Source organism: Ostrea edulis, chromosome 9 (assembly GCF_947568905.1).
Source record: "Ostrea edulis chromosome 9, xbOstEdul1.1, whole genome shotgun sequence".
Classification (NCBI taxonomy): Eukaryota; Metazoa; Mollusca; class Bivalvia; order Ostreida; family Ostreidae; genus Ostrea; species Ostrea edulis.
This window is the reverse complement of record NC_079172.1, coordinates 48,027,161-48,151,264: the sequence shown is the minus strand read 5'-3', so window position 1 is coordinate 48,151,264 and position 124,104 is coordinate 48,027,161. Positions and strand designations below refer to the sequence as shown.

Below are 124,104 nucleotides of genomic sequence, written 5' to 3'. Positions count from 1 at the left end.
ATCAGTGACTAAAATATTACTGTTCTGTCATACCATTTTCAGTCAATACACTTGGTGCGCGCCTTCTGTTCAGGGGGAAATAACTCGCGTAGCATTGTGAAAATGTATCCCATTGTCATATTGCAATTTTTTAATTTACTGGGTGGGTGTAAATAACGTTGTGATTTTGTAATTTTTGTATTTACTTCCACTCAGTTTATGAAAAAAACAAGAGGCCCATGGGCCACACCGCTCACCCGAGTCACCTTGGCTCATATATAAAGATTTTTCCTATATATTCGTATGTAAAACTTTGATCCCTATTGTGGCCCGACTTACTTCCGGGGGCCATGATTTTTTTCGAAATTGAATCTGAAATATGTCAGGAAGCTTTCATGTAAATGTAAACTTTTCTGCCCAGTGATTTTTCAGAAGAAGATTTTTAATGATTTTCCGTATATATTTGTATGTAAAAGTTTGATTCCCTATTGTCGCCTCATCTTACCCCGGGGGCCATGATTTTAATAAACTTGAATCTGCACTATGTTAGGAAGCTTTCATGTAAATTTCCACTTTCTTACCCAGTACTTTTTGAGAAAAAGATTTTTTAAAATTTTCCCTATATATTTCTATGTAAAAATTTGACACCCCCCCCTCTTGTGGCCCCATCCTACCCCTGGTGGGGGGGGGAGGGGGCATGATTTTAAGAAACTTAAATCTGCACTATGTCAGGAAGCTTTCATGTAAATCTCAGCTTTTCTGTCTTAGTGGTTCTTGAGAAGAAGATTTTTAAAGATTTTCTCTATATACTAGTATTTGTATGTAAAACTTTGATCCCCTATTGTGGCCCCATCATACCCCTCCGGGGAGGGGGGCATGATTTTAACAAACTTGAATCTGCACTATGTCAGGAAGCTTTCATGTAAAGAGGGTGTTGCACCGAAGCGGGAATTTTCCCTAATCGGAGCTTCGTGCCAGCACTCATGACGTAGAACTGACCTTCATTCATATTTATACTCATTGCGTATTTGCTATTTAAATACCAGAAGGATTTGCCAGTACTAGGGACAAGCCTGATACATTTTATGTGTCAATACATTATACATGTAGTCTAAAGATAATTTTTGAAATCGTAAAAATTAAATTGTCTTTTCTGAGTATCAGATACAATGTATACTTACTTACTTACTTATCCTCTTCATCCCCGGTGGGACAAACTTCCTCCATTTGTCCCTGTCCTTTGTCAAGTGCTGAGCCTGCCCCCAGGTGTAACCTTTCCCTTGAAGTTCCGCTTGGATGGTTCTCCTCCAGGTGGTTCGAGGTCTACCTTGCTTTCGTTTCCCTGGTGGTGTCCAGTGCAAGGCATTTTTGGAATCTTCTCACTGGGCATTCTCAGAACATGACCTAGCCATCTAAAGCGCCGCTGTTTTATCTGTGTTGAGATACTACTACATTTGCTAATATTGAACAAGTTCTTGTTTGTCATTTTGTTAGGCCAGTATATTCGATGAATTTTTCTGAGGCAGCTGTTATGGAATGCCTCTATCCTCTGTATGTCGCTCTGTATTATTCTCCAGAATTCCGAACCGTAAAGGACTGATTTCACGTTGCTGTTAAACAACTTCAGCTTGGTGTTTATGCTGAAGTTTTGTTACTTCCAGATTGGCTGAAGTCTGTGAAAGGCTGTACGGGCTTTTCATATTCTTGATTGTATGTCTTTTTTTTATATATATATACAATGTATACGGTTACATCTTACGAGTGTATCAAATATTTGATATTCTATACTACTACTGTCCAGAAGCTCTTATACTCGTATGTACTCGAAATAAAGGACACCAAAGAGTCGTCCACTTCTGCTTCATACTTAGATTTTCTATTGAAAGTAGACATTAATGACAAACTGACAACTCAACTGTATGACAAACGGGATGATTTCAGCTTCTCCATCGTCAACTTCCCATATTTATGTAGCAATATTCCATTATCACCTGCATATGGTGTTTATATATCTCAACTGATTCGATATGCAAGAGCTTGTTCTGCGTATAGTCAGTTTTTAAATCGAGGTAAGCTACTGACAAACAAGTTGATGATACAGGGGTTTCAACAGTCTCGATTGAAGTCAGCATTTCGCAAATTCTATGGTCGTTATAACGATCTAGTTCGTCAATACAACCTATCATTGGGTCAAATGCTGTCTGACGTGTTTCATACCGACTGTTAACCTGTTCTTGGCACACTGATTTTGACTGCGGATAACACCGTTTACCTGAACAGGATATAGGGTTCACGGCGGGTGTGACCGGTCGACAGGGGATGCTTACTCCTCCTAGGCATCTGATCCCACTTTTGGTGTGTCCAAGGGTCCGTGTTTGCCCAACTATCTATTTTGTATTGCTTGTAGGAGTTATGAGATTGATCACTGTTCGTTATCTTCACCTTTCATGTACTATTTTCTACAACCATCTGTACATAACTCTGATCACAAAACAAAATATAGGAAGTTTAATACGCATTTATAAAATTCAACATTATTCGAAGTACATGCACCTGTAAAAATTGATTCAACATAACAATTTGCTACTGGAATACATATAAACTCAAACTGTTTAACGGTTATTTACCTTGCTTGGCCTTAAAGTTTTTCTTCCAAAGCTTTGCATTGTTCACAACGGATTTTCGTAAAAAGCACCTTGTCTTTGTCAACAACTTTCATTCAGAAAAACATACAAGTTCTCGTTAGCGGCCTATTAAAACACAGGTATTGCATGCTGTATTCGTCGTGTTTGTTGAGAGTCCTACTCACAAAAAGCAGTGTCCAGGTTCGAAGCTTATTTCAAACTCGACACATGGTAATAAACAGAGATTTGACATGAAACATTTATAAAAACTAGAAGCGTGTTTCAATTAAGAAACATAAAATCTAGATGGAAAACGTAATATGAAAAAAAAATGTGTTCGTGAGGGAGTCGAACCCAGTCGTTTTAAAAATAGAAATCATCTTTACAAATAAGAGTCGACGATCTTACCCACTGAACCACGCAGTAGACCATAATTTATTAAGGAAAATTAACGTACAGGTGAAGTTGAAAATAATACTAGTGAAGTTGTTTCGATTTTTATACCCCCCGAACGAAGTTCTGGGGGGTATATAGGAATCACTCTTGTCTGTCTGTCTGTGCAGATTCGTGTCCGGGCCATAACTTCTTTGTTCTTTGACTTAGGCATACCATATTTGGCACACAGGTAGATCACCATGAGACGATGTGTCGAGTACCTTCATGACCTCTATATGACCTTGACCCTTGACCTCAAGGTCAAAATTAAAGGTTTTTTACAATGGATTCGTGTCCGGGCCATAACTTCTTTGTTCTTTGACATAGGCATACCATACTTGACACATGAGTGTATCACCATGAGACGATGTGTCATGTACCTTCATGACCTCCATATGACCTTGACCTCAAGGTCAAAATTAAAGATTTTTACAATGGATTCGTGTCCGGGCCATAACTTCTTTGTTCTTTGACATAGGCATACCATATTTGACACATGAGTGTATCACCATGAGACGATGTGTCATGTACCTTCATGACCTCCATATGACCTTGACCTCAAGGTCAAAATTAAAGGTTTTTACAATGGATTCATGTCCGGGCCATAACTTCTTTGTTCTTTGACTTAGGCATACCATATTTGACACATGAGTGTATCACCATGAGACGATGTGTCAAGTACCTTCATGACCTCTATATGACCTTGACCCTTGACCTCAAGGTCAAAATTAAAGGTTTTTTACAATGGATTCGTGTCCGGGTCATAACTTCTTTGTTCTTTGACATAGGCATACCATGTTTTACACATGAGTGTATCACCATGAGACGATGTGTCGAATACCTTCATGACCTGTATATGACCTTGAACTTTGACCTCAAGGTCAAAATTGATTATAGGGTTTTGAAATAGTCATACCATAAGACATGGGTGTATCACCATGAGACTATGTGTCATGTACATTCATGACCTCTTTATGACCTTGACCTTTGATCTCAAGGTCAAAATTATAGGTTTATGCCATGGATTTGTGTTCGGACTATATCTTCCATTTTCTTCTACAAATGCATACCATATTTTTACACTCAGGAAAGAGGTAATTTATACTTATTAACAACACCCTTTGGGAGATTGGGGTAAGGGGGGGGGGGGGTATTCTTAGTGAGCATTGCTCACAGTACATCTTGTTTTAAGTTTACAACAACAACAAAATGTCTTCGTGAAACAAAATTTCAAAGCGACAGTTTTTCGGAGGAAAATTCGAAGAACATGTTCATGCTAAATTTATTTTGTTTCACGGAGACAGTTTTTCTGAAATTCGGGGATACCCCTCCATTTTAACGCTAAAAATCATATAAATCGCATATTGGTTGATTTCAACTCGAAATATTTTGGCTTATTTTGTCAATTCATGTCTTTTAAACTTATTTTCAAAAAATATTGAATCAAGACATAAGTTCGAATTGGTTTTATCATATATTTGAATAACTTAATTTTTTTTATCTTTCATGCAACACCTTTAGGGAAATTAACACGAGACGTGCAACACCATCTATAAGCTTTCTGGCTCAGTGGTTCTTGCGGCGAAGATTTTTAAATGGCCCCGCCCTATTTTTGCATTTTTGTGATTATTTCCCCTTTCAAGGTGCATGACCCTTCATTTGAACAAACTTGAAAGCGCTTCACCCAAGGATGATTTTGGCTAAGTGTGGATGAAATTGGCCGAGTGGTTCTGGAGAAGAAGTCGAAAAAGTAAAGAGTTTACAGACAGACGGACAACAGGCGATCCAAAAAGCTCACTTGAGCTTTCAACTCAGGTGAGCTAAAAAGATTAAAATATGATCATGACACAATGAAGAGTATGTATATAGGCCTACACATTTAGATAGGACAATATAAAGACTATCGGGTGCATTTTATTAAAGCAATACAAGCTGTAACTGATGGTGTTTTTTCAACTATCCAATTATGCATTAAATAACACCTATCGGTATAACTAATATAATCCCCAAGATCTGAAGGAAAATTCAGCAAAATAGACAAGGGAACATTGTTTGAGAACACGCCTACAATGAGAGTTTCGTATAAACCGCTATTGCATCGTATACAAGGACATGGGAACGAGGATTGCCGAACATAATCGGGTTGCTGAGGTCGAGGTTATATACAAAGACGGAAACTGACGTGAGCAACTAGACGTGTCGTCTGTATTAAAATATTACATCGTGTCATGAATGACAAGAAGTGTAAGAAAGTAATGATTACGCAAATGTGCTACTCAAATAAAAATTTGGTGGTGAATTTTCTATAAAATTGGCATGTTAAATTGTTTACAAAACTGACACGTGCTCAGTACCTCTCTTTCGCTTTATTTTCCCGAACTGGTGACCTTCAAGGTGAATGCACATCGGAGATAACGAGCAGGAATTACTGACAGGATGACAATGATTCATGGATCGACATTTTCTGCTGATTTGACAGGTTTATTGCTTCAGATTCACCCTGATTCTATTAAGTTACATGTATTCAATCACATATATGTTAAATATTTGTTCTTTTATTTTTCAATTTATTTGCAGTCAGTTACAGATTGTATTACTTTGAATTGTTTTTCTCAATATTTTAACCCACAATTAAAGGGGATAGCATAGAGGGCATCTTTGAATCAAATGCTTCTGTTTATGTTATATTGGATTAAACATTCTTTTTGAAGAATGTATCGATATGTAAACTTTGTACATTTTACTCACAAACTGAATAAATGTGCGAAGCACTTTTGTCTTAAGTTTGTGAGTAAAATGTCCAGAGTTTACACATCGATAAATTCTTCAAAAAGAATGTTTGATTCTTATTATTCCATATCGTTCCCTGTATTATCAATTTTAACAAATTGAATAATTTCCCCGAACTATGTCACATATATTTGTTTTCAGGCGCGTATGTATAAGTAGCGTTTTTGGCCGGATTTATTGATGGGTAAATTCTCATTTTGCTTTAATTTTGTCCAACCAAAACATTTGTAATAAGTAACATTGGGATTATATCGTTATATCGCTGTTAATATATTGCTGTTTATATCGCTGTTTATAGATCGCGGTTTGTAGATCGCTATGTCGCTGTTTATAGATCGCGGTTTATATCGTTGTTTATAGATCGCTTTATTGCTCTTTATAGAACACTAGTATTTGGTGACATTAGTACTAAGTTACTAAGCATTCGTTATTATAATAGACTATATATAATGAATTTATTGTAGAATTACATGTGAATGTTTTCTGTTCTTTTAATATTTTTGCTCTTAACATACCCTATCTAAATTAGGCCTTTACATGCATATCAAAGTTATACGGCCTCTCAGTTAGAGGAAGGCGTCATCACTCATGCATTTTAAAAATAAATGAAGTTTCAGTGAAACATTTCATTTGTAGGCTATATAGGCCTAAGTACGTCCTAAAGTCAGGCACGTAGCATCGTTTTTCAAAAAAAAAAAAAGGGGGGGGGGCATTTGAAGGAGAATTGTTCAAAATTCTTGACTCGATACTTGAAAGTAATTTGATGGGTTTTATTTTCCATGCACGTTCATTCTTTAAAATTTTAAATTGTGAAGGGGGGGGGGGGGGCAATTCGTCTTTCACACATATTATTATTCATACTTGGCATAATCGCTCTTAAAAAAGTGTGGTTAGGTATATCTACTCACCCAATATATTTTACTAATTAGTGAAATTACCCAGGGTTCTAACTTTGTGACGTCTCCATATGAGTGAAAGATTTTCGAGAGGTACTTTAAACAATATATGTGCAATCAATCATTCCCAGGGGCGGATCCAGGAATTGCAGTAACTGTCACGGAAGACGCCATTTTATGAGGCACCCCCCCCCCCCCCCCCAAAAAAAATCCGCCACTGATTCAATTAATGAAAAGGGCGTTAGGGCACACACATCCCTCTTCCCATTATTTCCGGCTATCAGAAAAACCTCTGAAATGAACTTCATGACGTCATCAAAATATACAAAATGCGTCATTTTACACAAACTAGGCGAATCGACCCTCGGCACTTTAAACATATGATCTAGCTTCGTGTGGATTCTGATTTGAAGCAAACAATGCGTTAACATCGATGGAGTGTTGTATACTAAGCTAAGGTAAACAAAGAGTCAACACTGAAACTCGTATATATTGTTCAAGGTCAGACATTTGTAAATTTATAGAAACGTAGAATCCACACTTTGCTATACTAAAGTTATGTCCCTTGACCGCCTTTAACTTTTTGAAAAAGTTTGAATCTTTTATTTGGATTGCCCTATGTTGGGGCTATTTATACATTAAAAGAACATGTTTGAACAGCTGTGAATTTATTGCTGCATGTCCATACATTTAGCAGCGTAAAGAGTGGTCTGATTCCCGCTCCCGCCACTCATTGATCACTCGTTTTTGGTGTGATGAACTATCTGCATTTTCTGTGCAATGATCAATGAGTGGCCGGGGCGGGGACCAGACAACGTAAAGAGGAGATATTCTCTTTTGACCTTTGGGATGACCCCACAAAGGGACACAACTTATTTTGCTTGTTAAATCTTTCATATCCAATACAATTACAGGTACCCTAAAATTAGACACATCATGAAGAAGCAGATAGAAGCAGCGCTTGCCATTTATTTCCTGTTGTTTATAATGATCTTGTTCTACATCAACCAACACGGTATTAAAAACACCAGGCTCCAATCTCCTCCGATCAGCGCCCTACGATATTACCCTAAACATCAGGTAGAGTCTATAACTTCATTTCTTTTTTTACAACTTATGAATAAAACGTAAATGCTTCTTGTAAATCATCAGAAAGGACCGACTCAAGTGAAAATCTGCAACAGGTTTTAATAAGGAAATATATATAACTAAGCACATAGGAGCACAGGCATGGCTAAGCACAGTAGCTAAATCTTAAATTTTGTAATCAATATAAATTATATATATACTTCTCATATTTGTCTAGCATTATCACCTGTAAATGTCATTATGAACTGATTTGATACGCGAAAAATATGTTCTGCGTATCTCTATTCTTGGTATGATCAATTTTTAAATCGAGGCAGGTAACTGACAGTTACAGGGGTTTTAACATTCTCGTTTAAAGTCAACATTTCGGGAATTCTATGATTGTTACATGTATAACGACAAATGCAACCTGTGATTAGGTGTAATGCTGACTGACATGTTTCATTGTATTGAAAGGCCGCTCTTGACTACGGAATACTCCGTTTACAGGATAAAGATATAGGACTCTCGTTGGGTATAACCGGTTAATAGCCTATTAATAGGGAATGTTTACTCCTCCTAGACATCTGACCCCACTTCTGGTACATGCATATCCTGGGGTTCATGTCATTCTCTGAATTTTATATTTTTGTAATAGGATTTACGAGATTTATCACCGTTCGTTTTCTTCACTTGTTCACGTATCAATCAACGGTACAAGCAGTGAAGTGGTCATTCTCTCTCTCTCTCTCTCTCTCTCTCTCTCTCTCTCTCTCTCTCTCTCCGAAAGACCGATAAAATCGCTCTAATGTACACAATTGATGTTATACATGTAATTCGAACACGAATACCCCCTCTACCCCTATCATCTATAACTTACAAGTGTCACTTAGTAGCCCAAGTTCTCACCATCTGGCACAGTTTGGATAAAAGTCGGCACTATATACATTCAACAAATCAAACACAAGCTCTGTAGAGCTTTTTAACCGACTATCACACATATCAAAGACATATAGCATGCATGTACACATATACACAGACATATCACAGATTAACGATAGAATACAAAATAAAAACAAAACATTTCATGTAAGAATATACAGATACGAAAGCATAAGATTTAGAGGAAGAAATAAAATACTACAAGCAAAAGTAAATGTATAAAAATCATCATTAAAGTTCAATCTAAATTCGCAATTTTTGTTGCAAATATTGCGAAAAGTGCATCGTTAATTTGCAAACGGATGCATGGATCCGATTTTCTTTATCTAATTGGCAAACCGCGCGGTAACCTAGAGGTTAGAGCGTTCGCCCTGCATGCGGAAGGCCGGGTTCGAATACTGGCCGCGACAGACCTAAGTCGTTAAAATAGGTAGTGACAGTTCCATCGCCAAACGCTCGGCATCAGGTGTGAATGTCACGGGTCCTCGGAGATGACCTTAAAAACGGATGACCCGTGTCACAGTAAGTGTGGCTAAAGAACCCTCCCTGCTCAATGGCCGTAAGCGCCGAGTATATGCCTAAATTTGAAGCCCTTCGCCGGTCTTGGTGACGTCTCCATATGAGTGAAAAATTCTCGAGCGAGACGTTAAGCAAGATACAATCAATCAATCAATCTAATTGGCAATGAAATATGTTCAAATCAGAATGACCAGATAAATAGAGGATATCTATATTGCGTGTTTTGATATTTGGTTTATCCAACGAATTGATATGTTGTAATACCGTATCAACGAGTTGGATAAACCAAAATATCAAAATATCATACGTCGATTCCCCAGTATGGTAGAAACAGCTGATTGAATTTCTTTTGAATCCGTGGCTTAGGCGTCGTACTTATTAATCTTCCTTACGCGGGAAAAAACTGCGCTTATAATCGATTCATGTACATGTATATTACAAAGGGCATATTTATGAAAGAAACTATGGATGAAAATTCTTTTTAGAAAGGATTATAGTTTATAATTAATAATTATTTTGCCATTCCAACAAAATAACAACTATTGACCGAGTATTTATTTTTTTGACGTAGGCCTGACCTACTGATAAAAGTTTGATGTCGGCGTCATTTTGAAATAAACACGTGTAACAAAAATGCTCTCTGAAATAAATTAGAATTGTCCGACTCATGTATGAAACCTTGTTTCAAAACATGCCAGATATTCAGGGGCATATGTTAGGGACGTCTGTATTTGCAATTTTGTTTCTTTTTGTGGTTGAAATACATGGAATAATAATTAGATCATATTCGAGCATAAACAGTTTTCGTTAGGGTGGAATGGCAGTTGATAGAGTAAAAATTTAGCATGTTGATGGTTGCATTCTTTCTTTGAAAGGCGGAATATATCATCAAATAATTTATCAGACGGAATATATCATCAAATAATTTATCAGACATAATTATAAAGTTCTGTAGTTAATCGGGAGATCAGAGATTTAACACGTAATACATCAAATACAAAGTGAGTGTTTAATGAATTTCTGAAAACTGGGTACAAAAGTACATGATGTAAGCTTGATGAATCTTGTTATATATATATATATATATATATATATATATATATATAAAGCTGGGTATTTTTTGGTGATGTCTAGCAATATCAATATATATATATATATATATATATTTCATTTTATAACTGTCTGAAGAGGCATTAAAGCCGAAAGCGCTAACAGTGAAATGTTATTCGAGTTTTGTGTTTCTTGACTTTTATTATTGGATATATATATATATATATATATATATATATATAAAGCTGGGTATTTTTTGGTGATGTCTAGCAATATCAAATATTATTTATATCTCATTAGTTGTACATCATAATGAATCAAATGTTGCTAAAAAGGGACAGAATTTCAATTATGATTTCATATAGAACAAGAAAGATATAATAAAAAGAAAATACACTAGTTGGGAAGGTTTTAGACAAAGGTATCAAAATTGTTGATTTTTCATCAAAAATAAAATTCATAATAATATTGCGGATTAAGAATATTCTGAATAAATAGAGTACATATCATTTTCTAGACAGTTTATGTGATGAAAAGAAATATGATTTTACATATTGATGTAAAGCAACCATCCCAATTGTTAAGGAATTTAGCATTATCAAAAGAAAGGTGAAGGTAACGAACAGTGATCAATCTCAACTCCTATAAGCAATACAAAATGAAGAGTTCGGCAATCACGGACCCCTGGACACACCAGAGGTGGGATCAGGTGTCAATCAATAAAATTTCCTTACTCTTAAAGAAATGCCTTTTTCAATGTTTATCTCAGCCATTTGTAGGGAGCCCGTTTTAATTAACAAGAAAATATTATATAAAAATAAATCCATATTTTTTTTTTTGAAATATAGTTGATAAGAATGTTGTAAAACCGATAGAGCAGATTTCAGCTCTTAAGTTGTTATAATGTAAGAATAAGTTGAACCTTAGTAGAGCAAATATGAACCCCTGGAGATACCAGAAGTGCGATCAGGTGCCTAGGTTGAGTAAGCATCCCCTATTCACCGTTCACACTCGCCAGGTACCCTATCTTTAATACTTAATTCCTTCGTTGTCTGCAAAGGAAAATTGAAAATAACGAACAGTGATAAATCTCGTAAATCATAAAGAATGCAAAATTAAAGTAGGTCAAACATGGACTCCTAGACATACCTGAGGTAGAAGCATGTGTCGAGGAGAAATAAGCATTCCCTTTCGACCGGTCACATTCGTGAACTGTGAACCCTCTATCTTGATAAGGTAAACGGAGTAATCCATAGTGAAATTCAGTTTAGGAAGAAAGGTCTAAGTTCAATTTAGTATGAAACACCAGACAGCATTCAACCTAACGACAGGTTGTATTTGCAATTGCGATTATTATAACTACCATAGAATTTACGAAATGCTGACTTCAAACGAGACTGTTGAAACTCCTATAATATCAATTTACTGCTTGTCTTGTTTTAAAAATTGATCATACGCAGAACATGTTCTTACATATCGAATCAGCATTGTAGAAGATTAAACCCCAATGTCTCCCAATATTGTTAGAAGATTGTTGTTTACTGTCCACCAAATTCGTCCTTAGCTGTATTGACCCAATATACATCTATTGTTCAACCCTGTCCAGTTGAAATTGATATTTTGTTGCGGTAAACGATAATCCATCACGGAAGGAGTTGGCACGATAAAGAACCTTCATTGCTACGACCGTAAGCATCATGCAAAAGTTGTTGCACGTCATTTAAAGATTACGGCGTCTCTTCGTGAGTTAATATTTTTCCAAATGAGACGTAAAACAACATAGAAAGTCCAAGGTAATACGCTCATTCGTTTAATTTTATGTTTTCAGAGTAATACAGAGAAATTTTTGAACTCGATAAAGGGTACAAATAGAAGTCTTACAGTTGTTACGGCATTGTTTAACATAGGAAGTTTTGTTACTGGAAATCGATATCAAATAAGGACACCTGGCGACTATAACTTGTGGATAAAGACGTTTCAGTATCTGAAAAATCCTGTGGTGTTCTATACAGATGATAGGACCTACGCACATTCGTTTGCAGCACTCAGAAAAAGCTTCTCTCTGCTTACAGAGGTAGTGCATATTAATCGATCTCAGTTATGGGCTTTTAGAATAATTTCTAAAATCAAGAAAATATACTCAACTCCCGGATATCCGCGCCATTACCCGAACACGTTTATCCCGGAATATACAAGTTTAACCCATTCTAAACAGCAGATCCTTGCCGATACTGTGAGTAGACATCCGTTTGATACAGACTGCTACTGCTGGCTGGATGCAGGATATTTTAGAGACAGTATTCAACTCGAGAAGAAATTTTGGATGGAGGTTCCAAACGACTTCAATAAATCTCGCATTGGTGTGACTCGTGTGTTCCCTTCGGACTTAGAAAATACTAATGCAAAATTTATTTTGCTGATGAATAAGAATTGGGTTGGTGGAGGACTCTTCTTAGGTACACCTTGTGTAATTTTGAAGTTTCACGATCAATATAAAAAGGCTGTGATGCGATATTTAAATCAAGGAATCATGAATGTAGAGCAGCATATTCTGTACGCCATGTACACGAAAGCAGAGAGGAAAAAATATCCTATAGATGTAGAATTGCAGTTATATATACCCGGACAGAAGCATGTCAGGAACGGTAACCCGTGGTTTTATCTGGGTTATTTGATGTATAGGGAGGAACCAAAATAGTGACAATAATTTTGATGTTGTAGCTGATCTTTCAGATCAATGTATCCCTATAATATACAGTGATAGTAATTTTCTAATAAGAATTACAAATTTTGTGAAGTACTTTCTTATAGATTGGGGTTTTGTGAATATACTAAATTTCTTATATATTTTGTATTTAGAACTGTTACATGTAATCATGAACAATGCATGTACAGTGTAGTTTTCCCACTAAAATTCATGATAATCCTCACATAAACTCTTGTTAAGTTATCAAACTTGCTTTGTTCTGTACTAATGATTACGTTTGTATCGTCTTTCCCTTTGAAGTGTATATCGTACATGTATCTTGAATGTAAAATTTTGTGATGTGCCATTTAAATTATAAATGCAATTGATTGGTTTAAATCATATCTGCAAGATAGAATTCTACGTGTGCAGATGGGCTCCATATCCCCTGATACTTTAGGCATCACAGCAGGAGTACCACAAAGATCTACCTTGGGTCCCTTGCTATTTTTATTTTACATCATTGATATTCCATTATACGTCGAACATTGTGAATTAGATCTTTTACTGATGGTGGGACATTGCATACAAGTACCAATGATTTATTATCTCTACAGGAATTTCTTCAGCCTGACATTTGTAGTGTACAAAATGGTATGATTTTATACCCATCCAAGACAAAATATATGATCCTAGGTACACATCAAAGAAAGTCTAAATTAGATTCTCGGTCGTTCAATCTTCAGGTTTCTGGTCATCTTTTAGAAAACGTCAGCACTGAAAAACTACACCCTGGGTACACACCAAAGGAAGTCTACATTAGATTCTCAGTTGTTATGTTTTCAAGAAAAACTATTTGGAGTTCACATAGACAATAAGCTCCTGTATACTTATCACAACGACTAAGTTTGCAAATCCCTTGCTAATAAATTATATCGTTTCCGTATAGAATTAGGAAATATCTCACGCTTCCTACAAAGAACTCTTTTACAGTGCTTACTTATTACCATGCATTGACTATTGTCTCACTGTATAGAGCAATGCTTCCTCGAAACTGCTAATCCATATTTATAAACTTAAAAAGCGAGCACCAAAGATCATACTCCATGGTGCTCATGATTCACCATCTTCATCCCTTTTTGAATAACTAGGTAGGCTCATTGTTTTTGAGGTAGTCCAATTTCATAAATACAATTTCTTATACACAGTTTTCTATTGCATGAGCCCAAGTTATTTAAATCATTTGTTTGTATTTCATTCCTCTGAAAAGATATGGATATATATATATATATATATATATATATATATATATATATATATATATATATATATATGATAATAATCTATGTATGCCTTCGCTCAGATCAAGTTTGTTCAATAACTCTCTTCAGTACTCGGGTGTACAACTTTGGAATGAATTATCATTACCCGTAAAACCATCGCCCTCAATTTTAAGATCTTTAACACCATGTGAGAAAATTTATTGTACGCAAACGATGTGCATCTTTTAATCATTAGAATATTGTGTTAAATATAATTCATTGTATCATTATCATTGTTCATCATCGGCCCTGTATTATATTGTGTTCAGTTGTATATTGTTGACATTTTTAGAGAAGGCCTCAAGGAAGAATAGTGCTATGTACTAATCGAGTTACCTTCTTTAAATAAAGCATCATTTATTATCAATTATTATTTCATTATCATTACCATCCGTGTGTATCCTTGCCTGTTTGTCGGCATACTTCTATCAAGGTGAAGAAATAGACTAGTGCATGTAGTTAAACTTGGTACAACGACTTCATCTATCAAGATTTTTGCTCCCAGATTTCCGAAAGACTTCAATAGCATCTTTTAAAAACTCTTTCTCGCCATATGATTTCTTTTAGAATATTGGCATGTCGCTCGTGGGCTCAATAATATATGACAAATCACTCGCCATTCTTTTAGAATGTACTTTCGAAAAATTGACAATAGTTATGCTAAAAAATTAGATCACTGACCTTGAAATATTTTGAATCTTTAGAAAATCTGGAGGTCTACTTACGTACTCTTAGGTGACCGGGTTCTCCAACAGTCTGTTCAAATTCCTATGTGTACGAATTGTGCTCCTTTATTAGCCGACCTGTTTTGTATTCTCATGAAACAATTTATTCTTAAAACTTCTACATGAGAAGAAAAAAATCTCTTCAACTCGACACAAGTGTCTAAAGATCGACGACGTTAAAAATTTATCAACAATACTCAGTTTCATTCATATATCAATTTGATATGCTCCAGTGAACTTGAGATAAGACACCACAGAGTCGTCTATATATCTGATTCATACATGAATTTGGATATATTTGTTGAATATGAATGTTAATGGTAAACTTACAACTCAACTTTATGACAAACGGAATAACTTCAGCTTCTCCATCGTCAACTTTCCATGTTTATGTAGCAATATTCCATTACCACTTGTATGTGGTATTTATATCTCTCAACTATTCGATACACAAGTGTATGTTCTGTTTATATTTTAAATTCTTAAATTGATGCAGGCTACTTACACACAAGTTGATGGTGCAGAGGTTTCAACATATTCGTTTTAAGTCAGCATTTCGAAAATTCTATGGTCATTATAATGGTGTAAGTTGCAAATACAACCTGTCATTGAGTTGAATGTTGTCTCTTGTTTCATACCAATTCACGACACCCCCACCCCAAAGGTTACGAAGCGAACGATCTACCATTGATTCTAAGTTGGGAGTGGTTCATCTTTGCTACTCAAGTGTCCGATTCACTTGGCTAGCGAAGATTGGAATTCAAAGTCAATATAATGATGTCTCTCAATTTGAAATATTGTCTGAATCTCGTTACATAATCTTGATCAGTTAACATTAGAATATAGGGAAAAAAATTCAACGCTAATTTATCAGAATCCTACCAGGCCTGGAGGTTATGAAACTTCTTTGAGCACGTTTTCATACTCAAACTCAAAACTCTGTGCTCTAAATCGTAATCATACTCAAATGTCAAGGTTATAAAACTTTTATAAAATCATTTTCATACTCAAATGGAGTACATGCTCAAGATTTTTCGAGTGTGTTTTGTGCTTGCTCAGAGTTGTACTAAAAAATATGGCTGAGTTTGAGTATGAGTACGGTAAAAGTTTTATAACCTCCAGGCCAGATACATGTACACACTGCCTCTGAAATATCATGTGAAGCAGTTATCGTAATACTAGCTCTTGAATCAGTGAAGAAATGTAGAATCCTCCTAAATTAAAAGTTGCATCTCATTTCCTTCCTCAACGGCCGGGTACTGTGTGACAGCATTGTCTTAGAAAGCAAATATTTAACTTGGCGGCACTTGCCTAGTTGATCGAGCTAACTAGGACGATGATTGTAATTCGATGTTTCTTTAAATTGCAATATCTGTGCTTTATGCGTTTGGTCGTCCAATAAAAACTCGGGCCTCTAACAACTTTCTACTAGGTTTCGAGCTATGATCAAAGATGGTCCGCCGCAAAATGGCTGAATATTGCAAAAACGGCGTTAAAACCGCAATCAATCAATCAAAGATGATCGATCAGGTCGCTAATATAGCCGGTTTCCATGTTTTGAATTGTTCAATCATATAAAATTATTATTTTCGAGGTCAATACGATGCTTTGCAGCTATCCCCGAATTACAATATTCACCTCCTCCTCTGGGCTTGGTGAATATTGAACTACTCATGTAGTATTGACGTCAAAAATGTACATAATTGTATAGTATTCTCTCACAGAGCAACATTTTGCCTCCGTAAATGATACCACCCCCGAGAATATATGCTTCATGAGAAAAAGAAATTGAGGGTGAATTGAGAGAGAGAGAGAGAGAGAGAGAGAGAGAGAGATGTTCGCAAGACTGAGAATTTTTAATGACTGAGAAGTCTGACAGAAATGAAAGCAGAATGTAATTTATAAGAAATAAATCTCATTTTTGAAAATACATGGGGGCATGAACTGCAACACTTCATGCTGGCTAACGTGCTTCATGAAGTATGCTGTTGTGAAATGTCCTAATTTGTACCCTCATGAATTTTCCAAAATGAAATTACATGTACCTCTTGAATACCTTCGCTTTTTATGATATCAGAGAGCATTGATAAAATGGCAGTCTAAGATAGGCTTTGTTAAATTTCATATTTAAGAAAGATTTCACTCTAATAAAATACAGATTGAAGCAAATCATTACTCCTGAAAGTATACTCGTTAACTCCATGATGTTGATGATGACACAAAGTTAGATGAACATTGCCAGAACATAGCCTTGGTAGTAGTCCTTTTCCTTCACTTATTACGAGCTTTATCCTTCATGAAAGTATGACTGACTTTGAAAAATAATGAACATCTTCCTCTCACCATGGGGAACATGTGTACCAGGTTTGATTTATACCCTAGCCTTATTAGTACTCATTTTATCTATCAGTCAACCAGTCTATGACAGGAATTATACTTATCATACATGTATAAAAATGCATTCTACAGTCAGCTCAATTTGTGTTGATGTAAATATAAACACTGAAATGTGTTTTTGATGTAATTATTGAAGGAGTCTTCCCAATCTCATTAAATCAGATATGTTGATCCACTTTGGTAATATTATGTCACTACTTAGGCATGGGGGGGGGGGGGGGGGGGGGGGGGGGTTAGGGGCTAGAAATCCTAATTCATTTTTGCAGACCGTCAGAGGTTAAATAAAATTTGTACATGTAAGTAAGCAGCAAAAATAATATACATTTTTTTTTATTACTTTTCTTCATTTATTTGAAAGACTTGATTTAACACATTTCTGTATGTCCTTAAAATGAGCTGAGCAGTGGGTCTTGCTTCAGAATTTAAATGTTTGCATGCCATATGAATATCTAATAATCTCATCTGAATACTTGTTGCTTCAGCACTGTTGCCAAGAAAATAATTACACACACTAGGAATTTTCCAAATGTCTGTTTTCTCATCATAAGCCTTCATTTCATTGTCATCGTAGTCTGCTTCAAAGCCCCACCGTTGTTCTGGTGCCACAAACTCACCATCTAGTTCATATTTTCCACATTTGATCCCTCTCCACTTCCCATCCACTTTGGTTACCTCTGCTACAGAATCCACATCATTCAACACCAATCGCATGTCTTCAGACAGCAAATACTGAGTGAATACTTTATTCAAACTGTTTGTATCACACATGACATACGTCACATTTTCTGTGGAAGAGTGCAGCTCAGAAAGAATTTCTACATAGTCAATACAGAAAAGGAATCTTTGGAAAATAGTGTTCCTCTCAGGGAATGTATTTAGATGTAAGCTGAACTTGGTAGCCTCACCAAGTGAATGAAATTCTGTAATCATGATGTCATCACAGAGTCCAATTAGCTGTATCATTTTTGGTCTTCCATGAAAATGTTTCAGAATTTTTATACCTTGTTGAAAGTCTCTCCTGTAATGTGATGCTGTGAGTTGACTGTAGGCTACATTAAAATTCCTCCATCTTGCAAGGTAAACCTGTAAAATTGGAACAGTTACAATCTTCAAATGAAAAGCCTTACAGGAAGATTTTTGATTAATTTCCATGATGGATGCATTAATATGTTGTTCAGGAAAATTATTTTGTGCTCACTTTCCATGTTTTATTGGGATGACTGTTAAAATCAGGCTAATATCAAAGGGGCTTTAGCTGTCATTTTGTCACCAAAAATTTAATTTAATGAAAATTCCTCTGTACAATGTACCATATATTTCAGTAATAAAACCTGTATTTAATTCTTTTAAACACTGTTTAACCCCAAAACAAACAAACAAATATGTAATTTTGGTGATTAAATAATTGTCTTGCAAGACAAGAATATTCTTCCTTATATATTTCTTTACACTAAAAGCATTAATTTAAAGCAGTTTTGTTATGTTTCTCTTGTTTTTGTACAAAATAAATGTTTTTATTTTTTTTTACAGAGAGATATTGAGAATAGAATGGTTGCCATCACTTTCACAGCTAGTGTCCCTCTAAACTTTCATTATAAACAAATGCAACAACTGTGCATTTGGAATTAGGCAAATAAATGGGTTAAAATAACATTTGCAAAAATTTGCACCATTTTGTGGTGTAATTTATGAAGAAGGAAAAAAAAGCCATACCATTACTTCAGTAAAATTCATAAAATATTACCTTTTTTACCAGTCCTCCACCAATTGTTCTTACTATGTTAACATCCTGCAGACTCTCACAGGTCAACCAGGGATGACACTGTTTCATACCATACAGACTGAAATGTCCAAACTCACATGATGGCCGACAGTATTCTTCGCCATCAAGAATGCTACGGATGCAGACAGATTGTGATCCAAAGGTATTTTGTTCCGATGAATTCCATAACAAATAGAATATTGACCCATGTACAAAGACAGCTACTACCACTGGCAACAAATATCCAAAGCTGACTGGAGGCACTGTATATAAAGAAAAAAATTAAATGAGTGTTAGTAAGTCAAGAAACTGATAGCATTGCATATCGACCATTTTAACTTTTCGTTTACAACTTATTCAACACAAAATTAAAACTTTAGAAGTGGTGGTGGTGGTGGGGTGGTTACATGTAATATTGTGATTATTTGTTAACTTATGATATAAAGAGCCGCGAAACACGGAAAGTAAAACCCCCAAACTTGTAAAACTAAAGAAAACTTGTTTCAGCTTCTCACCGCACAATCTATTTGACATGTAGTTTCGGTTTCATCGGATCTTAGTTTCACTTTAAAATACGTGATGCACTCATTTTGTCATGAAATATATATAAGATCTTATTAAAGGGGTATATAACACTTATTTCCCCCTATTTGAATGTATCCATTGATATCGCTTGTATCTTTATGATTTGTTTGATATAGCGCAGAGATATTGTTTAATAGTCCATCACGTGAAACATTCTCTTTCCGGTTAACGGCCATAGTAAACAAGGTGCGATTTTGGTGGTTTGATGCCTATCCGGCATCATCCACAACTGAATACGAAGCAGACTGTCATTTTCACCTTAGTATTTAAAGATAATGTCAAGCTAAATATGAATTTAATACAATTTTAGTGCAGAGTGATATTATTTTCTGAAATAACATGTTTTAAAAAGGAGGGGGGGGGGGTTACGTTAAGATCACGATATGAAGTATTGATGTATGGTCAGAGGTTTTAAAACTTGACCATGAAGTCCAGCAAGTTGTATCAATAACGTTTGACAGACTTTCAATTGAAGTGTGACATTGGGTTTTTAACGAGGGATGTTAACCGTTTACAGTACAGTTTTAACTATACTGTGTGATATGTTCTTCAGGCCTGAAGATGAAGTTCAACAAGATGGTGTCTTCCTCCAGGAGGAAGAATAGGAAGCGTCATTTCAATGCTCCATCACACATTCGCAGGAAGATGATGAGTTCTCCCCTGTCCAAAGAACTTCGTCAGAAATACAATGTTAGGAGTATGCCAATCAGAAAGGATGACGAAGTGCAGGTATTTTCTCTATTCTCTTCAGAGAAGTGGACAGGCGTAGCCTACATCCACTTCTCTTCGCAAACCTTCATGTTTTGATTCTGGAAAACCTGTAAATGCCGGAACCTGTGACTGTTCATGCTTCTACAGGTTGGGAACACTTCCCCTATAGCGAGATATTCTCGCTAAAACACGATTATCCCTCTTTAGCGAGAGAGTAAACATTACCATAAACAGGTGTTTTTGCGTCTTTATTGAAAATAATGGTAAAGCCCGTGCAACGCTAAATTAGTGCGACACATACTCAACATGACGCCAATTGTTTCTATGAAATTGAAAACATAGTCAAGAAATTGCATATCAAAGTTACTGCAGAAGAGAGAAGCAGTCTGAAATCCAATGCGCATTGTGGGTGTTTTGGTTTTGATTAATATATTGGCAGAAGTATCAGATGTTTGAGCACTTTTTCTTCTTTTCATGTGAATCACTCCACAGGTGTTTTTCTCTGTTGTACGGGATATATTTACTCTCGCTAAAGAGGGATGATCACGTTTTAGCGAGAATATCTCGCTATAGGGGGAGTTTTTCTAACCTGTTCAACCGACAATTTAACTCGAGTATGGCTGGATTTACTTGACAGACAGGTTATTTTCACAACTTTAACTTTAATGCATGTATCTGTCACAAGGAAATCAACACTTGCTTGCTGTTAATTTATTTTCATGTGCCCAGTCCCAGGTTTGAAATCTTGATTAGTGGTAGAAAAAAATGAACATCCAAATTTGGAAAAGAAATAGTAAATGCGAATAAATTTGAATCTTGTAATGCTTTTTGACATATATCATTTTTATTCAAACATGTTTTCCTATTGATATCAACAAGAATAATCTTTTATTAAAACAAAAAAGCTCTCCGAGAACCAAAATGCGTTTTTATTCATTTTTCCAAATTATCCAATTTTGGATGTTCGAGTTTTTTCTACCACAATACAGATTAGCACATCATTCAAACCCGGGACTGGGAACATTTGATAATGGGTTAACAGGGAGCAAGTGTTAATTTCTTTAAGACAGTTGCATCAATTAATGTTAAAGTTGTGGAAATAATGTGTTTGTTGAGTAAATCCAGCCATATTTGAGTTGAAACGTCAGTCAAAGCGTGAACTGGCATTTACACGTTTTCCAGAATCAGTGGATGTAGGCTATGCCCAGGGACTTATTTAGGTTCTTTTTACTACCGGTAAATGGTACCTTTCCCCTTTGACAACAAATGAATATTTCTCCTTTCCCAGGTAAAATTTTTCCATCAGTTGTACATGTTGTAGAAACTATATCAAAATGGTTAACTTTTTGCTTGTTTTTCTTATTTGTTATTGTATGAAACAAATTTCTCAATTTCAATTAAATATCGCTATTTTTCCCAAACTTGAAGGCCCTGGCCCCTGGATTTAAGGGGTAAAAAATCCCTGCCAATGATCTGGAAATCTTAACTGGTCATGTGACTTGAAATGGCCAAGTGAATGTTGTTTAAACACCGATTTAAAATCAAATAATTCTGGTTTGAACCAGGCAACGAAATTAAGGGGAAATACTCGCTAAATGTGAGTTTGAAATTGAAATTGCGAGTAAAAAATCACAAGTGATTGCAACTTTTTGTGAGTGAAAAAAACCCAATGTTTTTTCCGGATTTCCTCGGTTTATTGGCTGTACTTTGAAGTTTACAATACTTTTGTCTTGTGCATAGAAACACATTACAGAATGAATATACAAGTATTGAAAAAGTAAACGTGGATTGAATAACTAAGGCCAAGGTCATCTCAGTCAGTCCTACTTCAAGCACACTTCGGGTGTCTCAGTAACGTCTGATTTAAATAGCAAGCATGTTGATTTCGTCTGTGAACACATGACGGAGTTAGTGTCACCATTTCACGTGGTGTCCTTCTGTACTCTATAGTCAAACACGTTGAGTTTGCATTTTTTTTTCCACTATAATTTTTTACATGAAATTTCCAAAAGTTTTGAACATATAGTTTGAATTGGCACAGTCTTTAAGATTTCAAACCACATGATGTTGTAAATAGGTAGTAGATCTCTGGACAGCGAGTACACCACACAAGTGTACCTTATGACCCTCACCATGCACCATATATGTTGTCTGATAATTCATCAAATTTTAAATGAAAGAATTCCCAATTTTATTTTTATTATTACACTTTAAAGAAGATTTTAAAAGATTTTCCCTATATTTTGATATAGAGACATGCTTGTTTTCTTAAATTCCTGTAAAACAGCAATCGATTGAAAAATGCTAGTAAAAGCTCAATTTTGCTAGTTGGAAAATAATCCACAGCTAAAATTTGCTAGTAGTGAAAAAAGTTAATTTCGATCCCTGTAGAACAGGTGAAGTAATGTATGGCATGCCGTACAGCCTCATAAATGCGTCAATGATTTAAGTGTTTTTACAAGGCAGAATTCTCTCGAGAAATTCTGACCATACAACTTAAAGCAAAGAGTCGCAAGCAACACAGTATGGGTTGTTCTCTATTAGTAGCAAGGTGACTATAATGAGCTTTGCTCCTCATATTGCCCCCACCCCCAATAAACAATGTATATGTGTATTGGATAAATTGTTAATGACAAATACCTGAAGTTTTGATTTTTTATGTAGGTTGTCCGAGGTCACTACAAGGGGCAGCAAGTAGGAAAAATTGTCCAAGTGTACCGTAAAAAGTTTGTGGTGTACATTGAGAGAATCCAGAGGGAAAAGGCCAACGGAGCATCTGTTCATGTCGGAATTCATCCCTCCAAGGTAGGAACCAAACTATTCATCACTTAATTCTAAATTTAAAAAAATCAGTCTCCATACAATGCCAGACTTTGAAATATCGCATCAATATTGTTTTAATGTAGTTCCACCCTCCTGTGCCGTCATAAGGGGATAGGGATTCAAGAGTTCTTGAAATTTCTTCTGAAGTGTCAGACATTTGGTCTGACACTGTTAGAAATAGTGTCAGCCCAAACAAAATTTTGTCAGTCTAGAAAAAAATAAATCGCTTTTGAGGGTTTGAATACAATTAATAGTTGATGCAATCTCCATCTCAGCTATAAGTTGATAAATTCTCTTTTCATGCTCTTTCTCATCTTGCTCACACTCTGAATCTTCCTCACTTTCACTATCGAAGTCACTTTCTTGCTCTACTTCTCTCTCACATCCTCCATTTCTCTCACCCTCCACTTTTCTCTCTATCCTTTCTATTCGGAATAGGAATAGTATTGGAATAGGAATAGTATTCCTCTCAATTCTTTCTCATCTTCTTCTGCAATCGTTGTAACTACTCTTTCTCTCACTTTGGCCTGGGTGTAGTTGGTCTTGTGACTTTGAGCAGATGGTGTCACCTAGCAGTAGGTAAAACTGCATCAAACAAAAGCCATTGTCTCCTAGATTGCCAGGCGGATTGAAACAATCGGTTTCTTTTCTCCTCGTAGTTTCTCACAACAGATTATAGATAGATTGTTCTATCGTTAAAGTGATAATGTCCTACGGACACGGTTTAACATGGTGAGGGCCTGTCCTGAGACACAGATTATTCTAACTGAACAGATTCCTCATGTTTACATTTCAATGCCTTGCCGGATTTAAAATCGGTTTGAAAATTTCTGGGCCAGATGACCGCCATTCAAACTTTTGACCCAGCAACCTGGGACTTTGACCTATTTTTCAAAATTCTTTAACCTTTTGAACAATAGGTTAAGTAGAATTATGCTTCCCGGCAAACTATGTTGTCTTCTGACAACTCTTGTTGAATATTAGTATTCAAAACTGGGGGGAAAAATTCTAGACAAGTCATACTTAAGTAACTAATTCTCAGGTGACCGATAAGGCTTGTGGGTCTCTTGTATTTTAAGCATGTACTTCATTTTTGACAGTACCTGTTCACTTCCAGTGATCGCGAAATGTTGAAATGTTTTACAGGACATTCGGTCTGGTAAACACAGGAACATTACCGGACCGAATCACATTTTAGCAGACCGAAAAAAAGTAGTAGTATTTTTATATTAAAACATGAAAGACTTTGAGCCTCCTGGTCATTAGATTTTCGTTTTAAAGGTTTACCGTGGACTGCATTACTGTTCCATTTTAATTGGAACATGTTGCCGTTTTTGTATGCTTTTTTTTTTTTTATAAATGGAACTGGAAGTCGAAACATAGCAGCGATTTTTTTCTCTACCCACTGGTACCGGTACCCATTCAATTGGGAAAAATAGCGTCAAAATCGAATGAATTGGGAATTTTCTACCAATGTATAGGCAAATGATTTCAGCTAAAAGAAAAAATACAACAAAACAAGAAGTATTCATCTCTTTACAAACTTTTTTACGGTAATATTTGTTGTTGTGAAACATAAGGAATCATCGTACAAAACTCACTGCCATGATCTGTACTTTCGATTTAATACCAGAAGGGAACATTTTAGTTAACTCGTACAACATTTCAGACGAAGAAAATTACGATTTCAGCGGTCTATTTTTCGACAAGTGAATTGGGAATTTTTAGTCTCAAAATTGGGAAAAAAATCAACGGTTTTTGGCATTGGAAATGGTACCGTTTATCGGTACCAGTTACATAAGGGGGGAAAATGCTGCGTAGTTTTCGAAACCGTTGCTGGAAAGTCACCAGACATTCGGACCGAAAATATAACGAAGTTTATCGGACCAAGAGTCAAATTACCAGACATGTCCGTCAGTCCGACGACATTTCGCTTTCACTGCACTTCATCGATCTGTATTTTTGTTTTCTAGGTTGTTCTCGTCAAATTAAAGATTGACAAGGATCGCAAAAGAATTTTGGACCGCAAAGCTCGGTCAAGACAAGTTGCTGATAAGGGAAAGCATACTGAAGAAAGCATTGCTATGGACTCGTAATAAAACACAAGGGGAGAAAACTGTTTTGTCTTGTTTTTATTAGCTCGCTGTGACGAATGTCTGGAGAGCTATTGTCATGACCCCAGTGTTGTTGAAGGAAATGACGTCATTTTCAGCATCACACTTTAAGAAAAAACTTTCAACATTGGTTATATCTTTTAAACCAAGGTGATAGAGCTTTGATATTCACATAGAGAATCCTCATGAGCAAGCCTGTTGTTTGGTACTAAGAGTGTGGACTTGATGACCTTAGACTTTGTCCTACTTTTCAAACTTTAACCTTGGTTATATCTGTTGAACCAAGATAATGGGATAAGTGGAGTTGTGCCTCCTATGTCATGTTGTCTCCTGACAACTCGTTTGAATTTCAGTGTTGTGAAAATTCTTTGCTAGCGAAGATGCCTTTCATGGCAAAGTGGGATTGATAAAAAAAAAAATCTCAAATTTCGCAACGGCAGGATCAACGTGAGCGATTTGCCCACGGGCCTTTTGTTCTTGTTTTACCTTTTGAGAGGCCACTACGCTTTTTAAAAAAAGTAATACAACGCTGGTCTTGTTCTTGAGGCCTTTTTTAGGTCACCTGAATCATTCAGGTGACCTATTGCTATCTCTTTTTGTCCGTCGTCGTGCGTTAACATTTGAACATTTTCAGCTTCTTCTCTGAAACCCCTGAACCAATTTCAACCAATTTTGGCATATAACATCTGTGGGTGGAGGGGAACAAAAATTGTGAAATTCGTGGTCCCTGCACCCCTGGGGCCTGAGGGGTGGGGCAAAAACCATCAAAATGAGTGTAATTTTAAAAAATCTTCTTTACTCCTGGACATCAAGAAGCCAAACTGTGGGCATAATTATAATGAGCGTTGAGCCCTCTACCAAAATTGTGAAATTCATGGCCCGTGGGGCAGGGGTTCTTGTGTTAGGGTGGGGCTCTATTGGTCATATAGTGAAAATGTAGAAATTCTTTGAAAATCTTCTTCTCTGTCTCTGGATATTAAGTAGACAAACTAATAGTATGGTAATGATGAGCAAGGATGCCTCTTTATACCCCCCGCAACAAGTTGTGGGGGGGGGGGGGGGGGGTATACTGGAATCGGGTTGTCCATCCGTCCGTCTGTAGACGCAATGGTTTCCGGGCTCTAAAGCATTATCCTATCCACCTACCGTCACCATATCATATATATGGACTACCCATGGGATGAAGATGTTCCCTATCCATTTTGGGGTCCAAAGGTCAAGCACACTGGACATCGAAGTAGCAATATGGTTTCCGGGCTCTAAAGTGTTATCCTTTCCACCTACAGTCACCATATCATACATATGGACTACCCATGGGATGAAGATGTTCCCTATCGATTTTGAGGTCAAACGCACTGGACATTGAAGTAGCAATATGGTTTCCGGGCTCTAAAGCGTTATCCTTTCCACCTACAGTCATCATATCATATATATGGACTACCCATGGGATGAAGATGATCCCTATCTATTTTGGGGTCAAAAGGTCACGCGCACTGGACATTGAAGTAGCAATATGGTTTCCGGGCTCTAAAGCGTTATCCTTTCCACCTACAGTCACCATATCATACATATGGACTACCCATGGGATGAAGATGTTCCCTGTCGATTTTGGGGTCAAAAGTCATGCGCACTGGACATCGAAGTAGCAACACTCAGAAAAGAGGTAGTTTATACCTATTACCAACACCCTTTGGAAGATTGGGGTAAACGGGGGGTATTCTTAGTGAGCATTGCTCACAGTACCTCTTGTTAAAAATTGTGAAATTCATGGCCCCTGGATCAGTGGTTCTGGTGCTAGGGTGGGGCTCTATAAGTCATATAGTGAAAATGCATTATTTCTTTGAAAATCTTCTTCTCTGTCCTTGGGTATTAAGTAGACAAACCAATAGCATGGTTATGATGAGCAAGGATGCCTCTTTCAAAATTGTGAAATTTATGGCCCCTGGGTCAGGGGTTCTGGTATTAGGGTGGGGCCCTATTGATCATATAGTGAAAATGCATTTTATTTCTTTGAAAATCTTCTCCTCTGCTGCTGGGTATTAAGTAGACAAACTAACAGTATGATAATGATGATCAAGGATGCTTCTTTCAAAACTGAAATTTATGGCCCCTGGGTCAGGGGTTCTGGTGCAAAGGCGGGGCTGACCACATAGCTATTCAATGTTTCTTCCATCCAAAAGTAAAATTCTTATATTTAAACACAAACCTAATTCAAACATTGGAAGGTTGTTACATGATACTCAGGTGACCTATAAGACCCCTGGGCCTCTTGTTTTTTTTTATTGAGTTGGTGTACGGTTTCTAGACGTTCCGTCCCATAATCAATCCGGCCCAGAAAAAATAATATTTTTCCAAGTGCTATTTACAGTACAGAAGGGGGTGGGGGGGGGGGGGGGGGTGGTTTTTCACTCCTTTTTAAGCGCTAAGCGTAGCTTAAGCGCTTATTGCCGCCAGTTGGATTTTGCTTTCGTCATCATGTTTCCGGTTTATCGCCACCTATAAGCGAATTTATGCATCGCTGTAGTCAACAAGTCGTGTTTAAAGTAGTCGTAATTTTGCAACCGATCTAGCATGTTGCATTCCCCCCCCCCCCCCCCCCCCCCCCCCCCCCGGAAATACAGTTCGTTGAACAATGAATAAAATATGTATAAAAAGGGTGATATTTTTGTCCTCATTCTTGGGGAAAGTGAGACACAGATGCAGGTAATTCTTCAGTTAAAATTCCCATTTGAATCTGCGTCTGTAATAATTAAAAGTGATTCAAAATCTAAAATTGAATAAGAATATGTACATATATATGAAACCGTGTTAGCTAGGGTGCCTTTGCATTGTTACCTTCGCATGGCACTTAGAGGCCAGGGAAATCAATTTGCATGGTGCAATCTATAATTAGAAGCCACGTCATTAAGCTATACACGAGTCAGGAGGGTTTTCTACTTGTGTTTTAGCTGCTGTTCCGACTCAGTAAAAATTTTGTCCAACGCAGCAAAAATGTGTGCAACACAGTAAAAAAAAATTAACTGATCCGCGTCGATTGTGAACGAGAAAGAATTTGTGCACGATTCTGCTTTGACAGCGAAGGACAGAGATCGGTGTCTCAGAAGGACGATATTGCGTAACCGCTTACATCTTCCCCGATCAAATATGTAAATTGGTCAGGATGCAACGGTGTAACTTAAGCTTACTTTATTATTTCTAAACGACCAAGATATTCTTCAGAATCATCGTCAACACAATCAAATTTGATTTCGTGATTTAGTTTAAAAAATGAGACTAAACATAATAGTCTTGGCAGTGGCATAGCTTCCATTGAGGCAACCGAGGCAGCTGCCTCGGTAAAAAAAAAAACCCCACAACAACACCTTTTACGTTGTTAAAATGTCGATAGCCAGACCCCCTGCCTCGGTAATATTCGAACCCAAGCTACGCCTATGTTTGGGGCAAGGAAAAGATAAAAGGTACAACATTATATTATATTATGGAAGACAATACCCCGGTTTTAAGTATTCAAAACACCGCGTGGAATTTTACGAGGACTGTATACTGAAATACATATGTTTAGAACAAGTGTTAGATAAACATTGCCATTGTGTCAAGCATGAATGTGAAATGGTTTGCGTTCCACAGCACGCTACATACAACGAAAAGTAATCCTGTTTTCAATTTATTTGTACTTCAAACAAACAATTGACAATGACATGCGTATGCTACATGTATTTCCGAACGTACAAATGATGAAGAAGGGGGAGGGGCATGGATGTACTGTCGTTGTTCCCTGTCCCCACATTTTGTTTTCGCTGAACGATCTTTTCATATAAAAAAGATGCATTTAGCTTTTTGGTGAGATGCCGCTTCATTATTTCTAACAGCGGTTTGAACATTACCGTTTAAAAATTACTTTTGTAACTTTTCAGTGCCTAGTTTGGGATTCTCATTTAGCTACATTTACCTGTTGTAAATCTTGCATATTTATTGCGAGTCACCTCTGTTACGTTTTTTTTTTTTTCATATTAGAACTCCTACACAAGCTTCGAATCTTATGGTTTTTTGCTAAGGTTATTAGCATTTCCATATAAAGAACTGTTTTATAAAATTAAAACAATAGCAATGTGTATTATGTCTCATTCAGACAAACGGATGAGTCTCCTTTGCAATATGAATATGAACTTTTACACAAAAAGTGTAATACACACAAGTTGATGAGTACAGCGTTTAATGTACCTGTGTACAAACTCTTGTGTTTTTGGTTTTTTCTTCTTTCAGATTTACGTATAACAAACAATTGCTAAATGTAAATCCATGCTTATATGTTAGTCTAATTCATCATCATATTTGAATTAGTATATCCTCTTGCACTAACTTTCATGTTAAAAATGAGCTATCTCCACTCTTGTTGATGACGCAGTATTCAATTTCAAAGTAATATTGCACATGTATGATGAACATCTTTTCTAAATAACTTCCTAAATTTTGTTTTCAGTTATACATGTATTTATCGGACTTATTTGGATTCAGATTCTCTCCAACCTGATTTTGAATTGAAAATAACTTTTATTGATTACAAAAAATAATTCCACTTTCATGATTTGATTGCTATTTACAGATAATTATGCACTGGATTCTGTAGTACAAGTCTTACAGATGCATGTTTATGTGTGTATTTAAATGATTTCTGGTAAGGTAATGAAATGGATGTAAAGCGTTTCATAATCCTGCATTATTGGTGTGTTTTGACATGTGGCATTTGTTAGTGTATGTGGTTATGTGTAATTTTCTTTTTTGCCCAGTTTGTTTGTTCCTTTCTATTGTAAGTGACTTACATATATGTATCAAACTATTGATTTGTTTCATTTCAGTTGTATTCTAAAAATATTTCATACACTATTTAACTGGAACACAACAGTAAGTTAGTTGCGTAATAACAATTGAACACTTTATACCGAAAACCACCATTACAACTGTTTTCACATTTTCTACCAAAAATGTTCTTCTCTATAACATCACATCTGTAAGAGAAAAAAAATGCATAGTCATGTAGAGCATTTAATGATCCAGGGACCGGAGCAGAGCGGATCAGAAACCGTTGCCTTGGGAAGATGGGTGGGAGCTAAACAGGGTATAAAGTGTTCATTTGTCAAATATTTAAATAACATAGCCTTAAATGCTATTGATTGATTGTATCTTGTTTAACGTTCTTCTCAATAATTTTTAATTCATATGGAGACGTCACCAAGACCGGTGAAGGGCTTCAAATTTAGGCCTATGCTCGGCGCTTACGGCCATTGAGCAGTGAGGGTTCTTTAGCGTGTCACACCTACTGTGACACGGGACATCCGTTTTAAAGGCCATCTCCGAGGACCCGTGACATTCACACCTGATGCCGAGAGTATGGTGGTGGAACTGTCACCACCTGTTTAACGAACTAGGTCTGTCGCGGCCAGGATTCGAACCCCGACCGCCCGTATACAGAGCGAACACTTTACCTCTGGACCACCGCAGCGGTGGTAATGCTATTGATACTAAATTCTGATTATAGATATTTAATAAGGGCATATGTCCTTTACCAAAATTGTAAATTTCATGATCCAAGGACAGGGTTTTAGTTTAGTGTGGGATCAAAGTTATCATAGTGACCATTGTTTTAACAACATCATATAAAATTTATATTTCAACGTGATGAAAAGTTTCAGGACATTGCGCCTTCTAATCCATATTTGTTATTTTCTTACAGAAAATGTACTACTTAGTTATGCGAAAATAAAGAATGCATAAACCTTTTCTTAATGTTGTTCCTGCTCATTAACATTACATACAGAATTCATAAAGTCAGCTTAGCGCTTTTCAGTACTTTGATTATATTTCCGACGCTGTAATTTTTCGTTTTCACCAAAAAAAAAACAAAAAAAAAAAAAAACAAAAAACAAACAACAACAACAAATCAAAAAAGAAAAGAAAGAAAGAAAAGAAAATAGATTCCGCTGGACTGGATATTTGGACAGACGCCTCCGTCGATCGTTGAAATCTCTGGACAGTCCATTATTCATGAGTAATGTGTGGAATATCAGTCAACTTCAGCCGGTGTTAACAATTATTCTGCACCTTAGTAACAATGCTTTTTGCTTCCAATAAGTTATCTGTTTATGAAACTAACTTCTAATTAGCATTAGTTATGCATTGCATGCCATTTAGATATGTAAATCCCAAAATAAAAACAAACACTTGTTTTCAGATGGCATCCATGTAGCTGCAATAATGTAGCCCTCTCTATTTTTTTTTTTTTTTTTTAGCTAGCATCCATGATGTACGTTGGGTTGCACTAATAACCTAAACAAGTATAACCCTACCTGACCTTACCATGCATACATTTTGCCGAGGATACACTTTTAAATTGTTCTTAATGAATTTTAAAGAAATATTTTTCATAATTAATATGTGTAATTCTTCATATATTGAAGGAGGTTGAAAACATATTTAACATGATTATTGAATTCATTCATTGTATAAAATTTGTTAACTACCAACAATAAATTGATCTGACCTATATAAAATTCAGAATTTTTTAATAAATGTTTATAGGGTTCATGAATTTTATTTATAGCTTGACTTGACTTCATAAATAAGACTTTAAAACTTAAAAGTAAATTTTTAGACAAAATATAAACTTGGTAAGGTCAGTCAGGATTTTAGTACTTCAGGTGATTAGTGCGTCCCTATATACGTCACGGATGCCATCTTTTGAATTGAAGGTTTGAATGGAAAAACGATGTGGTTCTTTTATTTTGGAATTTACATAACTAAACGGTAAACAATGGACATATGATAATGATAGAAAGTTAATTTAATAAACAAATAACATTTTTGAAGGAAACAGCATTGTTGCCATGGTGCACAATAGTCGCTAGTATATACATGTACCACCGTTTTAAGTTGACAGTGAAGAGAATATTAAAGTTGATAATAAAACATTGGCCTCAAATCAAGTTAATTTTTATTACTTAGCATTTTGTCATTTGAACTTTTTTTTTTACCTCCTCCGAACGGATTTGAAAATTTTGAAATCCGTAAACCAATTAAAACAAAAAAAAATTGGCCTGAGTGCCCCGCATTCAAATTATATGGATGGGTAGTTGTATATATTGTGGCCCTGTTTACCAAAGTGCCGGACTTGACGCCCAGTGCTGCCAACGGTGTATGTGGAGTGTGCGAAATGCTGACTTTAAGCGAGACTGTAAATCCCTGCAACATTGATTTTATTCGTTGGTTAATCATACGTAGAACAGTCTTTCGCGGATGCGACCGCGGTAAGAATTAACATCATATGTAGGTTGATATATATATTGATCACTATATAATATGGGGAGTTAACAATGGAGAGGCAGATGTTAGTCACGTTTGTCATAGTTGAGCTGTTAGCCCGTGTTGCCGTTAACGGCTATGATGGGTAAAATGCTCAAATCCGAATTGATTGTTTTACGTCCCGTCGAGGATTTTTCACTCATATTGAGACGTCACCAGTTGTAGGCGAAATACATCAAATTTAGACCCATGCTTAGCGCTCAGGACTGTAGCAGTTAGAGTTCTTTATCGTGTCAATACCTGCCGTGACAGGGGACCTCCATTTTTAAGGAGGTACTCTGTACATCGTCATGCTGGTTAACTTCCTTTTAAAACATGGCTGAAAATATGAGCAATATTTCTCTTCATTTCCAGTTTCATTGCCTAGCTGAGTAAGTTACAGGGGCGGATCCAGGAATTGCGGTTTCGGAGGGCGCCAGTATATGAGGCAAGGATTCTGGGGGCCGCCTTGAGGCCCCCAGTGGGTCCAGGGCGAAGCCCCCGGAAGCTCCTGGATTTTATAGGGCTTGAAATACATGTATGTCTCCTATTTAGTCATTTGTACTATTTTCTATCATTTTTGATAAAGTGAAATTAATAAAATGACGCAAATTTTAAGAGTTTTTGGAAAAAATTAAGTTCTTCCAATAAAGTAATTCAAGAAATCAAAAGATTTTTTCATTTATTTCTCCGGGAGTGAAAAAATTAATGCTTCTTTTATCATTTGGTACATTTTTTTATACAAGATACCACGATTTACCTTAAATTTGAAAATTTTAGGGGGGCGGGGGCGGCTGCGTCCCCCTTAAATCCGCCACTGGGTTAGCACGTCGACTGCTGAACTATGTAGATCGCAGGTTTGAGACCAGCAGGAGTTTTAATTTTTTTCAGATTGCTGTCTATTAAAACTGCATTTTTTTTTTTACTTTAGTAAAGTAAATTTGAAAATCTTAATTTTCAAAATATTGTTGTAGATCTTTATCCTCCACTTTTCATCCATATCAAATTTGCTGCATATATCCATAAAACTAAATAGAAATAACCCCCAAAATAACAAACATTTATTAACTACATGGAAATACCGATCATTAATTGATCGATACAGTTCTTCCGATGATGATCGATTATGAAATTATTTTCCGATTTTTCAACACTAAGACATCACTACCCATGTCTTCGGTTTGACGCATCCATTGGCACTAGCGGGGATCGCAGACTAAAGGTGTTATTATTTAAAATTGCCATATTTCTCCAAAAACGAGGTCGATTTCCTACCTTGATTTTTATGCCCCCGAGATCGAAGATCGGGGGGCATAACATTTGTCCTGTCTGTCATTCTGTCTGAAACTTTAACCTTGCTAATAACTTTTGAACAGTAAGTGCTAGCTAGGGCTTTGATATTTCACATGAGTATTCCTTGTGGCAAGACCTTTCCGTGGGTACAAGCATTTTTTTTTTTACCCTTGACGTTGGAGTTTGACGTACTTTTCTACTGGTACATGCGCCAAGATATTTGTCCTTGTGACATTGGCCATCTTTAGAATTGGCCATTATCGGGGGCATTTGTGTTTCACAAACACATCTTGTTTAATATGTTTTATAAATATGAAAGCTTCATCATAAACATATATTTAAAAAAAATCAACAACAAAAAAAAAAAAAAATCAAAAAAAATCAATGGTTAATTTTATCATTAGTATCAACCTATCAATCTCTACCAATAAAGAAATATGACATTCAACCATCTCTTTCAAATCCAAGAATTATCTATATTATTGATACGTGGATTTTATTGTGGGTTTGAAATTAAAAGCAAATTAATTAAGTTTTCAATGCTATTCACAGCAGATTATCATGATAGTAATATATTTTACGTTATATAAATCTATATATACATGTATAATTAGGGTATTTATTTTGTCTATGATCGTGCTTTTGGACAATATTATTATCATTTAGTTCTAGGTGAGAATCTCGTAAGTTGTTAGAACTTGTGTACGAACCTTTTGAATATGCAATGAAATATGTTCAAATCAAAAGAGCACCGCGGATTTTTTAGTCCGAAATATCTTACGTTTTCCTGGCTTTTTTATGATTTTGATATTTACCGCGCCAGGACAACGTTTTTCTGGCACGGTAAATATCAAAATCATAACGAAAGCCAGGAAAACGTCAGATATTTCGGACTACGGATTTTATTGTCGCCACTCCTGCAGAGCGATCTTAAACCCCCGTAGATCGATCGTTTCAAATCGAACAAAAAATTTATAAATATTGTAGTGTCGTGCTATTTCTCTGAACATGTGTTTGTTCACAAGATTTGATGTTAGAATTACATTTTTTTCTAGATACACTCCACAATAAACGTCTGACGACCGGGGAGTTCCAGAACTGCAGCTTGACCAGCGATGCCATCCCAGTTTTGTTTAAGATCGGGTTCGGGGATCGGAATTCGTGTCCCTGGTAATTGCGACGCCGTGGCCGATGTCGTTTTTACAGATGATTTGGAAATTTCAAGCTGTAGAAACTATAAAGACTAGGTAATGTTATGTAATAGTTTGTTTTAAATAGATAATTTTCCGACGTTGTCGAGTTTGATATCTTACAACTGTGACATGATACTCACAACTGTACGATGCAAACAGTTTGACTGTCTGACAACTGGAATTATGATACATGGTTTATTCAAACTTAATTTGAATGATCAAATGCTGAAAATGCGATAACTTTTCACCACATTAACATGTTTACCAATTTCATAGGTCTAACTTTGATTGTTTTAAAAGGCGATAAGCCGCGATAACGTTGAATTGAAAACGCATTCAAAAATTTTTTTTTTAGATCTTGGAAATATCCAAACAGAAACATTTATACATGTATAAAATGCACCGCATAAGATAATGCGGGTGTGTTATATCTTTATACAGTGTCTTTGGATTGTAAAAAAATATCATTTTAAAAAATAGTGATTTCCTGAACCAGATAAACCTCCAATCTATAAATTTTACAATTAGCTCAACCATGCAGGAATCAACACAAAATTAAAGATGTGATTTGCAGATTCTGAAGGTGTTTTGTGTAGGTTTAGATATGGGAAGTAGTGGCAGTAAAGCCCCAGCAGTTCAAATATCTGGAACATCAGACAAAGACAATCCGAAATCTTCTCCATCAAAAACTGCACACCAAGACACTATTAATGTAAAGAGTGGTGGCCAGTTGACCAATCAAAAACTAGAAGAATCCGAGTCTCCATCAAAAACTGCTCCCCAAGACACTAATGTAAAGAGTGGTGGCCAGTTGACCAATCAAAAACTAGAAGAATCCAAGTCTCCATCAAAAACTGCTCCCCAAGACACTAATGTAAACAGTGGACGATCAACCAGTCATCAGAAACCTACAGAATCTCAGTCAGCTAGTCAAAAATCTTCAGATAAACAAGAGGCACCAAAACAAGCTGAATCCGGGCAGCTCAATAAACAGGTGGAAAGTGAAAAACTTACAGAAAAGCCCGGACCAGCTAGTGCCACAGAAGAGGTGACAACAAGTCTGGGGAAAGACAAGGAAAACGATAATACAGAGACAGCAATGACAGTGAGTGTAGTTGATATTTAAATCTTTGATAGTCGATAATCTTTGATGCATGTAATCATTCTGCAAATTTTTATTGATAGACAATGCCCAGTATACTGACTCCACTTAGTATTTACATGGAATTTAAATCCAAAATCGTTAACAGGTCTTTGGGTTCTTCATTTAATTAATTTGGTTGTCCCCATTTTATATTTACTTGTATTATTGTAAAAAAAATTAGGAAATTATCAACATTTCAAACTTAAAATTTTCAAACTGAATATAACATTGAACAGAAAATATGTAATGGATGCATGTATAGTTTGGATGATATATTATGATCTATATTTTGTATAATAAAATATAAACCAGAGTCTTTCAGAAGATGGAGCAAATAATTTGCATATAAATCATAACAGTTTGTCTAGGAATAATGGAAGGTGTATATACATGTATATTAATGTCTTTTCCAGACAAAATCAGAAGGGACTGCCCCTGGCACTACAGAGCGTTTGATTCCAGAAGTACACAAGGACCAGCAACTGTTCGATGATGCCATCAGTTCAGCCTGTCTACTAATCAAGAGCCAAAGTCTGATGAAACTAGTCACTCAAAATGTCACCACTCTCCGTCTGCAGAGAGCACTTCCACAAGGAATTTCCCTGTATGATCTCCTCACGAAAATGACCAATTTACAGGTATCTACCAATCTGGCATTCATTTGATGATTATTCAATAAGTAATAATGTAATTGATAGTATATGTGTTTGAATATTTTGGAAATGATTTTTGATACTATAAATTATAAATTGATGAAAATCTGAATGGACAACATTGCACATGCTTTTAATCTTCTCCTAGAAAAGCTTTGGGAGTTATGTGAAACATATAGGCCCTTTGATGTGATACTTGAATTTGCTTTATATCGTGTCATATCTTTTAGTGAATAGCACACCCACAAAAATCAGCAAATTTTAGATATCTTAAGAATCTGAAATATAGAAATAATATAAAACAATTTTAAATGGACAAAATTGTAGTTTACATTTATATAGAACATATCATACATAGCATTTTGGTTTTCCTGTATCTACAGTTAATGAGTCGAATTATCAAGGTGAGTCACAGGTGAAGGACATATTCTGACATCATCACAAAGAATGTTATCCTTCAAGAGGTCTGACATCATCACACAAAGTGATGACTACAATATTTGTGTATAAAGTATGCAATATGGATGATGTCAGAGTGAGTCCTTCACATATGATTAGATCACATTAAGAGAAGAATTTATTTTATTTTTTTGAAGTGAAAAGAAGGCAATATGTTACATCAAGAAAGTTGAGTTGACCATGAAAAATTTAAACATATATATTTTCCTGAATTTCTTATATGGTTACCAAATTTGTTATGAATTAAAAAAGTCTGAGTGGGACTAAATGCTTTTATCTTTGAGTATATCTTATAGGAGATCTCCTGTGCTATTAATTAAAGTGAATTTTTGATGTAGGTTATGTTTGAAAAACTATGATCCCATTCCCACACCTGCCCACTTTTGTCGCTTCGTAACTCAGTAGCCTGAATTGAGCTTCATACATGCACCCCTAACTGCAAATCCTGGATTCCACCCCTGTGTATAACATTAGTCAGTATCTCAAATAAATATGTGGCAGTCTTACAGAAACCGGAAAGGTGTATGTTTACTGCTCATCACATGAGATACTATAATTCTTATTCCAACTTCAATGGAGTCATAAGGGAATTATACAGAAATCACCATGTTCATCCATCTGTACTTCTGCAATCTGACTAAAGTACTGGCCTATATTATTATATGCCCATCTTTAGACAGGACGTATTATGGTACAGTGATGTCTATGGTTTTCCATCCGTCTGTCCATCTGTCTGTTTGAGGTTTTCTGTTTCTAATTTCATTTCTCTGTCACATATCATGCATAAACTTACTATGTAGCTTCTTTGTGGATCACTCTAGATCATGTTGCAATTTAATCCATTTCGACCTATTTTGCAGGAGTTTTACCCCTTTATTTGGAAATTATTGTGATATATGGAGGGTACATAATTTGTCTGGTTAACTACTCTCACAATTTTCAAGTGCATGACAGCCATTTTGTTTTATGGAGAGTTTGTATGGGTATTGAAGATGTTAATGTGGCAAGGATTTTGATTTTCTTTGATTTTTGAGAAAATTACAGGTTGTTGAACTTGGTCTGTTTAGAGGAAATGATATAGTTGATAAAGGGTATGGTTTGTCCTTTTAACTCCTCTCAGTTTAGAAGCTTAGTGTCTTTGTAAATAACTAAAGATGTGCATAGTGCAAGGATTTTTATTCTCAACAATTTTAAATTTTCTTTGATGTTTTAAATATTTACAGGTTGTTGAACTTGGTCAAATTTGGGGAAATATTTTACACACAGAACTCTTGGTTTGTCTATCTACCTCTTATGTCACAGTTTTAAGCTAAGACCCTTAATTCATACAACACAAAGAAAGTATGTCACAGCCTTATGATGGCTGATACTACCTGAAGCAAATTTCTACAAATTATGTCTTAAGAAAAACACCCAATGTAATATTTTCACGGGCGTATTATGAACAATTTGCGGTACTCTATAACCAGATTTCTAGGGAATAAAAACCATTACTCTTGCTCATTTGGTACATCACTGAATGTTTCATATAATGCATGTGATTCGGATTCTGCATCTGACCTACAGTATGTATACTTCAATGATTAAAGACTATATTATATTATAGTTAAAGACTATATTATACATATAGTTAAAGACTATATTATGCATATAGTTAAAGACCTATATTATTGCTAGGGAAATTCTAGCTGAACTTGCTCATATGGAACATTATTCCTAATCTTCTAATGATCCACAACATGAATTTGACTCTCATATTGTAAAAGTTGATACAGTATATAGCATCTATGTCCTTTATCGGTGTATATTGTAAGTTACATATCAATATAACTCTGATGTTGATAGCACATATCTATTGTCTACAGATATGTGCTCTGCTAATTTGTAATTTGGATGTATGTTTGACCTATATAAGTTCATGCGTCATTGACTGCTTAATGAAAGCATTCAGGTCTGTACCACCATATTGCAAGCTTTAACCCTTTCCACAAATTTCCTTATGATTAAAAGTTATTCATGTTATGATCCTAAATCGAGGCCATTTAAAATACTTGTTAAATGATCATGATGAAGTCGGGCATTGGATGACCTCGGACTTCTACCTCGGCCAACCAATAATCACAATTAGACCTGCTGGTCAGTAGTAATTATATAAGTCAGATAATAAATATAAGGATTGGGATTATGAAATTTTAGTAGATTTGTATAGGTGGAACAAGGGTCATTTGAATTGAAGGCACTTTAACAAATTCATTTTATAAGAGTGGTTTTTAATAGCTCACCTGAGCTGAAAGTTCAAGTGAGCTTTTCAGATCACCTGTTGTCCATCGTCTGTAAACTTTTCATACTTTCGACTTCTTCTCCAGAACAACTGAGCCAATTTCAAACAAAGTTTGTACAAATCATCCTTGGGTGAATGGGATTCAAGTTCGTTCAAATAAAGGACCATACCCCTCCAAAGAGGAGATAATCATAAAAATGCAAAAAATAGGGTAGCTAGGTTCAAGTTTGTTCAGACCATGGCTCCTGGGGTTAGGGTGGGGCTACAATAGGGGATAAAAATTTTACATGCTGATATATATAGGAAAATCATCTTTCTCAGAACTATAATGGGCCAATTTAAACCAAACTTGGTACAGATTATCCCTGGATGAAGGGGATTTAAGTTTGTACAAATGAAAGGCCCATTCCCCTTTCAAGGAGGAGATAATTACAAAAATAGAGTGGGGTCATTTAAGAATCTTCTTCTGAAAAACCACTGGGCCAGAAAAGCTGAAATTTACATGACAGCTTCCTGACATACATGTAGTGGAGATTCAAGTTTTTTAAAATCATGACCCCCAGGGGTAGGGTGGGACCACAATAGGGGAACACAGTTTCACAAGTGTATATATAGGGGAAATCTTTAAAATTCTTCTTCTCAAGAACCACTGGGCCATAAGAGAGGAGATTTACCTGAAAGCTTCCTGTTATAAATTAAATTTGAGTTTGTTCATATCATGGACCCCGGGGGTAGGGTAGGGCCAAAATAGGGCATCCAAGTTTTACATACAAATATATAGGGAAAATCTTTAAAATATCTTCTTCTCAAGAACCACTGGGCCATAAAAGTTTATATTTACATGAAAGCTTTCTGAAGTAGTTCAGATTCAAGTTTGAAAAATCATGGCCCCCGGGGGGAGGTTGGGGTCACAATAGGGATGAAAGTTCTACATACAAATATATTGGGAAAAACTCTTTTAAAATCTTCTCAAGAACAATTCCTCCAGAGAAGTTTACATTTACATGAAAGCAGGTTCAAGTTTGAAAAAATCATGACTCCCGGGGGTAGGTTGGGGCCACAGTAGGGATCAAAGTCTTACATGCGGATATGTAGGGATAATCTTTAAATATGGGGCAAGGTGACTCAGTTGAGAGATGTGGCGCATGGGCCTCTTGTTAAATACAGTTTTTGAAGTATTAAACTGTAGCAATTTAAGCACATGTAATAGTCCCATTAAGACAGCTACTGGTATATTATACATCATATATTTCCTACATAAATCATATCATACAACTACAGGTGTACATAATTTTTTATATATAGATTGTCGTTATTAATTACAGGATTTGGACCTGTCTCATAATGACATGGGCCCCCAAGCATTCCGCAGCATTTGTCTGGCCATGTGTACGAACACTTCCATTCTGTGTCTGAATCTCTCCGACAATAAAACTGACACAAACAGTGCAGTAAGTGCAGTCTCAGCAAAGTGTTCAAGTATTTGTTAGCAAATTTAGAACTCAAGTATTTGTTAGCATGCAAATTTAGAACTCGAGTATTTGTCAGCAAATTTAGAACTCAAGTATTTGTTAGCATGCAAATTTAGAACTGGAGTATTTGTCAGCAAATTTAGAACTCGAGTATTTGTCAGAAAATGATTTGTTTGTTTGTACTATGTATTTAAAATACACAGTGTTGAAATACTAAGTATTCTTTTTTTAAATTTGTTGAAATATTTTTTTTTTTTAAATTCATTGAAATATATATTTTTTTTGTAATTGAAGGTGGGCTATTTTGCTAAGGTTTTGTATGGGGTGCTGATTGACTATACTTTATTGCTTATTTCATATTTATACATGTAATGATTGATATCAAAAATTCTTATTCTTGATATTAGATATTCCTGTATATATTGATAAGAATGATTTGTCAATTATTGATATCTTTAATTTGAATTAATGAGAATTAGTATTATTCATATTGAATTATTTATATCATTAAATACATAGTACAAATGTTTGATATCAAGAATCATTTTTGGATATCAATAAATAAGCAATAAATAGTATTGTCACACCCTGTAATTTCACTTTTTAAGAATTCTTGCACCTGTATTCTCTGGGTAGACGCAAGCTCCTTTACACATACATCTGAATACCTTTTAATGGCCAGCTGTTTTTCTGATCTTGTAGGAATGCCTTGGACTGATGTTGAGTCACAATGACAGCTTGTCGTACCTCAACGTGTCAAATAATAACTTTGGAAAAGATTATTTCTCGCGCTGTGTTGGACCAGCTCTAAAAACAAATACGTCATTGACAATTTTCAAGTAGGTGAAGGAGATTAAGTGATACTGTATACCAAATTCTTTTCAGCTAGACAATTTTTAATTTTTAGGATTAAAGTGATGAAAACAGACATGTTTGTCACAACTGATATATACAATTACTGTGCTTTCACGCAATTTCCTAAATTGGTATATTTAAGAAATAAATTTCATTTTTTAAATTACATGAGTGAATGAATTGTGACGTTTCATGTTTGCATACTTCAAAAAGCATTTAACGCTTCATGAAAAGTATACCAGTCACAGCTCATACTCTCGACATGTATTTTCAAAAATGAAATTTATATTTCTTATATTTACATTCTACTTTCATTAATCTGTCAGAATCCCCAATCAATAATATATACGTACTATATTTATCAAATATAGTCAAAATCTCATTATGTTGAACTCGATAGGACCAGAAATAACTTTGAGGTATTCAAGATATTGAGGTAAAAATACATAAAGAAAATGTAGTTGTGACTTCCAGCTCACTTCAACATATACATGTATATCCATGGTATTCGAGGTATCAAGACATGTGAATGTGAAAAAATAAATTATGTTTTAGATAGAATCTTTGTTCTACTAACAATATAAACTAGTTCTAATTGTAACGGGGACCGTTACAGATGTTCCCCAAACCTCCCCCAATTAAAAAGTGATGTCCTTGTGAATCTATAGGAAAAAATCATTTTATTTTAGCCTTTAATTACATGTAGTACGTTCAATATGGTCATTTCAGTACCAAGAAATGAAAGAAAGCGTTGCACGTGCATACACGCGCACGCGTGTATGATTCCGAATTTTTGTTGATGTCGTTCAACAGGAATTTGTATCATATACCCACAGTATGAATTTCATAACGTTTCCACCAAATATAAGGAAGTTATAGCGATTTTAAAATCGTCCAATCAGAAATCAGCACACGTGCATGCACGTGCTGAGCAGCAATTCTAACCACAGCAATTTGTAAGGAGTACCAAGATACATCTAAACCCCTAATATGAATAGAATTTGATGAGAAACGAAAACGTTATCGTCCTTTAAAAATTGAACATTTAAAAAACGTTGCACGCGCATGCGCGTGTGCGTTGGCATTTTTTGTTACACCAACATATAGATACACATATTGTCTACATATGCTGTGAAAATCATCTCATTTGCTTCATAAATAAGATAGTTACAAACGTTTTAGCATTATCCAATCAAAATGAAGTGCACGTGCATGCGCGTGCAAATTGGTAATTTTGACCATGTAAATCAGTTAAGGGTCTCATTATCTACCTATGATATGAATTTCAAGCCATTTCAATGAACAACAAAAAAGTTAGACTGATTCCAAAGTTAGCGTACAAATTTTGTAATGCGCGTGCACGCGCATGCGTGCGCGTGCTGGCAAAATAACTATTATTTTTCATATGTACAAATGATATACTATCATCCTATTTAGGTTTTATATCGCTTCCTTCAATATTCTGATTTTCCATTTTTTGTACCAAAATTGCAATGTACGTGCGCGCGCGTGCATGCACGTGCAAACAAAATGACTATCACTATGCACATCTACAAACGCTATACTATCATCCTGGAAAGTTTCATATCGATCCCTTTTGTAGTTTCTGAGAACACTACCGGACAAAAAAGTACCGGAGAAAAAGAATAATAATAATAATAATAATAATAATAATAATAAGAAACAGAGTAAAAACAATATGTTCCCAAACTTTGTTTGGGGAACATAAAAATTGTGCTCCGTTTACATGAAAAATGGTGAATCTACAATACAGGCCTTCATTCTGTGATAATCCTTTATGAGTGGTTGGTTGCATCTCGGAGATATTTCTTGTTCATGATTGAAAGATGGTTTACAGTATGAATGTTTATTATATAGACTCCATATAGAAGTTATTATGCAGAAATGATTGTTCATGTCATTCATGTTAAAGCACATACTGCAGATTCCTAAATATACACAATGAATTTATTATCATGTAATTTTGCAAGAGGCATCACTCATGAAATAAGATTATTTGCTTTTATTTTCATGTTGTTAAAATTCATGTAAGAACTCTTTAAGATTAACAGACCACATGTGAATTCATATTCATAGTATTTGACATATCATACAAGTCATTTTGCCATATAAGTATTCGTGTAAAATAAGGAGTCTATAGTTGTATAATGTATATATTTTTGTCAGTGTAAAAGTGGCTTGCAAGAAATTGACAAAACTCCATTATTTTCCATTACAGGGCAGAAAACATAGGCTGCACTGTAGTGAAGGATTTTATTGCAGGATTGAAAGAGAACAATTCTTTGACAGAGTTGGACTTCAGTAACAACTGTGTATCAGATCGGACAGCACTGGGGAGTGGACTAGCGGAAATTCTTAAGGTTAGTGTCATCACAGACCAGACAGCACAGGAGAGTGGACTAGCGGAAATTCTAAATTCTAAAGGTTAGTGTCATTACAGACCAGACAGCACTGGAGAGTGGACTGTCCATTTTATGTGGAGCTGAACAGATTACAAAGCCTGGACTTGGAAAGATGGGCTGCCATGCACTTGCATTGACAAATATAAAACAATTAATTCGGTAATGTGATCATCGTTTGTGTTTATTTTACATGTAAATCTTTGGATAATTTCTTTGTAGAGGGAGACATGTAGTGTGACATCTCTGGCTTTGGCTGGTTGTGAAATTAACAAAGTGGGAACCAGCCTTCTCCTGGAGGGAGTGAGGGAAAACACCTCCTTAACAGCACTCAATGTTAATGGACTAGAGGTACATGACACACTCATGGTCTTTAAGTTTCCTTGGGAAGATTTTCATTAGTTTTATACATAATACTTGAATTAGGCAGAGGAAGGACTCTTTTGATTTTCAGATTTATCGGCTTTGTCATTATGGAGTTGCATGTATAAGCCATAGAATTTTGTACATGTAATATATTGATAATATAAAAACACGTTCTATGGCATACAATAACTTGAGATTATTTGAGAAGATTTTCACAAAATTTAGAGGTAATGCTCAAATTAGGAAGAGGCTGGAAAACCCCTTTTGATTTTTGGGGCCTAGTTCGATCATCAACCATAGTAGTTGTCTAGTTCACTTCTGAAACTTTATTGTGCATGCCTAGATTGCTTCTGGACTTTCAGTACGCATGTCTGGTGACTAAAGCTCAACCATTCTGTAAGCATAGGTTGCTGTGTGGTAGACCAGACATGTGCAGTGACACTCTGGTTTCGACCAAGGCAGCTCAATCATATTTTGGTTTCAACTCTAGTTACTATAGTTGATGATCGAATTAGGCCCCGATTTATCAGTTTTGTCATTACAGAGTTATAGGACTTAGAATTTAACATATTTAACACACTGTAAACAGATTTATTTTCACTCCTGGCTCTGTTTTCATGTCAATACATGTATGTCATATTCACATTTTTATGACATTCTATATTATAGATGTGAATGTTATGGCTAAGATTATATTCACTGACACAGCTGTTTTAATTTCACACATTGTGGTATGAAGTGAAAATTATCAAGGAAAATTCAAACTGCAACTGCAAAAATAAGATTATTCTTTCATGGATCATTTATTTCATGGGAAGTCATTGAATCATTACTAGATAAGAATTTGTTAGGATTTTAAAAAAAATTATACATAAAATCCATACAAATGGATCCTCCTCCCTCTTAAGGATAACTTGCTGATTCCATGTTAAATATCATGATAAAAAAAAAAACCTGTCATTTTCATCCTCTTTACAGTTTGAATCACTCCCACACTTGTTGCATTTTGTTGCTGTTGCTGCTAACAATCCAAATCTTCAAGTACTGACTGTTGATGGTGCCAAGATTAAGGACACCTCTACTGGGGCTAAAGGTATTGTGAATAAAAGTCGAGTAGAAACAATGTGTGCTGGTACAATCAGTCTTAGAATCTTTGAATCAGCAACAATTCACCCATCTAATTATACTTTGAAATTTAGAAATTGTTTTCTGGTTAATGTTTTGAGCAATGCAACTTTCTCACATTCTGCCACTGACAAAGTTATAGAATGTGAGAAAATGAACAATTGTAGTTAGATAATCTTTGTGATTTAGAACAAATAGCACTGGTAACCTCTTTACTGACTATAAGTGAATGTTAGCCACTCTAAAATCAAAATAACAGTGAACCATTTATTATCGATTCTCTGCTTCTGATTATACTTGGTGATAGATTATAAAAAAATTCGGACTGTTCATCATTATTGCTTTAATCATATGTTTAGTTTATCAAAGACTCGGATTTTGTTTAACTTCTGTGATTAAGGTTTGATTATCATCTATTTCACAAAGAATATAGATAATTTTTTGTACATTTTAATGTGACCAAACCGTAAGATCTAAGATAGGGGATGCTTACTCATACTACGCACCTGATCCACCTCTGGTGTGTACAGGGGTCCGTGTTTGCCCAACTATCTATTTTGTATTGCTTATGGGATTTATGAGATTGATCACTGTGTATCTTCACCTTTCATATTGCAACTTGGTACATTTGACCACCATGATGAGAGGAATATGCTTCTTATTTTTCAAGGTCAAAGGTCTAGGTCGTAGTATCAGTTACATGTAATAGGTAAACCTTGTAGGCAGAATACAGACAGCACTTTTGGGGCTAGGACTGTCAAACTTGGTACACATACTCCTCGTGCCAAGTGAAGGAAGCCTTTTGTTTTTGAAGGTCAAAGGTCAAGGTTGTAGTATCACTTAGTAGGAAAACTGTGTAGGCAGGATGCAAACCGAATGGTAAGATCCAGGATATTACAACTTGATACATTTTATCACCATGTTGAGAGTAAGATGCCTATTATTTTTCAAGGTCAAAGGTCAAGGTCGCAGTATCACTTAGAAGGAAAACTTTGTAGGCAGTACACAGACTGAACTGTTGGGGCTAGGATCGTCAAACCTGGTACTCATACACCTTATGCCAAGTGTAGGATGCCTATTGTTTCTCAAGGTCAAAGGTCAAGGTTGTAGTAGCAGGATACAGACCAAACCGTTGGGGCTATGGCCATCAAAATTGGTACGCATACACTTTATGCCAAGAAAAAATATTACATAGAGAATACATGATTTGTCTGTTTTTATGATGCAAAGAAAGTATGTCACACCCTGATGTTTGCTGGCGCTACCTGAAGCCAAGTTCTACAATTAATGGTGTAAAACACCCTTTATTTGCATTTTATGGGCGTATTATTTACCATTGGCGGTACTCTTGTTAAGTATCCCAAACTTTGTTTGGAGACTTAATTGTTTTGCTTGGTTCTTATAATTCTTCTGCTTCTTCCACTTCTTTCTCGGGCCTAAAACTGTCTTACACCGTTATCTGTAACCTGTTTACGAAAATATTAGATTTTCAAGGATATGATAAGTCAGTGTATCTAGATGTGCAAAACTGTTTTTGTTTTCAGATTGAAGGGGATTATGGTACATTTTGGGGGGGGGGGGGGGTGGCAAATGGGGGTCGTGTTAAACATAGATTTCTATGGGGGAAAATTAATTCCAAAATTCAACATAATAACTTGACAAATATGATAGAGTCCTGGGGTCTTTGGAAATGAGAAGAGAATGACATGGCCTACAAATTAGTATCAAGGTCAAGTGACTCCAGTGACCTTGACCTCTGACCATGACCATAAAAACTGGTATAACTTTAAAACTGGGACTAATAGCGACATGGGATCTTCTGAAATGGTAAGAGGATGACAGGAACTACAAACTAAGATCCAGGTTAAATTACTCCAGTGACCTTGAACTCTGACCTTGAAACATAAAATTAATATTACTTAAGAACCAAGTCTGATGGAGACATGGGGTCTTCAGAAATGGGATCTACAAATTATGATCAAGGTGAAGTGACTCCAGTGACCTTGACCTTGAACATAAAACTCATATAACTTTAGAACTGGAATTGATAAAGACATGGGACCTTCAGAAATGAAAAAGGATAAGATCTACATACTTATATCGAGGTCAAGTGAGTCCAGTGACCTTGACTTCTGACCTTGAACATAAATCTGGTATAACTTTAGATTGATTGATAGATGTTTTCCGCCACGCTTAACAATATTTCAATTATCTGGTGGTGCCCAGTTTTTATGGTATAACTTTAGAATCAGGACGGATACAGATATGGAATGTTCAGAAATGATTAAAAAATGTTGTGACCTACAAACTACTGTCTCCAGTGACCATGACCTTTGACTTTGATCATAGAAAGTTGTATTACTCTTGAACCAGGACTGATAAAGACATGAAATCTTTAGATGTGATAAAAGAATGTGACCTACAAAACTAGTATCTCCAGTGACCTTGCCCTTTGACCTTGATTATAAAAACTTAAATAATTTTTGAACCAGGACTGATAGAAACATGGGATCATAAAAAATGATGAGAGGATGTTGGGACCTACAAACTAGGATCATTAAAGGTTTTACTGAAGGAAAGAGGGGGATATTTTAAAAAAGAATTCAAAATCTAGGTCTTTGTGATCTAGATTTTTATCTCAACTGAGCCAAAGGCTCAAGTGAGCTTTTCTGATTAAAATTTGCCTGGTGTCTGTTGTTGTTGTCGGCGTTGTAAACTTTTCACATTTTCATCTTCTTCTCCAGAACCACGGGGTCAATTTCAACAAAACTTGACACAAAGCATCCTTAGGTGAAGAGCTTTCAGGTTTGTTCAAATGAAGAGCCATGCCCTTTTCAAAGGGGAGATAATCACAAAAATGCAAAATTAGGGTAGGATCATTTAAAAATCTTCCTTCTTAAGAACCACTGGGCAAGAGGAGCTGGCATTTACATGAAAGCTTCCTGACATAGTGCAGATTCAAGTTTGTTCAAATCATGGCCCCAGGTAGGTTGGGGCCACAATAGGGGATCTCAGTTTTACATAGAATATATAGGGAAAATCTTTAAAAATCTTCTTCTCAAGAACCACTGAGGCAGAAGAGCTGAGATTTACATGAAAGCTCCCTGACATAGTGCAGATTCAAGTTTGTTCAAATCATGACCTCTGGGGGTAGGTTGGGGCCACAATAGGGGATCAAAGTTTTACATAGATATATATAAGGAAAATCTTTAAAAATCTTCTTCTCAAGAACCATTGGGCCAAAGAAGTTGACATTTACATGAAAGCTTTCTGACATGGTGCACATTTAAGTTTGTAAAAATCATGGCCTCCAGGGGTAGGTTGGGGCCACAATAGGGACTAAGGTATTGCATGCAAATATATATGGAAAGTCTTCATAAATGGGCCAAGGTGACTCAGGTGAGTGATGTGGCCCATGGGCCTCTTGTGTAAAAGAAGTTTAAATTGGTGTAGATTTATGCAAGGGAGGAAAATAGTAGTACTCAGAAAAAGCCCACTTTTATACATACATGCCAACTTTCCCGATTTGTGCGGGATTCTCCTGATTTGAAGCAACTGAAAAGGCAAATCCTGCTATCCCGATCGGGATTGCAAAAATACCCCGAAATCCCGATTTTCTAAAAATATCTTCCATTTTACGACAACAAACCCCAATTTCCAACCGGAATTTGAAATCCCGCATCATTTCTGAACTGGCCAATCAGAAATCGGGACAATAGTCAGCCATTACTGTTTACCTGTGTCGCATGGTATCGGGGTGGTGTAATACGCCGGTTTCGAGATAAACCTGAGTTATTCAATAGACTTTGTGATGCGTAATTTGCACAAGTCTGTACTGGATTTTATATTTAATAGCAAGTAGCCTTAATTTACAAGTAAAAACGTATATTTTGATGTGGGTTTTTTTCCTGGTAATTATTTCAGATGTCATGGGTGCAAAGGTTTCGTTCGCAAACTTCATAGCAGGGCAGATCACTCCTTTTCTGGTTGCAATGCAGATTGTTCCACCAGACTTTGCAAGCCCATGTTTACAGACAAGCAAGATCGCCTTTGTAGTTGTACCTAAATGCACGTGTTTTAATTTAAATTTTGATATATAGACCAGCCAATGTTTATATGGTGTAAAAGGATGCAACTTTAAGTATTATTTGATAATATGTATGTGATTTATTGTTGGAGAGGATTTTTTGCTGAATAGATGATTTTAATAAAATATTTATGTATATCTTTCAAAGTGTGTTTTTTTTTTTTATAGTTTTGTTAAAGTTAATGGTCAAACACACTTGATGTTGTGTTAATATATGATACATGTACAATGATTAGATTGATATTTTATTTGAAAAGACAAATATTTATTTTCATGGTAAAATGTCGTGAATTTTGAGCTTTGAAAAAAAGTCGTCACGCACAAAATTCCCCATGGGGATTTTTAAAAGTTGGCATGTATGTTTATACTGCCAGTACTTCATGTGGGAGACTTTATAATTGGTAGATTATAATCATAATTTGGTACTTTGAAATCAATTGAAAACAATCTATACCCGGTATAATTCTCTTTTAAGAACAGACTTTGTGATTTTACTGTATGAACAATGTAGACTATAAAAGTCATAAAATATACATGCAATCATCATACATGCCAACTTTTAAAAATCCCCGTGGGGGATTTTGCACTCAACGACCTTTTTTCAAAGCTCAAAATTCACGACATTTTACCATGAAAATAAATATTTGTCTTTTCAAATAAAATATCAATCTAATCATTGTACATGTATCATATATTAACACAACATCAAGTGTGTTTGACCATCAACTTTAACAAAACTATAAAAAAAAAACACTTTGAAAGATATACATGTACATAAATATTTTATTAAAATCATCTATTCAGCAAAAAATCCTCTCCAACAACAAGTCACATACATATTATCAAATAATACTTAAAGTTGCATCCTTTAACACCATATAAACATTGGCTGGTCTATATATCAAAATTTGAATTAAAGCACATGCATTTAGGTACAAAGGCGATCTTGCTTGTCTGTAAACATGGGCTTGCAGAGTGGTGGAACAATCTGCATTGCAACCAGAAAAGGAGTGATCTGCCCTGCTATGAAGTCTGCGAACAAAACCTTTGCACCCATGACATCTGAAATAATTACCAGGAAAAAAACACATCAAAATATACGTTTTTACTTGTAAATTAAGGCTACTTGCTAATATAAAATTCAGTACAGACTTGTGCGAATTACGCATCACAAAGTCTATTGAATACTACACTATATAATACATCGCTATAGACAGATAGATTTGGATAACCTATATTATTATAGTTGGAAAAAAATATATTTGACGGTGTACCTTATTGCATATTTTGGATGCTGTCAGCGAGAGGCAAAAATCGGAAATGTCCGATTGTTTGGTGGTGACACTATCATCGTTGTCATTCACGTTTGTGTAAAGGATATTTCAATTTGAAATCCGTCTTCCCAATTAATTACTATCAAAACATACTTCGCACTGTCCAATAAGCACCCCGACACAGGCAGACCAGGTAAATTACACCACCCCGATACCATGCGCCACAGGTAAACAGCAATGGCTGACTATTGTCCCGATTTCTGATTGGCCAGTTCAGAAATGACGCGGGATTTCAAATTCCGGTTGGAAATGGGGGTTTGTTGTCATAAAATGGGAGATATTTTTAGAAAATCGGGATTTCGGGATATTTTTGCAATTCTGATCGGGATATCGGGATTTGCCTTTTCAACTGCTTCAAATCGGGAGAATCCCGCACAAATCGGGAAAGTTGGCATGTATGAATCATAATTCTATATCATGTAAGGGCAAATACATTGAAAAAGTTAATAATGATTTAGAGCAAGTTGAGTAATTATAATTACTGTACAGGTAAATGTTGTTACCCATGGTTCTTTCATTGAGTGTAATACAGAGACATTTACAATATAGTATATGAATAAAGAATTTAAAATGATTCATAGAACACAGTGTAACTGTGATGTACATGTGAAGTAACTGTGATAAATTATCAGGTGGAGGCAAACAAAATGTACCAAAGAAACAAAAGAAAAAGAAGAGGTGCTTGTTGGACACAGAGGAAGTCAGTAAAAAAATGTTTGGAAAAGATGAGACAAAAAATGAAAGTCAGAATGAATCTGTCGATGTTGATGATAATGACGAAGACAGTGGGGAGGAAGGCAGCGATGATTTTGATGACATTGTGGGTCTAGACACATCAGGTAAGTTAATCTGTAGAGTCTTGTACTACTGTCCAAAGTCATATTTAGCTCACCTGTTATCAGCTATACTTCTTAATTTGAGCGATTTCACTTTCTCATATTCTGACTGTATGTTAATCTGGTGTAACCTTTTCACATTACATTAACTTCCCCACAGTAAATTTATATCTTGTCACCAAACATTGATTGATGTTCCAGGTTAATTACGAAATCCGACCCTGTAAAATCTAGGCTCAAAGAAAATCAGACCCCATGAAATCTAGACCACAAAAAATCTAAACCCCATTTTCCAAACTCCGAAACTCAAACACCACAAAGCCCATACTCTAAGAAACCCAGACCCCATAAAATCCATACTCCAAGAAACTCAAACCCCATAAAACCCATACTACAAGAAACTTAGTTCCTATGTCCTATGAATTCCAAACCCCTTGAAGCAGACTTAATTTCCCCAAAATGCATAAAATTAGACCCTATATAAATAAATTATTTTACATAATGTTACTTTTGTATTCCTGCATTGGTTAGTGTACTCGTGTTTACCAAGTTGTTCCCCAAAGCCAATCCTTGGAAGAGAGAGGTATTCAAAATAGTTGGTTTGGTCATACTCTAGTTTCCTTCCACTTTAATTACCAAACAGATCAATATACATATACCCCAAACTGTTTACTGAAGACAATATGCTATCATTGGTCACATGTACCAACAGTAGCATAGCAATTTAGCTACATGTAATTTCATCCAGCTAATTTTCTGAGTGAATCAAAATTTCATGAAGATACATGTACATTGTTCAAAAATTTCTTAAAAGAAAACTAATAAATAATATATCTTTTAATGAAACCTTTGAATACTATGATATGGTTATTGGTAGTAGAATGCCCCGTTGCCAATGTGCTACAACATATACTTACACTCTGCACTGCTGTCAAGTGTGACTGTCAGCCATTATATATCACTGTGATAAACATTACTTTTAACACTAACATTTCAGTCAATGAGAGACATCAATGTAAAGCTTCATTCATTATTTAAGAAATAAATGACAACAGGTCGGTTGTTTGCATTATGAGGGTACATGTACAGAATGTATGTAAAAAGTGAAAGCATTGGTTTAAGGTATTCCACCCCTAATGGACAATATTGAGAAATTAACCAAGCCTAATATTTTCTTGAAGAGTATCATTTTGGCCATTTATTCCCAAATTTTCAACAATTTTTACGGTTTATTTCTTTAGTTATGCACATTTTAAGTAACCCACCCCCAATTCAACACCAAATATCATGATATGATCAAAACCAACTCAATTAGTTTTTTTGTCTTCAATGATCATCAAAAATAAATAATTCAGGAAAACATCATTGTTGTCAATTATTACAATAATAACAACATTTTTCTTCTATCACCTTTAATATTATTTAACCAGGTTAAAACATAAGATCTTACTTGACAATTATTATGAGATTGACACACACGTGCCAAAGGAAACATGAATTTTGGCATCATATTTATTTTGGCACCATGATAATTCTTTTACAGCAAAAATCTTCAAAGAGTATAAAATTAAAAAAGCAAAGTTTAAAATATTTTTACCGTTCATATTTTTAATAACAAGGAATTTAAAAGCTCGATGACATGATTTCAAAAGTCGAATTTTCACAACTTTCATCGTTTTAAAGTTTTCAATGCTCTCTTGGACAAAAACAACTTCTGAAAACAATTACATTATTCACAGATAAATGCAGAAGTGTTAACAAGAAAGAAAAAAATTCCCATTTCTCACATCTTATTAAATGTATGTTACCATGGTTACGAGGACAACTATGTACATTTTGAACATTACATATTTTCAAATATTAGATCAGCATATCCTTGTAATATCAACACAGAATTAGGTACATATCAATATATACCTTAGGAAAACATTTATCTATGTACAAATATATGTATAGGAGCCACTGAGGTAAAAGAAATTAAAAAACGTATCAAATATGTTGACAGATATACATGTAAATGCAAATACATGTATATTCTAGCACATGTAATAATAATTGAAAAGAATTAATTCTTTACAAAATAATCTACCAATTTAGGTACAACACTTTCAAGGGTTCTTTTTACATTTGTCACTCGTGGTTGTCCTTCGGAATTTGGCGCAATAAATGTACTTCTAAGTCCATCTTCTCCATCACGCTGAAAAATTTTTCTAAGATGGGTAAGCTGTAGGCCAGAACCAGCAACATTTTCTGCAGTACACATCTTCATAACTCCATGGCTAATTAGAGGATTCAGGGTAGGCAGATTTTTTGATTTTTCCTCCCTGAATAGAAAGGCACTTTGGACAGCACGTGGGGGGAAACTGTACTGCAGAAGCTCTTGTGTTGAAAGCGCCACATGCTCAATCAATTTTCCTAAAGCTCTGACGTCACCAATTGCATTATGAGCATCATAACTTGTGTTCAAAAGTGAATTCACTAAATCTTCTTGTTTGTATGTTTTTCTACCTGGATATATTTTCCTAAATACTGCAAGCGAGTCTATAAACCCACATACATTGTCAAAGAACTCGCCAGTTTTACCAATATCCATAACAGTTTTCAGGAGTACAGGAAAGTCAAAACGTCTGCCATTATGAGAAATCAATACTGCATTTGGAAATGATTTTATCCATTTGATGAAACCATCAAATGCTCCATGTATATCTAAAGCCTCCACAGGTCTACCATTGACTGTCATACAGTTGGACCCATTCATAGCTATGCCAGTGACTTGTTGTGAAGAGCTAGATATAGGCAAACTAGGAATCACATACACAGAAAAGGATGCTCCAGAGTGTAGTTCATGGGCCGCCATTTGTGTAATGTGGGGTACAACTCGTCCACGAACTAATTAAAAAGAAAATCAAATAATTATTGAAAAATAGAAATACAATGTAGCATATGTTTGTACAGGTAATACAGAAATTATAACATACATGTATCTTACTGAGGTCAGTAGTTTCTAAGTCAAATGTTACAAAGGATGCAGTATTTCCCTCACTCATATGAATGGGTTTTAAAATGCCCCGTGGTACAGCCTCTGGTAAACTTTCAATGTTCGTATCAGCATCATGTCCGATACCTTTTCACAATATTGGAAATAAAGGTATTGGAAATAAATAAATCTTTCAATATATTGAAATCATATTACTGGTAATAAAGTAGATTCAGTATTAGGGAACTTACCTGATTGGTATGATATTCCTTCGAGTACTTCAGATGCGCTCTGAACAACAGCTCGTTCTTGCTTTAGAATCATACGCCTACGCTTTGTGGATGGCAGCTGTGACTTCTCTTGCATGGCCTTCCTCTTCTTTGCCATCTTTGTGGCATACTGCTCAGTATGTGTACCAGGAGATAGCCCAGCAGTTGTGTTCACCTATTGAATGTAACTTAGACATTAAAAAACTAGAAATAAACTTTTTTGGGCTGAAATATTGCACATAATTATTGATATTTATTCATTATATAATAACAGAAAAAAAGGATAATAAGTAAAACTTACCTATTTAAAAGTATAAAATCAACAAAAATTATATTAAAAAACATTGTAATCGAAATAAACAAACTGTAAACAAACCCAAACATAAGACAACTCAGAAACTAACACACAATAAACAACTGAATGAACCTGTGAGATGTAATGTCGTCCTTCATTTATAAAAGCTGCAGTGGCATGTACTCTGAAATCTAGCGATTCCGAATTACCATAATGAAGAGATTTAGGTGCCCTAAGAGTCACTTCTCTATTGGCATGTTCACACTGCTGGCTTGAGCCAAGGTCTGCAAATTGCTCAGCATTAGCAATAATTGGCTGGAACAGACTCTCTAGTCTTGAACGAAGCACATTATCTTTCAAGGCAGCCTTATATGGAAGACTTCTGTGAACATAGGTTTCACTCTGATTACGTTTGAAGCCACAAAATCTACCTTTACATAATGAGTGGTCTCCAAACTGATGAGGAATAAGGGCTTTCAAGTTTTCTTGTAATTTCTCCTTATCTCCAGCATTTTTGGCAAAGATATATTTGAGGCACTTCTGTATATGTAAAATTACAGTCTTACTGAGTTTTATACCTTTTTCTGCATGCAGTGTATATAAACTTTTCCCAATATTTTTCAGAATATGGTTCTTATCAAACTTCTTCTTTAAAGAGATGTTGAGGTCTTTCTTAATACGAGCTATAAGAGTGTTGTCACCATCCCCTTCTATACACTCTATAGGTGTTCCCTGGGCTGCGAGTTCTTTGACACCAATCAATCCACCAGTGCTCTCCATGAGTTTGGCGCTACCTACATGGTTGCGCACGCACCTATGTTTTCTTACAGGTAGTCCTGGTCTATTTCTTTGCCACCATTTACAAACCCCACAGGTTCTATGATTTACAACAGACTTAACAACTTTCTTACCATATTCAGATCTACTCATGAAGAATGTATGAGCTGATAAAATAATTAAAGAAATTATGCTAACACATATATTTAAGCAGTATAAATTTATAGTTGTGTTTCAGATCATATAAGTCGCTATACTCACAAGTAAGACTATCAAAGCCTCGTTTCTGCCATGCCGTATCCACAGCAACGGTCATGCCTGATCTTGCTTTGCATGGAAACTGCAATGCTCTTTTTGTGCTATTAGACAATTTGGATGCCTTCCTCCTTGTCAAGCTCTTCATTTTATGCAGATAAGAAGGGTGCTTTAGTGGTGGAAAATTGCTGCGAAGATAATTTGAAACAAATTAAAAAAAGCTTTGATTACAGTAAATTTTATGGCACTTTCTAACATTACATACTAGTTAAACATGTTCAGCATTAAAAAAAAATCACCCTTCATTAGGCAAATCTTCCCATTCATCATCATCAGCACCTGTTGAGTAACCTTTGTTTTGGTCTGCAGCATGATCTTTAGTCACTTCATCGCACACAGTAGAAAATACTTGTCTGTAATTTAACGTTATGTTTCAATCATTATAAAAATAAAACAGTAAACAAATCAAAGAAAATAAATAAATAATTTGATATGGTTTTATGTATTTCTATGAACCTGATTGATGGAGACGCATCAGGAAGTGGGCAAACACCAAGGTCTTCCACTACTGGGCCCATAGTTGCTAATGCTTTTTCCGACTCCTCTTTGGCAGCATCTCTGCGTAAAAACTTTCAAAATATACACACGAAAAAAAACAATAAACATAAAATTGTGAAATTTTTGCAAGAAATCAGTTTATTGTTTAATAAGGAACACAAAATATTATGCTTACTGCATTTCCATCCTGAATGCTTCAATTGCTGCATTCTGCGTAGATTTTCTGGCCACTTCCTCAACAACTTCACCAGCACGCCTCTCCATACTTTTCAGATTTTTACCACTAATAGGGGGTATATTAAGAGTCGACAACATATTGTTGACTTTGTCAGGGCCGCCTATGCTGTCTATCATAGCTGTAAAAGTCATTTACATGTTTATTAATATAGCATAAACAAAATGAATATTATGTAGGCCAACATAATTCGTGCTTTTGACTTAATATACTATATTTAAGAAACTCTATCATATTATATGTATGAGAACCACTTACCTGTACCTAGCTTTGTATTCACAGAAAAACAAGGCATTCCGTATTTTTTCACACGGTATGTTTTCCCGTATGCCACCTTGTTCACATGTCGACAATCAACATTGGAACACACCACATACAAATATCCGCCAAGACCTTTCTTCAGTTCTCCAACTATTGTGTCATATGTTAACGGGACTGGGCCTAAGAAACACTTTTTACAATATTTCAATTCGGACAACAGAGAGTCTAGTTCGATGATCCGCCGACCTTTTTTCCAACTGTCCCTACTTGCGTTTTGCGGGATTTCTACAGCATCTCCACACTCCGTGCCGTTACATACGTGTCCTACTGAATAATTATGATCAATTATTATCCTCGGCCTTTTCTTTTTCCTTGAGGGTGGCAGCGATTTTGTAAATCTACCCTTACTGTCACGACCTTGCATGGAGGCCGCCATTTTTTTCCTTATCCTTATCATACGGGCATCTGACGGGGGTTCCCCGAAATACGAAGTTACACGAGGTTACACGAAAATTGCCGATATCATTAGGGGTGGAATACCTTAATTGTATGATTGGCATAGCTAGATTACCCCATATTTCCTTTGTTTATAGACCCCCTCCCCCCAATAAGATTCATTCTTTTGTGTTTATATAGTTGAACTTTGGTACATGTACTTCAAATGTAGATATCTTGAATACCATGGATATGTTGGAGCGATTTAGAAGTCCCAAATGAGTTATCTTTTCTTCATGTATTCCAACCTCCATATCTCAAACCCTTGGATATCTTGAAGTTTTTTCTTGACCCCCATCTATTTCAAGATAATGAGGTTTGACTGTCCTTTGTAAAAAAGTAATATAATTGATATTTATGATTTGAATACTTTTTATGAAAAGCAAACCTCTTTGTATCTAAGCATGAAATCCAGTATGAGGATTTATAGACATTGAAAATATTGTGAAATAGATTATAATTGCTGAGTTGATATTTAGATATTATCAAAAGAATTGGCCAATTCAAAGAGTGTTGCCATGGCTTCTTTTTGGCATTGATATATTGGCAATCTTAAGCACAGCAGCTGAATTTCCCCAGAAACAAACTAGGCAGATTTGATCATCATTTGGAAGGATCAGGGATGTAATAATGATCTTTGGTTAACAAACCCTACCTTACATTCTCTTTCCTCCATTCATTCATTCTTTTTAGTATTGTATGAGTACTCTTCCTGTACAGTGATAAATACAAACATTATTAGTATGAAAATTGAAGAACATGAAAATTAAGAAGCTTGTGACTATTAGTGTGACACAGGTGGGCCTTTTGTCCCATGGATTATTGATGAAATGGTTGCCAGATATTGATGATGTAGTGCACATTGTAGATATAGTTCCCCCACCAAAAAATGCCCCACCCTCTTTGGAGGTTCTGAGTTTGATTGACAGTCACTTGACAGATGGATTCCTTAAAGCGCTGCAGGGATTATTTGAGGGAAGACAAATTCCACTGACTGAAATTGACATCAGTAGCAACAATGAGCTGACAGGAAAAGTTGTGCACTTCCTATCTAAATTAACAAAAGGTATAATTATTAATCTATTTCAATTTTTTAAAATTTTATGTACTACAAAATGATACAGGACTGGTAGTGAATGCAGACACTGGTATCCTTTGTTTTAGTCTAAAGAGCTCGTGTTGTCACTTACTGCTTGATAGTTTATATTGTATTTTGTTTAGAAAAAAATAATCATCGATAACTGAACTTTTTCAGTCGGGTATATACCTATATATTTATATTTACTCTGTTTTATCCTTAATATTATTTAGCACATTGAAACCGAAGGCTATTTTCTCTTTTAACTTTCATTTATGCGCAAAGATTTTTAAAAAAAACAACAAGTAGGGCATATACATGTATCACAATCAAAGCATGGTACAATGTATTTTGAACATTATTGATTGTGATGTCACACCATCAAAAAGCGATGTTTTTTGTTTTTTAAATGTTGCATTACAAAACAAAGTGCAGTTAGCATAATGATATAACATTGCATATAACAAGTCACATGTAAATATGATAGAACATTAATGCAAATTTCAGTTTTTCAAAGTATACAAGATGATATGTAAATTGAGCCTCTTCACACATATTGAATAGAGCATGATATAAGAGGCTCAAGGTATATCATCACAATACACTTTCAAAAACTGAAAAACATTTCTTATATATACCTGATTATAAAATGAAGCAACTGTTACAAAGGAATGGCAATGTTTTCACTCATGCTGTCATCAATTTTAAGAAGGGTGTTGTTAGGTCTTAATGTTGTTTTCAGGGGAAGAAACTCTGTCCACACTGAGGAAATTAAGATTAGGGGTGTGTAGAGGAATTGAAAGTTTGCCGCAGGAATTAATGGAGAGTGACTTCCCTTGTCTGGAGTATCTCAATGTGAGAAAGTCAAAAATAACAGACCTTCACACTCTATCTAAACTGTTTATGGAGAGAACATTGACAACTCTCATCTTGGATGGACAGAAAATTGCTAACACGGGTATCTTAGAGAAACTACTAGGTAAGCAAGAGAGAGAGAGAGATAGAGAAAGAAAGAGAGAGAGAGAGTTTCTTGAAATATGACAAAGATATGATTGCAATTACCAGAACAGAAAGCAAATTTTCACATGATAATGGTTTGAGCATGATAGTAGATGACCACATGGCTCATCTGTCATTTTTAATCTTAAGATATTGAAAAATAAATTGTTGATATCTGAATGATAGACTTTGGTTAGCAATTAAAGAAACTAATGTAGATTTCACTCAGGAATATATTTGTTGGTGAACTTTTACTAATCAACATAAAATATAAAGGGAAATATTTGCCCCAGTTTTATTTTCGTCCCTTTTACCCTTGTTGTCAGTGGGCAAATTTAAGACTGGGCGAAACTGTTCTTTCCATTATATCTTTTTAACACAACTGTGTGTAGGTGAATTTAGAACAGGGCGAAACCGTCAGCAAGTGTAGAAAGGCAAAAATAACACAGGACGAAAATAACATTGGATACAGTATTTAGTTTTTAAGTTTAAACCCATCTCAATCCAGGTCATGTTATAACAACTGCACTTGCAGAACTTTATGCATATATATAATATATATGAATGCATAAAATAGCAATCTTTTGCTCTGTAAAGTTTTCCCCCGATGAAATAAATAAAACAAATTGTTACTAGATAATTTCTTTTCAACAAAGAATTAAACTGATTAGATGGTTTTGAGTCCTTTTTAGTTAACCTGAACCAAAGGTTCAAGTGAGCTTTTCTGATCACATTTTGTCTGTCGTCCGTCTGTAAACTTTTCACATTTTCGACTTCTTCTCTAGAACCACTGGGCCAATTTCAACCAAACTTAGCCAAAAGCATCCTTGGGTGAAGGGCTTTTCAGTTTGTTCAAATGAAGGTCCATGTCCCTTTCAAAGGGTAGATAATCACAAAAATGCAAAAATAGGGTGGGGTCATTTAAAAATCTTCTTCTCAAGAACCACTAGGCCAGAAAAGCTGAAATTTACCTGAAAGCTTCCTGATATATTGCAGATTCAAGTTTGTTCAAATCATGGCCCCGGGGGTAGGATGGGGCCACAAGGGGGGATCAAAGTTTTACATACAAATATATAGGGAAAAACTTTAAAAATCCTCTTCTCAAGAACCACTAAGCCAGAAAAGCTGAGATTTACATGAAAGCTTCCTGACGTAATGCAGATTCAAGTTTGTTCAAATCATGGGCCCCGGGGGTTGGATGGGGCCACAATAGGGGATCAAAGTTTTACATACAAATATATAGGAACAATCTTTAAGAATCTTCTTCTCAAGAACCACTAAGCCAGAAAAGCTGATTTTTTCATGAAAACTTTCTGACATAGTGCAGATTCAAGTTTGTTCAAATCATGGCCCCCGGGGGTAGGATGGGGCCACAAGGGGGATCAAAGTTTTACATACAAATATATAGTTAAAATCTTCTTCTCAATAACCACTGAGTCAGAAAAGCTGATATTTACAAGAAAACTTTCTGACAGTGCAGATTCAAGTTTCTTCAAATCATGGCCCCCGGGGGGTAGGATGGGGCCACAAGTGGGAGGGGGGGGTAAAGTTTTACATACAAATATAGGGAAAATCTTTAAAAATCTTCTTCTCAAGAACCATTGGGCTAAAGAAGTTGACATTTACATGAAAGCTTTCTGACATAGTGTAGATTCAAGTTTGCAAAAATCATGGCCTCCAGGGGTATAGTTGTGGCCATAATAGGGACTAAGGTTGTACATGCAAATATATATGGAACGTCTTCAGATATGGGCCAAGGTGACTCAGGTGAGTGATGTGGCCCATGGGCCTCTTGTTTTAAAATACCCATATAACCATTTCCTTTAGACATATATACACACAGTAATTCAATTTGAATAGAAGTTATGTCGTTTCAGTACTGTCAGTACTTTGATTTGAAATGTCAAGAAAAATGTAATCCAGTATGAATGAAATTAGATTTTCCCAGTTTTAAATAAACCATCGTAAGATGAGAACAGATTGGAAATTCAAAAGGGGGGGGGGGGATCATGGTACATGTACATGTATATGATTAAAGTAATTAAATGTTGTACACAACTGTAAGGAACAGTTTTGCTTTGTAAGTTAACATATGCCCTTGTTTTTTCTTTTTTCGTTTATTGTTTGACTGCTTTATCATAAACTGGTAACAAACATGGTTTTCAAAAATAACTCAGATGGAGCAAAAGGAAGTAAGTTGACGACACTGAGTCTGGGAAGTTGTGCCTTGTCTGCTAACGACATCAAGCCACTGTGTACGGTCATCCAGCAAGGACTAAAACTACAGATGTTGAAATTATCAGGAAATCGGTTAGAGGATCCAGGGGTGGTGGGCCTGGTAGAGGCAATATCAGCCAACAAGACACACCCACTGGCGGTCCTAGATGTCTCTGATAATACAGTAAGACTATTGGAATTGTGTTATAGTCACAAGCATGTACTGGTTTAGCACAATTTAGAGTTATAGTACATTTGTAACTGTTAATCCATTGTTAAAGCAATGGAATTTGCATTCCTATTATGTGCTGATTGATACTTATATACATGTCGTTTAACAAGTCAAAACTTAGATGATTTTAAATGACAATCCGTACAAATTTTAATTGAAAAATTATTACTCTTTTTAGCTCACCTGAACTGAAGGTTCATGTGAGCTTTTCTGATCACATTTTGTCCGTCGTCCGTCTGTCTGTAAACTTTTCACATTTTTGACTTCTCAAAAACCACTGGGCCAATTTCAACCAAAGTTGGCACAAAGCATCCTTAGGTAAAGGGAATTCTAAATTGTTAAAATAAAGGGCCAGGCCACCTTCCAAGGGGAGATAATCAAGAAAAGGTAAAAATAGGGTAGGGTCTTTAAAAAATCTTCTAAAGAACCACTGGGCCAGAAAGGATGAAAATTATAGATAAGCTTTATTAGGTAGTGCAGATTCTAAATTGTTAAAATCCTGGTCCCCGGGGGTCGGATGGGGCCACAATAGGGGATCAAAGTTTTACATACAAATATATAGGAAAAATCTTCTCAAGAACCACCAAGCCAGAAAAGCTGAGATTTATATGAAAGCTTCCTGATATAGTGCAGATTCTAAATTATTAAAATCCTGCCCCCCAGGGTCAGATGGGGCCACAATAGGGGATCAAAGTTTTACATACAAATATATAGGAAAAATCTTTTAAAATCTTCTTCTCAAGAACCATTGGGCCAAAGAAGTTCACATTTTTATGAAAGCTTTCTGACATAGTGTATATTCAAGTTTGCAAAAACTATGGCCTCCAGGGGTAGGTTGGGGCCATAATAAGGACTAAGGTTTTACATACAAATATATATAGAAAGTCTTCTGATATGGACCAAGGTGACTCAGGTGAGCGATGTGGCCCATGGGCCTCTTGTCCTAGTATTGTGACAGTTATGCAATATGCTGTAACTCTAGTACAGCCCAAGGAGGTACTTTTCTTAGTTGCCATATGAACTCATTATGGTTTCCGTTTCCAGTTTGGAGATGAAGGAGCAAAGCAGATAGCCAGTTTATTTACACACAAGAAACACAAAACACAACTCAACAGCCTGAATATCAGTCACAATGATGTGGGTAAGGTCTCTCTAGATTTACGAGCTAGTCTTCTTTTCAGTACTAATTAACTAATTGGGTACATTTTATATGTTTATAGGACCTTCACATTTAGGGGTATAACAAATCAAACTATTCTTTTATGTTTAGTATAACTAAATCATGCTTTTGAAAATATGAGTTAAAATTCTGAAGAAACAGAGGGAAATGTGCAGAAATCCTTGTAATTCAGTAGATCCATGCTTTATTACTGTAGATATCTAGTGTCTAAATACAGTGACAATTGTCTTCTTTGTGTTTCATTCAATCTGTGTTTTACTGTAGATAATAGAAGTCCTTGTGATTCTGTATATCTGTGTTTCACTGTAAACATCTAAGATGTTTGAATACAGGGAAAACAGAAATCACTGTTATTCAGCCAAGCATTTTATTCTAGATAACAGAAGTCTTTGTGATTCAGTAGAACTGTGTTTCACTGTATATAACAGAAGTCACTGTGATTTAGTAGAACTGTGTTTTACTGTATATAACAGAAGTGTGTGTGATTCAGTAGAACTATGTTTTACTGTAGATAACAGAAGTCTATGTGATTCAGTAGAACTGTGTTTTACTGTAGATAACAGAAGTCCCTGTGACTCAGTAGAACTGTGTTTTACTGTAGATAACAGAAGTCCCTGTGATTCAGCAATTTGGCTTTTACTGTATATATATGTACATGTTAGGTATAATGGTGTCTGACTTTGGTATTTTTGTGATTTTAGGTAAGATGGGGCTCCTCTCCCTGGTGTCAGTGATTGGAGGGAAATCACCACTACGGACCCTGTATCTACAGAAACAGACAACATCATCTCAGCTTACCATACCTGACATGGTGGAAGTCTTCACCAAACTGGCTCAATGTCTTGGTCTGTTTCTTATTGTGACATTGTTTGGTGAAGAATTATCATGTATACATCTGTGAAACAATTTCTATGTTATCATCATTACTTTACTTTTATGCCCCGTTGTAATATGGCCAGGGCATATATTGTACTGTCCCATCTCATCTGTTTAAGTTACTTTTTAAGTGTGATCCATGGAATTGAAATGGTGTACAGTACACTTTTTTTTACTTGGCTATCTGGGCATTGTATTTTAAAAGTTAACACATCTAGTAAGCTTTACCCAAAATTAGTCTCCAATGTTGGTGTTTCTTCATTAAATGTTTAGATATTTTCTATCAGGTTTTACGATACCAAAGGCAGGAGCTCAGATACAGCCTGGAAGCTCTGACCTTCCCAGGCTACCAGAGGGCCTGGTGGTCCGTCTGTCAGAACTAGGGGGCAACACTGGTAAGAACTCAGTTTAATGTCTGAACAATAATAGAATATACAATGACTTACCGAGAATAAAAAAACCCAAAAACATCCATTTATTGAGGACCTGTTCTTCTGCGATAAATAACTCAGGATATTATAATTGTAGGAATTAAAAGTAACAGTCTATTTAATACTATTAACCAGTGCAATATTGTAAGAAATATATTAACATTATGATACTAACCATGTGAAAAAGACTCTGAAGGAAATGAATATTTTTATGATGAGATATTTTCATGGCTAGATGTGTATTGTTTGTAGGTGATATTGGTAGGATGCTGGACAGCATTCGCATCAAGACAGATTACGTGGCAGAGAAACTTCCCCTTCTGACTTTTTCTGATATCCAGATAATCTGTGCTGTCCTGAAAGGTTCAGGTATGTTTAGCTTGCTATTGTCATGTTAGTCAATTCCACAGACAGACCGACTAATGGGTGCATTTACTTCATCCATATCAGTTCTGACTTCTGTGAAGGTACAGTTCCTGAGATACACCATAAATTTAACATTTTCTATCAGGGATAGCACATCAACCGCCAAGATTTGTAGGATTCACAAATTACAAAAAAAAACCAACACGCAGCTGGCTATGTTTTAGATGCTGCCACTGAGGCAAAGCCTTTCTTCAAAAAAATGTGCATGTCTTGAGTGATTGTATTATATGGTGTACTTTATGGTATGGGTCCTTGTCACTTGAATGATATATTTATCATTTCTCTAGTTTTATCCCTTATACTTAAATTATGATCTGTGTATTCGAAATCATGAACTTAAATTGTTTGAAAAGTCTTCTCCATGTTCTAGTACCTTTTCAGAAGGGGGACATATTCTTCTTCTTCTGCTTCTTCCGTTTCTATGAATACAAAGTTTGTCTGGGCCATAACTTTGTCTTTGAGAAATGAGGAGAGGATTGTGAACAGCCTCATTAGACAGTTGGGTGACAATCGATGACTCCCAGTTTGGCTTTGTCCCTGGCAGAGGTATAAATGGCGCAATATTTGTTGTTTGGCAGCTGCAAGAAAAATACCTTACAGTAAACAAACAGCTCTATATGGCGTTTGTGGACCCCAAAAAGGCATTTGACTGTGTTCCTCGGAAAGTGATCCGGTGGACACTGTGAAATCTTGGTGTGGAAGAGTGGATTGTGCATCTGGTGCAGGGGGTGTATGCCAATGCTCGTAGCTGTGTTTGTGTTGGTGACGGCTACAGTGAGGAGTTTGCTGTGAAGTTGGAGTCCATCAGGGGTCAGTACTCAGCTCTCTGCTTTTCATCATTGTGCTCGAGGCGAATTTCACACTGGTGTTCCCTGGGAGGATCTATATGCAGATGACCTGGCTATCATTACTAAGTCGTTAAAACAGGTAGTGACAGTTCCATTGCCAAACGCTCGGCCTCAGGTGTGAATGTCATGAGTCCTCGGAGATGACCTTAAAAACGGATGACCCGTGTCACAGTAGGTGTGGCACGCTAAAGAACCCTCACTGCTCAATGGCCGTAAACGCCGAGCATAGGCCTAAATTTGAAGCCCTTCACCGGTCTTGGTGACATCTCCATATGAGTGAAAAATTCTCGAGTGAGACGTTAATCAAGATACAATCAATCAATCATTGCTGACTCATTGGATGAATGTGTCAAGAGGCTCCTGACTTGGAAAGAAGCTATGGAAAGGAAAGGACTGAGAATGAATGTGGGCAAAACCAAGATCATGATCTGCGGTATGGGTCTTGACCTACTCCAGGACTCAGGCAGCTTCCCATGTGCTGTCTGTTGTACAGGTGTAGACAGCAATAGTATTTTCTGCAATGGCTGCAAGCACTGGGTGCACAAGAATTGCAGTGGGCTCATGCGCCTGTTTGTGGACTCAGACTTTAGATGCTCAAGATGCAGGGGAACGGCTCACCCTCTTGATGGCAGGCCCCAGAGTGATGTCCAAGTTGGTCTGGACAAGTTGGAGGTTGTAGGTTCCTTCTGCTGCCCAGGAGACATGCTTTCTGCAGCTGGTGGCTGTGACCTTGCAACCACTATTCGTGAGAAGACTGCTTGAAAAAGTTGAAGGAACTGCTACCGGTCCTGATATCACACCACCTGTCATACAAGACCCATGGTCAAGCCAGAAGATATGGCCACTGTAGGTTCAATTGAATTGCTGGGGCGGCTAGCTCTCAATGACCTCGACCTCATCTTAAGGGAAGGGAGACTCCACTGGTACGGCCACATTGTCAGATCCAGCAGTGCAGTCAAGTGCGCTCTCAATGTACAAGTTCCTGGTAGGTGTAGAGTTGGCTGGCCAATGATATCATGGAGAGTGCTGACAAAGAAAGATCTAAGAGAATGGAAGCTCTCTACTGCCGACCCTCATGATCGGAAAAAATGGAGATCTGAGGTGAGATCTGCCATGCATGCAGCTAACCAGATACCTGGAAGGGGGCCCACTAGTGTGGACAATCTGCACGTAGATAAAAAGGAACCGACAACAACATTTGACGTAGACCTTTGATATTTGGTATGTGTTGTATATACCATGATAAAACAGTGTGTTGCTTACAATTTTTAATTATCTTTGACCTTTTTTGTAAAGGTCAATTAATAGAATTATTTGGGCATTTTTTTTTTTGTCGGGACCATAACTTTTTTCTTTTGACATAGGCCTTTGATATTTGGTATTTGGGTATACCATGATAAGGCAGTGTGTTGCATGTCATTTTTTATTACCCTTGACCTTTTACATGTATGCAAACGTCAAGTTATTGCTGCCATAGAAAGCTCTGACAGATGGACAGACAGACAGTATTTACTATAGGAATCCGAGCATTACCTATGAATTCTATGAGAATTTTTAATTTGAAGTAATCTCTTTTTTTTGGTGCTATAAAAAGTGCTATTATTAATATTAAGAAAATTCTAATGCCCTATAATTCTGTAAAGATAAAGTTGATAGATCTGAAAATTGAAAGGGGTCTTACTCTGCCCAATCCAAGTATTATGTAGAAAATTGATGAAACTTAATCGGAAACTTAAGTTATCATGTGTCATGGAAAATGTTGACAGACAGTGATTACTATAGAGCATCCACCATACGGCGGTGAAATATTCCATTAAAGATGTTTGCTATTTTATTTTTTTAAGGTTCGGAGATTCCCGTGTGGTCTAGTGAGCACTGGAAAATGATAACAGAGCTGAACCGGTCAACATCAGATGCTCCGTCCTGGCTGGAGGTACTACATCTAAAATCATGTTAAAGTTTTGTAACTTTCAATTGTGTACACAGAGGTAGGAAAATAGCAATGCCGACACCCTGCGCAACCATTAGTTTAGAGTCAGGTAGGTAAAATTACAAGATGGACTTTTCTATGGGCAAATGATTTTTTAAAGTAAAATGAAATTATAAGTTAATAATATTAGATGTATTAATTATGCATTGGCTGCGTCAATCATGGATAAACCAACAGTATGTCAGCATTCATCCAGTGATTTCATGAAAATACATACACCCTACTAGTGAGATTGACACAGATCATTAAAATGCTTAAATGTTCAGTGAAGTTAAAATCGATTGCAAAGTGCCGAATCTACTTAGATGCAACATGTCAAGATGAATGTGGAAAGTGTTAATGAATTGAATCATAGACAAGTATGTGACATTAGATGCAATGTCAAGATGAATGTACAATGCGTTAATGAATTAAAACATGGACATTGCAAGTTTGTGACATTCAGCTGTATGGAAAAGAAAAGACCCTGACTGTAATAATGATAATCTGTATCGACAAAGCATGTGAAATATGACAAAACATACAAAATCTGGGGATATCTCAAATCATGGGAGGAAACTAATGGGTCGTTGATTTATTATGATGAACAAACAGGAAAAGATATGAATGAATTGATTGAATAAAATGCAACAATTAAGATATACAATTTCAAAAAGTTTTGTTATATGTCTTAATTTAATGTGGGGCAAGTGAATTTTAATTGTGTTTGGGCAAGTGAATTTGGCTTCTCTACCTGTCCTTAGGCAAGTACTTCAAAAATCCATTTGTCTACCCCTGGATTATATTCAAGAACTATATACATAGAAATCTATACAAGGTGGTGATCTATAGCTGACTTAATTACGCCAAAAAAAAATCCCAAACATATTGCAAAAATATTTCCGAAACACATTACAGTTGCATGGTATTGGTAATTCATAGTGAAAGATGATGGAATCCTAAAAATAACACCCAGGAATTCAAGTAGAATTACAGGCTCATGGAAATTTCTATGTTAGCTTTGCAGTAAAATATGATGAAATAGACGATGATGATGTCTGGTAGTCTATTTAAACAAACAGTTTCATCTCAAAGTGTGACGTAGAATTGTTCGTCTGTTTGTTTTACAGTTACCAGGGAGCAGAGATTTGTGTCTGTACCTTAGTAATCTCCCTGGGAGCACCACCACTCAAAAACTAGAGGCCATCCTAGAAATGGATGCTGACTGCAACTTAGAAGAAGTCTGTTTGATGAAGGTTTGTCAGAGTTATCTGCCTTTATGAATAAGAGGACTATTCATATGCTAATTGTAAAATGTGGGTTGTATGAATTTTTATCACTTGTATTGTCTGTGAATTGCTAATTCAAAACCCAAATGCAATTCTAATTACATTTATCATTTGTTATTTATGACTGAGCTAGCATGTATTTGTAATTTAAAGGGAAAAATTGCAACACACCAGACCAGAATTTGAACCTGGGCCCTCTGAAGTGCCAGTCAGGTGCTCTAGCCACTAGCAATCGAACCTGTCTGACTGTCATATTTCTCCCTCCTTAAATGTCTTCACACCTTAAAGACATCTACCCAGTATTTTTATCCCCTGGCAGGCATTTTCACCTATCAGTTCCAGGGGCTGGTCTATGGCACCAAATGTAACAGAAAGTATGACGTTGAAACACATCAGACTGGGATTCGAAACTGGGCCCCCAAAATCTTTAGTCAGGTGCTCTACCAACTGAGCTACATGTATCTGGCCACCAGTAATTGAACCCATTTGACGACCACATATTCACATATATTCCATGTATAAATGGTTCTTACTACGTTTACCTGAACTGTTCACATCTTTGTATTTATTTACATCATGGTTTGTAAATATAGATGCAAATATCATCGATATTACTTGCACACAATTATATAAAGGAGCTTACATCACTAATCTATAAAACAGCTGAATATTTAGTTCTTTGTAATGTTAGGATCCAGTACATAGAGGTGTTAGTGGTGTTGGATGGGCATTGATGAATGATGAAGAATCAATACAGAAAGCAGTGGATTTCTTCATCTCTGGAGAGGTAATTTCATATGTACTATAATGTGTAGTTGAGATTTAGTTCAATTTTAAAATATATAATGTGAGGGGCGATCAAAAAGTTCTGAGAATAGCACTGTTAAGAGCTAGGTACATTAAGCTCCAGTTTTTGCCTGTTTACCTGAAATGTAGTTTCACTTGGTTTAATCATTATGATCATGTGCTAAGACATTGGCCCTGATGATATATAATCATGGGAATTGGAGATATGTTCTGTGAGATCCAGAATCTTCGACATGGATATTACCGATTCCAATTTTGTTCGTTGTTAATGCTCGATATGGATACGCAATGATATGTGTATCTGTGCAATTACTGTTACATATCAACAAAATTCAATCAATATTTTTTCTTATCATAAATAGTTTAGAAGTTATCCCTCTAAATTGGTGTACTTATCTAGATACATGCATTTTCAATGGAAGTCTATATGTCTATACACCACGTTAGTGATAATATTCTAACGTACATATAGGCTGACTTATTGAGTCTGTTGCATATACATTTTCAATAGATTGCGCATCTAAAGGAAAAAACTCATGATACATATAACACGTGTGTAAAAAGAATACACCAGAACATAGGTCTAGTTATGCTACACATGTACGAATGTGTGTTTAAGGTTTATTAGACTTTCGATATAAATTTTATCATGACTTTGGCCTGGTTTTAAAAAATTTGCACGTCTGCAACCGAATGCAATCTTAGTTTATAAATTATTGTTTAATATTATGAACATTTATTTTCAACGGAGGATAGATCGAGGCTCCTTCGCATCATAGTATGCAATAGTGTGTGAGTTTGAATCCAGGATTTGGTTATGTTCTATATTTATATATATAAATATATATATATATATATATTATATATATATATATATATATATATACATGTGTGTGTGTATATATATATATATATATATATATATATATATATATATATATATATATATATATATATATATACTAGCGGAAAAAAGAATTGTGCATCATAAAATTTAGTATGATTTTTCTATATTTATTGTTTATATTTATAAAATCAAAACAATCGATAAAGGTGATGTTTTTGAACAATATCGGATAGTACCCGACTCAGATGCACAGACTTTATCATGTTTAGTGAACATAATGTTGTTTATTGAAGTGTTCGTACGCGCGAGTTTTACTGGCCAATACTGTTTGAAGTAAGAAGTGTAAAAGGTTTGTTTGGACACTATTCGTTAAGAAAAGCACTTTAGTTTTGACAAAATTTACCCTTCTGTCATGCCACGACTCAGCGAAAACCAACGTAATCGTGTTATTGGGACACTTCAAGCTGGAATGGCACAAAATATCGTAGCAAGACACTTTGGAGTTAATAGGAACACCATCCAGTCATTTTTCCAACAGTCTGGTAACACTCGGGATCGACCATGTTCTGGGCATCCTCGTGTGATGTCATGTCAACAGGACAACCACATTAAACTTGTGCACCTGAGAAATCGTTTCCAGACAGCAAGTTTGACTGCTTGTATCATTCCTGGACTTCGACCAATCACTTCAAGAACTGTGCGTAATCGTCTACGCGAGCACAACATCAGAAAAAACTGGGGTTGCAATGCTTGTTATTAAGCTACAGTGTTTTAAACATGACCTTTTTGCACTTAAAATTTATTCAATTAATTTTACTGTCAACACAATATAAGCAACAGAAATCAATCATTACATATAATAGATACATCATCATGTCTTCTAACAATACAGATAAAAAAAGTGTCATACAAGTAATGGAAATAAATAATGACCTTTTTGCACTTGATATACAAAAAAAAATAATCAAATTTGAGAGTTTAAAAAGACATATTAGGAATAGTGTCAATTTCTAAAATTTCACATAATTTTCAAGGTCTTGTCTTAAAATTTAAAATGGAACTAAAAAAAAGTAGGGGTTGGAGACCAATATTTTTTTTAATTATTGGCGAACATATTGAATTCTTATGAAAAATTTTGAGTAAATTGATTAATTTTAAACTTTTTTAAGAATTGGTGTTCTATTTCAAAAAATATGTCAACCAAATTAATAAATTACAACATTTGATTTAGTTCCAAGTCTCAGCTACTTGTATCATAAATTATAAAACTGAAATTCTTGTACGTGTAGGAGTATAAAAATAGAAGATATATTAGATGAACCAGAAACTGTAATATTACGTTGATTTAGAACTTTTTGATTAATCAATCCTTCCGCCACAAAGTATAGTCCCTTCAAAACCCTTTAAAAATTTGAATTGACACAATTTTTTTCAACTGGATAGAGTTCAGTAATAGATGTGTAATATGTTTGCACCAATGGGATCAGTAATGAATCATGCAGTAAATACTTAGTTGTAGCATCCTGCACAGTTGTGCTCAAAAGCTTAGGAGCTAACTTCCAAATTCACCAATCTGGCATTTATATCATAAAGCTGGCGAACTTGTTTAGGAGAGGTCACGCTTCATACTATATTATGATAATGAAATATTTTAAATATCTACCCTGCCATAAAACTGAAAATGTTGGTAGTGGATATCTGAACAAAGATGTCTTTCAATTAAGTTTTCATTTCCACAAGCATTCAGTACTACATGTACCATAAAAAGGGGGCTGATAAATTGAACTTCGCATGTAAAAATTATGGGAAAACTGCATTCTCAAAAGAATGTGGGGGCCGAGTTCCCTTGTTTCTACATGCCTGTAATTAATCTTTGTTTACAGAATCACCTAGCTTACATGCATTCATGTACTGGAACACGTATTTAGAAATACATATTAGCTAGCCATTGGTTACTTTTAATTATTTTCATCATTAAATTGTATAATAGGTGTTCAAGTAAGAGCACGATTTTCACACATTGTGGAGGGATTTCCTTTCCTCTACCCATCCCACCCACCGTTCACTTAATTAGCACTTAATGATAAATAGTATTTAGTGGGATATGCACAAAATATCACTACAGAAATATATATCAGAATCATGTATGAATCGGGGGTTGGGGGGGTTGGGGGGGGGGGGGTTAGTATGGAACAACTACAACAACCCCTCTTAGAATTGAAGTTAGGAATGAGGACAGAACCAAATTACAATATCATCATGAAATCATCTGTACAAAACTGGAACAAATGTTTGACATCCTTCCATTTTCAATTTACATAATTACTGGTGAATATAATGTAGATAATTCATACTCTTCAAACTGAATATTTTACTATGCATATAACCTTTCACTATTTTGACAACAAACTCCTGGACAATATAAACCTTTGACTGACTGTATTATATTTGCTAAATTTAATGCATTAATTGTCTTAAAGTCATGACTTTGGTACTGTTTAGACTAGCTATAGCTGTCACTACTTCATTCATCATTAGAAACTGACCAAAAAGGGAATTGTAGAATCAGTATTTAGGCAGGAAACTGAAGATTATTTCAATGAAATTGGGCATGTAGCAAGCAGCAGAAAGGGGGGGGGGGGAGGGTTAAATGTACGATCCTCATAAGCTCCCATGTGGACTCTGGACATGGCTTAATGGAGACAGTGATCATGATTTATAATTCAAACTGTTTTATTTGCGTAAATACCAATGCATTGAAAGATTTGTTAAATAAGAAATCATTATCTTTTTAAAAAAATAAAATCGGGGAGGGGGGGGGGTTAACATAGTCATATGCATGAAAGGCGAAGATACAGTGATCAATCTCATAACTCCTACAAGCAATACAAAATAGAGAGATGCACGGGCAAAAACATGGACCCCTGGATATACCAGAGGTGGGATCAGGTGCCTAGGAGGAGTAAACAAAACATCCCCTGTTGACTTGTCACACCTACCGTGTGCCCAACATATGTATATATCTTGATCATGTAAACAGAGTTATATCTGTAGTCAAAATTAATAATTGTAATTTTTGTAATTAAAAATTTTATATAGCGCCCTATCAACATTAGTTCTTTAAAGCACTTTACAAATGACATTGTGAGATAAAAGGTACATGTAATATAAAATCGATGTGCACAGACATGTGAATAAAATGTTCATAGTGTCGGAATTAAAATGTATAATTATTATTTTTAAATATAGTACCCAATGTAATGATATATATAATTACCCTGATAACATATAAAACAATTTAAAACAACCTTTAATTGGCTCTCGAAGATGAGAAAGGACATAAGTATAATAACAAACTACAATTCAAATAGCAACTGAAGGTTGGGTTTTTTTTTTTTGTTTTGTATTTTGTATTGTCAAAATTGTCATGCAGTTGATGCATCTCCAAATGAGCTTCGATTTGTTTTACAATAACCTTTTCAAGAATCTTCAAAATGAACGAGAGATTTGACACAGGGCGATAGTTTTTGAAAATTTGTTTGTCAAGCCCTGGCTTTTTCAATAATGGTTTGAATGATTGCCTGCTTAAAGTCCCTAGGAACAATGGATTCCGACAGCGACTTGTTTATGATTAAAGTGATGGATGGCAAGAAACTCTCAATGCATTGTTTCAATAGATGTGCAGGAACAGGGTCCATTTCACAAGATTTGGGTGCTGAGTTCATAGAAGTTTTCGAATTTCTCCTGTAGTTGCAAGTGCAAATTTCTTGAGGTGTTCACCATCAAATGGAATATCAGAGCAAAAAGGATCTTTTGCGTCATTGTTCGAGGCAATAGATTCGCAAACTGATAAACGGATATTGCTTATTTTTCCATGAAAATATTTAGCAAAGTTTTCCGATAATTCCTTTCCCTGAAGTAAAATGGGTTCAGACGTGTTACCCATGAGCTGATTCGTCAGACAATAGAGCTTCTTAGAGTCTCTGCCACACTGGGTTATTTTGTGTGTGCCAAGAATGATCTAACAATCACTATGAAATAAGTCAGCCAGCATTTGACCTCTGATAGGTTGTATTGGCAAACTAGACTGTTATAACGACCATAGAATTTGCAAAATGCTGACTTTAAACGAGACTGTTGAAACCCCAGCACCATCAACTTGTTTGTCAGTAGCCTGCCTCGATTTAAGAACTGATCATACGCAGAACAAACTCTTGTGTATCGAATCAGTTGAGAGACATAAACACCATATGCAGATGATAATGGAATATTGCTACATAAATATGGGAAGTTGACGATGGAGAAGCTGAAATCATCCCGTTTATCATAAAGTTGAGTTGTTAGTTTGCCATTACTATCTATTTTCAATAAAATATCTAAGTATAAAACAGAAGTGGACGACTCTGTGGTGTCTTTTATTTCGAGTTCACAGGGATATATCGAATCAACATATGAATGAAAATTGGCATCGTTTATTAATAGATAAAACGTCATCGATATATCTTAATGTCGCATTGAAGGCCACAGCAAGAGATTTTTTCTTTTCATGTAGAAGTTCTTTAATAAATTCTGCTACATACGAAAATAAAAACAGGTCAGCTAACAAAGGAATACAATTCGTGCCCATGGGAATTCCAACAGACTGTTGGAAAACCTGATCACCAAAGACCACATAAAGTAACGTCAAAATGGCACGTACATTATTGTAAACTAGCTATTCTGTATTTACATATGTATTATACATTATTAATATTAGCTTCTTACGAACACATCATGACATGATTAATCATTTGGATTCATTCCATAGAAACATACACCCTATGAAAGAATTTTGAGGAATGTAATTTGATTTGGATACAGGGCGGAATTTAACCCCATACCCTGGTAACCATGTCCTTTATAAACTAAAAGGTAGTGTCAATGAAAGAACAAGGAGTGTTTTCATTTTAAAAGTGGGATATGGATTATGTCCTACAATGTAGTTGTGTAAATGAATTATTACAGCTGTATAAAGTAATTGTGCATGGTAATGAATGTTGAAAAAAATATATAATCGCGAATATAGCGAAAATAAAACTCAAGCGAATATTTCCTCCTTTACATGCAATGAATGATTGTGTAAAATTTGATATACATACATGTATTATATATATATAATTTTGTATGTAATTAATTTTTATACATATATTAATAGTATATGATATATTAATTAACTCAGAACTTTTTGGTTTGTTCACGTACCCTTAATTAATGTCTGTTTTTTTTGCAATGAAATATAGAGAATATTTTTGTATTTATCCATGAGTCTTAAAATATATTTCACCTAGGCAAGAGTTTTTGGGCAATCCATTATAATATCAAGAGTGAAAGTGAAAGTAGATGACGATGAAGATTCAGTGGCAGCCCAAAAAGCCAGGTAACTAATACTTTGTTTAAAATTTCTTTCACTCAAACCAACAACCTTTCATTCTTATGCCATTGCTTGATTCTGACAATGCAAAAACATACTGTCAACAAAAAATATGATCTATTCTGACATCTGCATGAGGTGAACTCTAATAATCATTCAGTCCCTAACAGTTCTCAGTGCTGCAGTAGTTGATTAATTATTATCCTTCTGTAATTTTCATACATGTGATATATACGAGGGCTGTTCAATATTACATGTATTGTACGATATCTCAAAAGCATTCGACTCAAATAAGTGAAATGAACATTACATCCCTTCAAAGGATTCTCTGTGGTTTGAAATACATAATTTCAATCTCTGAATCCATTTCTGAAATGCGTCACGGTACGCTGATTTAGGTATACCTCTGAGGCACTGACTGATGACTGAGGTCACGGTACGCTGATTTAGGTAGACCTCTGAGGCACTGACTGATGACTGAGGTCACGGTACGCTGATTTAGGTAGACCTCTGAGGCACTGACTGATGACTGAGGTCACGGTACGCTGATTTAGGTAGACCTCTGAGGCACTGACTGATGACTGAGGTCACGGTACGCTGATTTAGGTAGACGTGAGACACTGACTGATGGATGAGCCAAGGGCTTGTCGGACGTGTAACGACGACCAAATAAGAACTTTTTAAGTTTTGGAAAAAGGAAAAAGTCGCATGGGGCTAGATCTGGAGAGTATGGTAGGTGTGGCAAACCTATAACCTTCTCCGACTTCAGAAAAGGCTTCACAAGCTCAGATGTATATGATGGAGCATTATCATGAAGTAGACAAACATACCTAAATCCTGACACAGGACGTCATTTATGATAATATTTCTTGAGCTTTTTAGTATATAACATCTCGGTAATACCAATCGACCTGTAACACTTTTGCCCTTCAACACCGGAATTTGTACACCTATACCATCACATGAGAAAAATATGCAATTAAGAACCTTCTTTGTGCTTATGGTTCTTTTGGCCCCATGTTTCGTCACCAGTAACAATGTTTGCAAATTGTCTTTGATTGAATTTGGGAAACATTTTGAGCAATTGCTTAGCGGTTTGTACTCGTACCCATTTTTGGTCATCTGTCAATATATGCGGTATCCATCTGGCAGAAATCTTTCGTACTTTCAAAATACGCTTCAAAATGAAATGCACCTGCGATAGTGATATGCCAACAGCTTTGGCAATATCACGAATCATGTATCGATCTGCCATCACTTTCAATTATTTCCCTGACTTTTGAGACATTTGCCTTGCCTGTTACAGCCACAGGTTGGCCAGATTTTGCTGCATCTTTGATGGACTCTAGCTGTGCCAGTCAGAAATTTCTTTCTCCACCTTAAAACTGCCTCATAAGATACCTTATCAGACCCATAAACTTACCCCCAATTCAGTAAAAATCTGCATTACCGAATGACTGAGTTTTGTGCAAACTTTTATATAAGCTCTAATTTCTTCAATATTCTCAACCCATTTCCCAATCTAATTAAAATTAGATCTTCCATCCGCTCCCCAGTTTTCGATACGTCGCTCGACGTATCAAAAACTGGGGAGCGGATGGAAGATCTAATTTTAATTAGATTGCCCGTTTCCCAACCATTTTTACAACAGTGGTCAACGACTGGCTCTATTGAAATGACTATAAATTTAAAACTATGTGGAGCTGAAGGCTTGTGTTTATACCATTAGAAAGGTATTGAATAGAGCTATTCAATAGTATCATCATCCGCGAAATTGTGCAAAGCGTTATCACGCTGTGGTACAATACAAATTACATAACTAACAGCCCTTGTACTTTAATTCAAAGGTCAAGGCCACTACGAGACTATATAGAAAAAGCTTGTGAACACTCTAGATGCCGCAGTTTTTGCTTGATTGATTTGATACTTCACATGTAGCTTTGTTGTCAAAAAATCAGGAAAAATCCTATTGATTTTGGACTCAAAAGGTCAAAGGTTGATCTCACTCACTCACTGCCACTGCAGTTCTTCATAGGAAAAGCTTGTAGACACTCTTGGGACCACATTTTGGAATCGATTGATTTGATACTTCACATGTGACTATGTTATTAAGAGAGAAAATCCCCTATTAATTTTGGGTTCAAAAGATCAGAGATCAAGGTCACTACAGGACTGAATTTATAGAAAATGCTTGTATTCACTGATTGCAAGGGGATATACCTCGCCTTGCAGAACTCCTGGAGCTCCTGTTACTTTTAGAATTGACAATTTCACTTTATCATAGATATTATATCATAATAAATGATATTGTCATGATCAAATATACACATGTCTCTTAAAATTATCTGTTATCAAACACACTAGTACATACATACATGAATATTTATGTTGGTATATTTTCAAAATACTTAACATGCTTATACATGTACAGCACATTTGTTAATATGCTTATACATGTACATCACATATTTAACATGCTTATACTGTACATGTCCATCACATACTTAACATGCTTATACATGTACATCACATGCTTATACATGTACATCACATTTGAATTATACATATATTACATGTACCATCAATTCTCTCAGAAGAGAACAAAACGAATGAAAGGGGAGCAAACCCAAATTTTTTTTTTTTAAATCTGCCTTGGATTGTTTTGTATTAGTGGGTATTGATTAGGCATGTACTATATGAACCTCTATATTGGTCAAAAGCTCTGTAGAACTCATGTTTTCCCATGTTGTGCAATATTTAACCACTAGAAACAAAGCTCTCTCTCTTTCTCTCTCTTAACCCTTGTACATTAAATACTGGAGAGAAAAATTTGGAGATGAACTGTTAATGGTATTTGTTTATCAGTTTTTAAAGTTACTAAATACATGTATCATTAACATACCATATTTTTCATGAGTCTTCTGGTTAATTGGGAAGATATCAAATTAATGAATACTGCCCACTTTATATCCCTTTTTAGCTCACCTAAGCTGAATGCTCAAGTAGGGTTTTCTGATCAGTTGTCCGTCATCTGTAAACTTTTCATACTTTCTGCTTCTTCTCCAGAACTACTGGGCCAATATCAACCAAACTTGGTACAAATCATCCTTGGGTGATTGCATAGGATTCACGTCTGTGCAGTGGAAGGACCATGGGGGAGATAATCACAAAAATGCAAAAATAGGGTGGGGTCATTTAGATATCTTCTTCTCATGAACCACTGAGCCAGAAAAGCTGAAATTTACATGAAAGCTTCTTGACATAGTGGAGATTCAAATATATTAAAATTGTGAACCTTGGGCATAGAATGGGGCCACAATAGGGGATCAAAGTTTTATATACAAATATATAGGGAAAATCTTTAAAAGTTTTTTCAAGAACCAATGGGCTAGGAAAGTACGATGAAAGCTTTCTGACATAGTGCAAATTCAAGTTTGTTCAAATCAAGGCCCCTGGGGGTAGGATGGGGCCACAATCAGGGATCAAAGTTTTACATACAAATATATAGTGAAACTCGTTAAAAATCCTCTTCTCAAAAACAATTGGGCCAGAAAGCTGAGATTTACATGAAAGCTTTCTGACATAGTGTAGATTTAAGTTTGTTAACATCATGACCCCCAGGTGTAGGATGGGGCCACAACATGGGATCAAAGTTTTATGTACAAATATATAGGGAAAAATCATTAACAATCTTCTTCTGAACAATTACTGGGCCAGAAAAGTTTCTATTTACACGGAAGGTTCCTGACATAGTGTAGATTCAAGGTTGTTAAAATCATGGCCCCTGGGGATAGGATGGGGCCACAATAGAGGATCAAAATTTTACATACAAATATAAAGAAGAAATCTTTTAACATCTTCTCAAGAACCATTGGGCCAAAGAAGTTTACATTTACATGAAAGTTCCTGACATAGTGCAGATTCAAGTTTGTAAAAATCATGACCCCCAGGGGTAGGTTGGGGCCATAATAGGGATCAAAGTTTTACATGCGAATATATAGGGAAAATCTTTAAATATGGGGCAAAGTGACTCAGGTGAGCGATGTGGCCCATGAGCCTCTTGTTAATACATTTTGTTCTTTAATGATAAGTAGTACATGTTGTATATTATATATCTGAAATGCCATAGGTCTTATGTCATACTGTCATTTAATTGTGTTTTATTGTTTTATTCTTCTTCTTACCCTAGTAAAGCGCCTTAGAGTAATTTGTTTTATATAAGGTGATATATGAATTTTACTATCATTATTATAATTAATGCAGAAAGCATACCTTAATGTGTTAGTATGTGTATGCTCCATTAAAATTTTGGCCTATTAACAGTTTGGTCTCCATTAAAAGTTTGGTCTGCTTTACATCAACTATTGAGACCTGGGCACTGTTCTTTGTAGTCAGGCTTGAAGTTATCCAGTCAATTTATAGTTCTAACTTATTGAATTACATTGTATAAAAATTGTGACCATGCAATAGAAGCATTTTCATTAAAGGAATTAATCCCACAATCATAGTATATGTTTTTATATTACATTTCTTAATCTTGTCTTCTATAATTATGTGCACATGTATATTCATTTTTTGGGGGATCATTTTTACCTTTTGCAGTAGCACAGTGGTTACTGGTTAGGAGCATTTGCTTTGTAACCAGGAGGTCATGAGTTCAAGCCCTGCTCGTGGTGATGTCAAACTTGAAATTATATCATGTTGTCACTGCTCCTTCACCAAATGCACTCTGAGTCATGGGTCTTTCGGATATGACCTTAAAAACAGAGGTCCCTAACTGCTACGGCCTTGAACACCTGCAAGCATACATATAGGTTTAAATTTGTGGCACTTTCTCAAAGGGGTGTAAAACAAATATCTTATGTCATTTACATGAATCTTTTAATATCTAGTATATATATATCTATATATGTCTACCAACGAAAAGAAAGATAGATAGTCCTTAATAAAAATCATACCTATGCATTTTCACCTTGACCCCTTTGTAAATACCGAGAGTTTGTTGTTAAATTGCATGTATACATGTACATTCAAATGTAACAATCCCACCAAGACACACCTGAAAGGATGTTGTTAACACAAACCAAGCAGACTCAATTGTTTATGTCATTCACGATAAACAATATACAACCTATTGGCTCTCTAGATGCCAGAGAGTACCCCACACGTACTTCACACCCATACAATAAAATCAGCTCTACAATGCTACAATAAAGACCGTACTGACAGCTTACTGATAGTGTATGTAATCTACCCTTCTTTAAAATCTCATAAACAGCCTTGAATCCTTTCTGTGCATTACCAAATGATAGGTGATCCGATCTATGTATATATATACACATGCGGTAATTAAGAGTAGCTTGTACTCAGATTGTTTTGGTGCAGATACTATTATTTCATGAAAAGTCGGCATTCAATAATGGCCCAGGTATTCTCTAGAATTTAGGAACATATTAAATCGTTTGCTGGGATAGCTGCAGAACTGTGTCTCGATCTCTGAAAAAAATATTCAGACATATTAGAGAGCTACAGATCCATGCACTCCTTATGAAAACCTTACATTTACAGCGCACAAAAAGCTGCACACGGTTGAGGCCTTATATCATTGTATTCTTGTATTGCTGTCTCATAAATTTAATATCAAAAAATTCCTAACAGATTTTCCTACTATACTTGTGTCTAAACATACCTTCAAATATTCATTAAAGCCCCATACGACCCAAAATTGATCTGATCTGCCTTAATATTTTTTTCAGAGAGCTATTGCTGGAACTCTGAACTATTCATGTAGACATACATGGTATATCTTTAACATCATACCCTGACTATATTTGCATGCTTATTTATGTAGAGAAGACCAAGAAATGAGAAATAAATTGAGACGAAAGGAAGAGCAGGACCTCAGAAGATTAATTCAGAGATCAACAGAGGAGTCATGGAAACGCCACGCCTACTGCCTGGCCCACCCAGCCTATGCTGATGGCAGGATTTGGTAGTCAGGACAATTAGCCAGGCCATGTCTACTGCCTGGCCCACCCAGCCTATGCTGAGGGCAGAATTTGGTAGTCAGGACAATTAACCAGGGTACTCTGGACTTTGACAGCAGTGATAAATCATTGGGCCATAACAGTTTGTTTTTTGTTTATCAGCAGTGATATTTATTTACATTATACAGAACATATTACAGTACACATGTGTTTTTCTTATTACATCTGATATAGGGAGGCAGCTTTATACAATCATTGACTTTTAATGAAGTCTACTCGTGACTATACAGATCTGGTCAGAAATTGTACAGATCTGGTCAGAAATTGGTTGACCGAGGTCATAGGCTGAGGTCAACCAATACTGACCAGGTTCATATAGTCATGAGTAGACCAAATTATCCTGCTTCATTAAATGATTAGGAATTTAAGAACAGTTATCACAATTTTTTTTTTTTGCCCGGGTTGCACAATGTGCGAACTGCTTATAGAATGGTGAATGATGGGCGGGTGGGTGTCCCTGTAATAGGGTACCTACTTTGTGTAATCAACTCCTCTCACAGCTTGTACTTGACATTTTTCAGACCTTGTACATTATAGATGTTATAAAAATATTGAAGATATACATGTGACATTTTAAAGGTGCTTTTGTTTTTTGAAAAATTCTACATTTAATATGTCATTTTTCCATTATGTTTTGTACTGCTGTCTCTATGATAGGTAACATATTTAAAGCAATCCGACTATTTCTCTTCTTGAATCGATGTTTCTTTCTTCTTCATTTCTTCAATGGATACAAACATGTGCATTAAAACACATTATAACAATATTTCAACAGTCAAAACCTACAAACTGTAACAGTATAATAATTTTCTTTTTACAACTTAGCTGAACCTTTAAACAGCATGGACTTGACAACTAGTGCTTTAAAATGCACAAACTGATTGATCAATAAATATGTTACCAAGTTTATAGTTGATCAAATAAACCTCCCAAAGTTGATAAGGAGGCCGGGGAACTCCTCTGACGTACACACCAGAAAGGATCATCTGGACCAATCAGACAGCATCAAATTCCTGATGGTTTGATAAAATGGATAAATACAGTCTGACAAGTTGTGATATGATAATCATGCATTGACAAGGCCTTCAGAGATCACAAACCTGCTTAGGCTCCAAATTATCGAATAACATTTTCAGAAGTTATTTACATTTGTAATTGCCTTTGTAAGTCATACTAGGTAAGTTACAAACTTATGGAACACCTATATTTGTGGAATCATTATGTGGATACTTTGGAAACATGATTAATCATGATGGGTACACAGAGATGATGATTGTGGTCGGTTCTTAAAAATCATGATTAATTAGGGTGAATACATTTACTTCGGAATCATGAATACAATATGATTAGGGTGGATATTTTGGAATCTTGATTAATCAGGGTGGATAGGGGATCAATTTTCAAGTGTATGGTATACACTGTATGCCTCAGAATCATCACAATGAATTATTAACGCAATCAAACAGGGGATATATAGTAATCAGATACTGGGTATAGTCATCAAACAGGGGGTATAGTCATCAAACAGGGGGTATAGTCATCAAACAGGAGGTATAGTCATCAAATAGTGGATATAGTCATCAAACAGGGGATATAGTCATCAAACAGGGGATATAGTCATCAAACAGGGGGTATAGTCATCAAATAGTGGATATAGTCATCAAACAGGAGATATAGTCATCAAACAGTGGATATAGTCATCAAACAGGGGATATAGTCATCAAACAGGGGGTATAGTCATCAAACAGGGGATACAGTCATCAAACAGGGGATATAATCATCAAATAGTGGATATAGTCATCAAACAGGAGGTATAGTCATCAAACAGGGGATATGGTCATCAAACAAGGGGTATGGTCATCAAACAGGGGATATAGTCATCAAAAAGGGGATATAGTCATCAAACAGGGGGTATAGTCATCAAATAGTGGATATAGTCATCAAACAGGGGGTATAGTCATCAAACAGGAGATATAGTCATCAAATAGTGGATATAGTCATCAAAAAGGGGGTATAGTCATCAAACAGGGGGTATAGTCATCAAACAGGAGGTATAGTCATCAAATAGTGGATAGTCATCAAACAGGGGGTATAGTCATCAAACAGGGGATATAGTCATCAAACAGGGGATATAGTCATCAAACAGGGGATATGGTCATCAAACAAGGAGTATGGTCATCAAACAGGGGATATAGTAATCAAACAGGGGATATAGTCATCAAACAGGGGGTATAGTCATCAAACAGGGAATATAGTCATCAAACAGGGGGTATAGTCATCAAACAGGAGATATAGTCATCAAATAGTGGATATAGTCATCAAACAGGGGGTATAGTCATCAAACAGGAGATATAGTCATCAAATAGTGGATATAGTCATCAAAAAGGGGGTATAGTCATCAAACAGGGGGTATAGTCATCAAACAGGGGGTATAGTCATCAAACAGGAGGTATAGTCATCAAATAGTGGATAGTCATCAAACAGGGGATATAGTCATCAAACAGGGGGTATAGTCATCAAACAGGAAGTATAGTCATCAAATAGTGGATAGTCATCAAACAGGGGATATAGTCATCAAACAGGGGGTATAGTCATCAAACAGGAGGTATAGTCATCAAACAGGGGGTATAGTCATCAAACAGGGGATACAGTCATCAAATAGGGGGTATAGTCATCAAACAGGGGGTATAGTCATCAAATAGTGGATATAGTCATCAAACAGGAGATATAGTCATCAAACAGGGGGTATAGTCATCAAACAGGAGGTATAGTCATCAAACAGGGGGTATAGTCATCAAACAGGGAATACAGTCATCAAACAGGGGATATAGTCATCAAACAGGGGGTATAGTCATCAAACAGGAGGTATAGTCATCAAACAGGGGATACAGTCATCAAACAGGGGATATAGTCATCAAAGAGGGGGTATAGTCATCAAACAGGGGGTATAGTCATCAAATAGTGGATATAGTCATCAAACAGGGGGTATAGTCATCAAACAGGGGGTATAGTCATCAAACAGTCATCAAACAGGGGTATAGTCATCAAACAGGGGGTATAGTCATCAAACAGGAGATATAGTCATCAAACAGGGGGTATAGTCATCAAACAGGGGATACAGTCATCAAACAGGGGATATAGTCATCAAATAGTGGATATAGTCATCAAACAGGGGGTATAGTAATCAAATAGTGGATATAGTCATCAAACAGGAGATATAGTCATCAAACAGGGGGTATAGTCATCAAACAGGGGGTATAATCATCAAACAGGGGATATGGTCATCAAGCAAGGGGTATGGTCATCAAACAGGGGATATAGTCATCAAGCAGGGGATATAGTCATCAAACAGGGGATATAGTCATCAAACAGGGGGTATAGTCATCAAACAGGGGATACAGTCATCAAACAGGGGGTATAGTCATCAAACAGGGGATACAGTCATCAAACAGGGGATACAGTCATCAAATAGGGGGTATAGTCATCAAACAGGGGGTATAGTCATCAAATAGTGGATATAGTCATCAAACAGGAGATATAGTCATCAAACAGGGGGTATAGTCATCAAACAGGAGGTATAGTCATCAAACAGGGGGTATAGTCATCAAACAGGGAATACAGTCATCAAACAGGGGATATAGTCATCAAACAGGGGGTATAGTCATCAAACAGGGGGTATAGTCATCAAACAGGGGATACAGTCATCAAACAGGGGATATAGTCATCAAAGAGGGGGTATAGTCATCAAACAGGGGGTATAGTAATCAAATAGTGGATATAGTCATCAAACAGGGGGTATAGTCATCAAACAGGGGGTATAGTCATCAAACAGGGGGTATAGTCATCAAACAGGGGGTATAGTCATCAAACAGGGGATACAGTCATCAAACAGGGGATATAGTCATCAAATAGTGGATATAGTAATCAAACAGGGGGTATAGTAATCAAATAGTGGATATAGTCATCAAACAGGAGATATAGTCATCAAACAGGGGGTATAGTCATCAAACAGGGGGTATAATCATCAAACAGGGGATATGGTCATCAAGCAAGGGGTATGGTCATCAAACAGGGGATATAGTCATCAAACAGGGGATATAGTCATCAAACAGGGGATATAGTCATCAAACAGGGGGTATAGTCATCAAACAGGGGATACAGTCATCAAACAGGGGATATAGTCATCAAATAGGGGGTATAGTCATCAAACAGGGGATATAGTAATCAAATAGTGGATATAGTCATCAAACAGGGAGTATAGTCATCAAACAGGGGGTATAGTCATCAAACAGGGGGTATAGTCATCAAACAGGGGGTATAGTCATCAAACAGGAGGTATAGTCATCAAACAGGGGGTATAGTCATCAAACAGGGGATACAGTCATCAAACAGGGGATATAGTCATCAAATAGTGGATATAGTCATCAAACAGGGGGTATAGTCATCAAACAGGGGATATAGTCATCAAATAGTGGATATAGTCATCAAACAGGGGATATAGTCATCAAACAGGGGGTATAGTCATCAAACAGGGGATATAGTCATCAAACAAGGGGTATGGTCATCAAACAGGGGATATAGTCATCAAATAGGGGATATAGTCATCAAACAGGGGATATAGTCATCAAATAGGGGATATAGTCATCAAATAGTGGATATAGTCATCAAACAGGGGGTATAGTCATCAAACAGGGGGTATAGTCATCAAATGGTGGATATAGTCATCAAACAGGGGATATAGTTATCAAATAGTGGATATAGTAATCAAACAGGGGATATAGTCATCAAACAGGGGGTATAGTCATCAAACAGGAGGTATAGTCATCAAACAGGGGGTATAGTCATCAAACAGGGGATACAGTCATCAAACAGGGGATATAGTCATCAAATAGTGGATATAGTCATCAAACAGGGGGTATAGTCATCAAACAGGGGATATAGTCATCAAATAGTGGATATAGTCATCAAACAGGGGATATAGTCATCAAACAGGGGGTATAGTCATCAAACGGGGTATAGTCATCAAACAGGGGATATAGTCATCAAACAAGGGGTATGGTCATCAAACAGGGGATATAGTCATCAAATAGGGGATATAGTCATCAAACGGGGTATAGTCATCAAACAGGGGATATAGTCATCAAACAAGGGGTATGGTCATCAAACAGGGGATATAGTCATCAAATAGGGGATATAGTCATCAAACAGGGGATATAGTCATCAAATAGGGGATATAGTCATCAAATAGTGGATATAGTCATCAAACAGGGGGTATAGTCATCAAACAGGGGGTATAGTCATCAAATGGTGGATATAGTCATCAAACAGGGGATATAGTTATCAAATAGTGGATATAGTCATCAAACAGGGGATATAGTCATCAAACAGGGGGTATAGTCATCAAATAGTGGATATAGTCATCAAATAGTGGATATAGTCATCAAACAGTGGGTATAGTCATGAAACAGGAGGTATAGTCATCAAACAGGGGGTATAGTCATCAAATAGTGGATATAGTCATCAAACAGGGGATATATTCATCAAATAGTGGATATAGTCATCAAATAGTGGGTATAGTCATCAAACAGGGGGTATAGTCATCAAAGAGGGGGTATAGTCATCAAATAGTGGATATAGTCATCAAACTGGGGGTATAGTCATCAAACAGGGGGTATAGTCATCAAATAGTGGATATAGTCATCAAACAGGGGATATAGTCATCAAACAGGGGGTATAGTCATCAAATAGTGGATATAGTCATCAAACAGGGGATATAGTCATCAAACAGGGGGTATAGTCATCAAACAGGGGATATAGTCATCAAACAGGAGATATAGTCATCAAATAGTGGATATAGTCATCAAATAGTGGATATAGTCATCAAACAGGGGGTATAGTAATCAAACAGGGGGTATAGTCATCAAATGGTGGATATAGTCATCAAACAGGGGATATAGTTATCAAATAGTGGATATAGTCATCAAACAGGGGATATAGTCATCAAACAGGGGGTATAGTCATCAAATAGTGGATATAGTCATCAAATAGTGGATATAGTCATCAAACAGTGGGTATAGTCATCAAACAGGAGGTATAGTCATCAAACAGGGGGTATAGTCATCAAATAGTGGATATAGTCATCAAACAGGGGATATATTCATCAAATAGTGGATATAGTCATCAAATAGTGGGTATAGTCATCAAACAGGGGGTATAGTCATCAAAGAGGGGGTATAGTAATCAAATAGTGGATATAGTCATCAAACTGGGGTATAGTCATCAAACAGTGGATATAGTCATCAAACAGGGGATATAGTCATCAAACAGGGGGTATAGTCATCAAATAGTGGATATAGTCATCAAACAGGGGATATAGTCATCAAACAGGGGGTATAGTCATCAAACAGGAGATATAGTCATCAAATAGTGGATATAGTCATCAAATAGTGGATATAGTCATCAAACAGGGGATATATAGTCATCAAATAGTGGATATAGTCATCAAACAGAGGATATAGTCATCAAACAGGGGATATACATGTAGTCATCAAACAGGGGATATAGTCAATCAACTTGCCTGTGTGATGCTTTCTGAAAAATGTTGTGGACACCATATATTGGTATTGTATTACAAAAGGTGAGAAGGAAATCTGTGTTAATTTCAGAGTCAAAGGTCAAGGCCACTTCATTGATTGAATGTTACAAGTTACAATGATATGTTTTCATTTCTAATATTTTTTTCTTTCTTTTTTGTGTTTGATGTATCTACAAATTGTAATGAATGCCATTTCCTCATGACCCTGCTGCAGTTGTAAACAATGGGTATGAATACAGATAAATATAATATGTCTTGTTGAACAGCTGGGGATTCTGACAGATAGTAAAATAGGATGTAAATATTAGAAATAAACTTAATTTTTGAAATGCATGAGGATATGAAATGCAACGCTTCATGATGGTATACTTTTCATGCTGGCATGAAGTGTCACAGCTCGTATGTATGTACCCTCACTTGTTTTCATTCAAAAACTAAATTTGTTTCTTAAATGAACACTATGTAAAAGTTTCTATTCCAGTTGTCTGTGTTGTACTTGCTATAGAGATTGCATATCATATAGCAGCTTACTTATTTATCCTATTTGCCCCAGGAGGGACGCAGGACCTCCACAACACCTCACCATCTATTTCCTTCTTGGGCTTCATGTTTAATCTCACCCCAGGAAAATGGATATATCTCCATTCTGTATCTAGGGTTACTGTTGTTGGATGCCCTCTTTGTCTGCCTTGAGGATTCCAGTCTATGGCATGTCTCGTGATATTGCTGTAGACCTCTTCTCATGTCCCATTGAACACCATTTTCTCTCTATAATGCTATATCTGTTATAGACTGTTCTTCTGCAAAGTTTTGAGATGGAGATTTTTTTCAGGCCACCTTAATCTGAGGGTTTGGTGACATTTGTTTATGAATACTTGGAGTTTGTTTACTGTGTGTTTTGTTTGCTTTCAAATCTGACCCATACAGGAGAACTGATTTAACATTTGTCTCAAACAGTCTCTGACTCATAGAGGAGAACTGATTTAACATTAGATCGGTAAAGTTGGCTACTAGTAACCAGCTACTAGTAACTGGCTACTTAAAAAGAAAAATTTTGGCTACTAGTAGCCAGCTACTTGAACCAGGAAAAGTTAGCTACTAGTAGCCAGTTACTAGTAGCCAGCTACTAAAAGTAAGAAAAGTTAGCTACTCGTAGCCAGCTACTACAAAATATAAAAGTTATAATTACTGATAGCTCGCTGCCAGATAAAGGTTAATGAGTTTGAAAATTATTATTTATCAGATTTATTTCTAAAGAGGACGAGGAGTCGTATGAAATTTCATGCTCAATTATCCCCAATTACATAACGTTGCAATGCAAAATACGAATAAACTTTTTCAACTGAGCGTTTACTTTAAAAGTGATACAGATTGAATTCAGACCTTCAATCTTTTGATATACCATCCATTTTGAGATATCTGCTACTTTTACAATTTGATTCGAGTTACCCTGAAATTTCAACATAAGTGTGAATACCGTAAGAAACTTTATGTTTGACTTTATGTTTGTATTAGATATCTGACGAATTTACGACTATACATATGGCAAGAAGTGATAGATGGTGTTTTGGTACGCCACGAATTTTCAGATATCGCTCTTTAGGAAATCAGTTACTTATACATTTTGATTATCGGTACAACGAAATTTCAAGATCCGTGTGAATACCATTAGGAACTCCGTGTTTATATCATATATTTAACTAACTTACAACGATACGTATGGCAAGTAGTGATATTAGGTATCTTGACATGCCATAAATTTCCAGATATCACGCTTAAGGAAGTCAGCTACTTATACCTTTTGATTCCTGGTAACCTGAAATTTCAAGTTTTTCATAAATGTCTTTAAGAACTCTGTATTTTATTAGATATCTGACTAATTTACAACTATCTACGTGAAGAAATATGATATTAGGTATCTTGATATGCAAACAATTTTCGGATATCATACTTAACGAAGTCAGCTACTTATACCTTTTGATTCCAGCTAACCTGAAATTTCAAGTTTTTCATAAATATCTTAAAGAACTCCTTGATTGTATTAGATATCTGACTAATTTACAACTATCCATGTGAAGTGGAATGGTATCAGGTATCTTGATATGCCATCAATTTTCAGATATCACCTTTAAGGAAGTCAGCTACTTATACCTTTTGATTCCAGCTAACCTGAAATTTCAAGTTTTTCATAAATATCTTAAAGAACTCCTTGTTTGTATTAGATATCTGACTAATTTACAACTATCCATGTGAAGTGGACTGGTATTAGGTATCTTGATATGCCATCAATTTTCAGATATCACCCTTAAGGAAGTCAGCTACTTATACCATTTGATTCCTGGTAAGCTGAAATTTCAAGTTTTTCAAAATATCTTTAAGAACTCTGTATTTGTATTAGATATCTGACTAATTTACAACTACCCACGTGAAGAGGTGTGATATTAGGTATCTTGATATGCCAACAATTTTTGGATATCATACTTAACGAAGTCAGCTACTTATACCTTTTGATTCCAGCTAACCTGAAATTTCAAGTTTTTCATAAATATCTTAAAGAACTCCTTGTTTGTATTAAATATCTGACTAATTTACAACTATCCATGTTAAGTGGAGTGGTATTAGGTATCTTGATATGCCATCAATTTTCAGATATCACCCTTAAGGAAGTCAGCTACTTATACCTTTTGATTACTGGTAAGCTGAAATTTCAAGTTTTTTATAAATATCTGTAAGAACTCTGTGTTTGTATTAGATATCTGACTAGTTTACAACTATCCATGTGAAGTGGAGTGGTACTAGGTATCTTAATATACCATCAATTTTCAGATAGATATCTTTGATATCTGACTAATTGATATTTGCCGATATTACATGGCTTTATATGAAGTGTTTTGATATGCAATCAATTTTCAGATATCAAGTTCTACGAAGTCAGCAACTTGCACCTTTTCATTCCAGACATCCTGAAATTTTAAGTGTTTTGTATATAGGTTAATGAACTCTGTGTTTCTGTTAGATATCTGACTACTAAACTACTATCCACGTGAAGATGATATCGATCGAGGTATGATAATATGTATCAAGATACCTAATATCACTCCTCTTCACGTGGATGGTTGTTAGTTAGTCAGATATCTAATACAAATGCAGAGTTCCTCAAGATATTTACGGAAAACTTCAAATTTCAGGTTACTTAGAATCAAAAAGTATAAGTAGCTGACTTCCTTAAGGGTGATATCTGAAAATTAATTGTATATCAAGATACCTAATATCACTCCTCTTCATGTGGATAGTTGTAAATTAGTCAGATATCTAACACAAAAGCAGAATTACTTAAGATAGTTATGAAAAAGTTGAAATTTCAGGTGTCGAGGAATCAAAAGGTATAAGTAGCTGACTTCCTAAAGGGTGATATCTGAAAATTAATGGCATATCAAGATACCTAATGCAATTCCACTTCACATGGATAGTTGTAAATTAGTCAGATATCTAATACAAATACAGAGTTCTTTAAGACATTTTGAAAAACTTGAAATTTCAGGTTACCAGGAATCAAAAGGTATAAGTAGCTGACTTCCTTAAGCGTGATATCTGGAAACTTATGGCATGTCAAGATACCTAATACCACTCCTCTTCACGTGAATGGTTGTAAGTTAGTCAGATATCTAATACAAATGCAGAGTTCCTCAAGATATTTACGGAAAACTTCAAATCTCCGGTTTCTTAAAATCAAAAAGTATAAGTAGCTGACTTCCTTAAGGGTGATATCTGAAAATTGATGGCATATCAAGTTACCTAATACCAGTCCACTTCACATGGATAGTTGTAAATTAGTCAGATATCTTATACAAACAAGGAGTTCTTTAAGATATTTATGAAAAACTTGAAATTTCAGGTTAGCTGGAATCAAAAGGTATAAGTAGCTGACTTCCTAAAGGGTGATATCTGAAAATTAATGGCATATCAAGATACCTAATGCAATTCCACTTCACATGGATAGTTGTAAATTAGTCAGATATCTAATACAAACAAGGAGTTCTTTAAGATATTTATGAAAAACTTGAAATTTCAGGTTAGCAGGAATTAAAAGGTATAAGTAGCTGACTTCGTTAAGTATGATATCCGAAAATTGTTGGCATATCAAGATACCTAATATCACACCTCCTCACGTGGGTAGTTGTAAACTAGTCAGATATCTAATATAAATACAGAGTTCTTTAAGACATTTTGAAAAACTTGAAATTTCAGGTTACCAGGAATCAAAAGGTATAAGTAGCTGACTTCCTTAAGCGTGATATCTGGAAACTTATGGCATGTCAAGATACCTAATACCACTCCTCTTCACGTGAATGGTTGTAAGTTAGTCAGATATCTAATACAAATGCAGAGTTCCTCAAGATATTTACGGAAAACTTCAAATCTCCGGTTTCTTAAAATCAAAAAGTATAAGTAGCTGACTTCCTTAAGGGTGATATCTGAAAATTGATGGCATATCAAGTTACCTAATACCAGTCCACTTCACATGGATAGTTGTAAATTAGTCAGATATCTAATACAAACAAGGAGTTCTTTAAGATATTTATGAAAAACTTGAAATTTCAGGTTACCTGGAATCAAAAGGTATAAGTAGCTGACTTCGTTAAGTATGGTATCCGAAAATTGTTGGCATATCAAGATACCTAATATCACACCTCTTCACGTGGGTAGTTGTAAATTAGTCAGATATCTAATACAAATACAGAGTTCTTAAAGATAATTTGAAAAACTTGAAATTTCAGCTTACCAGGAATCAAATGGTATAAGTAGCTGACTTCCTTAAGGGTGATATCTGAAAATTGATGGCATATCGAGATACCTAATACCAGTCCACTTCACATGGATAGTTGTAAATTAGTCAGATATCTAATACAAACAAAGAGTTCTTTAAGATATTTATGAAAAACTTGAAATTTCAGGTTACCAGGAATCAAAAGGTATAAGTAGCTGACTTCCTTAAAGGTGATATCTGAAAATTGATGGTATATCACGATACCCAATATCAGTCTTCTTCACGTGGATAATTGTAAATTAGTCAGATATTTAGTACGAACACAGAGTTCCTTCAGATATTTATGAAAAACTTGAAATTTCAGGTTACCTGCAATGAAAAGGTATAAGTAGCTGACTTCCTTAAGGGTGATATCTGAAAATTGATGGTATATCAAGATACCTAGTACCACTCCACTTCACATTGATAGTTGTAAACTAGTCAGATATCTATTACAAACACAGAGTTCTTAAAGATATTTTGAAAAACTTGAAATTTCAGGATACCAGGAATTAAAAGGTATAAGTAGCTGACTTCCTTAAGCGTGATATCTGGAAATTTATGGCATGTCAAGATACCTAATATCACTCTTCTTCACTTTGATAATTGTAAATTAGTCAGATATCTAATACAAACTCAGATTTCCTTAAGATATTTGCGAAAAACTTGAAATTTCAGTTTACCTGCCATCAAAAGGTATATGTAGCTGACTTCCTTAAGCGTGATATCTGAAAATTGATAGCATATCACGATACCCAATATCACTACTCGCCATACGTATCGTTGTAAGTTAGTTAAATATATGATATAAACACGGAGTTCCTTATGGTTTTCCCACGGATCTTGAAATTTCATTGTACCGATAATCAAAATGTATAAGTAACTGATTTCCTAAAGAGCGATATCTGAATATTCTTGGCGTAAGAAATAACGTTGCAATGCAAAATACGAATAAACTTTTTCAACTGAGTGTTTACTTTAAAAGTGATACGGATTGAATTCAGACGTTCAATCATTTGATATACTATCCATTTTGAGATATCTGCTACTTTTACAATTTGATTCGAGTTACCCTGAAATTTCAACATACGGTACGTATTTTGCATTGCAACGTTATGTAACTGGGGATAATTGAGCATGAAATATCATACGACTCCTCGTCCTCTTTAGAAATAAATCTGATAGATAATAATTTTCAAACTCATTAACCTTTATCTGGTAGCGAGCTATCAGTAATTATAACTTTTATATTTTGTAGTAGCTGGCTACGAGTAGCTAACTTTTCTTACTTTTAGTAGCTGGCTACTAGTAACTGGCTACTAGTAGCTAACTTTTCCTGGTTCAAGTAGCTGGCTACTAGTAGCCAACTTTTCTCTTTTTAAGTAGCCAGTTACTAGTAGCTGGTTACTAGTAGCCAACTTTACCGATCTTTTAACATTTGTCTTTCAAGTCTCTGACTCATACAGGAGAACTGATTTAACATTTGTCTTTCAAGTCTCCGACTCATACAGGAGAACTTATTTAACATTTGTCTCAAACAGTCTTAATCTGACTCATAGAGGAAAACTGATTTAACATTTGTCTCAAACAGTCTTTAATAATGTGGCTTCATGGCCGTGAAACTTAGACAATTCCCACTTTCATGAAATAAATAATGAACAAGATGTGTTTGTGAAACACAAATGCCCCCGATAATGGCCAATTGAGTCCGCCATATTGGATTTTGATCAGTGGAAGAATCCATTCAACAGCAGGTGCCTGGCCTTCGTTCTTTGAACATCGGAAGGCCTCGGGTACCAGGCTATGTTTAATCTCCACCAAGAGTTATCGTTCCTTACACTAACATTAGCAGTGTTATTACACATGTAAATCCAGAATTCGGACGAAAATATATCTGAAATGCATTAACGAATTCTATATTCGCGTTGTTTAAATAAATAAACAATGAACGAGTTAACATCATTTACATACATGGGAGCGGGGCAAAAACTGCCCAAAATTGACAAATTTTCAAAAATCTTCATGTGTATTAGAAAAACTAAATGCATGGTGATGTAGAGCAGGAGGGCCTCTACCAAAATTGTAAATTTCATAATCCCCGGGGTAGGGGTTACTATATAACTTACTATATAGTTTTTATGTATAAAACACTTAAATAACAGCTTTAGTACTATTGATACTAAATTGAAACTAAATGACTATTTAAAAAGAGCAGGTAGTCCTTTACAAAAATTGTAAATTTGATGATCCCAGGGGTAGAGGTTTTGGTATTAGGGTGGGGCCAAAGTGGTCAGTTATTAAATGTGTGAACAATAGTCATTTTTAACTTCTTGATAACTACTAAACCAATTCTTTTCAAATTTGGTATGAAGCATCTTTGGGACAAGGGGGACATATATTGTAAATTGCAGGATTCCTGCACCCCTGGGACCTTAGAGACGGAGCAAAACTTGCCCTAAATTGACCGATTTTCAAAAATCTTCTCTATAACCACACATGTTTAAGAAAAACTAAATCCATTAAGATGTAAAACAGGAAGACTTCTACCAAAATTGTAAATTTCATAATCCCCGGGGTAGGGGTTCTGACCCCAGGGTGGGTCCAAACTTAGTATATAGTGTTTATGTGTAAGTTTGCTGATACTGTATAAAATCTAAATGCATACTAAGGAATAGCAGAAAAAGATGTACAAAGAATAGTGAATTTCACAACCCAGGGTTTTGACTCTACGGTGGGTCCAAATTAGTCATATGTTTTAATGTTAATACACCTATTATATTATGTGAAGCCTTTCATCAGTGTATGCATTTTGATTTACATGTATAATTGCGACAATAAAGTTGCTAAAATATCGATATATTTTACTGCAGTAATTTTCTTCACATGTCCAAATTATGTCTATTTCCACTGATTATCCTCATGTTACATGCATGGTCAATGTGCCAGATTTTCATCCGACTAATGAAAAGAAGGATTTACAATCTTCTGCATGATTAAAAAGCCAACAAAAACCCACATTAACTTTATTGACTTTTTACAACACATAATATCACTACCGTATGTCTAAAATAAGCAAGATAAACTTATTCATAATTGATGTTTTAATTTTAATACTTCTCGGTCTGTAGCATTCATTTAATTGAGAATTACAGTATTTGTTACATCAATGTTTCCTGGTCTCCTACCAGGATAAAGAAAACCTCGCTGGAGAGTTTGTTAGCATTAGCGGATGAATATTTTATGATAATATAATAAAGAAGAACAATACAAATTTCAGTCTGTAACAATGTTAATGATACTTCATTATCGCATCATTCATATGCCAATTTCCTGCAGATCAATTTCTTCTGTAATACTATTAATGCTTTCCATTTGTGACCGATAAAATTTAGAAGTATTGTGAGATTGCAGAATTGATACATCGGTTATTGTGGAAATTATAGAAATCGATTCTTGTTTTTCCTTTTGAAATGACCTTATCTCAGACAGGCCGCGGATGAGGCATATATTAAATCACATTTATTAAAGATGTACGTATTTTATTAGAAATGAAATAAATCAATTTGGGGAATTGTATCTTCAAATCGAAAAGCTTTTTGGTCTGTGTGTTTTGAACCTGGCCAGTGTATTAAAATAATGTAAATATTAACAAATTGGTTTAATGAAAATTTGCAGGTTATTGCAACAGTGAAAGGACGGCTTGTGTGATTGAAGCTTTGTATGGAACAAATGAATCTCTACCATAGCTTCTGTACATTAGATATAAAAAGAATGGGAAGAATTCAATAACTTACTTAGAGATCAACAAGATTTGTGTTTACTTTTCTAAAATAAAGCTTCGTTTTGTCTTTTAATTTGATTTTGTTAAAACCGCCCATCCATTTGCGCGGGTAACGTTTTTCCTTCTCTCACGGGAACTGGGGACTCATCGATTACAATAATTACCAAAATCTCATTCAAGTTTCTATTTATGTGGACGAAAGGAAATACTGTTAGTTGGAAAATTGGAAATTTAATGTGAAGATTTGAATATGATCATATTTTCAATTATATATCAGTTGTTTGACAACACTTTGCAGAACGCCTGTAAACGGAACAAACATTCAAACACAAACCGCGAGACGCTCTAATACAAGCACGCGCGTTTTCGGCGCAGTGTCCAAACACAGACCATTGAAATCAAACCTAATTATGAATAAACTTGGTAATCTAATCAATACTCGATTGTTAACCATCACTTTCTCTGAAATAATATAATGTGGGGTTCTCCTGTTCTGACCCTTTGATTGATTATCTCACCTGTGAAAGGTAAATATTTTATATTGATATTTTTACATGAAAACCTCATACGTTATCCTTCGTCTTTTCTTAAAAATTAGTTGAATATAAAAATTGATTTTACATAAAACGCTATTAAAAGACGCCACGTGCACATCATTCACAATCTACCCCTATTAGTCTGGTTTTGATGGTTGAATTTTTAAAGAATAAAATATTGTATCATTTGCAGTTGAATTTAAACCACAGTGGTTTCTCTAACCGATAGACATTGTTTATGTCTTTTAGAGAATTCTATTGCCTCCAAGTTTTCTGAAATATTAACCAGGCTATAGCTACATGTTCGACAGATTGAGATGATGCATGCGCAGTGATAATCTCGACCCACGTGGCAGGGACTAACTGCATCTTTTAATGCAGTCATTAATCCCAATCTTCATTAAGAAAACTCCTCCCGGGTTCGCAGTCACTTCATAAAACTCTCAAATGAAATGATTACAGTCCCAACCTTGTTCATTAGAAATTTATTGCAATGTGTTTGCATCATCCTCAAAGTGCTCTCATCAATTAAAAATGATTACATAGGACGCATGTCAAAGGTACGCTGCGAGTTGTCGAGGCTGTTAGAAACAATTAATTGTATTTTACGGAGCTGTCTCTGTAAGATGTTGAGTCCGCAGGACAATTTTTCTGAAGAATTGTAAAAGATATAAGTTGATAGAGAGGTAATGGTTGCCTTTGGTGAAAAAGTTTTACACCTAAAATCAGAAATAGAGTGGTCTGGATTCCCAGATGAACGGTATTTTGTAATGATAATCAAATTCTTATTATTGTGTATTAATGGAACACTTTTAAAATTGTTTTTAATCAGGAGAAAGGAAAGTAGTTCATCATTTCTGACAAAGTTAGGGAACTAAAAGTTTTAAAAATCTATAACACATTGAAAAAAAATGTATCAAAGAATGTACTTCTAAGCAAATTGGAGAGGCGCCACGTTAAATTAAAACTTCGTATTATGGTATGGTGTGGTTGCATTTTTATTGTTTTACTTATAAGGTGTTGCTATATAAAACATAAATAGCCGCTTGGAGTTTTGTACATATATGATTGATTGATTGTATCTTGTTTAACGTCCCTCTCGAGAATTTTTCTCTCATATGGAGACGTCACCAAGACCGGTGAAGGACTTCAAATTCAGGCCTATGCTCGGCGCATACGGCCATTGAGCAGTGAGGGTTCATTAGCGTGCCACACCTACTGTGACACAGGACATCCGCTTTTAAGGTCATCTCTGAGGACCCGTGACATTCATACTTGATGCCGAGCTTTTGGTGATGGAACTATCACTACCTGTTTTAGCGACTTAGGTCGGTCGAGGTCGGGATTCGAACCCCGACCTTCCGCATGCAGGGCAAACGCTCTACCTCTAGACCACCGCCGTGGTCTGAACATACAAGTATTTTCATGTACGTCCTGATATTTCAGCTTGAAGCGAGCTTAAGGTTTCCATTTTGTTTTTAAGATACCCTGTGTGCGTTGGGGGTCGAGAGGATACACACTTACATTATAAGATGTCGCACCAACTCGCAATATAACGATGTGCCCGCCATGGAGGGTCATGTAAAACTGGAAATAGATATAACTTAATTTCATTTGTACCTAACATTGACTCGATAATTAAATTACTTGAAAAGAAAATGTTACAATGGCATTTATATATGGGATTGGCATCTGTACAAAACATGTCATGAAATGAACCTAAATATTAAAAATCCATTCATGAAATACAAAGAGAAAGACATGAAAGAGAGCCGTTGAAAATATACCGTTCGCAGTATATTAAGATATAACGAAGAAAGGTCTTTTGGGAACAATTTATGCTGTTATTTCTGAAAAAGAAATCAAAATGTTTAATTCAACAAGCCTCGCATGGCGGAACCTTTTCAGTCTCATTAAAAAGAGCAATTATTCTTATTATCCAATTTCTGCATTTCGTCGATGCTTCCGCGATGTGATCCTTTTACAAGGTTGATAACACGTGTTCAGAATCAACACAGAGCGAATTTGAAGTTTAAATATTTATACTACTGATAATAAATTAGATGGGCGGAGCATGGTGCCTGTCCACGTGCCATCGACAATTTCAACCGAACTGAGAGAGGTCGAACTTTTATTAGTGTTTGATCTCATTGGCTATTTGCGAAAATTAAACATGTCAGTTTTCTTGCACGAGATAATGTCTTGACAGAGGAATTTATTCGTTGTGATTATCAAGTTATGTCAATTAATATCCTTCTAGTTGGTGGTCGACTTGTAGCAGAGAGCTCACCCGTCTTAATTTCCCAACTGACAAATTTGATAGCCTCGTTTTTTCTGCTTTAATTATTCTATTAGGTTTCAGTTGTTTTTAGACACCGATATATTTTTTGAATTTTGGTTTTTTCCCCCTTCTGAAAACACTTCCGTAGACCAATGGACCTGTGTGTGAAGAGGAGATCGTACGACATCGATAGCCTTATAGGAGCGGGGCGTTCGGGTAAGTAGTGTTTTATTGTGTTGTATTGTTTATTACCAAGAACCATACAGTTTAACGTTTTTTCTTACATATAATAAATAAGCATAAATGTAAAGAATGGTTATACATAAAGTTAATACAATGCAGGATAGGTAAATGGACAAAATCCATTCAATTTATATATAGATAGTTGATGTCTGTGAGATAGTAAATAGGTCCTATTGTTTGTAACATAATGAATATGAGATATAATATAGTAAAAAAAAAAATTAGGATAATCTCAACATTATGTATGCATTAAATTGTTCTTATATTTGAACATTTTTTAGATATTTTCCTAATTTACATAATTCTGTGACATTTTCTGTTGATAATAACTGAACTAGTTTGTAAGTAGAGGTTTTTTTTGTAACAATATTTCTTAATATACATTTTTCTGAAATTATCAATGTAATGCGAGTTGGTAGCGTTCAAATATTTTCATAAGATTTATATATATGCAAGCCATGTAGAAGACCCAAATTATTATTTGTAGGTGTTTTTGAAGTGCTACAATGTATACGCACATATGTGGGTGCGCGTCCGTGCGTGTGTTTGTGTGTCGCATCTCATATGAAGTTATTTTGTTCTGTAAAGATGAATAATACACCTGAGAAATCTGATGTGGATGGAAAGTGAAAGACTTGTACAGTCATATTTTGAAATTGAAAACTTTCAAATTTACGTTATTTAGTTTAAAATACAGTTTTAGTAGAAAGTAAGCCAAAGAAATATATATAATATAACCCATGCTAGACTTGAACCCGCGATCTACAGATCAGTAGCCGACATGTGAAGCGACTGAGCTACCCAGCTAGGCGATGGGATTTAAAAGGAATATACATGTATTGCTGGTATTTTTATTTTCATTCATGTTTCAAAAGAAAGTCAGCCATTATATGATGATGTGTTATTCATCCTTAAGCTCAGCTAGACTCGTTTACAAAACTAAGGAGACTGTTGGCTATTACGACTGTCAATTCTAGAGGTAATATGGCTAATATAATAACTGATTTGTAATAAGCTGAATTATATATATATAATTTAGAAGTTGCACGGTAGGTGAAATATGCAATGCCCTAACATCACCGTCTCTTATTATACTTCTGTTCCTTGAGAGGTACGTAATATTGAATTTGACATACGATATCCATATATTGGATTTCATAATGTTGTCACTGAGTGTAGTAAACATTCTTATCTTGGGTAATGTCGTAAAAAGGATTAAAGTTCAATCAATTTAGTGTACAGTAAGTGTTATTTTTTAATGTAAAAAAAATAATAGAAGAAGACAGTATTAACTGCGTTTGGTTGGATTATATTTTATTGTATAAGAACAACGCGATTCGAAACATTTCTCTTTTACAGATGATAAAGAGTTCTTCTAATGTAAGAATTACAGTTGTCATAAAAGTATTATACAATGTAATGAAATACTGTGTAAAGTTTGTTCTAAATTGTACCGATTGCATCCTTTGAACAGTACAGTCTGTTTGATTTACGTAAAATTTGAGAAAAATATACAGTTCACATAATGAGACAAATATTGTTTGTTTCAATAATATTTAACTTATGAGATCTGAAATTTTTTAACAGAAGGATTGTTTCTCAGTGTAAAATATTTTTTGCAAACAAAGAAAAAAATTGAACATTCGAATTTTTCTTCTAAAACATTCAGGAGTATTTGTGATATTTCATCTGCACAAATCAAAATGTATAGGGCAGATGTATTTGATTTTGGTGTGGTTTACGTAATGAAAAATACTTCGAAGGTTTGGAGAAGTGTGCGGTGAATCGGGCTGATAGAGGTTGCTTCCCTTGATTTAAGAAATTCCATATACTGATATAAAGAATTTTCTAAAATTGTCGAGTCTGTAATAAAGGATAATGTAATTTCATTATTACGGATATTGCAATTTGATACATTTGTAGCTGCGGGTGAGTTCAATTATAAGTCACAGCTGCAATGAAACTGTGACGAAAGCTTAAGTACTTAAAACTATGCCAAGACAGAAAATACCAACTGTCACAAGTACAGTAGTAAGTAAATATACAGATAAAATCCCCTGTAGTGCCCCCTTTGTGGATATGGTCAATATAATCTACAATGAACCTGACGAGTGGAATATAAAGACTATTCCTCTGCTGCATCACCGTGAGCTACTGTTTATATAGTCTAATTCATACGTCAAATCACGTGTTTTGCAGTAAAATGTTCATCTACAGAAGAAACGGCTGAATATGCTAGAGAGATGTGTATAACCATTAAAATTAAGAACTTAGATAGTATGCGATATACCTACAACTTATTGAATATGTATCCTTACATTCCGTGAAATAAGACTAAGCACTAACGGTATAACGTAATGTGAAACTTAAGGTTTATTTTTATGCCTAATTTCATGTCTATAATTGGTACCTCACTAACTTTTTTCATTATTCATTATTGGCTAAGAAATCGACATGAACTGCATTTCAAAGTAGTCGGGAAATTTTTACACGGAGATTGAGTTTTCGTGCACAACTCCGTGACATAAACCGTAAAGAACTTAATGGTCCAAATCTATTATGAAAAAGTCGATCTATATATAATTCATTGTAATTCAGTTTAAATATTCATTACTTACATTACATGTATCATGATGGAGTCACGTATCCTATTGTTCCTCTCTACTGACCGTCGTCCCCTCCCCCCTTTCAAAGAGTTACGTCAACTTTAAAACATACAAAATGAATGTGATCACATTATTTGGAATTTTAGTTATTTTTATGCATTAACAGGTTAATTATTTACAAAGTGAAAGAAATCGTGATACATGTAGCGATAGATAATAATCTAGTTGAAATACAAGTTCATTCTTCATATAAAAGGCGTATACACACACAGTCAAGTGGAGCTATATCTCATAGTAGCATACATTGTGCCGAGGACAGTAATAAATAATTCCAATGTTATTTATTACAATTGTTTTGATTGGACAAAAATAAAGCTGACATCAATAAATCCGAAAACGCGATGTATTCATACACACCTGAAAATAAATAACATAGTGCGGGGAAACTATTCAAATTTTTGCAATTGTTAATAAAGTGAATGAATTGGAATTATAAGAATCAAACATTCTTTTTGAAGAATTTATCGATGTGTAAACTTTTACTCACAAACTTAACATAAAAGTGCGAAACACTTTTATTCAGTTTGTGAGTAAAATGTCCGGAGTTTACACATCGATAAATTCTTCAAAAAGAATGTTTAATCCTATATTAATTCTGTGTTACTCGACTCAAGTACATGTGTCGCGTATTTAAAAAAAAAAAAGCATTTGACAATCAAGAACTTCTTTAAAAAAGAGTTCTGTTTTTTGAGAATTTATGAAGAACAAGTATGTTTCGTTTCTGGGGATACATATGTGTATTGGCGATGTTCTATGCCAAAAATGCAGGATTAAAGTTTACTAAAATATGACATCTCATTTAGAAATAACAAACTTAGAATACATAAACAATACATGTGTAGTAGAGGAGAGGAGAACATTTATGGTTGGACCGGGAATTGAACCTGGGACCCCTTTATTATTAGTCAGGTGCTACCGGTACTCACACTGATATACACTGTCCATATAGACCTAACTACTACATTCCACCCTCCTTTAATTTGTTTTCGTCCTCGAATACACACAACCCAGATTATTTTGCCCTTGGTCATCTGAAGTCCAGGGGTGGTCAAGTCAACGGCACCAACTGTAGTGTAGGAGAGGAAAAAAATCTATGGATGGTCTGGGAATCGAACCCGGGACCCCTGCATTACTAATCAGGTGCTCGAGATCTACATGTATTAAAATTTCCTCCTATATATCCACATACTAAAGGCATGACGATGTGTGAAAAACAATGATTTACATTTGGCCTAAAGTCATGAGCTAGAACGAATATGGATGAACTTATTTTTTGCTAAAGACTAAAACCAAATCCGGTCCAATAGGTTTTGTTTTAATTTGGATTACCCTGAATTGACATTTTCAAGAATACAAAGGAATTGATACGAAACATAGTGTGAATTACAATATTCTGATAGCAAGATAAATTCTATTTTTTAAATAAACATTGAAAAGTGCATCATTTAAAAAAAATCCAATGTTGCATGTACAATTGAATCACTGGTGCTATGGAAGTTTCAGGATTTTTCAATAAAAATCATTTTACAATAATGTCATTATGTTACACAAAAAGTTGACATTATTAATTCTAAGTTAAGAAACTCTACCTCAAGACGAAAAGAATTTTATCAGTCGATTTTGACATTGTTGTCAGTTTTCCATTCATGTTGCGAATTGTATGTACTGTATTCTATTTACACTAGTGTTTTCAATCTCTATAGATTAGTGCTCACAATGAAAAATTGCAACATAAAACAAATTGTTAACGTTTTAAGACTTCACAAATGATTAATTACTGTATATAATGTTTTTTTAACCTAAATATACCAGGTAGTCTGTATCATATTAAAATAAATGTTTTTTTATCAGTAGTAAATCATTGATGTTTAATTCTTGGTAATTCTGGATAAACATGTCATAAACTCGTGATACGCGTATGTTGCAAGGGGGCTGAAAACAATTGACACACAATTGCAAGTTACAAGACAAAAATTATGCTGTAACATATAGGGAATCCTAAAAAATCTTATCGAAATTTCGGAAAATCACGATGTTACCATATGTACGGTGTTTAGTGCAAAATCAAATAACCACCCGCGCAAGTTTGTTGTTTTACATGACCATTCATAGGAAAATTATTTCCAACTCTGCCCTATTACACTTTGACAAAATTAACATTCAAGTCTGCATCCTCTTGTAACGTAGACCAGGTTTCTTCAAATTCCGATTGATATCCGTGGTAAGGGTGTACGAAAATGTCTAGGTCTATGTAGAATAACAACCATTTTTGGCCCTTGTAGCTGTAGAACCCCAATTTTAAAGTTTTAAAAGAAAAAAAACAACAACAAGTTTTTTAAGAGATTATGTCAAATACATGTACATACAGTTTACATGATTTCTGTAATATTTAAGGTCATTTGAAGTACGACTTTTAAAAGTAAAACACTAATTTTTGCGAACGATTTTCTTTCAGAAAATATAAAACTACAGCTTTGAACAAACACATTTTTTTCTTCTAGACCTATCATTTAAAGTCCAAGATATAGTAAAATGAATTTATGACACAGGTATGAAGAGATTGCATTAAAAAAACAAAACAAGCTGCACACTAGCGTTAGAATACAGAAAATGGCGGGAAATCATGTCATCATTCTGAATCAAAGTGATTGCGTTATATCAGGATTCATGCAGAAATAACACTTACATTTTGAAACAAAAGCAGGGTTTTTTACATTGAGCCATAATCACGTTTAAACGGTAATTGGTTCCAAGAAAAAAAAACATGCGCATAAATTACACACATCAAGGGGGGTGGGGGGTGGGGGGGGGGCTAGTGGGTGGGGTGGGGGGGGTGGGGGTGGGGCTAAACATTACCTTTAGATCGTAATTCATGTAGGATATTCAATAAGAATATTAGATCGTAATTCATGTAGGATATTCAATAAGAATATTAGATCGTAATTCATGTAGAATATTCAATAAGAATATTCCTTTTCAGATTCGCAGAGATACACGTTACTCAAACTCATGCAAACATCCAATGTAGTGTAAATCAGGGATATAATTAAGACAGAATTGTATATGATGCTTCACGCGTGATGTTACTTCAAGTACCATCAACATTTGCAGACCAGTCCACGAGGCCAAAATTCAATACAATTACTCAAGTGAGCGATGCGGCCCATAGCCCTATTGTTCTTAGTTTGCCATTTTTTATTCTTTTTTTTTCTATGAAAGACATGTACTTGATAAACATTTAAACATTTTATGGATTCATAAGATTGTATATTTTCATAAAGAAGAACACTTTGAATGTTGATGTTATAAGTAAGTGATGAAACTTTTGTATTTCGCAAGTATGACGTCACATTTTGGCCCAAGTATACAACTAGTGTGCAGAGAACAGAAATATATGCCAGCAGAGAAATCAAGTCCACGTTTTCTAAGAATATCATCTGACCATTAATCACTTTAACATTGAATATAAAATGAAAAAAATTAAACGCTTCGTTTCAGGCCGCACAAGAGCGCGGTCTGTTCTAATACATAGATTTAGTTTTCGTTTCAATTATTTTTTTAAAAAGTGTGTAGCAAGTGCCGTTAGAGTAAAAGAAAAACACGCCTACATACAAACTGTACACTGTACACCATAGTACAACTCGTACAGGACGTGAATTTGATTGTGTTTACAAGTACACAAAGTGAGAAGAAAAATTAATTAAAAGTCAGGGTTGGTTTCCATGGTCAGGTGCATGGTCACTCAGAACAGGGAAGTCGCTCACACCTCTGTATAAGAACTGGCCGTGGGTGACTTCCCCAATTATCACCTGCTGTCATTCGGTATCAAGGAGTCAAGTCAACTCGTACCTAAGCGATATATCACTTATATGCACATACATATATTGCATTATGGGCAGATTCTTGGGTACGAGATGACTTTTGCCTTTTGGGTACGAGTTGACCTATGGGGTACGAGTTGACCTGGGTACGAGTCGGTCAGGGTACGAGTTGACTAGAAATCGGTATCAACGATCGGTGATTGCTAGAGGTATCACACCGGTAATTATTTTCACTATATATTACTATAGAGGGGAAAAAATCATTAAAAATCAGTTTACAAAATTGATGCCGAATAACGCAGTCAGACACGTTCTATGTTACCTATCTCGTCTGCCGACACCAGAAAAACAACACCCTACGCGGCATTTTCGAAAAAAAATTACCCGCAAACAAGACTACCCTCAAATCCACGTGTTTTTCACATGTGTGTAAACAGCCGGAGTGCACCTCAGGAAGTAGCCTCAGCTACCAACAGCAAATAGTTCCTTTGTATACACTTGATTATTTCTACAAATTACACAAAATTTCCTAATCAGGGGTACAAAAATTAAGAGAAAAGAAGAAGAGGAAATGAGAAAAATCGCGCAAGGAAAAAAAATATTTCTTTAAATATATGGAACTACAATTGACTAAGTTCATTTTGATTGGACAATTACCGGTGTGATACCTAGAAAGGTGTTAAGTTTGTTTACTTCCGTAAGCATTCATACAGTTTAGTAGCGTACATGGACAAGGTCATTTTAAATTAATTTTTAAAAAATCATTGGCAAAATTGGTTAAGAAAATTTTCGAGTGTGCCTGCTCCTCCTGAACTAACGTATTTACACCTAACTATATGTTTATTTATTTTTCAATACATGTATGTTTTGTGAACTTTACCTGTAATATGTTGTTGTTTATTAGTCAAAAGCAAATACAGTTTATAGACAAAGTATACAATGTAATAAATCTAAAATCATATAAAGGTCAAGAAAGAATAGATATTGTGCTTATACATTACTATTTCTAATTTCAAAGGAATTCTTAATAATACATATGTCTGTATATATTTGTTTTTCCTCATGTACCAGTGACCTGGTTTTGCGTGAACAGAATAATTAAATTGAATTGTATAAAATTACATAAGGGGGAATGAAATAAAAATGCAAAAATACTTCTATTAATAATTATTATAGTTATGATAAAAAGGCTACATGGGTATGTTATACTTAGGCCTAAAGGTAAATATTATTTACCTAAATTAAAAGATAAATATTATGAAGATCAATACACTCATAATATTAACTAAATGCAAATTTTCAATTTCTAATTCTTGTTTGCAATTGTAAATGCTTCCCCAGTTTATGTAATTCTTGAGCATCATTGACATTCGGTAATTTAACAAACTTAAAGACATGTGGTAAAATAAAACTTTTCAATGAATATTTTTCTGAATTCTTGATAAAGGAGGCAAAAAAGAATAAAATAATATTCGTATACAAATGTATGCAGATAGTCGAAACAGAGTGATATGTTTTTACATACATTATTTATTGGTTTTGTTAAGTAATATTGTAGACAAATATTATCAATAAGATGTTGATACAAAATGCCTTTATTCGATTGACAATATAATCCAACTGTCATAATTCTCAACCATATGTTCAAAACAGGATTGTAAAATATAATTATTCGACTGACTAACTTTAAGCCAGTATTTTGAATTGTGGTTGATAACATCATTTTGGAATTCACTTTGACCTGACGAAAAAAAGTCAGATACCTGTAGAAGAAACTTGACCTGTTTAACTTAAGAGATGAACTTCGAATATATTTGAATGGAAAACGCGGTTGCTATAGAATACAATGTATCTATGTGCATATATCTGTACTTTTCAATTTATTTTTTAAAGAATTATTCACTGTATGTTAAATTCGCGGAACTTTCTTCCGCGAGTATAGCGAAAATTTCATCCGCGAGTTAATTTCCTGCTATACAGTAATTTTCTAATAATTAATCGTATAAAGTCTTTTGATTTTATCAAAACGAGGTCATTGATATACAAAACATTCAAGGTTGATTTTCTATTCGTCAAAAAAGCCCGAGAATTTGCGACTGCCATTGGTGAGCACTGTAATGCTCATATTTCATCATCGTGTTCGGTGTTTTGTGGTATATGTAATGAATAATGAAGATGAATGCCATTTTACGAGATAAAATCGCTGATTTCTAAATGATTCAAATTTTTGTCACAATGATATATTTTACGTCTCTACATCATTTATTTACATATATTTTGATTGTTAACAGTTTCGTGTTGTGTCAAAATGAAAATGAAATGTCATGTTATTGAATGATAATTATTTTGAGATCCCTGTATTGATCTTGCGATTTTAATTATTAGTTTGGTGGTTAAATATTCACAACTCCCTTATTCTGATCATATCACGATGAAACAACATGTTTAATAAACAGAGATACTTCCTGTTCTGAATTTTACAAAACGCGAGAAAAGAATTTCTGTGGCTGATGTTGTAGAAAATTACTATCAATAATTTATTATCGAAAATTGCACATTTACTTTACACGATTATTTATTTAATTTGAAATCCATTTTTAGTGATAATATGATTATTCATTAATAAAATACTGAACAGTTCAAATTTCTTTTCATTTCATAAATATACAAAAACTGAGCGAGCTCTCCGGAATAAACGGCACAGTGCTCCAATTTTTCCACAACTGCATATTTAGCACATGTGAGATTTAGCCTCCACTTCCCCTTATGATGTGAGAAAAATAATGGGGATTTTTTTTCGTACAGTTTACGCTAATTCACATTCTTAATAATCTATATTAATGATAGGATTTTTTTTTTAAAAACTTGAAAGTTGAAATACATTTTGTAAATCACGAAGCGTGCGAGTTTGTTTCTTCATCAGATTTTATTTTCGGTTTCTTAGTATACTACAGATCGTTAGTTTCTTAGTATCCAGACAATCATCAGTTTTAAAAGGGCCCCATAATCGATACCTGATTTCCATGATGCGCGAATTGATTTTTACATCGAACTTTGGGTCATGGGGAATATTCCAATTAAAAAGGGTTTTACCTAATAGTGATGGTACTTAAAGCATGTACACAGCTTGTGAAAGTACATTTATAATTATTTGCTTTTCGATATTTTCCTTGTTACACAGAAAATCCCGAGTCATATTAAATAAATTATTCATTTCCAAATAAAACACATTGTAAAGGCATCCACAATTGAACAAAATTGATAAATCAAATAAGAATTGTCAGAAGGGTTTGCTAATCATTACCGGTAATGAAATGTGTAAACACAACCCTGTCATTTTTACAGTAACAAGACCTTTATTTATTTGCAGAATTGTTGAAAAATTATCCAAGCAGCATCAGTATTTGCTCATTACTATTAAGATTTTAACTAATGCTGCAAATGGCCAATTATACGCCAATTTAATTACTATAACCTTTTCAAAGAAATCAATTTTTGTAATAATTTCCTATTTGTACACAAGAGTTACAAACTAATTCAAGGGCCCCTGTTAGATCCGGACACAAAACAAAGGATACCAGTTCCAATTTTCGATAATATCAATTAATTTTCGATAGAGACAGTCTGGAGGTTAAATCAATCATTTGCATATATTTTACATACACATGCATGCTGAATATAACCTTACTGAGCTACATGTATGTTTTATTATTTTTTTTCACTGAAGATGCAAATAATGATTTGATCACGTCTAATTCACGTACGCTCATCACTACTTGAAAAAGAACCTTTACATATGTATGATCAGCTTTTGTTATAATGCAGACTGCAGGGCCAACGAAGGGAAGGCCGAAGACACAGAGGTACCTCAGAATTTCATATCAAACACGTATTCCCAGTCCCCGGATGTAACAGTAAATGGAAGTGAAGACACGACTGATGTGAGCGACATAAAATACGAAAAACCCTCAAGCAGTGACGACGACACAACTAAAGAAGGAGACCACATGTCAAGAAGAGTACAAATAAATGGTTCTCCTATTGACTTCCGGTCCGCCGCGGAGCTTTATGGTGACAGGGACCTGGAGGATTATGGGAAACGGAAACAGCGTCGGTACAGGACAACGTTCACTAGCTTTCAGCTAGAGGAATTAGAAAGGGCGTTTCAGAAAACACATTACCCGGATGTTTTTATGAGGTTTGAACTTTAAGTTTTAATCCAGAATGGTCAGCTGCAGTTTCAAATGATAATAAAATATATCGCATTCTTTCCAAGCAAACAATGACTAATCATTACATACTTATATACCAGTGTAACATCATTATACGAATCTATGGAATGGTAAAGTATTTACAAGTTCATGTTATACAATTGATATATATATATTGTTTTACAGAGAAGAACTGGCAATGAGAATAGATCTCACAGAGGCCAGGGTTCAGGTAAACCTTTTCAGTGTTTTTATAATCATTCTCCCTCTTATGTTTGTAAAACTAATATCGGAAATATCGAAGTTTTTTAATATTAGTTCAGATGATTTTAATTACTTTTACTTTAAAAGATCTGTTTCTAAAGCCTAGTTTTAAGGGGTTCGTAGACCGATGAAGATAAAACGCTCCCTTCTGTGGAATGTCATGGCCTTGTGGTCCTCTGGCTCGGTGCCGCTGGGGTCCAAGAGTCTTGCATTGTACATACATAATAAAGGATTTGAATTGGATAAGAAGTGACTCCTTCTAAAAAAATTTGTACAATTAGATTAAAATTATATTGTGTTTAAAAATCACACTTTAAAGGATGCAAGATTAAATGGAAAGTAACCCTAGAAATTGAATGTTTGCAAAGGAAAAACAGATGATATTTTGTGGACCTCTTGATCGCCTGCTCTTGTTTAAACAGCTTTTCAAACGCTTCCCTAGGTCCGGAGTTTTCCAGAACAAATTCGCTCTAGTACATGACTAATATACCGAATTCATCACTTCACCTAATCAAGAGCTCTCTTACGAACAAAGCCACACTCACTTCAAGTACCAAAACGCCGCTAATGTATGAAGAGTTTTGAATTTTCGTAGACATTGATACTTGCAATCAAACATGTCAACGCCATTAAAGAACACTCATAGTAATTTTCAAATTGACGCTTCCAATTATTAATATGTTTGCTGAAGGGATAGTGATGATATTAAAAACATTTTCAGAATTTAATTAGATCTGTTTAAACAAGGTGTAATTTTTGTGTTGAGGTATCAATGAACGCTTCGGCGTTTTTTGGAAATTAAGTGGGACGAGTCAGTCAAAGGGGTTCCATCTATAGATTGTCATAAATAATTCAAAACTCAATGAAAATGTTTTCAGTAATAAAGTGCACATAAATCAAACGGAATTCAGAAATAGAATTGAATGTAAATTCTGTTTAATCTATTGCCAAATATGCACTTGACTTTTGGGAGATTCTCAACTTTACAAAAGCTATTCATCTTATTCAGGTTTGGTTCCAAAATCGCAGAGCAAAGTGGAGAAAGAAGGAGAAGGTTGGTCCTCAATGTCACCCGTACAGTCCCTATATGGGATATCCAACCCCAGGCATAGCTATAGGACCCCGCCCAATCGTCCCATCTCCTCAAAGCTACACCGATCTTCTATTAAAAGCCTATCACACTCAGATGCAAAGTAGAAATACACGCACATTTGGACAGTTGCCTCATGTTTCTAGTTTGTACGGAACACAGCAGTTGATGTCGCCGGATCTGTACAGTTTGGCCATGCGTGGACTGATGTACCCACCCAACTTAGTAAAGCTGTCGCCCCCTACGCCGGATATTTCATTCCAGAATCTTTTGGCAGAACTTAGCGTCAAATCAAAGGCAAGTTCGGAGCGTTTGTCGTTTTCACCAGTTTTAGAGAACGATAGAAACTCCATAATAGGGAATCTGAGACAAAAGTGTGTCCGAGAGTCGGCTGACCGCCCTGAGGACATAACTCGACCCTTGACCCCTTGATGTAAGAGGTACAAGATAAGACGGCAGTGCAATAGTTTTCAAATCATTCTTTTATCATTGTTTTGAAATAGTGCATATGATTTTGATTTACATGTAATATGTTGTGCACAACATGGGGTGTCGTATTTGTTATTTATTAAATAAAATGAAATTGGTAAAATACCGGTAAATGTTACTGACGTAAATATGAAATAACTTTTTATTACTGTTAAAAATGTTGGATTACTTTCCGAATGTATTCTCTCTCTCTCTCTCTCTCTCTCTCTCTCTTGTATTACATGTACTAGTTTCTATTTAAGTACCAGTTGTTATAAAATGTTTGGCTCATCCATTGTTGAAATGAATAAAATGAAAATCATGAATAGTCAGCTTGAATGCATGTCGTCACCTCGTAGCGGATCTTGTGCAGAGAATAATGAGATTATAAAACCCGAGCGGTCACTCTACACATTTTCCCACCGGATAAATTTACGTCTCAAAATTCATTCATTATTTATCATAGGACATAAATTCAAATTTATTAAATTGATTTTAATGGAAATGATTGTGATAAATTTGATGCAGAGCCACTCCGTATCTTGAACTGGTAACTTCCGGACTCCCATATGTGTCGTAAACATCGGCCCGGACTAATGGCAGGTGCCCGCGCTAATTAAGGTAAAACTGGCCTTATCACGGCCTTTTATTCGCTGTCAGTGGACACCATATACTTTGTTCACTTAACAAAATTTGATTAATTATTAATTGAATTGATTTTTCATTACCTGAAAAATTCGTGGTCACACCTGGCACTTGTCGAATATTAAATTGTACATTATTTCATATGAAAATAAACTTTTATTCTCATGAACGCCAGGGGGGAAAAAACCCGATGACCACATTGTCAGAAGCAATATATCTACTCTGTGATATTGCAAATGATGTCTTGCATTCAATTTTACAGATGCCCTAATTCATCCACTTACAAGTAATAATCACTGGGAAGTATCGGAAAACAATTGCTCATTAATTGATAAATTAACAGAGAATTCCGCAGGCCACCGGAGGATATCCCGTCACAAGGCAGGTGTTCTCAGAAAGTGAAGAATTTCTTCATGTCGTAATGAGCTATTAAGAAATAATTGAAGACAAATTTTCCAATGTTTCAGCATCACGATTTCCGCCATCTTCTACGTTCTCTTCAATTAAGAAATTATATTGAATAAAAAAGCGGATATTAGGCTGTAATTATACCCTTGAGTGACGCGTGACTCTTAGGATCATCGGTGAAAACGACAAGGATTTCTTTTTAGACGATTAATCTTAAGAGAATTAACCGAATTATAAATTTAGGTACTTATAATACTGTCATATCATTAGATCATACATTTTTTAAAACCGTTACTGCCCTTTTCTGTTCAACTTTGTATTTGTTTAAATCTTGTCTGTCTTCTTAATAAGTAACAATTTATTTATTAATTTTTTCTCTCTCATTATATATATATATATATATATATATACTTGTTTTTGTGTTTCTTCCACTTTCACTCAGACCTTGATGTAGGGAGAGGGCTAAAATAGGCTGTGCCTGCTGCCCAATCCCTTTCACTTTGTGAATAAAATATTGTTAATATCATATTGATACTGTTCTTCTCCTGTTATTTGTGAAAAGATGTTTATGACTTGTATACATGTATTTGTATATCAAATTCCTTCGATTTCAACATTGTCAAAGTGGAATTTTTTTGCTGGTTTGGAAACACCGAAAATAAAATCTATATGCACGATTGGCGCAAAAGCTGAGCTGTGTACATACATGTATCAACCACGCATATATATAGTAAGAAGGATGACCGAAACGTTATCTTAACATAATTTCCTACAAAAATTAACTCTACTTTCACACCCCTTAAACATTTCAGAAATTGCCCTTCTACTTATCATCTCCTAACGAATCACATACAACCCACCTACATGTGGGACAGCATGTTCTCCTAACGATTGAATTACCATCTAATCACACGCATGGTACAGCATACACGTATCTTTAAGGTGGAATGATAAACCTGGTGATTTCTCATATATTTATAAAAGCATCGGTGATAATCCCAGACCACATATATTTGTCGTTTGTTTTTCACAATTTTTTATTTATTTTTAAAGAAAATTGAATTTCATCAATTTTCAATTGCATACTCCAGAACTTCTCAACGATGTTTGAAATAAAATACAACAAAACGATATTTGTAGTCATCATATTTTTTTTCATTATTTCAGGAAGAAAGGTTTTTTTAAACATCAAAATTAAAGTTCTTGAAAATTGGTCATTAAATCTGTACCAACTTCTGTAAATAGAAAATACACATGTATATTAATGATATGAAAAGGTGAAATTGAAAAAAAGTTTCTATACACTGCAGCCATAAAAAACTTTATACAAAATGTTGGTTTTGAAATTTCGGATGGAAGAGTTATCTTTCCTAAAATAGCAAGATCCAAACAACCTGGGTACTTTTTGTGAGAAAATTATACAATTGCCATATACTTTCGTCCATAAGCCATAAAATCTTTCTCAAATAAGTGAGAAACAATACAGGAAGTAAAATATACAATGCTATTGTAAGAATAAACTTTTTGTACAGAATTTTAGTGCATACCTGGATTAATTTATGCATACATTTGCATATGAGCAAAGCCGTAAAATAAAATGCATGTGCTGTTAAGGAGTATACTATTGGCAACATACCAGGCTACTACAGTTGGATAAATAAAGAATTTGAGGAAATAGAAAAAAACTGCGACATTTAACTCTGGACACGACAAAAGTCCGGAGTTTCGCCAACCCTTTTTATTAAGGATACAAATAAATCCTTTGCAAATCAAAGTACTGAAAAGCGCTAAGCTGACTTCATGAATTCTGTATGTAATGTTAATGAGCAGGAACAACATTAAAAAAGGTTTATGCATTATTCTTTATTTTAGTAGTAGATTTTCTGTAAGAAAATAACAAATATGGATTGGAAGCAATGTCCTGAAACTTTTCAACACGTTGAAATATAAATTTTATATGATGTTGTTAAAACAATGGTCACTATGATAATTTTGATCCCACACTAAACTAAAACCCTGTCCTTGGATCATGAAATTTACAATTTTGGTAAAGGACACCTGTTCTTATTAAATATCTATAATCAGAATTTAGTATCAATAGCATTACCACCGCTGCGGTGGTCCAGAGGTAAAGTGTTCGCTCTGTATGCAGTCGGTCGGGGTTGAAATACCGGCCGCGACAGACCTAGTTCGTTAAACAGGTAGTGACAGTTCCATCACCAAACTCTCGGCATCAGGTGTGAATGTCACGGGTCCTCGGAGATGGCCTTTAAAACGGATGACCCGTGTCACAGTAGGTGTGGCACGCTAAAGAACCCTCACTGCTCAATGGCCGTAAGCGCCGAGCATAGGCCTAAATTTGAAGCCCTTCACCGGTCTTGGTGACGTCTCCATATGAATTAAAAATTATTGAGAAGAACGTTAATCAAGATACAATCAATCAATAGCACAGGCCCGTAGGCAGGATTTTTCAAGGGTGGGTGGGGGGGGGTTACATAGATTCGCAACGCGAGTCTATCACCTCGCACCGCGAGGTGCCACTACGGCAGGGGGTCTGGGGGCCGCTCAAGGCCCCCAGAAGCTCTGGGGTATATGGTGCAAAATCCTTCAATCTAGCAATTTCCTGGCACTTAATTTGAATTTTGGAATCATGCCTTTTTTACTATGAATTTTCATGATTTTCATAAAAATTCCCGACTTTGATAGTCACAATTCAAACAAAATGCCGACTTTAATAGTGCTTAGTAGTTTTCAAGGGGGGGTTGGGTTCGTACGAACCCCACGACCCCCCCCCCCCCCCCTGGCTACGGGTGTGTAGCATTTAAGGCTATGCTATTCAAATATTTGACAAATGAACACTTTATACCCTGTTTAGCTCCCATCCATCTTCCCAAGGCGAGGGTTTCTGATCCGCTCTGCTCCGGTTCCTGGATCATTAAATGCTCTACATGACTATGCATTTTTTTCTCTTACAGATGTGATGTTATAGAGAAGAACATTTATGGTAGAAAATGTGAAAACAGTTGTAATGGTAGTTTTCGGTATAAAGTGTTCAATTGTTATTACGCAACTAACTTGCTGTTGTGTTCCAGTTAAATAGTGTATGAAATATTTTTAGAATACAACTGAAATGAAACAAATCAATAGTTTGATACATATATGTAAGTCACTTATGATAGAAAGGAACAAACAAACTGGACAAAAAAGAAAATTACACATAACCACATACACTAACAAATGCCACATGTCAAAACACACCAATAATGCAGGATTATGAAACGCTTTACATCCATTTCATTACCTTACCAGAAATCATTTAAATACACACATAAACATGCATCTGTATGACTTGTACTACAGAATCCAGTGCATAATTATCTGTAAATAGCACTCAAACCATGAAAGTGGAATTATTTTTTGTAATCAATAATGAAGTTATTTTCAATTCAAAATCAGGTTGGAGAGAATCTGAATCCAAATAAGTCCGATAAATACATGTATAACTGAAAACAAAATTTAGGAAGTTATTTAAAAAAAGATGTTCATCATACATGTGCAATATTACTTTGAAACTGAATACTGCGTCATCAACAAGAGTGGAGATAGCTCATTTTTAACATGAAAGTTAATGCAAGAGGATATACTAATTCAAATATGATGATGAATTAGACTAACATATAAGCATGGATTTACATTTAGCAATTGTAGTGATTGTTTGTTATACGTAAATCTAAAAAAAAACAAAACAAGAGTTTGTACACAGGTACATTAAACGCTGTACTCATCAATTTGTGTGTATTACACTTCTTGTGCTCATATTCACATTGCAAAGGAGACTCATCCGTTTGTCTGAATGAGACATAGTACACATTGCTATTGTTTTAATTTTATAAAACAGTTCTTTATATGAAAATGCTAATAACCTTTAGTTAGCAAAAAACCATAAGATTCCAAGCTTGTGTAGGAGTTCTATTATGAAAAAAAAAAAAACATAACAGAAGTGACTCGCAATAAATATGCAAGACTTACAACATGTAAATGTAGCTAAATGAGAATCCCAAACTAGGCACTGAAAAGTTACAAAAGTAATTTTCAAACGGTAATGTTCAAACCGTTGTTAGAAATAATGAAGAGGCATCTCACCAAAAAACTAAATGCATCTTTTTTATATGAAAAGATCGTTCAGCGAAAACAAAATGTGGGGACAGGGAACAACGACAGTACATCCATGCCCCTCCCCCTTCTTCATCATTTGTACGTTCGGAAATACATGTAGCATATGCATGTCATTGTCAATTGTTTGTTTGAAGTACAAAGAAATTGAAAACACGATTACTTTTCGTTGTATGTAGCGTGCTGTGGACCGCAAACCATTTCACATTCGTGATTGACACAATGGCAAGGTTTATCTAACACTTGTTCTAAACATATGTATTTCAGTATACAGCCCTCGTAAAATTCCACGCGGTGTTTTGAATACTTGAAACCGGGGTATTGTCTTCCATAATATAATATAATATAATATAATGTTGTACTTTTTATCTTTTCCTTGCCCCAAGACTATTATTTTTAGTCTCATTTTTTAAACTAAATCACGAAATCAAATTTGATTGTGTTGACGATGATTCTGAAGAATATCTTGGTCGTTTAGAAATAATAAAGTAAGCTTAAGTTACACTGTTGCATCCTCTAAATTTCTGCATGACCGACTTACATATATGATCGGGGAAGGTGTAAGCAGTTACGCAATATCATCCTTCTGAGACACCGATCTCTGTCCTTCGCTGTCAAAGAATAATCGTGCACAAATTCTTTCTCGTTCACAATGGACGCGGATCAGTTAATTTTTTACTGTGTTGCACACATTTTTGCTGCGTCGGACAAAAATTTTACTGAGTCGGAACAGCAGCCAAAACACACGTGGAAAACCCTCCTGACTCGTGTATAGCTTAATGACGTGGCTTCTAATTATAGATTGACCATGCAAATTGATTTTCCTGGCCTCTAAGCGCCATGCGAAGGTAACAATGCAAAGGCACCCTAGCTAAAACGGTTTCATATACATATTCTTATTCAATTTTAGATTTTGAATCACTTTAATTATTACAGACGCAGATTCAAATGGGAATTTTAACTGAAGAATGACGTGCATCTGTGTCTCATTTTCCCCAAGAATGAGGACAAAAATATCACCCTTTTTACACAGGCACCTGAAGTATGGATATTACTACCCCCCCCCCCTCTTTTTTCATATTTTTTTTTTGGTGGCAATAATTTCTCTGAAATGTATGAATTCCCAGTCTATTTCATCCCTCTTTCGATTCATGTAATCGTTTCACGCTTTTTGTAAGCTTTAAAGATTGGCCTTCTACCGGTATAATAAAATACACAAGGTAAGAAACAAAAATTTGTAAACAAACAGGGGGTCCCCGTTTCCGGGCACATTTTCCAAGTAATGACAGCGTTACCTAAGGAATTTTGACGAGCGGCAGGTCGAGGAGATGTCATACTACAAGTTTCTTCAACTCAAAACCCATCTCATCTCTTTTATTTGACACAATCTTGCGTGCATTGATCGGACAGGGCTTCATCTCTTCCACTGGCAGCCAAAAAGGAGGTCACAGAGTACGAATTTATAACGTGTCGTGTGATTGGTCCGCGAATAATCCCGAGACCCTTCGGATGATCCCGAGACTAAGCAATGTCTTTGCGAACCAATCACACGGCGCGTACAACAAATTCGTACTCTGTGACCTCCTTTTTGGCTGCCAGTGGAAGAGATGAAGCCCTGTCCGATCAATGCACGCAAGATTGTGTCAAATAAAAGAGATGAGATGGGTTTTGAGTTGAAGAGACTTGTAGTATGACATCTCCCCGACCTGCCGCTCGTCAAAATTCCTTAGGTAACGCTGTAATTACTTGGAAAATGTGCCCGGAAACGGGGACCCCCTGTTTGTTTACAAATTTTTGTTTCTTACCTTGTGTATTTTATTATACCGGTAGAAGGCCAATCTTTAAAGCTTACAAAAAGCGTGAAACGATTACATGAATCGAAAGAGGGATGAGATAGACTGGGAATTCATACATTTCAGAGAAATTATTGCCACCAAAAAAAAAAAATTATGAAAAAAGGGGGGGGGGGGGTAGTAATATCCATACTTCAGGTGCCTGTGCCTTTTTATACATATTTTATTCACTATTCAACGAACTGTATTTCCAGGGGGGGGGGATGCAACTGCAGATATGAATGTTATCCCCGTGATAGATCGGTTGCAAAATTACGACTACTTTAAACACGACTTGTTGACTACAGCGATGCATAAATTCGCCTATAAGTGGCGATAAACCGGAAACATGATGACAAAAGCAAAATCCAACTGGCGGCAATAAGCGCTTAAGCTACGCTTAGCGCTTAAAAAGATGGGATTTTATGTTCAAAAGACATGCACCAACATTTACACTTGTAACTATTGTAGTTTTAAAGATATTTCACCTGAAATCAAAATATCTCGTGGGATTTTCACTCCCACCAAAAAATCCCATGAGAGAAAAAATTAATTTCTCCCATAGGATTTTAACTCCGATATTTAAACTTAATATAGGATACAATGTCCCATATGAGAAAATGTACCATAAGATGAAATGGGAGTAAATATCCTATTTGAGCATGAATGGGAATAAACATCCAAAATAAAACACAGGATGGGGATTTTTATAACATGAATAAAATAAAAATTACACCCTCAGCCTGTTTCATTGGTACTGACCATTTTATTCAAGTTTAATGGCATAACATCTAAATCAGGTAAATAGTAATGCTGTAAAATAGAATATTGCAGTCAGTAAAAGTTTCCATCAAGTAGTCTTTGTTTTAAATGTTTGTTGCCTGCATATATTTCAAAAATATGTGATTGCCTGTTGTCCGTTTGTCTGTCTGTAAACGTTTCACATTTTTTACTTCTTCTCCAGAACCACTGGACCAATTTCAACCAAACTTGGCACAACGCATCCTTGGGTGAAGGGCTTTCAAGTTTTTCAAATGAAGGGCCATGTCCCCTTCAAAGGGGAGATAATCACAAAAATCCAAAAATAGGGTGGGGTCATATAAAAATCTTCTTCTCAAGAACCACTGGGCCAGAAGAGCTGAAATTTACATGAAAGCTTCCCGTTATAGTGGATAATCAAGTTTGTTAAAATCATGACCCCTGGGGGTAGGTTGGGGCCACAATATGGATCAAAGTTTTACATGCATATATATAGGGAAAATCTTTAAAAATCTTCTTTTCAAGGACCACTGGGCTAGGAATGTACAAATTTACATGAAAGCTTCCTGACATATAGTGCAGATTCAAGTTTGTCAAAATCATGATACCCGGGGGTAGGATGAGGCCACAATAGGGGATCAAAGTTTTACATACAAGTATATGGAGGAAATCTTTAAGAATCTTCTCAAGAACCATTGGGCCATAGACGTTTACATTCACATGAAAGCTTTCTGACATAATGCAGATTCATGTTTGTAAAAATCATGGCCCCTGGTGGTAGGTTGGGGCCACAATAGGGATCAAAGTTTTACATGCGAATATATAAAGAAAATCTTGAAATATTTGCCAAGGTGACTCAGGTGAGCGATATGGCCCATGGGCCTATTGTAACTTTCTCCCAGGAAGAACAAATAAAAAAAATCGTTGTATGGTTTCATTTTTTGTTCTTATTTGTTTTTTGTTGATTTTACATTGATAAATAATAAAAACCGATATATCGTGTATCGTTAAATTTTATATCGTATCGTATCGAAATTTTCTTACCAATACTCAGCCCTACTTTAAACGATTTCACACTTATTACGCAGTGATACTTGATTCGCCCACCTGAGGAAAATAAAAAAACATTTTATTAGATATAATTCGGTTATAACAAACTGTTTTTCGCTGGCCCTGGAGGTTTGCTATAATCGTGAATTACTGTATGATAAAGTTTGGTTATAACAAACTGTTTTTCGCTGGCCCTGGAGGTTCGCTATAACCGTGTTTTATTGTATGATAAAGTTTGGTTATAATAAACTGTTTTTCGCTGGCCCTGGAGGTTCGCTATAACCGTGTTTTATTGTATGATAAAGTTTGGTTATAACGAACTGTTTTTGGCTGGCCCTGGAGGTTCGCTATAATCGTGTTTTACTATACATGGAAGAATGTAGCTCAGGCTATGATAATTCTAGAAATGTGACTGATCTTGTTTACTGACAAGCACGGAAAGTTGTAGGTAATCTACACTGATGGAGATATATGTCAACTATATGTATCTTATGCAGATATGAATAAAACATTAAAAATGGAAGTGCGAGACAACCAAGGAGTGCGAACCAAAGCCAGTAAATTATAAGGTTATACATGTAGCTTATAAGACAAGGGGTATATTGCATGTTTCATTTAATGGTGCATGGTGAAGCAATCGAAAATGTTTACTCTTATGTTCTTAAACAGTGTTAATATACATGCTGTATTAAATCTATATGGGAGTCCAGGGCGGAGCCTCGAAGCAGGGCCGTAAATTAACCTTCAATTTGGAGGAGGCAGGAAATTAGGCGGGGGTCTGGGGGCCGCCCAGGCCCCCAGACGCTGAGCACATTTTGTGCACACTGAACACGTTTCGTGCAAAATCCTTGATTCTAGGGCCTTCTAAGATGTTACTTGACTAACTCATTCTAAAAGAAAGATTTGGAATGCTTTTTAAGGGAGGTATCATGTTCTTAGTTATTGGAAACAACATAAATTCTAATGAACTTTAAATTTTAATTTTTTTTGGCTCAAAAGTTGGAGGAGGCAGCTGCCTCCTCCGCCTCCATGGAATTTACGGCCCTGCTCGAAGTGAAAATAATGCTAGGCGATCCAGATTCTAGGGGTTTCAACAGTTTAACGTTCCCCACGTTGGCACAGGACCGGTGTGAATAATTATGGTATAAGTCCTTTCTGATTGGCTGATATCAAGCAAACTGAAAAAAACCCAGAACATTATATTAATTTATTCACCTCCACGTGCCTTCACGGTAAACATAGCATTGGATTTTTCCATATTTATACAATTTGTACGGAGATCGGGAAGTGTTGTGTAATGGTACTCACGCAGTAAAAGAAACCCTTAAATTGCTTATGCCCATGATGATTAGACAGTTGACCTAAAAGGTCGCTTTTTGGTCTCATCTCTAATCATTTTCGATTAGGTTTTGTCC

General features: G+C 35.4%; 6 protein-coding genes across 15 annotated transcripts; 4 read left to right on the top strand and 2 right to left on the bottom strand.

Annotated features, from left to right (window-relative positions):
* Positions 1–7,660: 7,660 nt before the first annotated feature.
* On the top strand, positions 7,661–13,523 carry LOC125660108 (uncharacterized). Its single transcript, XM_048891946.1, has 2 exons — positions 7,661–7,804; positions 12,132–13,523. The coding sequence occupies exons 1-2, from the start codon at positions 7,661–7,663 to the stop codon at positions 12,999–13,001; spliced, it is 1,014 nt and encodes a 337-aa protein (XP_048747903.1). The 3' UTR covers positions 13,002–13,523.
* Positions 13,524–17,756: 4,233 nt separating this feature from the next.
* Positions 17,757–19,867, bottom strand: LOC125658888 (protein O-mannose kinase-like). The gene is made up of 3 exons (XM_048890324.2): positions 19,711–19,867; positions 19,178–19,458; positions 17,757–18,516 (listed from the first exon to the last, which is right to left on the bottom strand). The coding sequence occupies exons 1-3, from the start codon at positions 19,727–19,729 to the stop codon at positions 17,767–17,769; spliced, it is 1,050 nt and encodes a 349-aa protein (XP_048746281.2). The 5' UTR covers positions 19,730–19,867; the 3' UTR covers positions 17,757–17,766.
* A 1-nt stretch (position 19,868) lies between these two features.
* Positions 19,869–25,430, top strand: LOC125658889 (60S ribosomal protein L26-like). The gene is made up of 4 exons (XM_048890325.2): positions 19,869–19,966; positions 20,334–20,509; positions 23,156–23,296; positions 25,288–25,430. The coding sequence occupies exons 2-4, from the start codon at positions 20,342–20,344 to the stop codon at positions 25,408–25,410; spliced, it is 432 nt and encodes a 143-aa protein (XP_048746282.1). The 5' UTR covers positions 19,869–19,966; positions 20,334–20,341; the 3' UTR covers positions 25,411–25,430.
* A 9,662-nt stretch (positions 25,431–35,092) lies between these two features.
* LOC125659591 (uncharacterized) lies at positions 35,093–83,964 on the top strand. 4 transcript variants are annotated; one of them, XM_056149443.1, is made up of 21 exons: positions 35,095–35,303; positions 35,846–36,354; positions 36,807–37,031; positions 41,112–41,237; positions 41,961–42,097; positions 44,353–44,494; positions 44,756–44,884; positions 45,878–45,992; positions 52,078–52,284; positions 59,272–59,469; positions 60,224–60,460; positions 62,658–62,881; positions 63,974–64,075; positions 64,816–64,954; positions 65,273–65,380; positions 65,669–65,785; positions 68,535–68,623; positions 69,790–69,915; positions 70,640–70,735; positions 76,930–77,018; positions 82,864–83,964. In XM_056149443.1, exons 2-21 carry the CDS (start codon positions 35,854–35,856, stop codon positions 83,006–83,008), a joined length of 3,252 nt encoding a protein of 1,083 aa, XP_056005418.1. In that variant the 5' UTR covers positions 35,095–35,303; positions 35,846–35,853; the 3' UTR covers positions 83,009–83,964. The 4 variants fall into 4 exon arrangements, with proteins under 4 accessions (XP_056005420.1, XP_056005418.1, XP_056005417.1 ...); XM_056149442.1 differs by having other exon boundaries at positions 35,778–36,354; XM_056149444.1 differs by having other exon boundaries at positions 35,605–36,354.
* Positions 53,677–58,449, bottom strand: LOC125669999 (uncharacterized). 7 transcript variants are annotated; one of them, XM_056149452.1, is made up of 8 exons: positions 57,912–58,449; positions 57,588–57,768; positions 57,371–57,472; positions 57,154–57,267; positions 56,861–57,042; positions 55,510–55,702; positions 55,271–55,405; positions 53,677–55,170 (listed from the first exon to the last, which is right to left on the bottom strand). In XM_056149452.1, exons 1-6 carry the CDS (start codon positions 58,363–58,365, stop codon positions 55,662–55,664), a joined length of 1,074 nt encoding a protein of 357 aa, XP_056005427.1. In that variant the 5' UTR covers positions 58,366–58,449; the 3' UTR covers positions 53,677–55,170; positions 55,271–55,405; positions 55,510–55,661. The 7 variants fall into 7 exon arrangements, with proteins under 7 accessions (XP_056005427.1, XP_056005425.1, XP_056005424.1 ...); XM_056149450.1 differs by having other exon boundaries at positions 55,260–55,405; positions 57,906–58,448; XM_056149449.1 differs by having other exon boundaries at positions 57,906–58,448.
* Positions 83,965–100,999: 17,035 nt separating the features above from the next.
* LOC125659596 (homeobox protein aristaless-like) lies at positions 101,000–115,998 on the top strand. Its single transcript, XM_048891324.2, has 4 exons — positions 101,000–101,275; positions 111,615–111,987; positions 112,187–112,232; positions 113,274–115,998. The coding sequence occupies exons 1-4, from the start codon at positions 101,212–101,214 to the stop codon at positions 113,784–113,786; spliced, it is 996 nt and encodes a 331-aa protein (XP_048747281.2). The 5' UTR covers positions 101,000–101,211; the 3' UTR covers positions 113,787–115,998.
* Positions 115,999–124,104: the final 8,106 nt, after the last annotated feature.

What these genes read in the sequence shown, in the direction of transcription:
- LOC125660108 (XM_048891946.1), top strand. Translation starts at nt 7,661, where the DNA reads ATGAAGAAGCAGATAGAAGCAGCGCTTGCCATTTATTTCCTGTTGTTT. An exon ending in GATATTACCCTAAACATCAG is followed by an intron (nt 7,805 to 12,131) that starts GTAGAGTCTATA and finishes TTATGTTTTCAG; the next exon opens with AGTAATACAGAGAAATTTTT.
- LOC125659596 (XM_048891324.2), top strand. Translation starts at nt 101,212, where the DNA reads ATGGACCTGTGTGTGAAGAGGAGATCGTACGACATCGATAGCCTTATA. An exon ending in TATAGGAGCGGGGCGTTCGG is followed by an intron (nt 101,276 to 111,614) that starts GTAAGTAGTGTT and finishes GTTATAATGCAG; the next exon opens with ACTGCAGGGCCAACGAAGGG. An exon ending in TACCCGGATGTTTTTATGAG is followed by an intron (nt 111,988 to 112,186) that starts GTTTGAACTTTA and finishes ATTGTTTTACAG; the next exon opens with AGAAGAACTGGCAATGAGAA.
- LOC125669999 (XM_056149447.1), bottom strand. Translation starts at nt 58,365, where the DNA reads ATGATAAGGATAAGGAAAAAAATGGCGGCCTCCATGCAAGGTCGTGAC. An exon ending in GAATACAAAGCTAGGTACAG is followed by an intron (nt 57,769 to 57,905) that starts GTAAGTGGTTCT and finishes TGACTTTTACAG; the next exon opens with CTATGATAGACAGCATAGGC. An exon ending in GAAGATTTGCCTAATGAAGG is followed by an intron (nt 57,043 to 57,153) that starts GTGATTTTTTTT and finishes TTATCTTCGCAG; the next exon opens with CAATTTTCCACCACTAAAGC.
- LOC125658889 (XM_048890325.2), top strand. Translation starts at nt 20,342, where the DNA reads ATGAAGTTCAACAAGATGGTGTCTTCCTCCAGGAGGAAGAATAGGAAG. An exon ending in GAAAGGATGACGAAGTGCAG is followed by an intron (nt 20,510 to 23,155) that starts GTATTTTCTCTA and finishes TTTTTTATGTAG; the next exon opens with GTTGTCCGAGGTCACTACAA. An exon ending in TCGGAATTCATCCCTCCAAG is followed by an intron (nt 23,297 to 25,287) that starts GTAGGAACCAAA and finishes TTTGTTTTCTAG; the next exon opens with GTTGTTCTCGTCAAATTAAA.
- LOC125659591 (XM_056149443.1), top strand. Translation starts at nt 35,854, where the DNA reads ATGGGAAGTAGTGGCAGTAAAGCCCCAGCAGTTCAAATATCTGGAACA. An exon ending in TAGATGTCTCTGATAATACA is followed by an intron (nt 62,882 to 63,973) that starts GTAAGACTATTG and finishes TTCCGTTTCCAG; the next exon opens with TTTGGAGATGAAGGAGCAAA. An exon ending in ATGCTCCGTCCTGGCTGGAG is followed by an intron (nt 68,624 to 69,789) that starts GTACTACATCTA and finishes TTTGTTTTACAG; the next exon opens with TTACCAGGGAGCAGAGATTT.
- LOC125658888 (XM_048890324.2), bottom strand. An exon ending in GTGGAGGACTGGTAAAAAAG is followed by an intron (nt 18,517 to 19,177) that starts GTAATATTTTAT and finishes CCAATTTTACAG; the next exon opens with GTTTACCTTGCAAGATGGAG.